Source organism: Diadema setosum, chromosome 12 (assembly GCF_964275005.1).
Source record: "Diadema setosum chromosome 12, eeDiaSeto1, whole genome shotgun sequence".
In the NCBI taxonomy this organism is placed as follows: Eukaryota; Metazoa; Echinodermata; class Echinoidea; order Diadematoida; family Diadematidae; genus Diadema; species Diadema setosum.
Window position 1 is genome coordinate 35,559,966 of NC_092696.1, and position 144,179 is coordinate 35,704,144.

Here is a 144,179-nt window from a genome sequence, read left to right on the forward strand (position 1 = left end):
CGCAATACGTTGCCAATACATTTACAAAAATGGGAAAACTGGAAAAAATTTTGAGAATTTGTTTTGCGTTTATTCAATAGAGTAGGGTCTGCTGCACATCCACCAGGAAATGCCTTTTCCACGCACTCGTATTAAGTGTTATAATGTAAGTCAGGACAAACAGGTTTCAGTTGCCTTTGAGGATTTGTTGTGATGGGGGTTTTGGAAGGGGGAGGGGGATGGGGGTGGGGTAGTAAGAGGGAGAATGGACGGGGGTATAGAGTGGTGGGGGTGGGTTGCGAGGGAGGGGGTTGTTTTGTTTTTTTAACAATAAACTTCAATCAATGGATATTGATATTTTAGGTTGGATTGAACGAAAGCTGAAAAGAAATTATTTTTTGGGTAAGTGATTTAGTAAATAGAATTTATAATGTAATGAAAGAATAAAATTGTTAAGAGAATGAGGGATTAGTAGTGTAAAACTAGAAAAGAAGAGACGTTTATATATGGTTTGTGTATATGGATTGTGAAAACAAAATGTATCAGAGAGTATCAAAACATATTAAACTGATGTAAAGTTTTTGTATAAATTTTGTATTTATTGATGTAAAGGATTATGAAATTGGTCCAGATAATTTTGTATAAATTTGTTTGTATATTATGTTTCCCATTGATGAAGAATAAAATATTCTTTAAAACAAAAAAAAAAAAAAAAAATCGCGCAACCCAGCAGGGCTGAGTATGATAACATTCTTTATATGGTCGCAGTGTGTATCAGGGCCGGCGGAGCGTTATCAGGAGTGTGGGGCCCACTTCCGGATTTCATAAGCTAACAAGCAAAAAAAAAAAAAAAAAAAAAAAGAAGAAGAAGAAGAAGAAAAAAAAAAAAAGGTCCCCAGCCCAGCTCATCTTTCCCCTTCCATTTCCGGGTTTCTTCAGCTGACAAGCAAAATTAAGGTCTTCATTCAAAAACTTAACCTGACCGCGCTCATACTTCAAGATCTCTATCTATTTCTATTAAGTGCCACTTACGTACTTCCGGGTTAAAAAAAAAAAAAAAAAGTGTGTTGATGGGGGCCCAAAGTGACGACACCTTATGTATTCCTTTGTATGGTGCACAAAAAGTGTGGGGGCCCGAGCCCCCACGGCTCCGCCGGCCATGTGTATTATTTGTGTGGAACAGAATAATCACAAACTGACACAATGGTAGTCCTAAGAATCACTTTGTAATATTTTGTACTTTGTTTGAAATGTCACTCAGCTGCTAGCAACTTACATCTGATGAAATATTTGAAGGCTTTCGTGGCGGTATAAACGTCGTGTGCACGTATAATCGGTCAGACCGCAGCCCCCAAGTTAACGAGGCAAACACGCACATTCATTCTACTTACGAGTCTCGTTCAGCCAACGTGGGCTCAGAGTGTGCAATCGCAACACGAGATTTGGCGAGATTTTCTGGAGAATCAACAAAACTTGCAGAACGAGCAGTTGATCAGATGAGAAACTTATTGTCACTTATTTTGTGGATTAATGTAGATTTTCCCGGTCAATTTCATACTTTTGTCATTCAAGTTCATGAATGTGTATTCAAATTCACACAGTGCACCCACGCGGAAATATTCGGGCATTCAAATTCAGAATCCAAGCGATCAATTTCATTCTATTTTTCTCGAGATTACTTGGGAACGCCCACAAAAAAAAAAGAAAATACTTCCAAAAAAAATATTCTTGAGAAGACATCATCTGTCAAGCATTGCTAAAATTACTTACTGAAATGTTTAACAAAAGACATTGGAATGCAGCTTCCCCTCCACTCAGGATGAATTGCATGTTTCTGTGATATTAATGTGACTAGCAAAAGACATGGCGCGGGAACATGTAAGTTATGCTGAGTAGAAGAAAAAATAGTGAAAAAATATATAGAATGTTTCTAGATATTACCGCAAAAGTGATGTTGAGGATATCATAAATCAACATGCATTTGGATTTCAGGGCCCCTTTGAAGTTATTCTGAGTAGCCTTTTGCATGGTCAGGAATGAATATTTCAAACTGTTGGCATATAATTTGATCTTGAGTTCAAACCCTCCCTAATTTTGCAAAACTCCTTCTCATTGTTTGTGTGTGTGTGTGTGTGTGTGTGTGTGTGTGTGTGTGTGTGTGTGTGTGTGTGTGTCTGTGTGCTACATTCGCCTCACAAAACCAAGTCATGGACTGCAATTGTGTCAAATGTTAAATTATCATAATAGGCGCTACATGGGTATTACAACATGATCCATATTAATTGTATTCATATGCCTGTCACGGCAGTAAGTAGAAAATATTTTTTTTTTTTTTTTTTGGTTTTCCTATCGCTTTTATTGGTTATGTATTAAAAACATAAATATGAGAAATCCAAATAGGCCTACAAATTCACTGAAATCCACACAAATCAGCATTATATGATTATGATCGATGAAATTGAAAAAAAAAAATGCCCCTCCATCAAAGAATGCTTTGATGAAGCATGGCATTAAGCAATACTTCAAACAAGTCAACACCACATAACTGTAATATACTCTAAACAAATCAAGCTGTGCTTTCAGGAATCAATATTTCACACAAATCAACATTTTTATTTGTTTTCCAATAAGCTTTTCGGCCTATCGATTCCATATTAAAATAAAATAAATTGATAATTGAATTAAATAGATAATTGTAATCGATGAAGTCACATCCAGCTTTACTTTCAGCAAACAAGGTATTCTTAAAAACATGAAAAAAATACATGTAATTGACACATCTTTGGGTGGAATTTATCCCCATTTTATCTCTCTTACTAGGTGGCTATAAGCCGCCACCATTTTTCACATCGCTCCCCTTCCTTCCCCACTCTTCCCATTATTATCTCCACCTCTCCCTTTCCACCCCACCCCCCCCCCTTACTGTGGACATGTGACTGTGTTACTAAAATGAATATTAAAGAGCTCCTCATCGACGCTAATTTCCTTTTTGTAATCTGTCTCCTAAATGTTTATTTTTTTTTCAATTCCACTTTAGTCTTTCTGCTGTTATCTGCTATAAAAAAGATAATAAATACCAGACGTTATGATCATAATCAATTAGATCGATCGAGCATAATATAATGTTTTCTGCGATATGTGGTTCATTGCTAGGGGAGCTGGAGCAGGTTCCGCGTTGTGTGTGTGTGTGTGTGTGTGTGTTTATGTGAGTGTGACTGTGTGTGTAAACAATCCCACCAACCGAAGAATTTGCTGGTCGATTGATGAAAATGTGGGCAACAATAATACAAAGAAAACACAAAGACGATTCCACAATTCATTTTTCAAGAAAATTACACATTGTATCAACTTGATACTAACTTAATGGATTATGTTAAGAGTAACAATTATTCCCCCTTTTTTCTGAAACCGGTTAGTCAATTGCTCTTTCTTTATGCTAGATAAGAGAATTTTTGTGGAATTTTCTTTATATTTCTGTTAATTACATTTTTTATATGATAAAAACTGTTTATATTAATTTCATCGTACCTCCGTATGACACTAAAAGTTTGTGTACGTGACGTCCTCATACTTACACTTTTTTTTTTCTTTTCAGCATATAATAAATGACTATTTAGAGCTGGGACAAAAAAAGGGGGGGTACAAAAATGTCACGCAGATATATACCCTACTGCCCCATCCAACCCGTCAGAGTTTTTGGATTTTCAAATTGCAATAATGATTTATTCAACAATCTTGGTGCCTGCGCACTTCGGTGGAATGATATTTAGAATATTTTTAATCAAAGATAAAATATACGGGGGGGGGGGGGCAAAGTAATTGACTGTTTAAAGCGTGTTATATAAAAATGCCAACTCTTGATATACGTTGTACGTCTCATGGTGCACTCTGTTTTTTTTTTGGGGGGGGATCAAAGGGGGCTCAGGAGGGTGGGGTGGGACTTGGGAATGTCCCTCTCCCACATGAGGGAGCTTATGTATTCTCAAAATCCAAATTACACGTTTGGTGATGCACCATTTGGTAGAATATTTGCAATTTCAAATGCACAAAAAGAAGTAGTAATTAGTTTTCTATGTTAGAAAATGAATGATGTACATTGTATAAATATTAACAGCCATTTCAACTAATCATGTAATAATTTTTCTTTTGTGTTTAGCTTTTAATATGAAGATCAAGGTGACCAATCTCGACAAGCACTTGTGCTAACTTTTGGTTTCCTTGTTAACAACAACTTTGTAGAATTATGCTACATGTATCATATTTAAATCTCAAATGTCATCATTTAATCATGTTATTGTAAAGGAGTAATAGATAAGTATTTTTTTCATATATGTATGTACTTACAATTGTATTATGATTGAAAATGTTCATGTTCAAATGTTGTTGCTAATAAAAACTTCAAACTTCATAAACTTCAAACTTCAAGAGAGGAATTGTAGGGAAAATGTGAATAGTTAAATCTGTATTCATGACCTGATGTTTTTGATCCACATAATTATTGTGTGTCTGTAATCTGGAAGTTTATGATTCACCGTGTTCACATATTTTTAACATGTTCTTTGACTAGAAAAAGTGTTCACCACGGTGGAAAATTGTTTGCGAATTTGTTTGGGACAATTGAATTCGATTGCACTTGTCAACGAACTCTGAAATTCTCTAGAATTTGCCACACTCGCAAACATTAGCAGCTTCCAACTTCGACCATATTTCGTGTCCTCTGTCTTTACACAATGATAAGAAGTGTTAAATTACATTTCGGTATACCTCTATGCTAACCAGATAGTTTCACCAGCATGACGTGAAATACCTAATGCCTTCCATACCATCTTCTTTCTCTGTACTAATGTAGCTCTCACTACGAGTACGCGCTGTGGAGAGCGGGCAAAAAGTGTGGATTAATACCGTAGAACGTTGGATTTTGCACTGGACGACTCGAAAGTTGAAGAAGTAAGGATATATATCACATACTGTTTTGATATGCATCTGGTTACAAAAAAACACGAGCTACTTCTCTTAACATTTTATGTCTTTTTCTTGCCAATAAACATTGTTTTTAAGAGAGTAATTAATTGCATTTGTTTTTGTGTATAATTATTGTTTGTTATGTTTAGAGTTGAAGCAGCAAACATCAATAAATGATCACTCGAAGTGAAAATTTTAATCGAATCACTCGAAGTGAAAATTTTAATCGATTTATTGATATAGAGGAATCGATTCAATCAGATTAGAATTGTGGTCCACGTCCCCACGGCCACCTGACAAGAGTGCTGCGCGAGAGACCGTATTACAGTATCCCGAACCAACACATTCGCACACACATACACGCCCACACATACACACACACACACACACACACACACACACACACACGCAAAAATCAAGGCAACCATACGTTCCCATTCAAAAAAAAAAAAAAAAAAAAGAATAATAATATAATAAGTGAAATGTCTATGGTGATTTATCTGCAACTTTAGACAGATAATGTGCATTCCCAAGATATTGTAAATGGATATGTCAATACGAAGAGTTTGTTTGCAAAAACCGATAAGTCCATTTTTGAAGATTTTGCAGTACGGTCTCTGTCATAAAGTACAAAATAATACCTTTTAAATGATATATTGGTCACTACATATAAAGGTACATTTTTTAAGTTATGGTCAAAAGAACCATAAAATTTCTCATTATTCTCTGTATTTTTCTTGACCTTAAATGGCAAATATCTCCATTTGACAAATATGGACTTATCGGTTTTTGCAAACAAACTCTTCACGCATAATGGATACATAATAGCTTTTATGGTAAATATGTCGGGGCAACACCCTTTATAGAAAGATGCCGGTGTTGTGTGATTCTTTTTTTATTTTTTTCGATTTTTTTTTGTTTTTTTTTTCATTTTTTAATCTGGCTACAGTTGAGAAAAATGCTCTCCTCCGTCAGAATTGTTGACACTCCATAGAAACCTGACATAGAGCACGTTCATTTTCATCGTTTATTCAGCATATGTTATTCAGATTTGATTACCTATTCAAGTAATTCTCAATAGTGTTTGTATGATCAGGAGTGAATATGAACTGTTGGACAATAATTTGATCTTGAGTACAATCCCTCCCTAATTTTCAGAAATTCCTTCATTTCGTGCTAAATTCATCCTACAAGAATGCTTTTTTTTTACTGTAATTGTGTCAAATATTAAATTATCATAATGAACTCTCCACTTTGTATTAAAATATAATTCCACTTTGATAGTAATTATGCTCGTCAAAGGGGTAATTTAAAAAAAAAAATATTCGTTATGTATTTAAAACAAAAACATGAGAAATCCAAATACATATTGGGCGAAATCCAAACATACAAGCATTACATGATTGTAATCAATGGAATTAAGTTTGAAAAAATACATTCAGCAAGCAGTGCTCCAATGAATTACAAAGATTTCAAATAAGTCAATTTACCGCAGTGTATAATCGATCAAAATCAAGTCAAGATATTTGTTGGTGGTCGATTGCTTGAAGAACCATGATCTAACAGGATGTGTGTGTGTGCGCGCGCTTATGCGCTTGTATCCTATATATACGTGGGGTAGGTTCCTATGCCTTGAAGAAGCCTTTGTAGATCATTTTAAGACCCTGGGTCAAAAATCTCCAGAATTTGAAGGGCACGGCTCAGATACAGGTTGTGCGTGTGATTCATTCGATCCTCGAAGCATTAATAATTCTATAAATGAAGGTATAAACGTTCCATTTACTGAGATTGAAATTGGATCTTTAGTGAGAAAATTGAAAACCAGTAAAGCACATGGTATTGATAATATTTTGAATGAGTTTCTGAAAAATTGTCCTGATATTGTACTAAGTGCTGTAGTCAAATTATTTAATCTGGTCTTAAACACTGGTTTTGTTCCTGCTAACTGGGCTACAGGCATTGTTGTCCCCATTTATAAGAATAAAGGTTCTATAGACGACCCCAACAATTACCGCGGTATAACACTTCTGAGTTGTATTGGTAAGCTATTTACAGCAGCCATCAATGTTCGGCTTACTTGCTACCTTGAAAGCATAGGTATATTGGGAGACGAACAAGCCGGTAATTGATCCGGACATTCGACTATTGTTTTTGTTTTGCACTCCTTAATTGAACTATGTCAAAGAGGAAAAGATTATATTGTGCATTTGCGGACTATCAAAAGGCATTTGACCTGGTTGATAGGTCCTCCTTATGGTCTAAATTAATAGCAAATGGTGTAAATGGCAAGATTATGATAGTGATGTATAATACTGCAAAGTGCTGTGTTAGGGTAAAAAATGTCCTGTCGGTGCTCTTTGACTGTAATATTGGTGTTCGCCAGGGAGATAATTTATCCCCACTTCTTTTATACTTTTTGAGTCGTCGGTATAAGGGTCTGGACTATGTGGCTGAACAAACTTAAGCGATGATGATATTGAGGTTTATTAACGAATGTTCATATTGTTATATGCAGACGACACCGTTGTAATGGCTGAAAATCCAGATGACCTTCAGAATGCTTTGAATGCATTGTATGAATACTGCAATTCATGGCGTCTTACAGTTAACACCACTAAGACTAAGATTATGGTATTCTCTAGAGGGAAAATTAGAAATAAACCTGCTTTTACTTTTGGAAAGAGAGTTCTTGATATTGTTGATGATTTATGTTTACTTAGGGGTGACCATGAATTATAATGGCCGTTTTAGTAAAGCAATTTCTAAACAAGTTTGTAAAGCAAAAAGAGCTATGTTTAGTGTTCTCAGTAAAATAAAGAAATTTAATTTGTCTGTTGACATTGCGTGTGAATTATTTGATAAATTAATTCTCCCGATAGCATTGTATGGCAGTGAAGTGTGGGGGTTTGAGGACATTATTAAGTATTTGGTTGAACCAAGGCCATGTTAATACTGTATAGATTCAGAAAACTTTGGAGTTGCGAATGACGGACATAGATACTCAAAATTGAAACAGTGATGTCAATACAAATGGTCAATGTATAAATTATAGGATATTGATATTTAAGAACCATATGCATTTGGAGCCTTATCTGATTCGACTTGATTATGTAAAATGGAGGAATCTCTGTAAATATCGTTGTGGAAATAGCCGCCTCCCTTGCGTTAAAGGCGGTTACACGGGTATTCCAAGAGCAGATAGGCTGTGCCCTCCTCTGCAACTTGGACCTAGTTGGTGATGAATTTCATTATATGTTTCAATGTACATAATTTTGACTTGGAAAGGGAAGCTTATATTCCCTCTAAGTTTCGAATCCGTCCAAACACTTCAAAAATGTCACTCTTGCTCAATACAAAAAAGGTAAAATTATTGTCCAATCTTGCCAAGTTTGTTAAAATTATCCTACTCAAGTTGGGTAACTAAGTCTAATTGGAATTACATGCTCATTTTTGTACTGAGGTTGTGGTACTTCTCCTATCTCTATGGCACTTCTTTACATTGTAACTATTTTGGAATGGTGCATTAACTATTCAATTCCTCACTTTTGGTATTTATCTAAAAATTCATGATCTCACTTTCCACTTACCATACTATACTGTATATGCCCAGTGTTGTATTTTGAAAATGGAATGATATCTTTGTAGCTTTCAAATGATTAACTGAATTTTGAAAGCTAGTAACAGATCTATAGCCTAATTACTACAACCCTAGAACTCACCACCTTTTCTTTTTACACGACTGTTTAAAAATATGGTACACTACAGAACTACAGTGGTAGCTTGTTACAGCGAGGTCTTCTGGACCTGGAGATTTTATTGTATGTGTGTACATATGCATAATTATATGAATACATGTTTTATGTATGCTAAAGTATATACACACAATGGGTGTACATGACCTTGATGTCCTTTTTGTGTCAGGCATTCCTTTGCATCGTGTTTTCAATGCACTTTATGATTATCATATTTGTTCAGGAATACATGTATGTTAACGTCATAATATGTTGGTTGTATTTTACTGTTACAAAGACATTGTAAATTTCTCATACTCCAAAAGAGGTCGTTAGAAATTGTTCAAATAAACGTCAAACCTCAAACTTCAAGTGGAAAGCGTTGATGAAGTGATTCGCGTAAGCGAGGGAGGCTAAACTGGGGTAACTTAGGTTGAAGTTTATAGTCACCACACCAAGGGCACACCCACTTACACCATTCAACAAAACGCATCTCCTTGAAAAGCCTTCGCATTATTTTATCGTACGCGTATGACATTGACCTCGCGGACATGCATTATTACGTAATAAGCTGGGAGATCACAATTTTAGAGTCCCTATAAATCTAACCGACATTAGCAATCTACATGAATCAAACTTACCCAGCAATCTCACGAAAAGGAACGCTTTGTATAAAAATGTTCTCACACAAATATTACGTTATGAGAAACGGAAATATATAACTTATCAGATAAGTGTGTTTAAACATGGTATTCAAAATAATTGGAAAGTTATCAATATGGCTATCAACAAAAATAAGGACAAACCCGTATTACATCAATCAAATATGGTGGCCGTGACATATTTCTTGATGATGTTTCCTCAACAGTGAATATTTCTAGTCAGTATTTTTCCCAAATAGCAAGAAATTTTGCCCAAAATATTCCACATACTCCTCTGAATTTTCAAGACTCTGTTTTAGAAGTTCTCAATCCTAGCTCATTGTTTTTATGTCTTTGCATAAAAATGAATTATTAGATATAGTTCAGACTTTAAAAAAATTTAAAAAAAAGTTCTGGATATGACGGCATTGATAATGTCCTCTTAAAAATTATTATAAATTATATTGTTGGGTTTTGCAAAAGCATTGCACATCTCATGCAATCCTTTACCTTCGTTGATAAGGTTTCAAAAGCTATTGATGAATTTCATCATACTACTGGAGTCTATACCTGGACCTCTCCAAGGCCTTTGATACCATAGGCCACAACATACTACTTCACAGATCATAACATTACAGTATCAGAGGAAAGGCCTTGGAGTGGTTCAGGAGTTACCTTACTAATCAAAAACAATTTGTATCTATCAACGGTCACACATCGACTATGCAAAATGGTAACTGTGATGTTCCTCAAGGAAGCTTATTAGGTCCCCTTTTATTTATTCATTATGCAAATGATATGTCAAATTCTTCAAGCATCCTCACTTTTTATTTTTTGCGGATTGTGTTATGTTATTATCTGATTCTGATTGATCATTTATTGATAACTTTACAGTGTATTAATGAATTTACTTCAGTGGATAAGAGCGAACAAACTGTCAATCAAATTTGCAGCAAAAAAAAAAAAAAGCTCACCAGGGATTTGCATATTTCTTCTGTATACGTTGTGTTATTTCAAGGAATATAGGTGTTATAAACAAATTTGAATTTATCTTTCAAAAATGTATACTTCTTATGTTATACTCTACCTTGATACTACCTTATTTAAATTATGGGATACTCGCATGGGGAACACTTTTTTTAACTTAATATATAGAAAGAATATCATTATTACAGAAAAAAAGATCTTCGCATCATTTTTTGTCACGAATCATGTAAAAGTCAATTATCATTTCACGAAAATAATATTTTGATAATGAATAATTCATATCGTTGGCAATGAGGATAATTCATGTATAAATTCACCAAACATTCTCTCCCCTTTGTGTTTCTTTCCATGTTTAAAACAAAAAAAAAAATGAAACTCTTCATGCATATTTAACCCGTCAATCCCAGGAATATCATTTGCCTTTGACTAGGACGGTTTTTGCAAAATCTTTGTTCTCCTTTTCTAGACCAGAATTCTGGAATTCTCGTGATAATAATAATAAAAAAGAAGTTTCAAGTTCTAATACTTTTTCCTTAAAGTTAAAGAATTGTTTAAAAACTTCGTATACATGCAACATACAATTGCTCCTTTTTTATGTTTGATTTTCAAAATTTTTGTTGCTGCGGTTAAATTTTACTATACTCTTTGTACCTCAGCGCGCCCGTGCTTCTGTACCTCCAGTGCCCTGGTTATTACCACCATTTACTTCTCCCCTTCCCCCCCCCCCCTTTATTGTCCACCTCGGACTTACTACCTTCCACACATCTTTCTATTCTCTCATAATAATCTTCCTTACAAGAGAGCCGCATTATGTTTGTTAATGTGCTTCCTTGTGTGTGCACGCATATGTGTATTACCTTGTCTTTTTTACATCTCTTTTTAGGGAAATTGTCTCTTTTGTTGTTGTTTTTTCGGCAATTAGATCTTTGTTGTTTTTTGTTGTTGTTGTTTTTTGTCATGAGGAGACTGAAGCTACACGCTCTGCTTTTTAGCAGTCTCCACCATTTCCAACAATTTTGCTTCTGCCTTTGCGATAATGACATAACACATATTTGTGTCTTTGTTGATAATGTGTCTGGTCATCGCATTTTTGTACTGATATCTATATACATTCTATTGTATTCCTGATTATTTGTTTGTTGGAAATGAAAGAAATCAACTTGAACTTGACTTGAATTATGCGTCTTTAATCTGTAAGTATTATGATTCAGAAATTTTGAACATGTTTTGCGACAAGAAAAACTGTTTGCGAATTTGATTGCAATTAATTACGAATTCGATTACAATTGTCAACGAAACCTGAAATTTCCATGAATATGCCACGCTCGAAAACATTCGCAGCTCGGAGAGATACCTAAATATGCGTTTTCACATCAGCCCGATAAAAATCCAAGCTCGAGATATTTTTCGCGATTGCGAATTAGCGCGCTATTTCATTTCTAATTCACATCAGGCCGAAGAGAAATTGTTTTTTCGAGCTAATTTGACAGCTGAGTATGTGCAAACATAATGTGTGTGCCCTCTCAAAAATCCCTCATGATTTGTGTGCTGTTTGCCTCGATCAATCGGGTCACACACGCTAGGCAGGATGGGATGCATCCCGCTAATTTCTCGAGTCGTTTTCACATTATCAAAAAGCGGGCTACTATCCCGCTATTTCAGAAATTTCCCGAGTTGGACTCAAGAAATTTTCTCGATCAGAGCGATACAATCAGAGCGCCAATTTGCGTTCACATTATCAAAAAGCGCGTTATTTCGTGATCGGAAGTCAAATTTCTCAATTTCTCAAGTCAAAAGATATATGAAGCGCTTCCAGTTGGTTGGAAAAGGAATACAGAGAACACAGAGGTAGAGAAGAATACAAATGTAGATGAAATGACTTTTATAAGAAATGGGAAGGAAATTCCTCTGGAAAAGATTACCTCTAAAGACATTTATGTTGAATTAGTGAAGAAAGTAAGTGATGATTCTTCGGTGATAGAAAAAATGAGAAATTTATATTTTTGTGATTTTTCTAATAGAGATATAAAATGTATTCTTAGTAGGATAAGAAGTAGCACTTTGAGTTCTGCTTTGAGGGATTTTCAATATAGATTATTGCATGGAATAGTGTACACAAATCATCAATTATTTCAGTTTAAGTTCGTAAATGATAATTTATGTTCTTTTTGTCATAATGAGGAAGAGACGTATAAACATATATTTTATACATGTGATTTTGCTAGGAAAGTTTGGGGAAAATGTAGTACTTTCTTTGAATATGTTGATTTGCAACAGTTGAGTTGGGAAGAGATCTTTTTTGGTATACTTAGGAGCTACCAGATAAAGGAAAAGCTCATTTAGTTAACCTGTTATAATTTTGGTGAAGAAATTGCTTTTTTTAGGAAGGAAAAATAAGACACCCCCAACGGAATATTTCATTAAAAGGTCTATAGAGCAGAATAGGTTAGAAGAAGAAAAATTAGCAGTTATACGTAATACGTTGCCAATACATTTACAAAAGTGGGAAAACTGGAAAAAGAATTGAGAATTTGTTTTGCGTTTATTTAGCAGAGTATGGTCTGCCGCACATCCACCAGGAAATGCCTTTTCCACGCACTCGTATTAAGTGTTATAATGTAAGTCAGGACACACAGGTTTCAGTTGCTTTTGAGGTTTTGTTGTGATGGGGGTGTTGGAAGGGGGAGGGGGGATGGGGTGGGGTAGTAAGAGGGAGAATGGACGGGGGTATAGAGTAGTGGGGGGGGGGGTGGCGAGGGGGTTTGTTTTGTTTTGTTTTTTAACAAAAAACTTCAATCAATGGATATTGATATTTTAGGTTGGATTGTATGAAAGCTGAAAAGAAATACTTTTGGGGTAAGTGATTCAGTTAATAGAATTTATTATGTAATGAAAGAAAAAATTGTTAAGAGATTGATGAATTAGTAATGTAAAACTAGAAAAGAAGAGATGTTTATATATGGATTGTATGTATTGAATGTGAATAAAAATGTACCAGAGTGTATCAAAACATGTTAAACCGATGTAAAGTTTTGGTATCAGTTTTGCATCCATTGATGAAAAGGACTATAAAATTGGTCCGGAGATTTTTGTATCAATTTATTTGTATATTATGTTTCCATTGATGAAGAATAAAATATTCTTTAAAACAAAAACAAAAAAGTCAGAAAATAGCGCGCTATTTCGAAACATCGGGCCGATGTGAAAACGCCTTGTCGCGCTACTGACTCCTCTGCGCTACCAGCCACTGCGATCTCGACCTATCACAATAGTGTGGAAGAGAGCGGTCTTCCCTATCCATGTTTCCCTGTCCTCTATCTTTTCGTCGACGTACAGCCCCCGTCACGAGTACGCGTGAACGGAAGCGTTTCAAAAAGTGTGATTTAGGATTACTTGTAATACATGTAAGTGATTCCATGGTGTATGGGCATATGTACAATGTTAATATATTTAATTTTTTTTTTATGGCTCTGGTTAAAAAAAGCACGAGCAACTTCTCTTGATATTTCATGTCTTTTTGTGACCAGAAACATTGCTTTTTTTAATGATGCTGTAAATTTTATTTATTTTAACTTGTAATTTTTATCTTGTCATGTTTAGCGTTAAGGCAGAAAACAATGATCATTTATCATGAAAATTTCAATTAGTGAACTATCGATATTGAGGAATCGATTCAATTAATTTTGCCCCACCTAGTACTAACTATTAATGCCATTATCCCAAACCAGCACATTCGCACTCACACACGAGTAACCACACACATACACACATACACGCCACGATACACGCACTTTATTTCCGATACATTGTATTCTTTATTTAAATTTCATTCTATATCACGCTCATTTGCAATATGAACAGAAATAAGTAGCTTCCCGCCAGGGCTGTAGAATCTTTACTATTATTATTCTTTTAAACAGACAGTATTTTTTTTTCCAGATCATCACATGATGTATACTAATTTTATATAAAATTATACTCACACTCACAAACACACATAAATACTTACACACGGAGACACACCCCTGTAAAATATGCACTCTTTAATACATTATTACTGTATATAGAAAGCGAAATATTTACATATACTATCGAGGATAGGGTAATACTCTTCTACACTTATTCCACCCTACCTCGTAGTTCGGCCGGGCAATCATGTTGATTTTTTCTTGTCATTAACTTTATTCATCATAATGTCAATATAATGCATTGTTTGCAATAATTACACTGACATCAAAACATAGCAAAGGTACATACGTGTATATTAATGACTTTAAATTGGGCACACATACATATTGTCCATATAGAATGTTTAAAATTCGATGCTATGTGATTAATTTAGTTAGTGGTTACAAAGTGTAGAAGAGGTTTCTCCTGATAGCATCTTCATGACCATAAACGTTGCAACTCGTAAGTGATCTAGTATTCTTATATAATTTACTATTGTCTAGTCATGTTTAGAAAACATCAGGTAATTATCATCTGTCATAAATATATTAATCAATTTATTGAAATTTAGGAATCCATTCAACAAATATTGCTAGTTGGACTGGGGATAGACGGAGCAGGATACACCGTATTATCCCAAACCAAAACATTCTAGCATACGAACACACAGAGTATGGCCACACACACACACAAACACCTTTATGATATTCTTTGCGGATATAGGATTACGAGCATAATCGGTTAGATTGATCGAGCATAATATAATTGTAATCGATTAGAATCAAGTCAAATGTTTGGTAGCTGTAACAGGTTCCGTGTTTATAAGGGTGTGTGTGTCTGTGTATGTATATGTGTGTGTGTGTATGTGTGTGTGTGTGTGTGTGTGTGTATGCGTGTGTATATGTGTGTGTTGTGTGTGTGTGTGTGTGTGTGTGTGTGTGTGTGTGTGTGTGTGTGTGTGTGTGTGTGTGTGTGTGTGTGTGTGTGTGTATGTGTCGCTGTGGGTGTAATGTGTGTGTGTGTGTGTTCGTTTGTGCTGAGGCGTACGGTACTGAGGACAGTGGCAGGGAAGATGGACTCCGTTCAGAGGGAATTCACATTTTCGTTTAAAACCAAGGAATATCTGACTAAATTGGCTGTGCCTATTTCAATTCCACCGACAATATCTTGCGAAGAATTTGCTGGTCGATTGATGAACGCGCACTCCTTACCTTGCTTTGTGGAAGATGGTAAGTTTCGAAATAAAATGTGGGTGTAAATTTTACAAAAGTAACCATAGTCCGACGGCCTAATTTTTGTGTTGGAAACTATACTGTTAATATACATGTACCATACAGTATACTGTCACTGTCATGTCACTAGCGTCTAGTGTCAGTAGCAGAGACTCCAACCCAAAGCACCTTCTGATCTGGAGATTCTCCCGCCTGAAACCCCTATCAAACGGGAGACTCCAAGTTGATGTGTGCGAAGCGCGAAATTCCTAGGGTTGTAGATGCTCTCTGGTGCTATCTAAGGCTTATTTTTTCAACATACAATAGCAATAAGTAAGAAATCCTTTCCAACGGGAGACACAGAGCCAGGGCGGGAGAAATTAAATCTCAAACGGGAGAACGGGAGATTTTGCAAAAATGGGTTTTCGGCGGGAGATCTCCCGTCGAAAACGGGAGAGTTGGAGTCTCTGCAGTAGGGCCTAGAAGAACTAGGTCTAACGTTAGGTAAGTATGATCCAAATTTACAGACAGTAGAGACAAAATCGCAGGTTCCTGCGTATTCGCAGGTACCGAGGTAGGCCTACCTGCATATATGCAGGCGATTTTAGAAATTTTGTGCTCTACAACTGTAATAGTCTAGCGTTAATTATTGATTAAAATTAGATCTACACTAACTATACACAGCCCAGTCGCCGCTGTACATACGTAGCGTATTAACAGCGTCTGGTCGGGCTAGATCTACACTTGAGTACACTACTACTAGGTCTACTCTAACTAGACAGTCTATAGGCCCTAATAAAGATTAGACTAGATCTATACAGTTGTAGACTAAAATCAACTTAACCTGTTAACGTAGAAAGTATAATCTAGATATTTAGATTTCATTAAAATTTAAAACCTTCGACAAGGTACCGCATCGACGATTGTTAGCAAAAACCGAGTCTTTCGGCATTGCTAATCCTTTGGCTTTGCTTTCATCCCAAAATGGTTTCATCCAAAAAAATTTTGTGTTCTCACGGTTGGCGGCAACCAAGGTAATAATATAATGTATGATTACACTATGAATATTGAAAACACTGTTCATTATCTTTCACACGTGGATGCATGCAAAGACCTAGGAGTCACAGTTGATTCAGAACGTAAGTTTGAACAACATTTTCAGGAACAAATAAACAAAGCTAATAAAATTATGAATCTAATATTAAGACGCACATTGTCATTTGTTCATCTGACACCCTTGTTAAATAAAGATAATTTTTTATTGTTATATAAAGCTTTGGTAAGACCTCATTTAGAATACGCCCATGCGGTATGGAGTCCTTATTTGAAAAAAAAACATATAACGGAGGGCCACAAAATTAGTTTCTGAAATAAGATCTTTATCTTATGAACAAAGATTGAGGCACCTCGGACTTTCAACTTTAGCATACCGCAGGGCGAGAGGTGATATGATTGAAGCCTTTGAATTATTTCATAAATATGATCCGGAAGTAGTGCCTGACTTGGGTTTAATAAAAAAATGCACAAGAGGACATAGTAAAGAATTATATATTTTTCGATCACAAACCACTACAAAAAGAAATTCATTTTACATGCGCATCAGGAAACCATGGAATCTAGTTTACCTAGAAATTTAATAGATGCACCCAGTGTCTTCAGCTTTGAAATTGGTTTGGATAAACTCTGGGAAAATGAACCCATAAAATTTAAGTTTGACGCCACGCCACCTGGTCACTACCCAGCTCATCTGAAGGACTGAACCTGGATCTGAATATAGAGGCTCAGCCTGCGTTCAGAATCTTCCATAGGTATCCATAGGTATGATAAAATCTTCAAAACTTTAAAGGGATCGTACAGTTCTGGTTGAGACCTAATTTCAGGTTTCTAACATTTTTAGGTGAGATAATGAGAAATCTCATATGAAATATGAAAGAGCATGCAATTTTATGAGGAATTCAACGTTTATTTGATAAAAATTGATTTTGAAATGGTTGAAATATCCAAAAAAGAATGATTTGTAACGATTTGGTTTACTTTGTTTTTGGATGTTTCAGTTATTCCAAACCCGATTTTCATCAAATAAGCTTTGAATTCCTCTTAAAATGGTATGCTCTGTGCTCTATCATAAGTGTTTTCTTGGTATCTTGCAAAAATTCGAAAGCCTATTTCTCATCTCAACCAAAACTGTACTATCCCTTTAAGCTGCACTCTAACGTTAGCATGGTTAGGGGCCTACCTGGAAGAAGAAGAAGAAAAACCTGCGAATTCGCAGGTTCGTTCGGCGGGAGGGGGGGGGGGGGCCTCAAGAAGCCCCCTATTCACTTTTATTTAATCTCACATCTGACGTATAAATTGTCGCAACTTTGACGTAGTCTGACAGTGACATATACTAGTATTTAAACGTTGTAAATGACTATCGCTTTTGACGACAAAATCACATAACAAAATGTCTTTTATTTTGTTTGATTTTAACAGTAATTAAGTAAGATGATTTGTACCACTCACCTAGTCCTGACTCCTAGGTAACCTACTTGTATATTGTATTTTGCTGATGGTTGAGTTGAATTTGGTGTTTTGTTGGTATCCAGAAGTATTGTTGAATTTTTCGGAGTAGATTGTGCAATGATTCACAAAATCAACGAACTACCACGAACGCTCAACCGGAAGTACCGTGGTAGCATTTTACGTACGCCCGTGCATTTTGTTTGTTACATTAAGCTTGTCGTCTGCTACATAAAATTTTACACATGTATTTCCATGTATGCTGCTCTCATGATTTGACCTTGCATGGGTCACTTCCGTTCCTTTCAAAAGCGATTATATATGAATGATGTAATAGAATCATTATTTATTGAAATTTCTGTCTGTAAGGGCAAAAACATTCTGCTTGGAGTTATATACAGACCTCCTCAATCTAATTATGATGATTTTATGAATATTATGAACGATATTTGTCGAAACGGTGCATTCCACAACAAGGATTGCATCATCATGTGTGATTTCAATATAAATCTTTTGTCAAGCAGTAATGCTGCCTGTGATAACTTCCTTGATAACATTTTACAAGCCTCATTTCTGCCTCTTATTTCTAAACCAACAAGAATTACTGGTCATTCTGCTACTCTTATTGATAACATTTTTGCAAACCTAAAACCTTTTCCAAAATCTGGCATAGTGGTGAGCGATATATCAGACCATTTTATGATATTTTGTCACCTTGATATTGGACCAAGGAGTCATAGTACAATTCGAAGGCATGTATTTCGTCGGAAATTCACTCCTGAAAATATTGCTCTCGTTCAAGAAAAACTTCAATCTGTGGACTGGTCAATCGTGTATGACGCAAATGAAAATATTGACCTAGCATATGGGCAATTCCATGAGAAATGTTCACTTTAGTGAAAAAATGAAGTTTCGAGTTTCACTTCAGTTCTCAAATATTCTAAAAAAGTAACATGTATATTTTCATTTTCCACTAGTCGCATATTTGTCATGACAAAATTTGGTATTTTTTTCAGTCAATGAAAATAATGTATTTAATGTGTTGCATTGGCACAAAAATTTGGCTCTTTTTTAAGAGTTTAGTGTTTCTGTCTCTAAAGAAGGCCAGATATGTCCTAGAGGCCTTGTTCAGCTTTTGGATTGTAGTCCAGTGTATATCAATGGAAAATCACAACCAACTTCCTTAGCATTCATCATTTTTTGACCCATTGATCCTCAAAGTTGTGTGATTTCTATAACATTAGAAGTGTCATGTCCGTTACGTTTTTTACTATAAGTTTTCATAGCCAAGAGGAAATTAGTGTAAAGTTGCTGCAAATTCATTTTCTATGTTAGAATTGAATCCCCTTGCATGTGTGGAAACCATTTTTCTATACCACTTCTAGTTTTCCTGTAAATGGCGTAACGGACATGACACTTTGCGTAACGGACATGACACCTCATATTAGACAAGTGGCAGAAATAACACTGTGGCCCAGTGAAACAGGGTGGTGATTAGTTTCAATTGCTTGAGGACAGTATAGGACATTTCTATACTTGAGTAAATAAATAAGTCTGCACATTACTCAATAAAACACAAACAAGCAGACTTTGCTTTCTGCTACTGGAAGATTGTTGATTTTAGATGATTTTGCTACCCTGTTACACCAATTTGATCCATTCCCACCTCTTGTAATCCTGACTGATAAACAGCAGCTGTCATTCCAAGGAGTATTTAGACAATGGACTCCTAAAGGCAAGACAATGGAGTTTTCACTGTTGGCCTTCCCTTTAATACGTAAAATAAGCACTTTCTATGATTATAAGTACATCGTAGACCACTAACATGTATCCACCATGGAGTCAACACAACAGCCAGGAACTCCTGCATGAATGGATCCTTGTGCATCTAGTGAGCATGATCACTGCTGATACAGCAACAAAGTATCCAAATGTCACCAGCATCAATGTCTTCAATGATGGTGTTGCCTCACAAAAATAAAAAAAAAAAGTTTGTACTGTATCGATACATGCACCTCTCTTATTCTCTATGACTCTATAAATCCACACCTTAGGTGGCATAGTAATGAGACATCACATGCCAAGAGCGCGGAGGATGGAATTGTTGGCGATATTAAGCATGTTAAAAGTACATGTAGCTCTATGGTCAGGGAAAGTCGGTCTGAATGCTGCCTATCCATTTCATCAATACAACTAAACTAGATGTACCTCTACACCAAAGGATATATGGGTATACATACATGACAGCACACAGCATCGTACAAAAGCACAATTTTGAGATGCTGCGTATGAGAAGATGTTTATCCACTGAAAGGTACATTGTACACTGTATGATCAGTTGCAACCAGTTAGTAGGGAGAGCATCCAGTATTTTAAAAAGTCCTGCTCCCAAGCTGGTTAGAATAGGTAACCAATACACCACTCTGACAAGCCCCAAGAAGTGTCTAAGCAAGCAATAAGTTGATTATACAGTTTGTACAAGTTGAATTTGCCATGAAGAAAACATGAAATACTTTGTTGCCCAGGTGACCACTCTACATTTGTGAAAATTCTCAGAAAACAAGCGGCTTGATCATTCACTTCTAGCCAAGAAAAGAAAGCATTTGTTGAAAATGATAAAGTACCAGTACTAGTAGTGGAAGTTTTTACAATAGTCTATCCAAGATTGGATCACAGAGGATGATTCTACTTCAAGGATGACATTAATGCTAAATGAAAAAACTTTGCAGAAATGAAATACATTGTAAACGTACCATATTTTTTTCGGATGATTACACCAATTTGAAAATGGTACCAGACAGTTTTGTGGTCCTGTTTCATTGCGTACCACAGTTGATGCCATCATGAGTGCATTTTAATGATATTGCATTCAAACTGTTTATTTCATACAGATTTGGTTCGTTCAGTTTTCTTTGCCTATCCGCAGAGATGAAGACATGTTCTATGTAATGCCATTGTGGTACTCTGGGCCTTGTATTCCATGTGCTTTAGAGTAACTGTTAGATCACTGAAACCTGCAAAAGGACTTTTTGATGTTATGTTCATGAACATATAATGTAGTAGCAGTGTGCAGTTATTTCAATCTTTTTATTTTAAAACAACGAAGTGAAAATATGGTTCTTTTTACAAGGGTGTCATGTCCGTTACGCTAGTGTATAATACTACAGTATCAAATATTAGGCCATAAAGAAAAAAATCACCATAGTATAAGATAGTTATTTGTCCTGTTTTGCTATGGTGGGTGGTAGTAACTGGAAATTTCTCACTAACTGTAGCTAGCTGGTGCAGCCGCGAATTTCTTTTATATTTGTTTGTTTTGTAAATATATAAAAAGACCAACCCCCCTGGAAAATGATGAAAATATAAGAAATATTACATGAGTGCAGTTATGATGTCTGTCCCTATATTCTAACCTCACTTTGTCAACAATTAAATGTCTGCTATTCCTTGTAATAAAAAAATTCTGTTAGCTTAAAAAAAGTGGACAAAACTGTCATGTCCGTTACACTCAAAGTGTCATGTCCGTTACGCAATATTTTAAACTATTAAAAAAGAATGAACAGTAAAACTACTATAAAATGGGACTTTATGAGTAAAGCGTGACCTAAAGGTTTAATCAAGACCAAAACCAGCTGCTTCTTATCCAAAAATTCACAGGAATTTTCATAATGGTAAGTAGATCAAAATGCCTTGTCCATTTTCTGTCATGTCCGTTACGCTCGCAAAAAATGCAATTTCTCGAAAACCACTTGATAAATTTCCATGAAATTTTCTGTGTATGTTACAACGTGTACATATACTTAAATGTGTCTGATAAACTCAATTAGAATCTTTTGGAGACTGCCAATTTTACTGTGTGATGGTTTGAATTCCAAAAAAGTTGTCTGAATGCCATGTCCGTTACGCTGGAATTGACCATATGATAACTTTCTTTATCTTTTGAATAATTGCCTAGATGCATGCATTCCCTTAAGGAAATGTCGTACACAGGATTACAAACGAATCCCCAAGCAACCATGGGTTTCCAAAACACTCTTACGCTCTATAAATCGCAAAAGTACTTTATATGTTAATTTTATCAAAAACCGTGACAAAACCTCTCGAATGAAATATATTTCGTACAAAAATATTCTTACCAATACACTCAGATTAGCTAAAAAACAATATTTTGCAGACCAATTGAGTCAATTCAAATGTGATATCAAGCACACTTGGAAAGTAATAAATACAGTTTTGAATAGAGGGAAGGCTGTAAATCCCATTTCTAAAGTTCAAGTTGATAATACTATCATTGAAGACAAGTCTGAAATTGCCGAGATTTTTAACTCATACTTTTTAAACTTAGCACAAACTATTACTCCAAGTGATAAATCATTTTATGAATTTCTTTCCTCACCAAACGACCACTCAATTTTTTTCAAGCCAATTGACAGGCAAGAATTAATCAAAATTGTACTTCAGCTCAAAGCAAACAAAGCCCCTGGCTATGATGACATTGGCAATGTCCTTATCAAAGACATTATGCATTGTATAGCAGATCCTTTATTGTTTTTATATAACCTTTCACTACAATCTGGTCAAGTACCATCTAAAATGAAACTCGCAAAGGTGACTTCAATATTTAAGAAAGGAGACAAATTATGTATCAGCAACTATTGCCCAATATCTTTGTTAACTTCGTTATCAAAAATCTTAGAGAAAATTGTTCATTCAAGGACAACTACCTTCCTTGAATCTCACAACATCATATCTGACTCCCAATTTGGCTTTAGAGAAAAACATAACACAACTCATGCCATTCTAAGTTTAATAAATACCATATCTGCTTCAATCGAAAAATCATGTCATACTATCGGTTTGTTCTTAGATTTTTCGAAAGCATTCGATACTATAAATCACGACATTCTGTTATACAAACTTGCGCACTATGGTATTAGAGGTAAGGCTCTGGAATGGTTCAAAAGTTATCTTTCTGGAAGAAAGCAATTTGTTACACAGTACCATTGATGGATGTAATTCGTCTACGGTACCAATCACGTGTGGAGTTCCCCAAGGAAGCCTTCTTGGTCCACTGCTATTCTCTATTTATGTAAATGACATTCGATGTTCTTCGAGTGTTCTCTCTTTTATCCTTTTTGCTGATGATTCAAACGTATTCTATACTCACAGTGATCCTAATAAGTTAGTGGAAGTTTTTAATGTAGAACTTGCACATGTAACAAATTGGATAAAAGCAAATAAATTATCTTTAAATAAACAAAAGACCAATTACATGTTATTCAGTAACTCTGTTAAACAACTTCCTGACCAAGTGATATTTGATGATTCTGTTATTAAAGAAGTCAAGACTACAAAATTTCTCGGTATTACAATTGACAATAAGCTAACTTGGAATTGCCATATTGATAATATTTGTAAGATAGTTTCAAGAAATATTGGCATCATTAATCACATTTTCAAAACGGATTCTCCCCAAGTCAGTGCTTCTTATGTTATATTCAACTCTTATTCTTCCTTACCTTAATTATGGCGTAATGGCATGGGGAAATGCAATACAAACTAAAATGGACAGGGTGCTCCTCTTGCAGAAAAGAGCGATGCGTTTGATATGCAATACTGCTTATAGATCACACACTGATGTTTTGTTTAAAGAAAACCGTATTCTTATGTAAGATTACTGACTTATATCGTCTTCAGCTGGGTTGTTTTATGTACATGTACAATGTAGAAATTAACGCTACTCCTGCTGTATTTAAGGAAATGTTTCGAAAAAATAATGTTATAAAAATACATAATTTCTCAACAAGGTATGCGAATGATTATCATCTTCCTAAAAATAGAACCAGTTTTGCTAACAGAAATTTTATGTTTACTGGTCCTAAGCTTTGGAATTCCTTTGATCGTTCACTAAAACAAGCTCAGAGCTTGAATAGCTTTAAGTATAAGCTCAAAAATGTGTTTCTTGATAAGTATTAATAGACAGTTTTATGGTAATTAAACGTATATATTTAAATCAATGTTTTCTAGAAGTACGGGTACTTCATTAAGTATACTCGGAAGGTTATCTTCTGTTTCATTCATTATTCTAATGGTACACTGTATTTAATGTACACTGTAAACACTTTATACATAAACTTGTGCTTTGTAACATATACATGACTTGTTTGTATATCCATAGTACGGTTCATGTGCCCTTGTAAATAGTGTATATAATCTTATGGTGTTTTTGTTATATTTCACTCAGCCTTATCTTTGATATCATTTTGTCTATAATCTGTAGGGGGACTACATTTAACAAGCAGTGCTTCTACTGTAGTCCCCTCCACATTTGTATATGGTGTTATTCTATCTCAGAATATCACTATATTTTGTATATACATGTAACATACTCTGTATAGTTTTGATGTAATGTCCACTATGTGTTATACCCTGTATATTCTATCATATAATGTCCACCATGTGGAATATGAATAAATTTCATAAATTTCATAAATTTCATAAATTATCTCAAAATGAACATTGTGTGGGTTAGCTCTATATTGCACCGACCTCTTCAATTGAGACAACTACAGTAGCAACCAAGACTATGCTAGAAATAGAGCTGCCATATTCTATTGTACTTACAGAATACGGTATGTAACATCATATGTGCTTAGTACCGGGTATCTTATCATGCCAGGAATTTAAAGCTGTGACAAGCACTACAGTGTAGCAAAAGATCATTTAGTTAGATTTTTAGTTTAGCAAAGGGAATCATTGAACATTCTGTTGTGCCACAATTCATTCCTTGTCTGTTGGGACTGTACATTTCATCCAATTTCCAGAGCTGACGCGAGAACTAGAAAAGTTTGTCGCCAAGGCGGTGGAAGACTTCCACAATGAGAACGGGGAAACGGCCATCAAGTTGCTGCAATCCAGCGGAGACGAGGAGATTGGCAACATGGCAGACAAGTGGGCGCGGGCTTTCACTCAGGTCAGCCAGACCTTCAAAGAGGGTCATTACCTCCTCCAAGGGAGGAGGTTATGTTTTCGTTACCGTTTGTTTGTTTGTCCACGTGTGCAAAGTAACTCACGATAAAGTAATATCTGGATTTTGATGAAACTTACAGTGTAAAGGTTCAGAATGACACAAGGAACAGTAGATGATTAAATTTTGGTGCTGATCTGGAAACTTTTATGGATTTCATGAATGATTTTCAATATTTTGACAGATACATGTAGGGTCAATGAACCTAGGAGTTCAAACATGCATTTTTGAGGTTTTCATACATAAGTTTATTTACACAAGCATGTGCTCTACTGCAAGTCACACCGCTCAGCTGAGGGTTGTTGATGTAACAAAAGGCTTCTTTATCGGGAATTCAGACGATACTTAGCATCATTCTTGGTGGAAATCACTGATCTGTATCTCCACGGGAGAACGAGATTATTGGTGGAAATTAGCTTCTTTTGCAGAGGTCTGTACTCTCAGAGTGCTTCTCTAGTTTCACAATGTTATTATGATTTTATGTACCCCTCAATACATCTACCACACCATTCTGCACTACCCTGCCCTGCACAGGAGAAAAAGAAAATGATAACTAGAGAAGCACTCTGAGAGCGCAGACCTCCGCCAAGCATGCAAATCATTTTCACCACTGATCTTGTTCTTCCGTAGAGATATCAGTGATTTCCACCCATACGTACTGCATTGTGTGCTGAAAGTTGCCAGATTTCCCAATATAGAAGCCTTTGTTACGTCATAAACCCTCATCTGCACGGCACGCCTCACCCCAGCAGAAACTAGAGCACGCACTTTAGTGCGCGCAGGCAAACCTCAAATACGCGCAGCCTGAACTCCAAGTTCATTGACCCTACCTGCTAAAATATCAAAAATCCTTCATAAATTCCCCAAAAATTCTCGGATCACTGCCAAAAGTTAGTCGTTTAGTACTTGTGTCATTTTCAACCTTTCCTGCAAGTTTCATCCCAATCCGTCAACTACTTTTTGAGTTATTTTGCGCACGGACAAACGAACAAACCAACGGTAACGAAAACATAACCTCCTCCCTTGGCGGAGGTAATAATTCATCAAAATGGCTGATTTTTATTTGGTACCCCAGGGTACTATTCATGTCATTAAAATGTTATGCCATCTTCATAATATTTCTCGCTTACAATGGTCTGAGGGTCTTTGAAACTTGGCCAAGTTTGAGTAATTAATGCAGAGTGCAAGTCTACCAGAAGAAGCAATTGCTTGAATGGAAATCAGCTCCGAAATATACATGTATGGGCATGGAGGAGTCTGTGAACAAATTTTATGATAATGATAATTTTCCTGTGTTTATAATTTCAGAGGAATTTCACAAGTTTTTGATGTGCATGCAATGTGTGGGCCTACAGTACTGGTGCTGTGTGTATTATGTGGAGATTTGTTTTGTGTTTTCTAAATCTTTGACTGCTATTCAGGAGTGTGTGAGCTACGCACCAAACAGCAAGCCCAAGGAGGAGGCGGTGTTTGGTGAGAAGTACCACGGCCTAATCCACTCCCCGGCACTGGAGACTGTCTTCAAACTGGAACACACATACTCCATGGACGTTGAGAATATTGTCAGGCAGAGGGACGCCGCGCTGAGACGGTTACAGAATAAGTGAGCGCTCGCATTGACCAGAAGCATTTTACTAGAGGCGGTCAAAGACCACAAACCCCCCACCAAAACCATAAGGTCACTGAGGTCGCACCACTATGCGCACATCCTGTTAAAGGCACATAGTCCCGGTGGTTTTAAAGATAATATAAAGTTTTGGTACCTCAAAAGTTTCCCTGAGTTTCCTTGTCTTAGTTTGTGTTTCAGGTTAAAGTACCTTTCATATATAAACCAACACTGTGAGACTTACTCGCCCCAAAGTGCTCTCATGTCTTAGTAATCATGTAATAATGGTTTCGTACAATACGTGTATATTGATTGTCTTGGTACCGCGTCGAGTCAAACTAACTGCTCGTTCGAATTTTTCAGAGCCCGCTCTGCTCTGGTATGAAACCATTATTGCATGATTACTAAGACATGAGAGCACTTTGGGGCGAGTAAGTCTCACAGTGTTAGTTATATGAAAGGTACTTTAACCTGAAACACAAACTAAGACAAGGAAACTCAGGGAAACTTTTGAGGTACCAAAACTTTATATCATCTTTAAGTCAAATGTGTACGCAGGCGCACAGCGCAAGTTTCCTATAGACACCTACGCTATCGACTCCTCTTTAGCGCTTACAGTCAGTGGTCTGATCACAGTTTGGCTCATGATTCGGCTGAGGGGGATGACAGCTTTAGCAAACTTCCTTTGTGATATCATTACTACAGACTTTGTGATGCACAGAGAAGACAACGAAGGCAACATTACTTAGCAACACCTACGTGCTGTACTCTAGATGACAGCTCAACTTTGACAATCAATGCTATGACATATCAATGCTAACGGTGATCGGCAGTATCATCACAGTACCCTCTACACTACAGGGACTATGCGCCTTTAACCCATTCCATCATGAACTCTATAATCTCACAAGGTTTTCGTAGGGAGTTGGTTAAGACAGTCCTGAATTCAGGCCACAATCCAGATCAGCAATTTATATCACTGTCGAAATCTAATCATCTCGCTGTTCCTGTGTGTTATTTTCAACTTTTCATGGTATTTTCATGCAAATCCATTCACAACTTCTTAGAGTTATTTGGCTAACAGACCAAGGAAAAACCCTAACAGTTATAAAAGCAAACAGACCAATGCCAGCCAAAACCTAACTTTTTTGGTGTACATGTAGTTGATAAAGATGACTGCGATAATAATTAAGATAATGATAATGATGTTAATAGTAAAGATCGGAGGACTTCCTTATCATAACTCTGGTCTGTTTCCATCTTAAAGGCAAGCTGACGAGATGGAGAGAGCAGTACAGAACCTTGACATCACCCATGACGATCTCCATGTCAACCGGCTAGCTGCCATCCACTTTGATAACACACAGGTAAGCATGCTGGGCGTTAATCATGGTTTGTGGAACACTTAACGGCTATTAAGGTTACCGACGGTGCTAACTAGAGTGCACTCCCTTTATTGCGAACACGGTCATAACAACATTCTTGTTACAACAAAAATCAAAATTCAGGTCCCAGACTTATCTTGTATATATCTTTGCAAACTTAAACTCTTCGCTTATAATAAAATTTTGATACAACAAAAAATGGCAGTCACAAGGAATATGTTATAACAGGAGTACAGTGAATTACTTTTTTGTGTGTGTGTGTGTGTTTTTTTTCCTGGTCTTTGCCAAAAATACTGCAGAATGGACAGGAAATAACTGTTTATCTAAAATGATGTTGCTACACATCTTTCACAGAAAAATTAAAAATACTCTTTTTCTTTAAAATGTGGTCTTTACAGCCATCAGAAAACCACAATGCTGTTCACAAATTAGTCTCCCTGAGTTATTACTTTATACAGTAATTGACTAAGCATAAAAAGATAAAAAGTAGTCAAACATTGATTGCCCATCTCTTGAAGTGGCAACTTCATTGTCATCAAACCTTTTTCACCGCTGTTCTAAATCAATAGGTACAGTATGTACAGAATAGCCATGAAATTTCACGAATATTCATTTACTATCTCTCGTCAATGTAATTTGCTATTATGTGTCAGATGCAGGACATTTTTGGATGTAATTGGTCTTTTTTATTATTTTTCTTGGACAGAGAGAAGAGGCAAAGTGGGACAATGAGCTGCGAAACCTGCAAGATTCCCAGCGGGGGGAGTTCCACCAATGGATCAAGAGTCTCCACGAAGACATGGCCAACGGGATGGAGGGACCTGTCAGGTGCACATCTGTTACCAATAGAAATCTCTCTTAACCCGTTGACGGACTGATTTTGCTACAACAGGCACTTTCCATAAACGCTTGCCCGAGTATACTCGGGACTCATCCTCAAAAGGGATAACCCTAATCCCACCGGGTTTTTTGAGGGAGTCTTTTTGGCCCCCCCCCCCCCTTTCAGATCTCGGTTGTGGATCGCGCGATACTCATGAACCTTTGCACTAAGGTAGAGGCCAATGTAATCTACAAGACTGTATAGTTATATCTTTCAAATTTTAATTCATGTGTTTTATATTGATTAATGTATGCTAATTTATGCAAATATATATATTTTTTTGCCTATAAATAAAAAGATAAAGCTCCAAGACTTCTAATTTTTGGTGAACTTATTCTTTACAATATCCTCAATAATATTGAAGCAAAAATTCGGCTTCATGATTATTTCTTATGTATTTTATTGTTTATTGAATTTCTTATTTATTTTCCTGTTTTTTTACTTTTTGTTTTTGTTGTTTTTTTTCCGTCAAAATTTGTCGCAGAAACTTTTTAAAGCATAATCAGGCTAAAATAAATCATTATCAGCCATTGAAAGTAAAAATATTTATATTAATATGAATTAATTGCAAAAGCACAATTTACATTGGATTTGTACGCAAAATCATGTTTTTGAGCAATTTTTTGGTCGACGAATTGTTTTCAAAGGGGTATGGCTTCAAAACGGTATGCCCGGGAGCGACAAATTTGGTCTCAAAAGTTGCACGATACTTGAAAGAAAAAAAGTCATAAAATATTGCGACGACAGCGTCACGCGTTGCGGAATAATCACGCGAAACGTCAAGGGGGGGGGGGGGGGGGGCCAAAATGCCCCCCCACGTGGGAATAGGGGGAAACCCAAACCCAAAGAGAAATGTGGATTGAGTGAAAGCAGCAACATATTAGTAGGACATATCAGTGAAAGTTTGAGGAAAATCGGCCAATCAATGCAAAAGTTATGAATTTTTAAAGTTTTGCTGTGGAACCGCTTGATGAGAAGACTACTAGAGGTTATGGCATCATGTGTGGACAACAGTATAAAGAAAATATAAAGGGAATGCCACAAAAATCCATTTTTCATGAAAATTACACATTCCATCAACTTGATACTGACATAAGGGTAGCTATTATTCCCCCTGCCTTCTGAAAGCACTTAGTCAAGTACTGTTTCATTATGCTAGAAAAGTTAATTTTTGTGGGATTTTCTTTTTATTTTCTTTATACAATTGTATTATTGTCCACACACACGTCATGACCTCTAGTAGTCTCCTCATCCAGCGGTTCCAACACCAAAACTTTTAAAGATTCAGAACTTTTGCATCGATTGTCCGATTTTCCTCAAACTTTCATTGATGTATTCTACTAATGTTGCTGCTTTCACTCAACCCCCATTGCTCTTTGGGTTTGGGTTCCTGTGAACTCTTCGAGTGCCATGCTATAACCCTTGGTGTACCACATTATTCTGAGACTGCAACACATGTAAACACTTTTGGAAAGCATCCTGTTTTCCGAAGCCACATATAACTTTTTATAGAAGCGTTTGTGCTTGAAGTGCAGTACTTCAAACTTGTAGGAGAAAATTTTAAATATCTCTCTCAAGCCACTCGGGATGAAGTTTCAAGTCTCATGAATCCACTTGATTATTTTCTAAATATCAGTGATTCTTTTGAATTTTTGATGCTGATTTAACTATCAGGAATATTAACCTTCACACAAACTATGGACAAACTAACAGGCAATGAAATACTAAAATATATGGTACCCTTCTAATTTAAAAAAAAAAAAATAACTGTTTGTAACACAAAGGCTTCCAATGTTTTTCCTCCACTGTGTCAAAATCGCTGTGACGATTCCGCCAGTCGGAGGATACGAGCCCTCTCGGACTCAATGCCGGTAGAGCCAGAGGAGGTGATTCCAGAACAGCCTCAGATGGAAGAAAGTTTCACCATCCATCTTGGTTAGTGCTAGTCTTTGTCCAAGACCATCTCACTATAGGAATTACAAAACAAAAGGCCTCCCAACCATTCTGAATTTGGAGGAAAGAATCTGAACTTTGACCATGCCCAGCTCTTCTTTCAATAGGAGTTTCCTGTTTTTCTTGATAATTTTCCTGTGGGAACTGCTCTTTCTTTTCTGTTTTGAGCCAAATCATCCCTATTTTAAGTCAGAAAAATGGAGAGGTCCAACAGAATCTAGAGCAGGGATCATCATGTAAGACAACTGTGTATGTCCTTATTTTTTTTTTTTTTTTGTGCAATGAAATGTTCGGGCTGACCAGGGAAAAAATATTCTTGATGGGATCTTAAATTCATGCTGCCCAATTTTTATGCCTCCGCCACGAAGTGGTGCCGGAGGCATTATGTTTTCGGGTTGTCCGTCCGTCCGTACGTCCATACGTACGTACGTCCGTCCGCTTTCGGTTACGCGATAACTTGAGTAATATTTACTGGAATTTTACCAAACTTGGTCCAAGTATGAAGTATGATGGGGCAATTATTTGATTAGATTTTGGGTGAAATCGGCTGAAGGTCAAAGGTCAAAGGTCAAGGTCAAATCATGAAATTGTATCCGTTTACGCGATAACTCAAGACTGGATGGAGCAAATTTCACCAAACTTTGTTGGAGGATGATGTATGATGGGACAATTACTTGATTAGTTTTTCAGTGAAATGGGACAGAGGTCAAAGGTCAAAGATCAAGGTCAAATCCTAAAATTTATCTGTTTACGTGATAACTCAAAACTGGATGAAGCAGCTTTCACCAAACTTGGTCCAAGGATGATGTATGATAGGACAATTAGTTGAGTAGATTTTAGTGACATTGGCAAGAGGTCAAAAGGTCAAGGTCAAATGCTACAAATGTTGCAATTTCCCCCATATCTATGCAATGCCGAAGGTATTTTCTTGAAACTTGGTGTGGACATGTACTACTGCGTAAACATTCTCCAGAGAGAGTTTCATGTCATAAGGTCAAAGGTCAAAACGTCAAAGGTTAGGTGAAAATGTTGCAATATTACTTTTCTCTCAAATGCTTCAATGTATCTTCGTGGAACTTGGTACATATGCATGTACTGTCTGGCAGGGATTATCTAGGGAATTTAGGGGTCATGGGTCAATAGTCAGGGGTCAAAGGTCAAGGTCAACTCCTCAAAATTTTACTATTTCCCTCATATACTAGTATATGCAATGCTTGCATTATTAGTTTCAAAACTTAATACATGCATTACCTAATGGAGATTCTCCGGGAAATTTCCAGCCAGAAGGTCAAAGGTTAAGGGTCAAAGGCCAGGTTTCAATGCCCCCCCCCCCTCCCCCCCCCCCCCAAGAAAAAAAAAAAAAATCTATTTTGTACCGTCATCACACTCTTTCTTCGTACCTTGGAAATTACTCATTGCATAAACTTTCCCAAAATTCCCCAAATATGTGTACCTGCACTCTTAGAAAATTATAGCCAACCCAGTTCAAGACATTTCTGACAAACCTGTCATTTCAATATTTTGTCAGTTATGTGAAACTGGCATGGATCACACATTGTGAAGACATTGTACTATACGCCTATTGGGAGAATCATGCATTATGGCGGAGGCATCAGTCGCCATAGCGACATTTCTAGTTACTCATGGTTTTTATACTAATTTACACTCACACACAAAAGACACACTCAGCTATTCTTTTTTATTTTCAATCCCATTTTCTTCAAGGATGGTGGCCCCCTTTCACGGTGTGCTGGGGTCTGAGTTATAAGTTGCACACCACTCCCACTTAATTAGATATGATATATGTTGTTCATATGAGCAAAATAAATGTGACTATATTCAATCCTTTCAGTATGAAAGTCAAAGGTTCACAACCAATTATGGTAGCCGTGTATTAGTTCTTCACTTTTTAGTCAGTCGGCCTTTGATGCTTGGAGTAGACTTCAGCATAAATGAATGAGAAAAATATCTGTCACCAATTACTTTTTTTTTGTGGGGGGGGGGGCATTCATTTCTCCCTATTTTTTTTATTTGATATTTATTTTTCATAATTTTTTGTCCTTTCTTGATCTTTGACATGAAAAATGAGTATTAAAAATGTATCATTCTTCTTTCTTTTGTCTATCACTTTCTGTGACCTGTTTCCAAAGATGTTAACAGCTATTGTAGGTTGCAGTGATTGTACTAACAGCAGCAGCAAAAAAAAAAAAAAGATTATTCATGACTGATACTTTCTTGGCGCCAGCGATATAAGAAGTTTCATTCCTGCAATGTCTGACAGGTTTAAACCTCTTTGCAAAGTTAATTCTTCTCAGGGGTGGATCCAGGGTCGCGCATGCACCCCTCCCCAATTTTTTTTTTTTATTTCTTTAGTATTAACAAAAAAATAAAGGGGGCGCGCGCCCAGTGCGCTCCCCCCTGGATCCGCCACTGCTTCTTGTGCCAGGGGCTGTGGACAGTGTGTGCAAGGGTTTTTCTGTGCAAATCTGTACTCTAAGCACACAAAGGGTTAATGTTCCCCCTAATCAATTAATCTGCAGGGGCCCAGATGAAGACGATGCACAACCTGAGGCTGATGAGCGTCGATGTCCTGGACCTCTGCAGACACAAGCCAAACAGAGAAGGGTGAGATATGAATACATACTAAGTAGATAAGGAGTATTTTATACGATGCATTTATGTTGTTTCAGCCTAATTCCAAATGATTATAAATGTTTGCATATATTTACATCATGATATTTGTCTAGATAATGGATTTTTTTTTCTCCAATAAGCCCTCTATTTTGCGCGTCTCATTAAATTCCAATACTATTACAATTGATACCATGTATTTTTGTTTGTTTGTTTTTAATGCAAACCTTTCACTCCCAATGTCATAATGATGGAAATAAATGAACGAATGAGGAAAAAAATATGTATAGATGAATTTACATGGGGATGAATAGTATTCTATTTATGTATTTATGGCTCAGAGTTAAAAGACCAAATTGCTCAAAGAATAACATCATTAAAAATGCAGTATAAATACATAAAAAGATGCTTTGGTGGATGGATAAAGACTAATTAAAGGGAGGGGAGAGTATTGTACACAAATACAGTAAAAAGTTAAATCAAATCACAGTGATTAATGTCATAACAAACTGCTGTTGGTTTCTCAACATATCCTTTAACTCTCACTAGTCATAAAATATGAGATATATGATATGATAGTATTTTGATTGTTTTACCCTCTTTCTTGTTCTCTGTGTATGTTTCATTTGATGTCCATTCTTACTTTTCATCAGAGGTATTTTAAGGCCGCAGCCGCAGCGCCTCCAGACAGCTCTCTCCCTCTACTCCACCAACCTGGCCGGTCTCGTCCTGATGGTGGACGATAGAATCAGCTCCTACACTGGTATCAAGAGAGGTGATGTAGTACCCCTACCAGAGACTTCAACTCTCTCGCTTTGAGACCATTATTTCAAATTCTTACACCCTCCTGCTTGAGTTTGAATTTCTTTCAAGGCGCATAGTCCCGGTGGGTGCGGGGGCGCTGTTGATGATACTGCCGATCACCATTAGCATTGATACGAAGATTGCCGAAGTTGAGCTGTCATCAAGAGTTAAGTGCGTAGGTGTTGCTAGGTAACGTCGCCTTCGTTGTCTTCTCTACGCATCACGCAGTCTGTAGTAGTGCCAGGGTGCGTGCATATGTGCTTCTTTAAATAGTATGACGAAACAAAAGAAGTTTGCTAAAGCTGTCATCCCCCTCAGCCGAATCATGAGCTGAACTGACTACAGTGGATCGGACTTCTGATGACTCCGGGAAATGGGTCAAAGCGTGAGCGCTAAAGAGGAGTTGATAGCGTAGGTCTCTATAGGAAATTTGCGCCGTGCGCCCGAGTATGCATTCGACTAAACCACTGGGACCATGTGCCTTTAATAACTCTGGCTGTGTGTCTTCTTCTTGAGATGTTCTTTTTCTCTAGCATAAAATGTGGCTTTCTTCTGCCCAGTCTTAGTTTTGTCATATATAATGGAAACAAATAAGGCAAAGATGTAGCACCAAGGTGGTTTCATAAGAGGCGCCTCATGATATTCATCTACTGTATGTGTGCATGATATTGTGTGCATGTTCACGCATTCAGAGTCTCCGGTTTTGTAGGGGGTCCAGGAAGAAGAATTTCCAGTTTTAAGTTTAGTTTACTCCAGTTTATTGAATAAAAGTTTAGGTAGTTAATGGTAACATTTGGCAATACTTATGTTCTTCTTTCATCGCGTGGTAAGAACTGTACGATGGCACCATGGTAAATTTATGCTGTTATGGAGTAGATGGCAACCAACTTTGTAGCATTAGGAGTGTGGTAGTATGAATGTGTCTACAGCACAACACACGTGCCATCATTTTTGGGGGTCGTACCTTGGTCTGTCTCTTTGTTTTTTTCTCAATGTACATGAACACTTTGAGATTAGAAATACAGTATGTCCCCCCCCCCCAAAAAAAAAAAAAAAAAAAAAAATACAATTGGATTTTTGCATTGATAACACACAATATGACTATTAACTGTCAAATGCTACTACAGGGTCTTACAATATTACACCTTAGCTCTATTTTGCAGAAAGCCCATTCAATTTGGTTAAGCGGTCACAGAGAAATACGGATTGTTGCAAAACATGTCACGAGTCTGATTCTTCCAGGTTTAGCATTTGGATGCTCCTGGAACTAAACACAATAGACAGAACTTGGAGGGAAAGAGATTCCTGACATGCTCTACCAAATTCCTCATTTCTCTTTGACCACTGAAGCAAATCGAATAGGGTTTTCTGTAAGATGTGGGCAATGAGTTATAGTTTAATAGTCAGTAATACCCTGAAATTGTATTTGGATTGATTCACTATTTCAAAAGTTATTTGCAGAGGGTCCCATCATATTTTTTTTTTTTTTTTTTTTTTTGGGGGGGGGGGACATACAGTACAGCAAGAATCAATATCATGATTACTGTAAAACGAGGAATGTTTGCGTGCATTTTAATTTCGTGAATTTTGCGAGTGCCAAGATTCGCGAAATAAAATGCATGCAAAATTTCTTGTCTACACTACATGCATTGAACGCCAGTGGCAATTCGCAAAACGCCACAAAAAAAGGCCGACGGCTCCAATTCAGGAAGATTTCGTGAGGCGAATATATCATGTTTTACAGTACTGGTATAGCCTTTGACTTCTCAAACTGGACTCTTTCCCCAGACTTTGCCACAGTCTGCCAGCAGTCCACCGACTTCCACTTCCCCGACCTCGAGACGCAGCTCAGGGTCATTCACCAGGGGGCCCTCAAGGTCAACGCCCGTCGCAAGGAGCAGAGGAAACTTGACGGAGGTAAATTCGTGGAGGCCTAGGTGTGAGCTTCTACAAGACGTGATGAAAGAAATACCAAGCAACATATTAAAGGACAAGTCCACCTTCATATACATGTGGATTGAGTGAATGCAACAATGTTAGTAGAACGTATCAGTGAAAGTTTGAGGAAAATCTGACAATCCGTTCAAAAGTTAAGAATTTTTAAAGTATCTGTGCAATCATTGCTGGATGAGGAGACTACTACAGTGTATGATGTCACATGCGTAGAACGATATAAGGAAAACAAAAAGAGAATTTCACAAAACTTTACTTTTTGAATAAGGTGCACATTTCTTCGACTTTTTAGTGACATATGTTAAGAATAGTATTATTCCCCTTGCCTTCTGAAAGAGAGAAGACAAGTGTTCTTTTGTTATGCGAGAAAAGTGAAAATATGTTGAATTGTCTTTTTATTCTCTTTATATAATTGTACACATCTGACATCACAAGCTATAGTAGTCTTCTCATCCAGCCATGACCGAGCAGAAACTTCAAAAATTCACAACTTTTGAATGGATTGTCCGATTTTCCTTAAACTCTCAGTGATGTGTTCTGCGTGCTGCATTCACTCAACTCACATGTCTATGAAGGTGAACTTGTCCTCTAAAATCAGTGGTAGCCTTGTGTACACGTACACAACTTTATTTCCCTTTCATTTTCAACTTCTCCCCTTTGTTGTTGTAGTAAGGGAATTCAAGCAAACCAAACACCTGTAATGAAACTATCACTGTTAAAAACAGTCACTCGTGTGCCGTACCAATATTAATCATTCTTTATTACTGATACAAATCATTCCTTAATCAGGGGCGGATCCAGAAATTCCGTAAAGGGGGGGGGGGGGGGGGAGGGGCGCAAACAATATTTTTGGTGTTACTTCTGGGTTTCACCCCATTCTTTTCTTTTTATTTCTTTTGTTTTAACAACAAATGAAGAGGGGCCCGGTGTGCCCACCTCTGGATCTGCCACTGTTGATAGACCGTTTCTCAATCGTTTGTGGAAATGTGATCCGTCCAACCTGAAGTGCATATTATTGATGAATAGTACCACACTGCAAATCATCACACGCCCTCTATGTTGATGACCTGACATTCTTAAGAGTGGTTCCCGTTCCATATCTCACAGACATGAGCTCCAGCAGTAGTTCAGACGGCAGCAGACCAACCTCCCTCCACGAAGACGGAGAACTGACAACCAATCTCAAGACAGGTATCATGAGAAAAAAAAAGATACTTCTTTAGAGTGGAAAGCTAAATTGTAGACACAGCATTTGTGGAATTACTCGAAGATTGTGATGTTATTGAAGTAATATCAAGATGATGCATTCAGTACTTTGGTGGGTTCTTTGACTCAATACACCACAGCTGTGGTTTATATGTGGCACACCATCAAGTTACCTGTATAAAGTGGAAGATCATAAAAGGAAAAATTTGCATGGAAAGCTGATTTCTTGCATCTTTTACAGTTTTCTGACTTGCAATTATAATTATTGTTCTTTTTTTTGTCATGAAGTAGGGCAGATTATTGATTGATGAAAAAAACATCATCTGAAGAGTTCATATCTGCCCAAAACAAAAAACAAAAATATTATTTTCCTATATTGTATGACTGTTTTTTTTTATGTTGCATCACATGTCATCCTTTCTTACATGTAATAGAAAGAGAGCATATAATATTAAAACACTATAGTAAGAACAACAACTACCAACAACAACTTCACAGGTATCACAGTGTCAATTAAAATTATGGCATTTGATGAGGTATGCATGAAAAAGCTTTGCTTTATATCATCCCAAACCGTGACCTTTCTTTGGCACAATGAGAGTTTGATATCTAAGTGAGAAAAAAAAAATCGGCAGAAACTTCCATATCATGAAATTTTCGCTTGGTGGTCATTATTTTTCTTTACTATTTCGGCAAAATTGCTATGACAAGACACAAATACAGAAAATGTCTTTAACAAAAACCTGTTGATATAGTACTTAATGATGACTAATAGTCTCCATGCCGTAGTCTTCTATGAAGGTTTTGTATTGTGAGTTTCTTTTGCACCGTCCTCCTATCACCCGTGTCCGTTCCTCTGCAGGCGATTTTTATGTGACGCGACACTCTAACCTGGCCCAGTGCCACGTCATCTTCCACCTCGTCTCCGACGACAGCCTGCGCTCCGCCGAAATCAACTCTCGCCACCCCTGCATCCTGGCTCTGCGAAACATCTTGAAGTACGCCGTCCAGTTCGACATCCTCTCCATCACCATGCCCCTCTTTCTCATGTATGAGATGTATGAGGTCAGTTACCACTGCAGAAATGTCTATCTGCTGTTGTTTTTGAGGAACGTTTTTCTGCTTTGTTTTGTTTGTTTTGCTTTGCCTTGTTTTGTGGTGTGGTGTGGGTGTGGTATGGCGTGGGTGTGGTGTGGTGTGATGTTGTGTGATGTGTGGTGTGTGTGGTGTTTTGTGGTGTAGTGTGGTGTGGCATGGTATGGTGTGATGTTGTGTGTGGTGGGATGTGGTGTTGTGTGATATGGTGTGGTGTTGTGTGGTGTGGTGGGGTGTGCTGTCATGTGGTATAGCATGTTGTGGTGTGGTTTAGTGTGGTGTGGTGTGGCGGGTTTCATGGGGAAAATTTTTTTTTTTCAAATCATATTACTACACATCATCAATTGGATGACAAGCTTGTTCTCAAATTTTGATGAGAATCACTTTTTTGAATAAATCATTAGAAAAGAAGTCAAGTGATGTCCTGTCCAAATCCTAGCTGTCTTACCCGGCATATGAAGCTGCCATGGCATGTCAAAGGAAAGGTGATCCCATCTGTTTTAGTGCTTTGGCTGCCATGTTTTTTACGCTCTCCTGAACATTAACTCTATTTGAGATACAAGGTTTTGTCTCCCCAACATTACCATGTCTATTGCAGGAAAGGTAAATTTGTGCTTTTTCCACCCAAAATACACCTTTTCAACCCTCACCATACTGCAGTGTCATTTACAAGGTTATCAATCCATCCTTTGCCATGATATTTTCATCTATCAGCAGCTGTATGTTTTATGATTTATTAGTATATTTTGATTAACTGATTACTACTACACTATTTCATTTTCAATCAATGCCAAACCTCTTTGTTCAATTTTTATAATTAGTTTGAAAAATATTGGCATTACTAGAAAACTGCATTTGAAGGGGTGTCCCACAATTAATCGCAGGCTTTTTATTTCGTCTTTTTCTGTCGCGCTTGTCACCTCTGCCGTCGTCTGTCCATGGTGCAGGAGATGACGATTCCGTGGTGCACCAAGCGAGCCGAGCTCGTCTTCAAGTGCGTGAAAGGATTCATGATGGAGATGGCTACCTGGGGAGGGAATGAGTCAAGGACCGTTCAGTTTGTCGTTCCAAAGGTATGTCTCTTCCTGTCTACATGTTGCTACAGTTATAGCGAAATTCCCATTACAACAAACTAAACATTCAGGCCCCAGCATAATGCTGTTTATATCTTTTTATTGTTTTTTTTGTTTGGTCATAACACAAATTTCGATATTCAACGAAAGAAAATTGCCGGTCCTAAGGACTTCATTATAACAGGAGTCCACTGTAATACAGATAACCCATTATAAAGCAGTCATTTGGACCTGGAGTTTTCTTTCATTATAATGAAATCTCATTGTTACCTGAAACAAAAATTGTGTGGTGCAAATTTGTACTTTTATGGAACAAAAGTTTTGTAATAAACTTGTTTGTTGTAGCAGGAGCACCCTTGTGCATTCCAATGTCTTAAATGGAGACCTGGGGGGTGTTTCATGAAGGAACTTGTCGGATAAAATATCTGACAAGTCAATTATATCCAACAAGTTTTGAGAAATTCTTTAGTCTGATTGGCTGATTTCTCTGAACTTGTCGGATATAATTGACTTGTCGGACATTTTATCCAACAAGTTCCTTCATGAAACGCCCCCCAGATGATGTCATTGACCTTTTTTTTTTAATTGGAAACTGTTTTTTTTTTTTTTTTTTTTTTCAGGCATACCCAGGTAATCTGAAGAAATATAACAGATAAAATTATTATTGAATATGTGGCATCTATTTTGACAGTCATTTGGCCACATGAGTTATTCATTATGTATCCTTTATTTTCCCATTTCTGACAGATAATCCAATTACAGTTAAATATTTAATATTCAGAGTTATGATTAGTGTTTCATGAATCAGCACTAGTCAACATGTATTTGCCATGCGTACCATTGAAAGGTTCTCTTTTTTGTGGTTTTAATAATGTGTGCCAGAGATCCCGCAACTTTAAGGTATGCAGCCAATAGATGTTGAGAATAGACTGCCACTTTCAAGATACCTGAAAGACATATAAAGTTTGTAATTGATTTTTTTTTCCTTTTGATACTGACATTTTCATTGGGAGATGTCCAGTTTTGCCACTTAATACTGGCAGACTCATGGGCCCGAATTCACAAAGATGGTTTAAACTTAATACTGTGGTACAAATTTAGACCATGGTCTAAAATGTATGTGAAATAGGATTACACCTTTGACATGCGCATATCAATGCACGTTTGCTACTGGGCATCTGTTGATGTACGCAATCTGTCAATCATATTTACGCACAAGAAATTTGCATGAACCATGGTTTCAACTGTACCGCCGTTATGAATTCGGACCATGAAGTCAGAAAGTGACTCCAGTGCATAAGAGAACCCTACAGAAGACAATGTAGTACAATGGAGTGTTTTTATTTGACAAAAAAACAAAACAACAACAAATCATAATTCTGCTTCCATCCCCAGGGTATATCCGAAGACCTCTTCTCCCAGCTCAGCTCCATGCTGCCCCAAATCTTCCGGATGTCGCGGACGGTCGACCTCACGCACTCCAAGCAAAAGTAGCTAGCCCTCCTTCACATAACCCCTTTGGCCCGAATTCATGGAGGTGGTACAAGTGAAACCGTGGTTTAAACCATGGACAGAAACCATGGAACGCCAAGTGTTGCATGGAATATTTCGTTACAAAATTGGTCATTTCGTCGACAAAATGACCATTTCGTTAACGAAAATTTCATTTTGTGGACGAAATGTTCATTTAGTTACAAAATGTTGTTATTTCGTTACAAAATAATCATTTCATTGATGAAATGACTGATTTCGTAACGAAACATTTCACGCGACACTTGGCACTCCATGGTTTTTGTCCATGGTTGAAACCATGGTTTCATTTGTACCACCTTCGTGAATTCGGACCATTGTGTGCTGTGAGTGCTGATTGGCTCAGAAAACCCCATAGCATTGTACACACTGTCCAAAGTACCTGACACAGAGAGAGTTATCAAAGTACTACAGACTTATGTCTGGCCTCAACATCCCTGGTGACCTTCACCTTGTGAGAAGGTCATGAGCTGTGACATTGATTTGACCTTGATGATGAAATCGATCGTTGTTGGTTTTAATACACGTGACTATTGAGTTTCCAAAGAGATGATAATCATACCATTGACTCAATGAATAGCTGGTAGATTTAAAGTCCCTCTGGAAATGAGACTAAAGTTAGATATTGCAGTCAGTTTTGCCAAAGGCCTATATTTTCGGAATGAAAAAAGGAAAAAGAAAGAAAGACACTTGATAACCACTGAACTTGCCGCCTTTAGTACAGCGTATTCAGCTGTTTTCTGCACAAAAGGTAAAAATGCTCACCTATAGGATGGCAGATATAAGTTCTATGCAGGGCGCTCCTTTTGTAATACAACGAACACCATTTTAATGAACTTCAGTGACATTGGAGTAAATATTCTGCTCCCAAAATTATTTTCATGGAAATCTATCGTGCAAAATAACCTTCAGTCACAACGAAATTCCTTTACAATGAATGAACAAAAACTGTCACTCTCAAGGACATCAGTTTCACAGGAGGTGCCTGTACTTGCAGAATTCAAGCAATAAATCTACCTCCAGGTTTTGTCATTGTCTTTTTGTCGTGGGGGGGGGGGGGGGGGGGAGGTGGGGTTTAATTTGCTCATTGTCAGATGACCAATTTGATTTGGCGAGATACAGTTGAACCTCTCGTATCCGGACAAGTCGGGACCGGGGCTCGTCCGGATAAGGGATTTGGCCGGATACGGGAGACTCAATGCTTTATACATGTAGAGTCTACATATACATACACATGTACTGATGTAGCCCATTGTAGTACCACATGTAGTAATGTGTATACTGCAACCTTTTCATTGTTACACACAGTAACATACCCCAAAATAGAGGTTCGTGTTTGCAAGAATGAAATCATTTTCTTTTATAAATTCTTGGGATGATTTACCTAAATAATTATTAAGAAATGTATCCGTTGGGAATCCCCCTTTCCTCCCGTAATTATTAAAAAAAGATTAAAAAAATCACGGCGAGATTGCGTCCGGATAATAGAGAGATCCGGATAAAGGGAGGCCGGATAATAGAGGTTCAACTGTAATGAGAAACCTCCTATGAAATATGGAAGAGAATGTAATTCCTAGAGGTATTCAACGTTTATTTGATGAAAATTGGTTATGAAATGGCCGAGCTATCCAAAACAGAGCAATCCTAATAACAGGTGGGACCCACCTTTTATTAGGATCACTTTATTTTACCCTGTTTTCAGATGTCTCAGCCATTCCAATCCTTATTTTCATCTATTAAGCTTTGAATTCCTCTTAGAATGGTATACTCAGTATTATTTCATAGTGGTTGCATGATAATAGTTGAAACCCCAATCCTCATCTCCACCAATACTTGTACTTGGTATTCCATTCCTTTAAAATCAACTACAATCATGAACATGCAAGTTCATGTTTGCCAAGTTTCTGTCACACACTTCCTCACAGTCTGAGAAGCAAAAATGTTGTTGGGTTTTGTTTTCTTTTCTTCTTTTTTTTTCGGGGGGGGGGTACTTGGATTAGTTTGGTCATTTTGTGTTTCTTTAATTGCTCTTGACTAACTTTATCAAGTCAGCTTTTGGCAATATGGAATATAAAATCCCTCTGCTTGTTGTGTAGAAGAGTCATTGTGGCTCTGTGGATAAAACCACGGTGCATGTCTCAATCTTAAGGTCCCTGGTTCAAACTGCTGGGATCAGCTGATGTGCCCCTTTACCCTCATTGCCTCATCCTTCAAACAAAGCCGTCGAGCCCCTGTAGTAGCTGGCTCAGAGGCATTGAAGTATTTCCTAACTTCTCAGTAAAATAATTCCAGTGCCCAAATATTAACCTTACACAACTCATATGCCTCTGCTATATACATTATACCTGTATCTCTTTATTAGTTTCTTTTTTTTCCACAGACCTAACTCCCTTCCCTTTACAGTGCACTCCTGTTACAACGAACACGGTTTTTAACGAAGTTCTGAATACAACGAATTAAGAATTAAGGTTGTAGCAGTAGCAGCTATATTTTTTTATCATTGATTTGTTCAGTTATAACAAAATGTCGATATAACGAAAGAAAACTGCCAGTCCCGAGGTGACGGGAGTCCACTGTATTAAAATAATATAAAATAAATAAAAAGTTGTACAGTGGAGACAGTAAAAAGTGGCAAGATTTCTGTGGTCCAAATGATTTTTAATCACACATATCATCTATTCGTATAAACTCAGATGTTATTTTGTGGAAGTTCAATCTTGCCAATGAATTTATAATATTTATCACTGTTTACTGTGTATACTATGTAAGGCACAGTTTTGTTTTAGATCCTTCAAAACACATGCTGTTATCATGAGCATATTTGTATTACATGTACATTTGTAAAGTAATAAATGAATAAAATATGATCATGGTAATCATCTGTATTTGTAGGATATTTCCTTATTTCACTGTTTCTCTGAACTTGTCATTACCTAGTCTCCTGTTTAGAGTGAATGTAAAAATCTGCATCTTGAATAACAGTTCCAGTAACAGAGATTATTTTTCTCATTGATTATGATTTTTTTTTTCTTTGCATATTTGTTTATTGTTAGCTTTGGTGAACTGTAGTTTCCTCACTAGTATGTACAATAGTTCCGACTCATGCAGAACACATGAATGAAATCAATCAGTTGACATACAGTTGAACCTCTCGTATCCGGACAAGTCGGGACCGGGTCTCATCCGGATAAGGGATTTGACCGGATACGGGAGACTCAATGCTTTATACATGTACATATACATACACATGTACTGATGTAGCCCATTGTAGTACCACATGTAGTAATGTGTATACTGCAACCTTTTCATTGTTACATTTGGGGATGTTTCGGGATGTTGAAATGTCTGGAAGTAAGCAATTTGGAAGGAAATTTGATGTAATGTATGTTAATCATGTTGGAAGTAATATGTAATCCATGTGTGTTTGGGTAGGAGTTGTCAAGGAGTTGGGAATCCCCCTTTCCTCCTGTAATTATTAAAAAAAAATCACGGCGAGATTGCGTCTGTATAATAGAGAGATCCTGATAAAGGGAGGCCGGATAAGAGAGGTTCAACTGTATTGGTATTCCAGGATTTTTAATCACATCAATTAATACATAACAGTAGCTTCAGCAATATAGACAAATTATTTGTGTAACATGCATATTAAACACAAAGCTAGAAGAAGTTATGAATAGGCAAGGAATAGAGGCATACATAACCAAAAAGCATGTACAGTGTACATTTTTTTCATGCTCTGCAAATATTTGGAATATGAAGATAAGAAAAAGACAAAATGAAAGATAAGGCGCGGTCAGACTGGCAAAAGATCGCGAAGTTTAAGATCGCTAAGTTTGGGCCATTGGTACGCGCGCAAGAAAGAGTGCGCCGTCCGATGGCTAGTGATTATGACGTAACAATGCACATCTGTACATGACAATGGCCTTGCGCTTCGGAGACACCCCCCGCAAACGGATCGGGAAGTTTTGCTAGAAGTTTGCGTTCACACTGGCAAAACTTCGAGATCTTCGATATTCTTAAACTTTTCGATCTTTTGCCAGTCTGACCGCACCTAATATCTCCACAGAGTAGAGAACTAGAAATGATGTCCACCTTGACCATGTATTGTAATAGTCCTTACACATATCACAGACGGAGTACTTATGCATGGATCCTAAGAACAGAAGTGAATCCCCCTGTGTGTGACATTTATACCACAGTCTTTTATACACAATATCTTTTCAGCTTGTCCCCTTTGTTCGTATCCTCTCTCAAGAGATATATACATTGTATATTATATATATGAAGGGTTTGTTTGCAAAAACCGATAAGTCCATTTTTAAAGATTTTGAAGTGCGATCTCTGTCCTAAAGTTCAAAATAATACCTTTTAAATGATATATTGGTCACTACATATAATGGTATATTTTTTAAGTTATGGTCAAAAGAAGCAAACATTTTCTTATTGATAGATATGTCCGTAACTATGAATCCCCAAGTTGAACTTCACATTCAAATGAAAATTTGTGATGACTCATTTTTGTTTGTTTTTTCTTAAATTATCGCAAGGTATTTTGTGAGCTGTCAAGGGTCCTGTCGCCAAAAAAAAAAAAAAAAAAAAACCAAACAAACGAACAGCAGAATGCACATGATTTTCCGGTTCCTATTTTGTTTTGCAACGTCGCCACGAATTTGGCAGTAACTGTTAACTTTACGGCAAATGGTATCAAATCTTATTAAAGATTATAAAACCTCAAAAAAAAAAAAACTAACGTAACTATGAATCCCCAAGTTGAACTTCACATTCAAATGAAAATTTGTGATGACTCATTTTTGTTTGTTTTTTTCTTAAATTATCGCAAGGTATTTTGTGAGCTGTCAAGGGTCCTGTCGCAAAAAAAAAAAAAAAAAATACCAAACAAACAAACAACAGGAGAATGCACATGATTTTCCGGTTCCTATTTTGTTTTGCAACGTCGCCACAAATTTGGCAGTAACTGGTAACTTTACGGCAAATGGTATCAAATCTTATTAAAGATTATAAAACCTAAAAAAAAAAAACTAAAGTAACTATGAATCCCCAAGTTGAACTTCACATTCAAATGAAAATTTGTGATGACTCATTTTTGTTTGTTTTTTTTTCTTAAATTATCGCAAGCTATTTTGTGAGCTGTCAAGGGTCCTGTCGCCAAAAAAAAAAAAAAAAAAAAAAAAACCAAACAAACAACAGCAGAATGCACATGATTTTCCGGTTCCTATTTTGTTTTGCAGCGTCGCCACAAATTTGGCAGTAACTGTTAACTTTACGGCAAATGGTATCAAATCTTATTAAAGATTATGAAACCTAAAAAAAAAACTAACGTAACTATGAATCCCAAAGTTGAACTTCACATTCAAATGAAAATTTGTGATGACTCTTTTTGTTTGTTTGTTTTTACTTAAATTATCGCAAGGTATTTTGTGAGCTGTCAAGGGTCCTGTCGCAAAAAAAAAAAAAAAAATACTAAACAAACAAACAACAGCAGAATGCACATGATTTTCTGGTCCCTATTTTGTTTTGCAACGTCGCCACAAATTTGGCAGTAACTGTTAACTTTACGGCAAATGGTATCAAATCTTATTAAAGATTATAAAACCTCCAAAAAAAAAAAAAACTAACGTAACTATGAATCTCCAAGTTGAACTTCACATTCAAATGAAAATTTGTGATGACTCATTTTTGTTTGTTTTTTTTCTTAACCCTATTCTAACTGGGCTATTTGAGACCACGTTTTTACTGAGGGGGGGGGGTCAATTTGACCCCCCCTTCAGATCTCGGCCGCCGATCGCACGATCGCTGCGAAATTTTGCCTGAAGATAGAGCTGAATGTCAACTACAAGATTACATCATCATACAATAGAAAAATATTGCCTTTCTATTTTTAATAAATTAATTATGCAAATTTGTGCATGAAATCATATTTTCACCAATAACTCCATTAAAAAGACTGGAGGATTGCTAAATTTTTGTGTCAAAATTCCTCAAGACACATCAAACAATTTTCGGGTAAAAAATTAGCTCAATTGAAGTTAATTTCTTTTGTTTTTTATTGTTTTGTTAATTTCTTATGTATTTTATTGTTTTTTCAACCTTTTGTTTTCTACTGTTTTTTTGCCAAAACTTGTTGCAGGCCCTTTTTCAAGCTTATCTACACTAGAATTGATTAATTTCAGTGGTTAAAAGTTGAAATAATCTAATTTATATCAATTTAACCAAAAAACACACTTTGCATTGGATTTGCACACGATATCATGAATTTGAGCTGTTTTTTGGTTGACATGCATATGCAAAACATTACGTAACTTCAAAACGGTGTACCCGGACGTCACAAATTTGGTCTCAAAATATGCAGGAGACTTCAATGAAAAAAGTCGTGAAACGACGCGGCAAAAGCTTTGCGCGTTGCGAAATCGTGGCGTGAAACGTCGAGGGGGGGGGGTCAATTTGACCCCCCCTCCCCCAGTTAGAATAGGGTTAAATTATCGCAAGGTATTTTGTGAGCTGTCAAGGGTCCTGTCGCAAAAAAAAATAAATAAATAAATATACCAAACAAACAAACAACAGCAGAATGCACATGATTTTCCGGTTCCTATTTTGTTTTGCAACGTCGCCACAAATTTGGCAGTAACTGTTAACTTTATGGCAAATGGTATCAAATCTTATTAAAGATTATGAAACCTAAAAAAAAAACTAACGTAACTATGAATCCCCAAGTTGAACTTCACATTCAAATGAAAATTTCTGATGACTCATTTTTTTTTTTTTTTTCTTGAATTATCGCACAGGTATTTTGTGAGCTGTCAAGGGTACTGTCACATAAAAAAAAAAAAAAAAAATACCAAACAAACAACAGCAGAATGCACATGATTTTCCGGTTCCTATTTTGTTTTGCAACGTCGCCACAAATTTGGCAGTAACTGTTAACTTTATGGCAAATGGTATCAAATCTTATTAAAGATTATGAAACCTAAAAAAAAAACTAACGTAACTATGAATCCCCAAGTTGAACTTCACATTCAAATGAAAATTTCTGATGACTCATTTTTTTTTTTTTTTCTTGAATTATCGCACAGGTATTTTGTGAGCTGTCAAGGGTCCTGTCGCCAAAAAAAAAAAAATACCAAACAAACAACAGCAGAATGCACATGATTTTCCGGTTCCTATTTTGTTTTGCAACGTCGCCACAAATTTGGCAGTAACTGTTAACTTTATGGCAAAATGGTATCAAATCTTATTAAAGATTATGAAACCTAAAAAAAAAACTAACGTAACTATGAATCCCCAAGTTGAACTTCACATTCAAATGAAAATTTCTGATGACTCATATTTTTTTTTTTTTTTCTTGAATTATCGCACAGGTATTTTGTGAGCTGTCAAGGGTCCTGTCGCCAAAAAAGAAAAAATACCAAACAAACAACAGCAGAATGCACATGATTTTCCGGTTCCTATTTTGTTTTGCAACGTCGCCACAAATTTGGCAGTAACTGTTAACTTTACGGCAAATGGTATCAAATCTTATTAAAGATTATAAAACCTCAAAAAAAAAAAACTAAAGTAACTATGAATCCCCAAGTTGAACTTCATATTCAAATGAAAATTTGTGATGACTCATTTTTGTTTGCTTTTTTTTCTTAAATTATCGCAAGGTATTTTGTGAGCTGTCAAGGGTCCTGTCGCCCCCAAAAAACAAACAAACAAACAAACAACAGCAGAATGCACATGATTTTCCGGTTCCTATTTTGTTTTGCAACGTCGCCACAAATTTGGCAGTAACTGTTAACTTTACGGCAAATGGTATCAAATCTTATTAAAGATTATAAAACCTAAAAAAAAAAAACTAACGTAACTATGAGTCCCCAAGTTGAACTTCACATTCAAATGAAAATTTGTGATGACTCATTTTTGTTTGTTTTTTTTTCCTTAAATTATCGCAAGGTATTTTGTGAGCTGTCAAGGGTCCTGTCGCAAAAAAAAAAAAAAAAAAAATACCAAACAAACAAACAACAGCAGAATGCACATGATTTTCCGGTTCCTATTTTGTTTTGCAACGTCAGCACAAATTTGGCAGTAACTGTTAACTTTACGGCAAATGGTATCAAATCTTATTAAAGATTATAAAACCTCAAAACAAAAAAATTCTTATTATTCTCTCTATTTTTCTTGACCTTTAATCGCAAATATCTCCATTTGACAAATATGGACTTATCGGTTTTTGCAAACAAACTCTTCATATATATATATATATATGAAGAGTTTGTTATTTGCCAAATGGGGATATTTGCGATTAAAGGTCAAGAAAAATAAGGAGAATAATAAGAAATTTTTTGCTTCTTTTGACCATAACTTAAAAAATATACCTTCATATGTAGTGACCAATATATCATTTAAAAGGTATTATTTTGTTCTTTATGACAGAGACTGTACTTCAAAATCTTCAAAAATGGACTTATCGGTTTTTGCAAACAAACCCTTCATATATGTATATATATACTGGTATATATCTTCTTGGTCTTCACAGCGATGGAGTTCTGACTGCCATCCAACAAAAGATGGTATACGTGCTGTGGCTGATGTAAAAATTGTACAGTCTGTACTCATACACCATGTTGCAACATGCACTTCTCTGGTGTGCATGAGATGCAATTGAATTATTCTAGTATAATCATGGCAGCAGTTTGGAACATTTAAAAATAGTGGTTGTTTTGATCATTCCAGTGGTTGGAATACGGCCATTGCAATGATCAACACTGTCCCATTTTAGAGCAGATACACACTATATATGTTGCCGCTCTAAAACATGGCAATATCAACATTTACAGAGACTACAAAAGATCCTCTGTGTATAACAACAGCCTTCATGTGGGACTGTTTCAATGAGTTGGTTTACACTATGCTCAAATTAGGAGGGGTCGGTTATCCAAATGCCAGTGAAACACTTTTGTAGCTTACAAGTTACAAGTATGTGCATGGCACATACAGTGTACATTGGTAAAATATGTTACCTTTTTTTGTGTGTGTGTCCTTCTCTTGGTCCATCCCATTCACCTTCATCAATGTGCTAAAAATGGCCATAATAACTTAATACTCTTATATTACATTATCAAACTAATCATATACATACAATTGCCATAAGATATTTCATGCTATGATACATAATTTATGCAACATGTGCGCTGCATTACAGCAAAAGGTGCAATCACACATCGCCGGTTTAGATGGCGGTTCATGGCGGTTCAGCAAATCGCCGTGCTCCGCCAAAGACCGTGTTTACACCGTACACAAACCGTGGTCATCCGTCACCCATCCGCCATGAACCCCGAGAACCGCCGGGAACCGCGGGGAACCGCCAGAAAAATTAAACATGTTTAATTTTTCGTGGCGGTCTAGGCGGTTTGAAATGGACCGTGTTCACATCGCCGTTCATCGTGTTAAGAACGGCATCCTCCGTCTTTGCACCGCAAGATCCGTGATAATACCGTGTTAACACCGCCATAATTTTCAAGCGAAAAGAAACAATGAACTTAAAAGAGAATAATGGCTCCGGCGACACTTTGTGGCGGAGCAATAAAAAATGGAGATAAACGCAAAGATGAACCCATAATGCAAGATCGGGCAAATATATTGAATGCTACAGTTTCCTTACTTCTTTAACACTTATACAGTAACAAATAAAGTTTAATGTTCAAAAAGTTGTTAGGTATGTTGAATAGTACATCATTTACATTAAAAGGTAAGTTCAGTCAACACTTAACAGCTTTTAAGATGGCCAGCAACGTGTTACACACAGAAGACTTATGTAAATATGTTGGGTTCTGCTTTCGTGATTATGTATGCCATTTTTGTAAGACTGCATGTTGATACAGATACGAAACTTAAGAGAGTAGAGGGAAAAGCAATGTTGAAACTTGAAAAAAAAAACACCATTATTATGTTACATGAACCTGTAAGTAAAGAGGAAACTATACACATAATACTATATATGCTTCTTTGATAATGTATAATGTACATAATATGTCTTTTTATTGACTGTTATTAAAGATATTATTATTATATTATCATCATTACCGTTCTTATATAGCGCATAATACCTTTGGCAAGGTCTCTATGCGCTTTAGAGGGGGAACAAAAAGATAAACGGGAAAAGGTAATTTCAGAAACAGTAACATGCTGCATAAATCATCATCTACAATCACTATGTTACTATTTTAACAGTTAAGTATTTAAAAACATTTTTGACTTATTGATGGAACTTGCATGTTCTATCACTTGGGATGCTGTCCACAGTTCTGGGGCGGCATAAACCACGTTTGCCATATTAGTTTGTCGTAATGGATCGAGGGTATCACATAAAGATTCCCCTTACAATTTAGGAACTCTCCTAGGCTCATATTTCACAAGAAGCTGTGAAAGATAAGAAGGAGCAATTTTGTGAAAACATGGATAAACAAGCAACAAGATCTTAAATTCAACACGCGAAATAATTATGTGAAAACTTGATTAAGAAAGAATTAAAAAAAGAGAGATGTTGAAACAAGCAAGTACTTGTACATCACTTGATAAATAAACCTACAAATGATCAGGAAACTTTGGAAACTATTTTGGATTCTGCTTTGATATGTATGTCTTTTTAATGACAGTTAATACGGATATTTTTAAAATTAAAAGAGAAAGAGAAAAGTCACGTTGAAACTTGAAGATAATTGCTTGTTGCATCACTCAAATTGTGTTTATATACCTAATAAAGCAAAACGCTCCTTGTTGAAACCCATTGAGGACAAGTGAAAGGGCTCTGATTGCATCCAACTACATGGGCTTGGTATGGACTCCTCCACCTTCCGGGACGATACGTGTTACTACCGCGTCAATCCGCGTTTGCTCCGTGTTCAAAACGTGTTGAGAACGTAGTCAAAGTGCTTTCCGCCATCATTGGGACACGGTTCACGGCGGTTTGAGAACCGCCATGAACCGCCATCTAAACCGGCGATGTGTGATCGCACCTTTACATCACTTCACACTTCCAACATTGCACATAACAGCTACAATTGTAATTGAAATGATAGGCTCAAAAGTCAGTACAAGAGGCACCAAACTGAGAATGCAGTGCAACTAAACCAAGGATAAGAAATAAGATTGTAGAACTATCTCACAAATATATCAGAATATTACGACAATCTCAATACGGGGGAACCTTAGTAGTAACAAGGACCTAAAAAACCATGACGATTACCATGTTGTATCAGGTTTATCGGGTATATCAGGTACAAACGATAAAAAAAAAAAAGAGTTGGGACCTGCAAAACTATCTCGTAACAACGTTTTGTTTTATAGGGCTTAACCTCTTTATAACAAGGTTCCACAGTACTAGCAAAGTAATTGCATATATCACATTTCAGATGAGCCAAAAATCAACCATGCACAATCAAAGTGTTTCTCAACACTACAAACACCTAAGCACAGTACCCTAGCTTACTATGTCACAGAGAGAAGCTTTGACACAGGACTGGTATGTACAATGTATATGGCAATGAGAAAGGTCACATGATACATTCAGAAAAAAAAAAAAAAAAACATCAATGACTTACATCTTTGGCTTATATCATCTAGTTTAAAGGGATAGTATACTGTCGTTTTGGTTGAGATGGGGCAGCAAGTTTCCATTTGTGTGTGTGTGTGTGAGAGAGAGATAAAGAGAAATATCTTGTGAAATAAGAAAGGGCATACAATTCTAACAGGAATTCATAAGTTTATTTGATGAAAATTGGTTTTGAAATGGCTGAGATATCCAAAAACAAAGCAAAACAAAGTGATCCTAATGAAAGGTGGGTCTCACCTTTTATTAAGATTGCTTTGTTTTGGATATCTCAGCCATTTCTAAACCAATTTTCATCAAATAAACTCTGACTTCCTCTTAGAATTGTATGTTTTTTCATATTTCATAAGAGGTTTGTCATTATCTCAAAAAGTAATCATCAAAAAATGTTGGAAACCTGAAGAACCACGTCAATCGAAAATGTACCATCCCTTTAAAGGGATCGTATAGTTTTGATTGAGACCTTATTTCAGGTTTCTAACATTTTTTGGTTATATAATGAGAAGCTTCTTATGAAACATGAAAGAGCATGTAATTCTATGAGGAAATCAATGTTTATTTGATGAAAATTGGTTTTGAAATGGCTGAGATATCCAAAAAAGAGCGATTCTAATAAAGTGTGGGACCCACACTTTAGTACGATCGCTTTGTTTTACTTTGTTTTTGGCTGTTTCAGTCATTCCAAACCCGATTTTCATCAATTAAACTTTGAATTCCTCTTAAAATGGTATGCTCTGTACTATATCATAAGTGTTTTCTTGGTATCTCGCAAAAAGTTAAAAGCCCAATTCTCATCTCCACCAATACTGTACCATAATGCAATCAGTGGACCAATCAAATCTTGCTCACTACAACAAAAATCTCCCTAAAACCAAGTATTTGTCTCAAGTTTCTTGTTTGTTGGCCTGCATTGAAGAAACAGACAAAACAGTTCTAGCAGTTTTCACTGTATTATGTTGTACCTCATAAATAAGCACCGAATTAATCAGTGTTTTAGTAGTAGTCATGGTGACAAAATCATGGGCATACATACTCAGGCAGGATTCAGACCTGTGACCCCCTGATCACTGAAAAGGTATTTCATCCACTAGATTACCAAGCTTCTACCCAACAGCCAGCACTGGTTCTAATCCTTATAGCATGCAGTGGGTACTGCATAATTATTCAAATTCATAAATTCTTGCGTCGATACAAGAATTTCATGAAGTTGAATAAGATGTACCTTACTTCACTTCGGGCTCACCAGTTACCTTTGAAAAGGACTGAGCTTCACAATATCCTCTCTTAGCAGTCTACATCACATGAAATACAAAATCAACAATAAAATTGCCATTTTGCAATATCGTCAGACTCTTCCCTAGTGACAATGACCTCACACATGTTCCATTGTTGTTTTTGCTGAAGAAGAACAAGTTCCAAAACTCGCAAGGTTTCCTCCAATCTAGTCAAGAAGAGTCTCAGTTAATTTCCTGGAGCCACAGCTCCAATCCATGCAGTCCAACATCCGGGAATCGGTTAACCCGTTCAGTGCCAGGGACTTTAGACAGTGCGTACAGCGTGATGGGGTTGCCTGTGTCAATCAGCACTTGAAGCATACAAAGAGTCAATCTTCCCTCTCAGTCGCTGCTCTCTTCCACATCTCGCTGCAACCCGGCGACAAACGCGTCAAATTTGAACTCGTTCTCCTTGAACTCGGCCAACCGCTGGGGAAGGTTGATCTACAAACAGTGAGAACAGATGAAGAGTTTGTTTGCAAAAACCGATAAGTCCATTTTTGAAGATTTTGAAGTACGGTCTCTGTCATAAAGTACAAATTAATACCTTTTAAATGATATATTGGTCACTACATATAAAGGTATATTTTTCAAGTTATGGTCAAAAGAAGCAAAGATTTTCTTATTATTCTCTTTATTTTTCTTGACCTTTAATCGCAAATATCTCAATTTGACAAATATGGACTTATCGGTTTTTGCAAACAAACTCTTCAGATATTACACAATTATGCAATTTGAAAAACAGTTATTGGGTAAGTACGGTAAAGGTTTCATTTTCAAATTTAGAACACAGAGCAGAACAACTGTGGGGCACTGTAGCACAGTGCATGCAGCACTTGAATTTAAAGTAGCAGTCCAGAGTTTGAATCTCGTTAAATACTGACCTCCTTGGACAAGACGTTTTCCCCATCAATTCTATGATGTATAAATGGGTATCTGGCAACACTAGGATAAGATAATGGCAGGACCCTCTGGTAAATTATGGGATTTTAATAGCAACAACTAACCATGCTGGTAACAGAAACCAGAACATAATTTTCTCTCAGTTTGGAATGTTTTCACATGAAGATGATTGTATCTAGAACTGTGTAGCATTCCCTGAAAGGCATTGGATACTGTACACACCAAATATTTTGTGAATTTTGCAAGTCAGGTGCTATTCGCTAATTAAAGACACGCAAAAATATTGACTCTGATCCCGATGCGGATGTGATGTACACGTGTACATTTCTCCGTTCAGTACTGGACTCCACGACTGCGGATTTAACCACTCGCAAAATCGTTGGGAATTCCCGATTCGCGAAAATTTAGACTCGCGAAATATGGCGTATACAACAGTACGTTTTGAGAAGACGTCAACAGAAAATATTAATGATTCCTTTTCAGAGGTATTTGGCATGGCAGGGTGGTATTATATTGTAACGTGCAGCCTACCACTGAAAGTTTACCATTTGTAGGAGGGTAATACAATATTACAATTTTGGGGAGAAATTAGAATATTTTGGAGTTCAGAAGAAGGCATTATCATTTCGTGGGGGGGGGGGGGGGTATACCTAGGAATAGAGACTTACCAAAGTTTCCCCCAGGGTGGGCTGGTCATCAAACAGCTCTAGGGGCGGGGCTTGTTGGAACTGGCAGCAGAACGCCACAAGGTCGCTGCTGGAGTCATGTTTGGCAAACGCTGGATTCTGCAAATGATTGGAAAAAAATAGAATATCTTCCAATTAACAATCAAATGACAGAGACATCATAAAAATGACGAAATCTTCTTCAGAATAGATTTATCTACATCTACGCTTGTGGATTCCCAACAAAAGTTTCGACAAGTTTTACAAGTTGCTATAATGAAAGGCTGGTCAGAATCATATTCCTGTCTAATGGTCAACAAGTGAAACTTATACTTCTTTCGCCCCCGAGTCATTGTTGCTAGGTGTATTACAAGACTGAAAATTGAAGGTATAGGATTCAGCTCAATATATCATGTCTAGAAAGGAAATTTAGTCAAGATTTCTGTACAGTTAAATGGGAAACTTGGACGGTAGTGGTGTCATTACCATTTCCGACTCAAAAATTACTAATTCATAAACATATGGAAGCACTAATATTCCATAACTATCTTCTTCTGGGTCTAATTATCAGGAAGTCTTTACCATTTTGTTCATCAGTTCTGCTTACTATTCATTAAAGCCAACTCAAACATTGTGTCAAATTGCATTCAAGTCTTCATCAGGTATCAAAGAGCTTTTGGAAAGTGGTTGATGATTTCAGATCATTCTTTCTACATGTAGGAAGTTGGTGGAGTTGATTTACAACCATCTCCTAATTACCAAGTCCACCATGACAAAGTCATCACTGTCCGATGGCTGACTAGACTTGTTGGACTGCTGCGACGTGTTGAGATTCTGAGAATCGGGCTGGTCGACGTCACTAGGTGTGACCTGCACGCAAGAATGCACATTGAAACACAACGTCTTTTAAAATGGTTTGACAATCCACAGACTACTGCATACCACTGCATATTTCATGGAAAATCATCACCCAAGTATTTAACATAAATGTCTTTGACTTCAGAGAAGCCTCATAGCAGTTGTGAAAAAATGTAAAATAAACAAACAATTAAACAAACAATACTGAAGTTTCCCTTTAATTTAGCAATTGCCTTAACACGAGCAATTCTTATTTCTTGTCATGTAGGAGCTGGACACAACCCAATGATACATCAAAATTAATATCTAGCTTATGACATGCACTCAATTATCATAATACAGTTGTATGTTGTTCCAAGCATGAATACTTTGTGTCAGAACTTTTTAAAGTACATAGCTGTCAGTAGATTGACAGGTTCAAAAGTTTGCGTGTTTGTGCAGTGCGAGACGCGAGGATCAAATACTGTTAAACACAATATTTTAGCGGCATGAAATTTTCGCGAGTTGCCTCTAACATTCAATGCATATAGTGTTGTTAAGAACTTTCGCATGCATTTTATTTCACGAATCGTGGCTCTCACGAAATTCGCAAAATTAAGATGCACGCAAGCATTCCTCATTTTACAGTAGACTATGGATCATTATGGTGTCAGCTTACATCTTCTCCCGAGGCAAGGATAAACTTTTCAGCCGTGCTGCTCCCAACTTCTTGCAACAGAGAGCCAAAGGGGATGTCCTCAGAGATTAGATTCTCCTGCAATGAGAAGGAAGAGAAAATTTCAGGAAACCTCAAGAGAGAAAACATTGGGAGAAAACTCACTTGATTTGATGGTTCTCATTTGTTCTCTACATAGACAAAGGCAGCACTTAACACTTTGAAAATTAAAAATAAAACTTGATGTGGAAAATATCTTCTATTTGTACTGCTTTGGCATATAGTTGTAAAACAACGCATACAATAAAAAAAAAGACATATTCATTATACACTGACCAGCGTACCAAAATCAACACCATCTAATTTCAGAGTACATGCTATCTCTGCAATACAATCAATCTGTGCCAATTTCTGCCCGCAATACATAATGTATAAAACCCAACAACTGTTTCAACACCAGTGATATGAAATAAAATGAAATTTTCCAACATGAGCTTCTCTCTACAGTCTGTTGCATTTGAGATGCCCTGTACTTGGAATAAAAATGCCAACTGATTGAAAAATAGTTTGCTATACATCCAGCCATGGCCTTCAGTCCCTCTGAATGAGATGATGAATTTTATTTTGTTGTACTTGTGGAGTCTGGTGCGAATGGAACTTACAGCTTCAGCGACATTCTTTGGACTGGCAAAAGGTCCAAGTCTGTTGGGTGAGTCGAAGGCTGCCGGAATGGTGGTGCTATACAACAGCAAGAAATACAAGAAGAAAGACATAAAAATGAAGTGCGTTTAAGATATATGCTTTAGGTTAACTCAGAGTAAGAAAAAATAAGTCCAATTCAGTCATCAATGTATTTGTATTAACTTTGTTCTTATTCAATAGGTAAAGCAACGTGGTACGGCAAATACTATATGGCCTATATGGCACCAATGCGGCCACACTATTGTTAGCAGAAATAAACCAGTATATTCTGGGCATGGCCTAAATCAAGGCCTGTCCAACCCAGGCGAATGACCTACTTAAACCAACACACAGAATCCTGTATGGGACTGTGTAATATGCCAATGAGTAACTTTATGACATCCAATGAATTTATCAATCTTATAGTCAGTTTAAAGGACAAGTTCACCTTCATTAACATAAGGATTGAGAGAATGAAGCAATATTAGTAGAACACATTATTAAAGTTTGAGGAAAATCGGACAATCCGTTCAAAAGTTATGAATTTTTGAAGTTTTTGTGCAGTCACCGCTGGATGAGAAGACTACTGCAGTGTATGATGTCACATGCGTACAACAATATAAGGAAAATATAAAGAGAATTTCAGAAAATTTCATCTTTTGAAAAAAAGTGCACATTTCCTTGACTCATTACTGACATATGTTATGGGTAATATTATTCCCATTGCCTTTAGAAAGAGGCAAGTCAAGTGCTCTTTTATTATGCGAAAAAAGTGAAAATATGTTGAATTTTCTTTACATTTTCTTTATACTGTTGTACTCATATGACATCACAAACCTTAGTAGTCTCCTCATCCAGCGGTTCCAACACAAAAATTTTAAAAATTCATAACTTTTGTATCGATTGTCCAATTTTCCTCAAACTTTCACTGATGTGTTCTACTAATATTGCTGCATTCTCTCAATCCCCATGTTTATGAAGGTGAACTTGTCCTTTAAAGTAATCTTATTGTATAGGAAACTATAGTGCATGTTTGAATGAAATTTTGATCAGAATAAAATCCTACAATTTTCTTTTTTTAATCACAGTCGCCAAAATCAGGATGAAGACTACATGGCACTGCAGCCTTATTGTTGGTAAATAAAGAAACCAAAGAGCAAACATCTTTCTGTATTAATGCCAATTACTAACATAAATTCAACTGCTCTCTGCTAAATGAATAGTTGATGATGTGAAACAAGACCATGCACTATTTCTCCTTCTCTTTCCATAGACTCTCATCGAATGATTTCAGTAATTATCCAGACGATTTCTATCACACAAAGAATCCCTTTTCCACACAGCAATATACTTTCTGAACATTTCCAGGCTCTGTAGAGGCCTTGCTTACACTCCTCCATTATTTTTAGCATATGGAATCTAAATGTCACCCTCTCCCACTATTCTTTCACACTCAGAGTCTCCTCATGACTTAGACTATATCTAAAGATACCACATTATGATATAGCTATTAAGAGGGAATTCATTTTTCTGTTCATATAGAGCTAAAATTATGTTTTGTATCCTTTTACAAAACAGAGCAAAGTCACAATGATGATATCTCCAAGTATAAAAGCAATACCATGGAAGTATAGGCCTAGTGCTGATAGCATTTAAAGAAATTTCTAAACTTTAAAATATCACTTTGATGATTGACATCCAACCAATCAGGAAATTACTTCACCTTACCATAACCAAAGAACCCCTCACCTTGGTGTTTTGCCCCTGTCTTCCGACGAGCCTCGCCCTCTCACAGGACTGGGCGTGGCCTGTTCGTTCCTGGCGGGGAAGGCGTAGTTGTCCGGGGGCGTGGTCGAGAAGGAGCTGATCACATAATCCTGGGAGCCTTCCAGAGTGGCGCTGGAATCCTCGATGCTGAAGGATCAGACAAAGTCAGAGGGAGAGAGAGAATCAATAGCTGAAGGTCACTGCCACCTACTATAAAAATGGATATTTTTCGTGCAACTGATTTTTCCCGCTCGGCCGGATATGATGAGTTTTGCATGTTTTTAATGCTGTCGAATCAAAACATCAGCTACTGGAACAAATGGCAAGCAAAAACATTTGAGTGCGTTTATTTTCGAGCTAGCTTCTGGTTGCGCGAAAATTTCATCACCGCAAAAATGTCCACTTTTACAGTAACACAAACCAGCAGTAGTGACCGACCACTACTGATAAATGCCCTACAACTTGCACACTTTTGCACTCAATCACATTCCTGGGTGTGCCTGAAATTCAAAAAGCCCACACTGTTATGAGGGGAACTCTGTTATCATGAAAAGTGAGTAAGTCGGGACTCGCTTCGGGTGGGTGGGCTAAGCCATATTAACGGAAAACAGAAACCGCTTTTTCGAACAGGCTTTCAAATATTATCAAGAAGGCTCCACATTTTGCTTGCCACATAAACAGGGTAAGAAAGAGAGAACTGATGCTATCATCTCACTTGAATTACCTGGAGCAGGGGCAGATCCAGAATTCCATAAAGGGGAGGCGCCTTTGAAAAATTAAAGGGGGGTGCATGCAGCCCCCTCCCCCTTTTTTTTTCTTATATCTGTTGTTTTAATTAAAAAATAAAGAGTTTTGACATGATCATCATCTGACCAACTTGATCACCTGACCATGCCAATAATTGAGTTATGAATGTGTGAATACAAACAGCTTTGAAATTCTGTACCATTCTTTTTTTTTTTGAGGGGGGAGGTGTATTTCATCAATTTTCATTCCATAACATTTGTTATTATCTTCTTTGTGTATCTAATTAAGCTTCATTCTTGTTCTGCTGTTTGATTTTAATACTTTCTCTCTTTTCATTTCAAGTCAAATTAAGCATATGAGACTGGAGATTCCCTCTTTGATATAAAATGAGAGTAGACTTACCCAGTGACCTGTTTGATGGGTGTGGCAGGGGTGATGCCCTTACGGACCGGACTGGAGCTGTAGTGGTCATCTTTGACCTGTACCGGTCCTCCACGACTTCTTGAAATTTGTCTGGGGGAATGACAAACACAAACATATAACATTTGTGACCATGCATGACAAATCCTGCAAAAATTCGCCAGACATGAATTTTTAGTGAAGGGCAGATTCCGAAAGAGCAGACTTTAAGCTTTAATAATGATGTGTAACTCAATTCTAATGGACTCTCCAAACCTATCAAGATATTGGAATGAGCATCACACTCTGGAAAAGTGTGTACTGAGAAAACAGACTTTGAAGTACAGGATCTACAATGTATTCAAGGGCTTGATCTATATCAAACTGTACTGGCCCGGCAATGACTGGGACAAAAGATCCCCCGAATGGGATGCAAAACATCGTAGCAGTGACAATGAAGGGATCATCAGATTAAGCTAAAATTGAGCATGTTTCACTGACCTATTTTGAGTCCTCATGTAAAATCAGGGTGTGCAACTTTTTGTTGGTTTTGTGATGCACACTTACATACAGACATGTATGGAAATATAAACATACGAGGCATTAATTGAGGCCAAGACTAAATATATAATCCTCTGCTTCCATACTGACTGGTCAAATTTGATCAGACATTGCCTGCTTTGGTGTTAAAATTAAGTGTTATGTTTTAACTTCAATAGTTTATTTGGGCCAATGTACAAGTGTCAGCTGCTATTAAAGTAGTCTGAAGAAGTTTACAGAGTGTTTTTGGCTCCCAATTATAGTCCAAACACCCAGGCTGTCTCATGAGTGAGGGAGAGAATAAGAGCAAGGGAGTGAGTAGCCATACCTTCCTGCTGATAGCGTCAGCTTCGTCCTGTAAGCCACATTCATGGAGATTGTGCCCATGGGAGTCGGCACGCTGCCAATTTGGATGGTACTGGAACCTACATAAAATAGAATTGAGTAGACATCAACAGAAAGGTTCAACATTTACAATGTTTGACAACCCTTGGTGTATTATATATATGTATATAAACCCCAACATGTGATGCTGTATCTATTCAATATACTAGTATTTCATCTATACTAGCCTTAGGACATCACTTATCAGATTGCCTTGTTTGTCATCTTTGATTGGTTAAATGATTTGTACTTGCTCATTTTTCAGCCATAACATCCTCAAAATTTAACTGACTGTCTGTTATCATATGAATGAGCAAACCAAATAAAAATGCTCTGTTCTTTCTTTCAGACAATGAGGTGTTTGTCTACACACCTAGCATTACTAAATCATTACCACAGATCGTTGATGACAAATATGCTGGATAAAAAAAAAAAAAAAAATCTGAGGAAAAACTCACTTTCACCAAGATATGACTGCTTGGTCTCGCCGAAGAAGACTCGAGAGAGGACGCGGTAATCGCCCAGAGCCTGCCGGCGCGAGATGCGGTAGGCGGGTGTCACCCTGGCGATACAGATGAGGGATTTAAGGAGGAGACCCATGCGATTGTAGACGGTGTAATGGATCTTGGTGTTAGGGTCGCACGCATCACTAACCATCAAGCTCCACGTCTCAAGGATCATCTTGTCTCCCTGAAGAAATGGGGGGTGGCATACAGGAGAAAAAGCAGACAAAACAAATAAACATGGCTTCTGATCTCCAGACAGGCGTCATTTCTTCGAATCCTGCTCGAGTACGTACGCCACATGATTTCTTTCATCATGGCTACTACTAAAACACTGATCAATTCAGTGCTTATTTACATCAATGTAGGGAAATTTGTCAATCAGTTGCAACAAAAGCATCTTGATGGAAGAATTTCATGAATTTGAATAAACATGGCTTCATTCAATATTTCACAGCAAAATTAATCTCTCTGAACCAACTTGAATCAACTAAATGTTTAAACTCAACATATTTCAACTCACTTCAACTACACTCAACTACACTCAACTCATCTCAACTCATCTCAACTCAGTGCACTTAAACTCAACTCAAGATAAAGGGATGGTACTTTTACAGTTGAGATGGGGCTTCAGGTTTCCAATGTTTTTTGACGATGATTTTTTGAGATCATAAGAAACCTCTTCAAAATATGAAAGAGCATATAATACTAAGAGGAATTCAAAATCTATTTGCTGAAGATTGGTTTTGAAATGGCTGAGATATCCAAAATAAAGCAATCCTAATAAAAGGTGGGACCTACCTTTTATTACGGTCACTTTGTTTTACTTTGTTTTCGGATATCTCAGCCATTTCACAAACAATTTTCATCAAATAAACTTTTAATTCCTCTTAGAATTGTACGCTCTGTAACATTTCATGAAGTGGTTTCAAAGTATCTCGCCAAAAGTTAAAAGCTGAATCCTCACCTCAACCATTACTATACCATCCCTTTACCTCATCTCCACACATTATTTCAACTCAACTTTTCTCCACACAGGTCAATTCAACTTAACTCTTGACTTACCTCAATTCATTCTCAGTCAGTTCAACTCAACTCAACTCATTCTATGTCAGTTCAGCTCAACCCAACAGAATTCATCTCGTAAAAACCTCCAGATAACACTAATTCCTTTATACACCTGTAAAATTCCAGGTGAAAACGCATAGAGCAATGTTGATGAAGAAGATTGACCTAATCACAAGAATCATGCCAAAACACTGTGCAGCAACAAGTACAAAAATAAAGTTCCCAGAGTAGATGTCTGCAAGGAAGAGGTTTCAACCAGTACCAGGGTCCATTGATTGAGATCTTACCTCTGCTGTCTCCAAGGTGATTTCCACATTGAGTGGATGCCCCACCCTGGGGATGTCGGTGGCCAGCAACTTCTTGGCATGCGTCTTGACGGCCGCCTTCTCTGGGATAGCCAGATTGAACTTTAACAAAACACACACAAAAAAAAAAAGGTTATTGACTCACAATTTGAAGCACTATTGTGGAATGGAGGAGAGAGCTAGGTGACTCTAGAAAGTATTGGTTCTTCTCTTGGGTTAATTGCTAATTTCTGACTACAAAAGTCTAACAACCAGGTATCAATGAATACAGATTATGTACATTTTGTAGGCCTAATCATTATACAGTTAAACTCGCCTACAATAAGTCGACGTCGCATATGTCGAATAATCGCGTAAGTCGATGATTTTAAAAAGTCCTGATTTTTCCCCATTGACGTACGTGTATTAATTCACTCACAAGTCGAATTTTGTAAGTCGAATACTCGCCTAAGTCGATGAAATTCCAAGAACACTTTCACGGAAAAACCATTGAATTCACTGTGCCTAAGTCGAATAAGATTTTATTGTGTAATAAATCACTGTCATTTATTATTCATTATTTATTACTCATCATTATTTTGTTTGTCAGATGAGTTTGAGGTGACAAAAAAAAAAATGATCTAAAATAAAAATTCAAAGCGATCACATGGGATCGTTTAACTCTCTTTGTATTTGGAGGTCCGCTGGTACAGCCCTGTCAGCTGTCGCGCTACGTACGTACAGCGTTCGTACAGTACACATGCGTTCATTTACATGTACAGTATTGAGCTTGCAGTGTACATGTAGCTTGGCATTTGCAGCGCTGTGCAGTGGAGTGGTATATAATGGATGAAGATGCTGAGTTTTCAAAGCGGAAAGTAGGGGGAAAGTTACGGACACGGGTAAATCAGAATTGCACCTCTACACGCATTTCAAGCCACGGTATGGTAAACTGGAATCAATCACTGCTCAAATATCGTTCATATTCACTTCCCCAAGGTTTAACAAGGGTGTAAAGTAATCGGACCTGTGCCAATACTAATGCACTGTCCATGCAAAGTTAGCCGCGGCCCTGCTGGGCGACCCGTGCTGCGGCACACCGCTCCAGCTCTTGGCTCCAGAGTAGACAACATACATGTACATTAAACATACATGTATGTACCTGTGGTGAAACTGTAAGTCGATTTTTTTCGACTTACGCACAAGTCGAAAATCGCCTAAGTCGATGTGTTCTGCTCAGTCCCGAGAAGATCGACTTATGCGAGTTTAACTGTATTCTCTACTGCATTATATCTACAATGGCTGGTTGTGCAAATTTATCAATGGCAAGATTGGGAGAATTTATGAATACTATAATAAATGCCAATGAATAAAGCTTGGCACATTACAGCTACAATAAGTACATAATGCATGACAAAAAGTCTAATATCACAAGAATAGTGAAAATAACATTATTCTACAAACTTTATGACAGAATTTACGAATACTATAATAAATGCCAATGAATGCCAATGCCAATGAATACAGCTTGGCACATTACAGCTACAATAAGTACATATCGTCGCTGGGGCGACAAGACCTCGTATCTACAAAATGTCAAATGTTCAGGAGAGCAAAAAACATGGTGGCCAAAGCACAGTGGCGAATGGGATAGCCTTTCCTTTGATATGCCGTGGTGGCTTCATTTTTGGAGTAAGACAGTTGGCATTTGGACAGGACATCACTTAACCCATTATTTGACCATTAATCTAAGAAAGTCATTTTCACCAAAATTGCAGATACAAGGTCTTGTCACCCCAGCGATGATATGCATGAAAAAAGTCTAATATCACAAGACTAGTGAAAATAACATTATTCTACACACTTTGTACAAAAATAATGATTTGCAAAAGCTGTAACTGACGAGTTTTCCATGACACCAAAAAGCTTGCAATAGGCACAAGAAGAGGGTTTGAGATCTTACCTCTACATGTAAATGTACAGAAACTTTGTTGAATTCATATACAAATTTCATTTAAAAATGTTACTAATTGATTCCTTTCAGACAATTATTTCAGTCAGACAAGATTCCAGCTTTCATCAAAACGAGAGACTCAAAACATCAGGAACTGTCTGTTCTGACCCAATACTTGAACATGGAGTTACTTATGGCTCAAAAGGCAGAGCCCTACTAGACACTGCTGTCATGAAGCAATGCCGTGTATAGTTACTTTTGTAACTAAAACACTCCCTCATTTTGCATAGGATGAAGTCAGAAAGATAAAACATTGTCAACTTCCATCAGTACAGGAAGAGAGAAGGAAGAAACATGTGTGGCTACTTATCCAGAACAGGATGAAATCCTCGGGAAGGTTGTAACAGTGTGAACTCACCCAGTCTGTGCCATCTGTGTTGGACTTTGACCTTGTCTCGATCTTTTCGCCTGTCCTTGCCTGCACTATGACTTGTATTGCCTGCCAGAGGGATGGTGCGATACCGGACATGTGTGACAAAAATGGCTGGTCACCTTTGAGTATTCATTCAATCAACACTACAGAAGCTGTACATATTTCGGCAAAGAAGTACTATGTAGTAGCTCCTTGCCACTGAATGCAATGCTTTTTAAAGGTGATAATGAATTTTGCTTCTGCTTGTTCTCATGGAAACATTCACAGGCTTTAACAGAATTTACATCTGAATAATAAATGCTGCACTCTGGAAGTTGTGACACAGCTCTACCTTGAAAAAATGCAATTCTGCCTCTGTTGTAGTCATTTCAAAAACAGTCAAAATTCATGACAAATATGTCTATATCACGTCTCTACAATTGATCACTAATTTCAGTTTTTAAATTACAAATCTTTCTCTCAAAGTCCGCGAAGTACTAACAATGCTTCTGACAGCTAAATTTGATGTAATGCAACCTAACAGTCAGACTGAAACATTTTGTTTCCCACAATATATGACCTGACTTTTCAATACAATTGCTTGAAATCAATTGAATCCAATTAAAAAATTGACATTTGCTGAACACCTCGATAAGTATGTGTGCATGTAATAGCCAAACAGAAAAATTATAAGACATCTGCCTTTCTTTAGGAGAGCTCATCATATGATTTCATTTCTAATTTAGAAATATTGCATGCTCAAAATCCTGATACACTATGTTCATTCAATGATCATGGACATGTTATGCAACATGCTAATCATTGCATGGATCTTATCCACCAAAAATATAGTTCTAGAAGTTCACACTGAAATAGGGAAGTGAGTACGTACCTTCAGGGCAAGAAATTTGGTGAATTTTCGGAGGTCTCTTTCCTCTCTCTCCGTAATACCCTGGGCTGGAGTTGGCTGCTGACTGTCCAACACTCGTCCCATCATGGCGCTGTCACTACCCGAGGCTCACAGGTTGTCAGGTTTCTGCTGTATTTCACCTACACATCATACAGACATGAATCAATTTTACAAATGCCACCTCCCATAAAAAGAATGTGAAGAAAATGTTAAAGGGACTGTACAGTACTGGTTGAGGTGGGGATTCAGGTTTATAACATTTCTCTAAAGTGAGATAATGAGAAACCTCTTATGAAATATGAAAGAGCATGTAATTTTAAAAAGGATTCAACGTTTATTTGATGAAAACTGGCTTTCAAATGGCTGAGATATCCAAAAAAGTGATAATAATAAAAGGCGACAGGCCACGCCTTTTATTAGGATCTCTTTGTTTCACCTTGTTTTTGAATATCTCAGCCATTTCAAAACTGATTTCCATCAAATAAACTTTTGATACCCCTTAGAATTGCATGCTCTTTGACATCTCATAGAGTGGTTTCTGAATATCTCGCAAAACGTTAAAAGCTAAATCCTCACCTCAACCAGAACTGTACACACCCTTTAATGCTATAGTTAGAGAAAATGCTGAACATCAGAATTTTATCACTATCAAGGAATAGAACATTAAAAAAAATAGCGTCTTCTGCTCCTCTGCGTAAATATATTCCATACAGTAGACGAGTACATAGACATGAGAAATACACCTCCATTTACCAAATAAAGGCATGTTCCAAGCACCTCATAAAGAAGCCATTTCACTGGGAAGTGATGTACCGGTTCATGGTTAAATGCAGTATGAGGAACATCATCAACTCAATAGGTATTACTGCCAATGTGAACACTGAGAAATGCAGTGTATTTATGGTACCTTTAGTTGGTATACAAAATGATGACTTGCAACGCACAATGGATTTGGAGTGTTGGTTGTAAGAGAGGACTCTTCAGTATACTGGGTATATTCTCTCCCTTCACAAGAGTTTAATCACTCCAGCTGTGCTTAAAAATACATAATGTACAATCACAAGATTCCCTAGCTGCGCTGTACAGGTCCAACTACATTATACGATAGGTTATGTTTTTTAAAGTCACTGAACATACATGTACACCACAACAGACCTGCCAAATAGAACGACTACTTATGTAAGCATCCAACGGGGGACTGTTCTTTCCTCAAAGAAGAAGAAGACGAAGAAGAAGAAGAAGAAGAAGAAAAAAAAAAAAAAACTCGCCCGGACCGGGGGGGGGGGGGGGGGCAGAAAACCAAATCAAACAAGAAACAGAAAACAAAACATGAATTCCATGTTTTGTATTAGGCCAAACTTAAAAAAAGAAAGTAGTTTCTCGTCCGGGTTTTTTGAGCAAGGCGATGAGGGAGGTCCTTACTATTTGATATCTTACTATTTTTTCGAGGATTGTTAAAATGAAAGTTACGTGTTTCTCGTCCGGTAATTCTGAGAAAGGTAACGAGAGAGGGCTTTACTATTTTCTATATCCAATTTATGAAATGAAATATCACTCTGGTAGCTGTGTTATGAGAGACCAGGTCCCAAGTGTATGTCTTGCCTGCACTCTGTGCATTTTCAAACAAATACCATACTTGAAATGAAACTTCATGCATGCAGAAATACATTTGCTTTTTCTTTCCACTACAGATGTCAAGGGAAAATGACCATCTTAATACTGGTATTCAGTGTTGTAATGGCATTTCTGATACCAGTGTACTTGCAATTTTGATGTGTGCTATTAATTGAAACAGGTATCATTCTATCAACAAATGTACGAGTACGACTGAAATAAATTCCATGATATTCAAAACACTGTTTTATTTATCATTGTGTTTGTGACTTTTTGTGTCCACACAGTTGGTATGTATCTGCATCTCTTCACAGCACAATTGTAGCACATTCAACTGGAAACTGGCTGGTACAATTGCAGATGGATGTCAAAATGATACTGATATGGCATTATAGCATTAAACATTTAAAGATGTTTCTTCATGTTCTAAAAAGACATTTGATAATCACTCATCATTTGGATGATGAATGATTGTATCACACTATACAGGTGATACGACTCACAGCCGTGTCCGTGATGAATTTACATCGTAAAGAAAAATATCCCGCAGAAATACGAGACAAACCAGAATCCATGGAAAAGTTATTTATTTTGTAGATACACCCATTTAATAATTCTACATTTGCTGGAAAAGCGCATTCATTTTCTCTTCAAAATAGAACAATACATCGCCGTCAGATGCAACGTTAGTGCGAGTGTTCGGGCCTCTACACATTCGAATGTGTTCATGCGTGCGTGCAGAAAGCTGACAGAACAGAGGGATGGGGGACCCTGACAGCTTCAGACACACATACGCGGCCGCGCCAGCACGGCCATAGCCTTTAAACAAGGCGACTCGCTCTGCGTGCCCCCGTATAGCGCGTTTACCCCACAAAACTGTTGGCCGGCGAGCGGAGCGAGCCGCCTTTATCCACTCGTTCAGGGATGTGTACGCAGAAAATACACACGGCACCAAGGCAAGCCTCGTTAATATTAAGTAGTGTGCCGTGTGTGCCGTAGTGTGCCGTGTGTATTTTCTGCGTCAAAGTTGTACGCAAATTTGTCAAAGAATATAAAGCAACAACAACGACAAAAGTACACATCCCTGAACGAGTGGATAAAGGCGGCTCGCTCCGCTCGCCGGCCAACAGGTTTGTGGGGTAAACGCGCTATACGGGGGCACGCAGAGCGAGTCGCCTTGTTTAAAGGCTAGCACGGCCACTGCACTGGCACCGTACCTTCCGACACTGCACACAAATGCACATAGTGACAATGACATGAAAATGTATACATACAAACTCGATACAATCCTCACAAGCATTTGTACAGTACAATTCATCCGCTTAAAATATGAGAAACGGGGGAAAATACGAACAATGCGCGAAATATGCGTGGAATATCAGCGACTGTTCGCAAAAAATGTTGCCGCTATCGCGTTCACGACGTACCGAGTGCGCTGTAGATATCAACAGTTAAAGCCCAGGCCGGCGCCCGCACGCCCATCCAACTACTACAGTTCGACTGCTTTGTGGGTCATTCCTTCTTGCCGAGCTCGCAGTGTGAAATGCATGCGTTATTACATGCACTACAGAAGCTACAGCAGTATTCCAGCTAAGTAGAGGACGCAAGGCGTAATTAGAAATGACACATCACGATTGGTAGGTGAATTGTCGATTTTTTTTTTTTTTTTTTTTTTCGGCGGCCGAAAAAATAGTAAATATCAAAAAAGTCGATGCGGCAACTGAAAATCGAAGCGGGTGGGGAGCGGGCTGGGACGAGAATTATGAATTTCTTGGTATTTTCAGCGCCATTTTGAAAATAGTAAATAGTAAAAAAATCGATGCGGCGGCCAAAATCGATGCGCGCGAGGACGAGAAACTGGTTTCTTTTTTACTTGGTCTTACATAAGCTGAAATATAAAAATTTTAGGCTCGCTCGCTATGCTCGCTTGACAAAATTCATCAAAAAAATAAAAAGATAAGAACAAAACGTAATGATGACGCGGAAATATACAAATTTCGGCTCACTCGCTCATACTAATTTACATAGAGTGTTTTTTCAAGTCCTCAGTTTGTTGGTATAAATTGTTATCTATAAGGCCGTCACTATATCTTGATTAGAATTGTAAGATTTAATAACCTAAAAATGACAAGAATTCCACATTTTGTAAGCTGAAATACAAAAATTTTCGGCTCACTCGCTGGCCAAAATTTATCAAAATTTATTACATTTAAATCACCCTGAAAAGACCCCTTTTCAGTGATTGAAAAAGCATATCATGTGGACTTTTTTTTAAGTCCCTACCGGGATGGGATTGGGGTTGAACACTGTTGGTATTATCTATAAGGCCGTTACTATATTATATCTTGATTCGAATTGTAATTCGAAGATTTAATAACCAAAAATGACAAGAATTCCACGTTTTGTAAGCTTAAATACAAAAATTTTCGGCTCGCTTGCTGTGCTCGCTCGCCAACAACTATCAAAATTTATTACATTTAAATCACCCTAAACAGACCCCTTTTCGGTGATTGAAAAAGCATATCATGTGGACTTTTTTTTAAGTCCCTACCGGGTGGGATTGGGGTTGAACACTGTTGGTATAAATCGTTATCTTTAAGGCCGTTACTATATTATATCTTGATTCGAATTGTAATTTGAAGATTTAATAACCTAAAAATGACAAGAATTCCACATTTTGTAAGCTGAAATACAAAAATTTTCGGCTCGCTCGCTGGCCAAAATTTATCAAAATTTATTACATTTAAATCACCCTGAAAAGACCCCTTTTCAGTGATTGAAAAAGCATATCATGTGGACTTTTTTAAGTCCCTACCGGGACGGGATTGGGATTGAACACTGTTGGTATAAATCGTTATCTATAAGGCCATCACTATATCTTGACTAGAACTGTAATTCGAAGATTTAATAACCAAAAATGACAAGAATTCCATGTTTTGTACTGATAAGCTGAAATACAAAAATTTTCGGCTCGCTCGCTGCACTCGCTCGCCAAAATATATCAAAATTTAGGGTTGCCTATTACATTCAAATCACCCTCAAAAGACCTCTTTTAAGTGCTTGAAAAAGCATATCATGTGGACTTTTTTTTAATAAGTCCCTACCGTGATGGGGTTGGGGTTGAACACTTTTTCAGAAATTAGGGGCGCAATTTTCGCGCTCGCCCCGGGCGCCGTTTTCCATAGATACGCCACTGATGGTGGTTGAATTTATGGGCTGCTTGCGTATTCATGAATTCCACATTATTTACATATAATTAGGCTCTACTTATGGGAGCTTGACGAGGCGAGGCTCGAGCAATATAGAGTCTACTACGAAAGTACTACTAGAACTGTCTTGTCGAGTAGCAAAGCCAAACAATTAGGGGCCTAAAGTTTTACTTACATGTACATTAGATGAATAATTGGGGTAGGCCTAGATCTAATCATCTGGCAAACAAGATACCATAGACTAGTCAAAGTCAAAGTTACGCAAGATCAAAAGATACAAGAAAGGAATGAATTCCCAGCCCTCTCCACTCCAGCTCCCAAGACAAACGTCAGCGTCTAGACTTGAGCTCGCAGGTCACCATGTAGGTACCCTAAATAAACTAAAATCAAACGTACACAGATATTTATGAGTGGGACTGACGTATATGATCTGCCTACTGCACAACGCAACGCAACTCTCGCTGCCACCATACTGTGCATTGATCATGCTGATCTGGTGGACACTGGTGGACACTGCTGGTGGACACACCTCACCAACTGCGTTGGCTGTGATGTAGTTTAACTAATATGACGAGCACAATTGGAACAAAACTATAGGTCATATTACATGAAAAAGACACGGAGAATACGTACCTTGCGATAATGTATTCGGATCCATCAATCACAACGACAGACAGAACTACTATTACTAACCATTAGATGTGTGACGCAGCTAGCGCTAGCTAGCTGTGTGGCGCTATATTTGGATGGCATACGTACATAATGTACAGTCGTACTCCGGTCCGTCACCACGACGCGACGGTGGGGCGCCTCCCTCACCTGCTCACTACCACTCACTGGTAAACTACTGAGCCCTGAAGTCTTCAGTAGCACAAGGTGTAAGCATAATTTATACAAGTTTGGTAATTTGATCGCTCACATTTTGTATTCACAGTTCTGGAGAATTATCTCCTTCCTTTCTTCTTCACTCCTGTGGGATTATTTCACACATCAGCATATCTCATCCTCACAGAATCTTTATTCCCGTCCATAGCGCATTCTCACAGGTAACGCATTTGTTATGGAGACGTCACGCGACATAACCATAAAAAATCAAAAAAATCAAAAATCAAACATGCAATTAAGATGTAAGTGTCAGTGAAAAACAAATTGCAATACGTCCTACATGGATTGCTGTAGCCGAAACTTACAAAAAGAGATGAAAATGAATAATATGAATGAATTGATGATTACAATCTAATGAATTACGAACGAATGAATGAATGATGATCATCATCGAATTAATGAATGAATGAATGAATGAATGAATGAATGAATGAATGAATGAATAAAATAAATGAATGAATCAATGAATCAATGAATGAATACTGAATGAATCAATCAATCAATCAATCGAGCAAGCAATGAATGAATTAATTAATGAATGAATTGATAAATGAATGAATCAATGAATCAATCAATGAATGAATAAATGAATGAATGGATGGATGGATGGATGGATGGATGGATGAATGCACGAATGTCCCTCATAATGCCTATGTCACATCGGGCATATAGGCCTACCTTTTCTTTCTTTCTTTCTTTCTTTCTTTGAGTCTTTCTTTCTTTAAAGTCTTGTTGCAATCTCAGGCTTTAGAATTCTTTTTGTGACAGAGGTCTAGAATTTTATTAGTCGCAAGATTAAAGATAAATATCATGGCCGGCGCCACATTTTCAAAAGTGTGTGTGGGGGGGGGGGGAGGGGTGGGGAGTAACGAGCACATCAGACTTTGGGTGTCACTTCCGGATTTCATCAGCTAACAAGCAAAAACAAAACTGTCTTCAGCGCAAAAACAAAGCCTTGACCGCGCTCGTTTCTATCTTTTTCTTTCTATAGTGCCATTTACGCTGCACTTCCGGGGTTAAAAAAGAAAAGAAAAAGTTGAGGCCCACCCCCCCCCCCCCCGTCCCGCCAGCCCTTGATATACGTGACATCTTGCCTTTGCTCAATATCATTCTGACAGACGTTACTTACTATGAACCTATAGAATATATTATATAGCCTGAAAGTCGAATACTTTAGTATTCCTTATTCTACATTATGATGGTGGAAAGGGAACAAAAGTAATGAGCAAGTTATTTTTCTGGATTGTAAAAGTTTCTCTTTGGTTTTTCTTCTTGAAAAAAAAAAAGACCACAGCATCGTAGGCCTATTAAGAGAAGTTTAACAAGACAGTCGTTACATTTTCTAAGAAAAATTACAGTCACTTTTGATATATCATTATTGCACCGAAGTGAAATTTTGCGCCGACATCCTTTAGTATAATCATGCACCTACAAAATTCGTAGGTCCATGGTATAGTAATGGGTCTACAGAGACTCCAACTCTCCCGTTTTCGACGGGAGATCTCCCGCCGAAAGCCCATTTTTGCAAAATCTCCCGTTCTCCCGCTTGAGATTTGATTTCTCCCGCCCTGGCTCTGTGTCTCCCGTTGGAAAGGATTTCTTACTTATTGCTATCGTATGTTGAAAAAATAAGCCTTACATAGCACCAGAGAACATCTAGAACCCTAGGAACTTCGCACTTCGCACACATCAACTTGGCCAGTCTCCCGTTTGCTAGGGGTTTCGGGCGGGAGAATCTCCAGATCAGAAGGTGCTTAGGGTTGGAGTCTCTGGGTCTAAGGTAATTACCCCCTGGGCAAAGTACACCCCGAACCCTCCCCCCGCCCTAATCCTAATCCTAATCCTAATCCTAATCCTAATCCTGAACCTAATCCTAGAACCCTAGCCCAAACTCCTAACCCTAAACCTAACCCTATAACCCTAATCTTTACTCTAACCTTACCACTAACCAGAATTTAGCCGGGGGGGGGGGGGGTAATTGCCCTCGTGAGGGTAATTGCCCTGATACGATAATGAGGACCTACTTTTTGCGGGCACATCAGTCTAACAGTTGGGTTCCAACAACTCGACGTTGACCCCCCCCCCCCCCCCCACACACACACACAACTATTGACAGAGTTTTAAGTTTAATAGCTTAGTTTTAATAAGTAAGTGAACTCTCGAAATTACAATTACTACCATTGGGTGTGTGTACCTCTGAGTATTCGAGATGGAACATGACTATTAGTATACAAAAACAAACAAACAAACAAACGATAACACTTTCGAACACGAACTAAAAGATTCTGCCTAACAAAGTAAGATAGAAGAACAACATAATAAAAAAAGCTATTTACATCTATCTTTTAGTTATGATGAAAAAAAAAATATTGTATTCATCTTTCACCTATATGGCCTTATAATCAAAATTTATTGCTTGGTCATGATTATACAATTTAATTATAACTAAAAAATTAAAATAATTGTTCGCACATACAGTTTAGCTTCACCATAACATTATTCTTTACTCGCACCTGAACATTATTCTTTTGTTGTTATAGTGGCGGACCAAGAGGAGGCCGGAGCACCAAGCGCGCATCCCTTTATTTTTTCTTAAAACAAAAAAAAACATAAAAAGTGAAGAAAATGAAAGGGGCGCTTGCGCCCGCCCTCCCTTTTATTTTCAATCGTAGGGGCTTTTCTTGTTTTTTTTTTATCAATATTTGCTTATAATATTATGCAGCCAATGAAACCCGGAAGTGGCATGAGAAACGGCACGGGAGCCCTTTCAATTTTTGTTTGTCATTAAATCCGGAAGAGGCGCCAGAAATTTTTTTCCGCCCCCCCCCCCCCCCCCCTTACGGAATTCCTTGATCCGCCCCTGATTCTAGCAATAAATGTGCGATTTTATTCACCTGGAAACGGGGGAAAAAGTCCCGAGAGTTGGATACAGGCAAAGAGATTTTCCCCAGTGACTGCAGGAGAAAAAACTCTTTGGATACAGGCTGGGCATTTCAGCAGTTCGCTGCGATTTGGTCGCAGAGGGGGTCCTACATATTCATGCTATAGCTACCCTTGTTCCTCTGTACGTACATTTGGTGGGGAGATATGCGTGTACTTTATACAGAAATGCGCTTCCGTTATGAGTCGCTAAACACATAGCAATGATACGCTGTGACAAATAGACGTACGGGGACGTGTACGTACGTACGTACACAGCCAGCCGGCGCGGCGCGGTGGTGAGATTATTATATTGCACAGATTACTGCGAATTCGTTCACGAATCTGAGACAGCGACGAGTCGTATCTTCCGCTTAGCTACTACGTGAGTTGAGCTTCCTTGAGATTTTTCTGCCGTGAATCCTTATCTAGATTTTGACTCTATATTGACTCTATAATTTGAAATGATTGCTGAAAACCAACCATTTATCAGTGGTCAGTGCGATCGACAGCAGCGCAGCGCCAGCGGTTCGGTTGTCAGACAGAAGTGTTGTTTGTCCGTTTGTAGGCCTACGCTACGCTACGCCGGTAATTTACACGTCGAGAAGGTGGTGGAAGGTTTGATTGTAATTAGGGTAGGGTTCCTAAAGTTAATCAAAGAAGTGTAAATTTACAAATCCACCGGCCGTACTGCTCCGTCTGTAAGAGTAAGTAAATGTGCAGTTATCACAGTTACGTTACTGACAGTTGTGGCTGCTGTTTATTTCAGTACAGTCAGACAGTAGGACGTAGAACCTAGAGATCAGTGACGTGCCTAGTGTACAGTAGTGACAGAGACTCCAACCCAAAGCACCTTCTGATCTGGAGATTTTCCAGCCTGAAACCCCTAGCAAACGGGAGACTCCAAGTTCATGTGTGCGAAACGCGAAGTTCCTAGGGTTCTAGATGCTCTCTGGTGCTATCTAAGGCTTAGTTCATTGTTCAACATACAATAGCAGTAAAATTAAGTAAGAAATCCTTTCCAACGGGAGACACAGAGCCAGGGCGGGAGAAATTAAATCTCAAGCGGGAAGACGGGAGATTTTGCAAAAATCTCTCGGCGGGAGATCTCCCATTGAAAACGGGAGAGTTGGAGTCTCTGTAGTGACTAGTAGTGTACAACTACAATGTCAATGACCGATGACCATGGCGTGACTAGAATCGAAAGGGGTTCTAGAAGAAGACTAAAATTTAACGAGTTACATGTGGCTTCACGGAATCTCCTCCCTAACATTAGGAGAATAGTTATACCAATCAAGGACCAAAGGAGACCCATAATTAAAACTTTAAAAGTAAGCCTAAAACAAAAACACACACACACACAGACCAATAAGAACTTCAAAATTAAATTAAGTCTTTGCTTCAGCATGACAGATGATACAAAGGCAGGCCCTTTGTACATGTAGGCCTATGTTCATCGATGTTGTATGGTAGCTCTACTACCAACTACACATCGACTACCCTTTTTGAAACCTACTGCGTAGTTTTGGCGCACAGCACAGAACGCTTAATAGACACATGTACACACTAACTAGTAGTAGTACCAGAGCACATAAAAATGCATTGGCTTTGACCGTTGATGAGGATGTGTGGGAAAATGCGAAAATTCACTGTTCATTAATGGTTTTAATCAAGGACAAAATTTCGAATGAATATTTTAACTGAATCGTAATGTAATGTCAATGCATTTTCTAAAATGCTTCGTACAACACGGTGTTCAATACAACTCGGTTAGTGTGCATTGTCAATGCAAAAACAGCGGTCGATCTAAAAAAGGAGCGGCACCGCGGGGAGCTGAAAAGAGGCCACGCAAGTTCGATGGCGATCATATTTTTGCGCGGAAACTTCGAATTGAAAAGGGAACAACAGCATTTGATAGTGCTGGATTTTCTCAATCATGTAGGTCATGTTTTTACGTGAATTTCAGTGTTAAATATTAATCTTATCAAGCAAATAAAAATTAGGAGGTCGATAAGTAGTAAGTCCAACCATACCCTATAAAAGGTTCATGGCAATGTGATACCGTACCGGTAGAAATCTACTGTACTGATAGACTCTCTAGTGATAAATTATAATTTGTATGATGAACAGGGTACGTTTGCTAGACTGGTCCAGGGAACATCTGTTGAAGAAACGGGCTGAAGCTTTCAAACTATGTGGAATTATGGATCTACTGTCAATAATGCTTTGAATACGGACAGATGTTACCAGATGGCAGTGTGACACTTGTATGTCAGTTCTTCTTTTTTTCTCTTTTTTTTTTTTTTTTTTGCAGAAATTGGGCCCCGCTCCAAAAGCAAGATGACCCTGTCAATAGATCAAGTCTTGTGCGACGCTAGACGTCTCGTGGACAGACTCAAGGAACACGACAGCGCCGCTGATGTGCTTATTCAGGAGACCACCACACTGAACAAAAAGATTGCTGTTATGAAAGAGGTGAACAGAAAGAAAAAAAAACCAAACAAACAAAGAATTATGGCCAAACTTGGAATCTTGCTAATACAGAGCACTTGATTGTCCTAATCCCATGTATTTTTAATGTGATCAGGAATGTTTTGTTATGTGGTTGCAAACATTTCATCTTCGAGCTGTTGTTGTTGTATAAGACTCACCTCCACATTTGTGCATGAGATATTTCTTTGATGGTGTAGCATGCTAAAATCAAGCAAAGGTTTGCAGTACGGTAATATTATTCTGATAGTTCACGAAGCTTTACTGGAAGAGGAGCTCAGTATAGCATTTCAAAGAAAATTATTTTGTCAGAAAAAAAAGATGCCTCAAGGTTAAAGGACAAGTTCACCTTCAAAGACATGTGGGTAGAGTGAATGCAGCAATATTAACTGTAGAACACATCAGTGAGAGTTTGAGGAAAATCGGACAATGCATTAAAAAGTTATGAATTTTTGAAGTTTCTGCTCAGTCACGACTGGATGAGAGGACTACTATAGCTTGTGATGTCACATGAGTACAACGATATAAAGAAAGTATAAAGAAAATTCAACATATCTTCACTTTTCTCGCATAACAAAAGAACGCTCGACTTCTCTCTTTCAGAAGGCAAGGGGAATGACATCAGTAACGAGTCAAAGAAATGTGCACTTTATCAAAAAAACAAAGTTTTGTGAAATTCTCTTTTTATTTTCCTTATACCGTTGTACGCATGTGACATCATACACTGTAGTAGTCTCCTCATTCAGCAGTGATTGCGCAGATGCTTTAAAAATTCATAACTTCTGAACGGATTGTCGGATTTTCCCCAAACTTTCACTGATATGTTCTACTAATATTGCATTCACTCAATCCATATGTACAGCTGTATATGAAGGTGGACTTGTCCTTTAATGTTGTCGCATGTTTGTATCATGTGTAACTGCAAACTTCGAACTTAACACTTTGATGCACATAATTCACTGATTGATGCCATTCATGGTTTTCAAATGTACCCTTGTGAGCAGCATTTAGATCAAGTAATAATAATGGCAGGTCCCTGTGGCAGACATCAGTCACCTGAGATAGATAAAAACCCTACAATTGTTATTTTTTGTATTGTCATCATTATTATTAATATGGTTAGGCTGTACAATGTGTGGTTGCCCTTCAAGTTAGGTGAGCAAAGGAGGCTAAAGAATGTCCAAAGAAGAGCCACTAAAATGATTCCAGGAATTAGACATTTGTCCTATTCTAGATGTCTACATCACCTATCCTTACCATCTCTCAGTTACAGACAAAAAAGTGGTGGCATGATTGATGTGTACAAATACTTGCACCATCAATATCACACTAAGTGTAAGTTTGACATGTTTAGTTGTAACAGTTGTGAGAGAATTTGCGGTCCAATTCATGAAACTTGGAAAACAGTATGCTGGATTGAATGTGAGGAAGTACTGTTTTTGCCAACAGAGTGTTTGATATGTAGAATTCTCTTTCAGAAGATGTGGTCTCAGCATGTTCTGTGAATGCCTTTTAGAATAAGCTATGTAGATGAACACTGGAAGAATGTTGCATTTGGCTATGAGTAATTACATAAAGGCCTTGGTCTCAAGCAGCTTACACCCTTCCTTGCCAAGTGTATGTTTCGTAATTTTAGGATAATATCACTTTAAGATAGAACTTTATTGAAATGAGAACAGTGCAGGCTATACATACATGTTTATGAGAGGGCAAGCAACAGAAGATAACCCATCCTTGATCGATGAACAGGCTCTGGCCTACACCACTGTTCCAGAAAAGTAAAGTAAAGTATTATTGTTGGTATTGTTTTTCTCCTCACAGTACCAGGAGGAGATTGAGGAGATGAACAACATCGCCCACCACCGTCCCCGCTCCGCACTGATCCTCGGGATCCAACAAGAGAACCGGCAGATCCGGGAACTGCAGCGGGAGAACCAGGAACTGATGGTGGCCCTGAAGGAACACCAGTCGGCGCTGGACCTCATCATGACCAGCTACCGGGACCAGGTCTCACGACTCGTCGTGGCCAACCGGTCCGACCGGGACAACATGGTTTCCAACCACAAGCAGTCGGAGCTAGAACAGGTGAGGATCTGTTACGGAATGCTGCTACTATACCTTATGATAACACTCTCAGACACACCAAGTTATTATACCGTGGATTCCCGTTATAATGAAGTCCTCAAGACCGGCAAATTCTTTCGTCATATCATAATTTCGTTATAACTGAACAAATAAACAATACAAAATCATTGAGCCAATAATTTTGCGACCTGGATTTTTATTTCGTTGGAACCGGAATTTCGTTATAACCGTGTTCGTTGTAACGGGAGTGCACTGTATGATATGTTTGTACAATTGTCCCAATATTTGATAATTGTAAGGCAGCATCAAATCTCGCGCACTGTCATGTTCCATGAGAAGCTCACGAATACCAGTATGTATGAACCTCAACCTTATGCAGTATAGGAGAGGGCTTTGCTCACTGTGTTTTTGACATTGCCTTGGATTCATTCGGTAATTCAAGAAAAAAAAAAAACTCCTACAGTTGGCTGAGTTGGTAGCGCGTCTGCCTCACGATCCTAAGGCCCAGGTTCGGACCCGAGTCTGGACTGAGCATTGTTGTGTATAAGCATACCGTCCCCTCTAGCAAGAGGCGAAACACTCTGTCCCTTTGATAGGACGTAAAATGGAGTTCCCGTGTATGAGAGAGTAACAACTCATGCACGTAAAAAATCCCACTTCATTCATTCATCGCAAAGAGCAGGGTGTTTAACCCAGTGAAGTTGTCCCACCTCACATCCAACTGGACCCCATGGAAGACCAGCTTAACGTAGCTGAATATGGGCTATCCAGCCATCTTCTCAGATGGAAATGAACAAACAAAACTTTTGACGTATAGATGAGAGCTCTGAGACACAAATAGGTGTTTCCACAATTAAAGGGTTAATTTCAGGGATGTCTGGGTATTTTCTATTTGCAATGTACATTACCCCCAATACAATTATGATCTTTTAGTATAAACTGAAATGAGAGATAACTTTGTTCCGAAATTGCTTCAAACAGGCAATCTATAATAATCTATGGTATAAATTTTGGGGGGAATGCACATGATGTAATGCTGGACTGGCATCTATGTATACATGAACATTTATTCTTTGTCAATCATATGTATATGATTGACAAAATAAATGTTCATTGCACATTTAATGTTTCATTCATTCATGTTATTTATTTAATCACGGTACTAACATCAGCCACGGCTGTTTTTCAGTTTGTTCGTTTTTCAATTAAATGTCCTGATATTGATGAGAAAAGATAAAAACAGCCCTAAAATTCTGTTGAACACTGTGTTTCATACCAGTTCTAGACTTGGTGGTGAATCTATGTTACGTGGACTTACCAAAATGCGAGAGTTTGGTCAGTCCAGCTACAAAAATACTCTTGTCTCTTGGACAGGACATAGAATGGAGCTCCCATGTGAGAGGGAGTCATGACTCAGGTAGTGGCGGATCCAGAGGGGGCACACCGGGCACGTGCCCCCTCTTTATTTTTAGTTAAAACAAAAGAAATATTTAAAAAAAAATGGGGGGAGGGGGTGCGTGGGCCCACCTTTAATTTTGCAAAGGCGCCTCCCCTTTAAGGAATTCCTGGATCTGCCCCTGCTCTCTATATGTTCCAGTGTTTCATGTCTTGATTCTGCAGAATTTAAAACCTCCATAACTCATCTTACCCCGCTGAGTACAAAAAATAACTCGCACAAAAATATCCACTCTTACAGTAGACATTATCTCTGTTATCACGCTTACTACAGAGTTAAACCTTATTATAACAATACCAGATATAATGAGATACCTGATATAACAAGGTAATTTTGCAGGTCCTGTTCCTTTCATATTCTTTTGTTTTTATCCCTAATGTAATGAGAAACCCAAAGTAATGAAGAAAGGAGATACCCGATATAATGAGGAAATTTCAGCGGTCCAAGTGGCTCGTTACAGTGAGATATAATTGTATAATCATCCTGACGATAAACATTCTCCTCATCAATTTGAGTTTTATTCTTTTGCAGGAGTCCTCTGTCTCCTCCATCGAGAAGGTGCTGGAGATGGCCGCCGTCATGCAGCGGGCCATCGACATCGACGAGCACTCCAACAATGAGATCGACGAGGCCATCGCCCGGCTGCAGATGGAGAACCGCGGCCTGCGCGAGCTCCTGCAGATCTCGCGCCAGACGCAGGCCCGCCACTTGCCGTGCTACAGCAGCGAGGGCAGTGTTGACGCGGGCGACCGAGAGCGGAGCAGGGACACGGAGAAAGAAACGAGCAGTGAGAGCGAAAGCGAGAGGGACACATCCATCTTGCAAATGGACAAGAACGGCGTTCCCTTAAAATGACGACGGAGCGGTGCCGCTAAGAGACTGAGGCTACAAAGATTCGAGCTGCGTTGAACTCTTTGAGGACCACAGTGCAGATACTCCATGATGTATCAGGTCATCACAAGACTAGCCAAAAGTATCTGAGGAGAACTTCCATGCTGGCGAAGGACCGCTCTTTGGAATCGTTTTTATGGTGTGGCATTATATGTATATCTGTCACAAGTTTCTTTTAGCTGGGACTATCTACAGAGGACAGGAAGAGCACACTCTTATATAAAAAGACAAATTATTCAACAAATTCATGTTTTACCCCTGTGTCCAGTTATTTATATTTGAATCTGCAGCCACACATTAAATATATTTTGTCTTAATGAAGAAATTTGGGCTGGTTCTTGGATGTCTGAGATGGTTTGGGTTGAATATCTTAAAGGACAAGTCCACCTTCATATACATAAGGATTGAGAGAATGCAGCAATATTAGTAGAACACATCAGTGAAAGTTTGAGGAAAATTGGACAATCCGTTCAAAAGTTATGAATATTTTAAGTATCTGCGCAGTCACTGCTGGAAGAGAAGACTACTACAATGTATGATGTCACATGCGTACAACTACCGGTATACAAGGAAAATAAAAAGAGAATTTCACAAAACTTTACTTTTTGAATAAAGTGCACCGTTCTTCGACTTGCTGCTGACGTATGTTAAGGGTAATATTATTCCCCCTGCCTTCTGAAAGAGAGAAGTCGAGTGTTCTTTTGTTATGGGAGAAAAATGGAAATATGTTGAATTTTCTTTATTCTTTCTTTATATCGTTGTACTCATGTGACATCACAAGCTATAGTAGTCTTTTCATCCAGCCGTGACTGAGCAGAAACTTCAAAAATTCATAACTTTTTATCGGATTGTCCGATTTTGCTCAAACTCTCACTGATGTGTTCTACTAATATTGCTGCATTCACTCAACCCACATGTCCATGAAGGTGAACTTGTCCTTTAAACTTTGGAGTCAGTAATATGTGGTTAGTACACAGCAGGTTGTAGCTAAAAAGCATATATATGAATTGCACAAGTGAATGGGCATTGATATATTTGTTTTCATGTTGATTTAGTGGACTAGAAGTAGAGTAGTGAGAGACCTATAGTATTCAAAGTAACATCATGAGATATACTGCATCAGTGATTTATAGTTGGTATCAGAAAGAAAAGAAATATAGTGGAATGGTATGTGTCACATTTTTCTTTCTTATCTTTAAACTGTGAAGCAAGGGATAACGCTGAATTTGTTCCAGGTAAGATACCAGTTCCATGGTAAAATCTAAGAATTGTTATTGTGTGAGAGGCATTTCAGAGAAAGAAGAATTGATTCTGGTAAAAATGGTGGTAGATTACTCAATATAGATGTGCATTTAGGCATTTTAAACTCAGATGTTTAGATATCCATCCAGAAAGCAAAGGAAGTTCACTTCCTTACCTAGACATGATTGCAAATTGCCATTTATCAGTACTTCACAATCAGTGCAGCTCTGTGGTTTGGAGATATGATGTTTTTGTGTGTCAGAAAGAAAACACAGGTGAATGCATAGTAATGGTGAACCTTGTTTGAGCAAATGACAAGATTTTATCATTGTGAGCTTTTGTCCCTCACAGATTTGTGAACGCACATATCTATAGTACCACTCACTGGATATAGTGAGATAAGTTTGGAAACAAATCTCCCAAGGTTCCATAATACGAGGCAATTTTTTTTTTTTTTTTTTTTTAAACAGTTATAGTTTACAGTACCTTACTTTGAAATGTACATAGCGTGTTCCTATGTAGCGACCTCTGAGTGTCTGCTTAAGCAAGATTTATTTTTTTTAAGAAGGAAATTTGCACTTTTGCGAATGACTTATTATAATGGGGTCTGCCTGTGTTGTGCAGGACTGGATGCTGAAAGAAGTGTGGATTAGTGAGTGGCATGTGTGGGGCTTCATAACCACTCTCCCCCCACTGCACAGTTAAATTTGTGTCTGTACCCGACTTGTTCTTTATGTGATGTACATTAGAATACACTAAGCAATAAGCTCAGGAATTATCAGCAGCAAGTTGATGGCCCTCATCTCAGACTCCATATAAACTGAATTACTGTAAAACACGATATTTTCGCTGCACGAAATTTTCGTGAATCGGAGCCAATGGCCTTTTTCGCGGCATGAAATTTTTGTGAGTTGCCTCTAACATTCAATGCATATATAGTGTTGGCAAGAACTTTTGCGTGCATTTTAATCTTGCAAATCTTGGCTCTCAAGAAATTTGCGAAATAAAATGCATGCGAACATTCATTGTTTTACAGTACAGTTGTACTACATTTGGTATAATGACACTGCTACATTGTATGTCTGTCGTAAATATTGTCAGTGAAGATCAGGATTCAAAAAATTGGGAGAGCTACAGATTTTGTCACTTGAAGTGAAAGTCAACCAGTGTATCTACACAGTATCTACACTGTATTTTCAGTAAAAGTAAGTCATAAAGATTTGTAGCAAAGAGAAGTTGAATTCATGCCATCCTTCTTACGCAGACCCACTAAGAGAACGTTTTCGGTGTGTGTATATGTTAAAACGGTACCCCTCGCTCTCTCCTGCGGTTTTATCCCCGAGGCGAGGAATTTTAGTTCTCCTGATGTTGTTGCGATGTCACAGTAAGGTCTGTTAAAATGGGGCTTATGACTGAATGCAACAAAAGAGGATACATGCATTTATCCTGCACATGTGACAGACAAAATTCATCTCTGGTTAAAATGTAACTCTTGGTTTGTGATGAAGCGTCTTTGAGCTCGATTTTCTCATTATGGGGAACCTCCACTCTACTCAAATCCATGTTCGTATAAAAAGAAGAGTCAAGTCATACCAACAGAACAATAAACTTTTCATTACATCAGACAAAATTATGAGATGGAATTCTATGTGCAGCATCTTTTCACAAAATAGTGACATTGGTTCCCATCAAAATTTGCATATTTAATATGCAAATTAGATGGACTGATGTCATTGCCTCACAAACTCGCCCCATTTGTACATACAGTGGAATCTTGATATAAAGAGATCTGATATAACAAACTACATATGTATAAATTTCTCCGGTCCCAATGAATTTATTTCCTTTTGTTTTACATTGTTTACTGATTAACAAAATATCCAAGGGCAGATCCAGGAATTTTGTAAAGAGCGGGCACCTTTACAAACTTAAAGGGGGGGGGGGGGGGGGGAATACATGCACCCCCCATTTTTTTCCCTTTTTATTTCTTTTGTTTAAAAAAAAAAAAAGAATAAGGGGGGGGGGGGGAGCGCGCCCGGTGCGCTCCTCGCTGGATCCGCCACTGATATCTGATATAAAGAACAAATTTTCTACTGTAATTAGAATTTAACAATCCTTTTTGTCACTTCTTTAGCAACCTTGACCTCCTCCAGTATACAAAGTGGCCTTGGCTAGATAATTACAACTCTAGAAACAATTTGATGTGAATGATAAACTTTCGTCTGTTGAATTCATCCTGAAAATGGAAATCAGCACAGATTTTTAAGCAAGATTGAGAATGGGTGGTCAGCACCTCGTTCAATTCGCATTTTTTTTTAGTCTTTACCAGTATCAATGTTTTGAGACTCATTGTTGCATGGGTGACAAGATCTTGTGGCTCAAATTTTGGTGAAAATCACTCTGTTAGAGTAATTATGAGATAATCAGTCAAGTGATGTCTTGTCCAAATTGTAGTGTCTTTCCTCAAAAAACAAAAAACAAAAATAAATCCATCACAGCATGTCAAAGGAAAGGCATTCCTATTTGTTACAGTGCTTTGGCTGCTATGTTTTTTCACTCTCCTGAACAATCAACATTTTTCAGATAGGAGATTTTGCCACTTCAACAGCATTATATCTTATGCTATTCTACTGAAACATCTGCAATTTTCTCTGTTTGAACTGACTGTGTGTTTTAAAACCTGCTTGAACATGCATTGGATATTTTCACTTGGTATTTATTTCTTCTTCCTTTTTTTTTTTTTTTTTTGCCATAATCCATGACTACAATGTATGAAGATCAATAATTTCTAATTTGAAGGAAGAAGGTGTAGTACTTGTGAATGGTTTGTAAAATTGTGTGGTATGAGCCCCAATATGATTATATCTGTATAGGTGTAAATTATATTATATGGTCCTTCAGAGCAATATATCCTGTGTTTTGATTTTTCTTTTGTGTGTCCTTGTTTAGATGTTCCTTTTAAAGCCTAACATACACACACAGACTAGAGCTACAGAGTTTCATTTTTCCAATAGGATTTATTAAATTAAAGTTAGTCTTTTCATCCAGTACAAAATACATTTCACAAAAATAGATCTTTACTACTAGAACGTTAACATGTACCATAAACCATGTTATTTCAGTAAAATCATAAATATTGTTCTGCGGCTCAGTTAATGAAAGTCAAATGAACATTTGTAAGGATAATTTCACATGTAAGTTCACATGTAAGTTCACATGTAAAAAAAGAAATCAAAATAACGTGGCAACAATGGTGTTGTGCTACACATTTGCTCTATCATTCCAAAATTCCAAGAAACGTATACATGTATAATGCTAATGATAAGATACATACCATGTAAAATGAAATTACAAATTTCACGTAAGTGTAGGGTCGACTTAGCATATTAAAGTTGGAAGTTAACTCGTGCCGAGCTATCACCCTAGCAGATATACATTCTCAATCTACAATAAAAGTTCCAATTGCGTACTGTAAGTCAAATGCTACAATCTCAAAGTCTAAGCTTATTCGATAGATTCAAACTATGCATATAGCTGACCATAATATTTATCATTCCTAACATTTCTACCATACTTGCAAGTGAAGGGGAGTTGATGTGGAGTGTGGGAACAAATGGAGAAAATAACTGCTCTTCTTCACATAATTATAAACACGTAAATTCATACAGACATATTACAAGAAGGCCCAGTGTTTTTCTGCTCGAATTATTTTCCTTAATTATATATAATGTGGCACTGATTGATATAACTGAATATGCAAATGTAATACAATTGTACTGTAATTGCATTTTATTGGAAAAGAAATAATGAAATGAACCAAAATAAGGCTTGGACAAGGAAATGGCTTTACCATCAGATTTTGATACAGGTGATCCCCACTATAGCGGGATAGTTGGTACTGCATGACTTTTCTTGAAATCTTATTGACACTGAGAAAATAAGTAACAGAAAAATCAACATTTTACTAGACTACTCTACCAAGTTCAAACAAAATCTTCTTTCTGTGTTCATTAAATGGGATTTGCCTGCATATCAAATCTGTATGTATTGGGGGGGGGGGGGGGGAATTATACTTAACCCTACATAATATAATCAATGTTGGCTCTTCTGTTTGAAATTTTACTACATGTACTGGAAACAATTTTTTTTTTTTTTATTGCAATGTAGAATAAATGATGAGTCGCATAATACTTTCATTAAAAAAGTGAGTTTCTCAAAAAATTGATAATTGTTGGCAGATCTGTACATTTTAGTGGATCTTATAGGACCAAGCTTTTAGGCTTGCACAGTAAAATCTTGGCAGCTTGCCTTTTCAAAATCTGGAAACAGCTTGATAAAAGATGTCTTCTCCAATAGTGTGTTGGCATTGGAAAAACATTTGATACGTTGGTAAGCCTATACTGTACAAGTGGACATTTTTCGGTGTTCAAATTTTTGCTTATCGCGCAACCAGAAACGAACGCGAAAATAAAAGCACCCAAAAATGTTTGCTTGCGATATGTTTCCGTAGTTGATGTCTTGATTCCATGGAATTAAAAACAAGTGAAACTAATCTCACCTGGCCAAGGGCAAAAAACTACTCGCGTGAAAATATCCACTTTTACAATAGTTGCTACCAGTTTCTTGTGAGAGCAAAACGGCTTCTCTGCATTTGACTTTAACAACTGTAAAACTTGATTTACAATTGACATTTTATACCAAACACATTCATAGATATATATATATATATATATATATGCATAATGTTTCACTGGAAATATAACATGTTTCACTCAGAAGTATAAAGAACATAACAATTAAGGAGTACAGTACCTTCACTGTCATACCAACTTGTGAGAGAGAAAGCATGAGTTGTCTCTGGCATTTGTCTCACTCCTGTTTTTCAGATTAACTTTTCTTTTCCTTTGTCCTTGAGTTCACCTCTCATTGAAGTCACTTCTCATTAATTTATTGACATGCCTTATCAACTTGAATTAAACACAAGCCATCTTACACACACACTGTTCCTCCATTACTAAACTGCTGTTTGATTTCCGTGTAGTGACACTCTGTAATAACCAATTCTCCGGACTCCTGCAGGGGGGTGTTTCATAGAGCTACTTGTAAAGCTACGAACGACTTGCGAGTGACTGGTGATCAGTTCTTGTGCTGAATTACGGAAATTCTGATAAGTATAGCACATCAGAACTGATCACCAGTCGCTCGTAAAGTTGCTTGTAACTTTACGAACAGCTTTATGAAACACCCCCTGGACCACCATTTTTACCATAAATTGTTATAACCAGTACTTTATTGTAAATCTACTAACACAAGAGACAAACTAAAACAGTAATGGAAAAACAGGACCATCAAATTCACCCCATTGAAAGCAGTATCTTGTTTTAAACAGCGATCTTGTTGTACTGGGGATTCTGTGCACATGAAAATAAATTATTGGTCAAATTCAGTCACCAACTGTAGCATAATATGTGAAGTCATTATCTGCATGCTATATTTTTTACAATAGATTTTTTTCCCTTTCATTTCTGTAGTCAATTTTCATAAAATTCTTTAAAGGTACTAGCCCACATTTGCAAACCCACGAAAATCAAAACTGCATAAAACAGGTCCAATATGACTTCAAGTACAAGTTATAACAGTAACATACCTCACCTGTTGCTCTTTGTCTATACCATTCGATAAAAGAGAGAAAAATCATCGTTTTAAAATCAATTTTCAAACCGGGTCAACCCGACCCAAAATCGAATTACGAACGCGGGCTATAGCTACGTACATTGTACATGTAACATATACGTGGACCGGAGCTAGCGAGCGTTTACGCATGCATACGGATTACGGTGCATTTTCATTTATTTTTATGAAAGTAATGGACTAATTGGAACGAAATTTTGCACAGGTGTTACTGCAATCATACCCAAACTCCATGCTAACTATGAGATCAATTGCTGCAGGTTTACAAATGTGGGCTAATACCTTTAAGACATGTCCAAAACATCAAAGGAAAATGACTGCTCAACATAATATATACACACACACATCGTACATAATATTTACATTCTAATGCAGCAACACAAATTAAAACTGTTTAAGTTATAAATTCAAATGTGTCATATGATTGTGAGTTTCTACTTCACTTGCTGCCACCAAAATGCTGAACATCTTCAAGGCAAAACATTCTCTTGAACCCAATGCAATTTATCTTGCAGTCATATGTAAATATTTAAGTTGGTGAGAAAGAACCTATTAGAAAAAAAATGAACAATTTCACATTTTTCTGTACAAATAATAATTTAGCATTTCAAACCCATTTTTATCATAAAATGGATAATCAAAACTGCGGCAAACACAAGTGTCAAAACTACAAAGTGTCAAAAACAAAAGCCACCATGCAACATTCAACAAAGTAGAACAGCTGGTCATGATAGAATTTTAGTTCTGTGAATCAGGAAGTCAAAGATATGCATGCAGCAAACTGAAAAAGGCAAAAATCATGTGATGTCACGTAGGATTAATAAATCCCGATTATTGTGCATCTTACATAGTTTCAAGTCACAATGAACAGATAACCATATATCTTGACAACTCTGAGGAAGTCAAAAACTATAAGTAATCTGTCCAATAACATAATAAGTCATAGTTTATCAAAACACACCACTGAAAAGTGGAAGATATAAATCCACAAATCTGCATAAGTAGGACAACAAACGGAATGATTAGCTGACATCATTCACAAGAGATGCACAAGAATGACATTTAATAGGTAAGTACACACACACACATTTAATTTGCAACACACTTCATGTCGCTTCCAAGATACTGCATTGTATAAGATTATCTCAAAAGAAATTGATTTACTCAAAAATTGTCATACAACAAACCTCCACACTGCTGTATGAAGCTGGCTACGAGATATTCTTTGCACGGGGTCTGTGAAAGATCCACAAACGTCATCTCTCCCAGATTGCTACCATCGAGTCTTGCATCCATCAACCACGCCATTCGTCATCCAAGTTAGGCACTTACTTCACAATATACACACAGATGTCTCTGCACATCAGAGACAAAATCTGGTGCAGAATAACTAAAAGGAGCCTTTGGTGGCAAGCTCGATGTTAGAACAAAGCAGTCACATAATTATAATGTACTAAACTTATTCCTTTGTGCAACTAACATCATCACAACTGGTGTAATTTTCTTCTTTTTTCTTTTCTTTTTACTGTACAGCATAATCAATGTAAACAATTGTGAGAGCAAATATTATGATGGAAGACATGTATCAGAAAGGTATGTAAGCCTGCCTGACTGCATTTTGGTGGAATATCTCTAGATTGAGATTATAATTACATTTTATGTATTACAATAATCATAATGATGATGACGATAATAATAATAATAATAATAATAATAACAATAATGATAATTAAAATAATAATGATGATGATGATAACAACAATAATAATAATGATAATAATAATGATGATGACGATGATGATAATGGTAATAACAATAATAATAATGAAAATAATAATGATGATGATGACGATGATGACGATGATGATCATGAAGATCATGATGGGGGTAATTTCGAGAACACCAGTCAACTTCAAAAATTTGTGTAAATCAAATTACAGGAAAATACATGTACATGGTTGTGTATAATGTCATATACAGTACTGCACACTTCGTGTATGATTCAAGACATACATGTATGAGTGTGTGCATTGTTAGCGTTGATACTTGTGCACAGTATAATATGTTGAATGTTGCAGTATATACATGTACCAGTAATCTTCTTTTAATTGCACAGCATTAGTAAGAGCATATCATACCCAATTAACGAGAGTATACCCACTCAAGATTTGACAAATCCCACTACATGTATTGTACAATAATTGTACATTTTATTTTTCACTGGTAACTGATTGTGCGAAGACTGCATGTATATGTGGGGGGTTTTTTATCAGTCAGTATACATACAACTGTAGTGCTTGCATACTACCACAAGGACACAGTCTATTATAATTTTGCCCATTAAATACGGCTGTCCTTGGTCATGTCTCCCTTTAGAGTTTCCCTAAACTGGAGTCTGTGATGTCTACGACTAGGCAAAATGTCATAAGTGCTACCATTCGTACCCGACACAATAGAAGGATCTAAAAGTCGCTGATGGCTGAGCCGAGAAAATGACGTTGGAAGTCAAATCATCACAATCGGTCAAAACCATTGAATTTTTGTTGTTGGCATAATGTCATAGTCTAATGTTTTGTCTACTATCTGCCGAAATTTCGAAGCTAAATGATCAAAGGAAAGGCAAAAATTGTGTTTTTTGGGGCCATGATTTTCTGACTTTCAACAGAACAGTAATGTGTACAGAGATTTGGATTTAGTGCCGCAGATAGACTCCGCCCCTAGCAACGAGGGAGTGATCTTATTGGTCAGTGCATGGTATCCTGGTTACAGATTGGTCATGCGCAGACCGCTGGCGCTAAGCTTGAATGAACATCATGGAGGTTGCTATCAGCAGACCTTCTATTGTCAAGAGGTGAAAACTGGAATACCTCAACTTGATCACGATTGCGTCAGAAAGAAAACTTTGAAGGCGGTTTTCTTAAAACGCTGATTTCCTAGACCATTCAACATAGTCTCATGAAATCATCAATACCTCTGCAACCAAGTACTTTTATGAGTCGTGTTATATATGAAATTTAAGTGGAAGAGTAAGGGAATAATGTCATGTCATTTATTAGAAAATCAACCTCCCTCGACTTTTGGATCCTTTTGTTGTAGCAGGTCACATTTGGTGCTCTTTATCATACCTACAGTTGTATAAGCCCCAGTCAGTCAACACTAAACTACGAGTAGTTAACTTTCCAATGTCATAGAGTTTGAGCAAACAATCATACTACTGACAAATCTATAAATAATTTGAGCCATGCATAAATGTACTGTACAAAGGAAAGAGTAACAATGCTGGAATACTACAAAAACTGCCACATACAGTATCCTTTACAAGAATGGCCTGGGCTGGACTGCTTGGTGAGGGAAACTAAATTTCACTTGCAACTGATTGACAAATTGCCCTACATCGACATAAATAAGCACTGAACTGATCAGTGCTTTAGTAGTAGCCATGATAAAAAAATCATGGGCGTACGTACTCGAGCAGGATTTGAACCTACGACCTCCTGATCTCCGGACGGGCGTCATCTCCACTACACCACAGAGCTTCCGCCCGACAACAAGTGTTGGTTCTAATCCTTATAGCATGCAGCAGGTACTGCTTTATTATTAAAATTCATGAAATGAATTGGGCAATTTGTCAATCACTTGCGAGGAAAACATCTCAATGGAAGAATTTCATGAATTTGAATAAATTTCACTTGTTTCCACTTATTCTACTTCCACAAATGGAATTCTATCTTTGTTGCTATGCTATCTGAATCACAGGATTAAGGGGCAAATTTGGCAAGGCCTGGGGTTGCTGTTGCATGAATTTACAGGAATGTATTTGGAAATTTACAGTCAACCTATGGCAAGATGTGTACAGTGGTCTATGGTGTCTAGATTTAAATGCCTTACTGACTTAAAGAATCCAAGCAGTTGCTTTTTTTTTTTTTTTAAGCGATTACACATCTGCATGACAAACTTGACTCTTTAGGTACCCTGTCGGCAATATGATTTCATACAAAGCTCACAGGATTTTAACCCACTGAGGACGGACTGATTTTGCTACAACACATATTTCCCATAGACACCTGCCCGAGTATACTCGGGACTCGTCCTCAACGGGTTAACCTTGTGTTCCTGAAATGATTTATACATAACAGATAGCACCAAATAATCTAAGAAAAGCATTACTATTTTCTTCAAACTCAGTTTGTATGGATTTTTTTTTTCTATGCTAAAGCTGCAATTTATCTAAAGCAATGACATAGATGTGAAACAGAGCAATTCAGCTAAATACTTCGACACTTTACAGCAGTATGGGTCACAACCCATGGAAAGGTAAATCATACTGTATAAGCTGCATGTATTTATTAATCACAGGACTTTTATTTTTGTGAATTTCATGAGTCGTATGCTATTTTGTGAATTGAACATTGAGTTTGAGAATTGTCAGGTACCTCTCCTATAGGACATTTCGTGAAGCATTTTGTCATAATTTTTTTTTTTCTTTGACAAATTTGCTCTACGCCAATCAGATGCAAGGATTCCGGTAGCATATAACAGTTTGTCAGAAAAAAATATCTGACAAAATGCTTTATAAAATGCCCCCAGAACTCAACTCGATATAAAAAACAAGGGCCCATAGAAGTCAAGTTCCATAAGCAATACAGGGATCAAAGAACCCAAACGACTGCAACAATAGACCAATTTATTATCAAACAAAGTCAAATTTTACATATATCTTTAAAATGATTAGTCCTGACAACCCAGGAACTTGCGCGAGGTATGCCCGACTATAGCAACAACTAATGTAAGCAGGAAGAATTCCATGCATTGAAATGTATTGATTTGAAACAGGTTAATGTAAATTGGTTGTTAATACCCTAGAACAAGGACCAGGGAACAAAAACACTCATAAACTTGGCAACATTAGTTAATCAGTCTTTTAAAATCATACTTTACTCATTCTAGTGTACATAACATAGCACAGTTATAGACTGGAGATGATTCAAAATTTATGCCGGCAGGCAATATAAAATCTAAAAGTATTAAAGATCAAGGTGGGGTGGTAAACAGGTTCTGACTGGTCATGTTTTGTAGCGGACACGTTAGTCTCAGCAAAACACGGTTAACACGGGTAGATCCTGTTTGGGCCTGATGTTTGACCAAAGATCCTACACTCCATAAGATGATCAACTCTCCCGATTTCTGCCGATGGTGAAACGGAAGTGGCTGCCGCCCGCTAGCGTTGTGCATGTATAGATCGAACAAGCGTTAGCCTTTTACAAAGGCAGCTCGCAAATAATTTGTGGACGTGCACAGTCACTGCGAGTGTAGCGACCTGCGAGCGGAGCTGAGCGAGCTGTGTGCGAGTTGACCTCACGCTGTGACCAGGGAGGCGAGACAAAAACTCACTGTGCACAGTCTTTTAGAAATTGAAATAATCTAAACCTGCGATGGTTTGGTGTAGCTATTGATGCGGATCAATGCACTGCACCAATTCTTAGCTTTACTCATGATTCTTTACAGAAAATTCCTTCTTTCTTGTCTTAGCCTCTCTTGGTCCTACACAAACATATTGGGAAAGTACAGCGCTCTCCCCACTCAACGCTAGTGGCACACTCCGTAAAAATCCCACAATTCCAAGCGGCAGCGTTTCACTTTTTGACAGAGAGTTGACCATCTTATGGAGTGTGTAGGATCTTTGGTTTGACAAACACAACAGACCACTCATTTTACCGATGCATGGCAAATTGGACTGATGTCTCAGTCTTTCACGACCAGTGGACTCGTGTCGTCTCCGTCTGCGCTCGTGCCTGCGTGTGACATGGTGGTCTCCGTGGGGTCGGCCATCTGGTGGCGCGAGGGCTGTGGCGTGCTGCTCTCGTAGCGAATCTGGTCCCTGAGCGTGTGCCGATGGTTGCGGAGATACTTGCGCTCCTTGTAGGGGCAGATGGGGAAGTTACGGCGCCCTCTGGTGATGCGGTGCTGGACAGCGACCCCCGCCACAATCAGGATAAACCACACAACAATGAGGGCAATGTCTACAATAAGGAGGGTAAAAGAAAAGAAATCAGAGTTTGCCTTACACCTTTCTGGCCTTGATGTCAAAAAGTGCATACATTTGACATCAGCATCCCCTTCACCTTATGAAAAGAATGTTATCAAGAAAATGATAATAATAGCTAGTTTGTATAGAGTGCATTGCAGACTTATTAAGAATTTCAATGTGCTTTGCAGACTATCATTACCCCGGTCACAGGATACAACGTGAAATAAAATTTCGTAAATCTTAAGTTTTCATGGAAAAGTACACTTCATTTGATCTGTTGCGGAGAACAAAAAAATTTACAGCTGCACAGAGTTTTGGGTCTTTAGCACTAAATGCCACTAAATTTGTCTTGCCAAAGATGGAGGCTCTGGGCGTAAAAGCGTGGAAGGTATCATTCAGTTTATGACTTGCGATTCTTCAGGGTGTGAATAGTATACAAATAATACATGTCTATGAGTGCAATGGGCAGAATATCTCATGAGGTGAAAGATGAAATGTTCCATTCAACGAGGCGCAGCTGAGTTGAATGGATCAATAATTTCATCTTTCACCGAATGAAATATTCTGTCCATTGCACGAATGAAAAACATTTATTATTTGTGTAATATAACACCTAAAATAGATCCTTGTCATTTGATGTTTAACGAATTTAGAAACAAAAGAGAATGTGCTACATCTGGGATCGAGAGAGTATACTCACTGAGCACTATATATTTCCTACGCTAGCACGCTATGCTTGATCGCATGCACACTGCAAATGCAAGTGTTTTATGTATGTAGTGTACCCGGGCTCTGCAATGGAGCAAATCACATGGATCCAAGATTGCACGGAAAATGGAGCCCTAAATGCATGAATAATGATGCCATTGTAAAATGGTACAGGTGATCAATATCAAACAACCAATCAAATGACAAGGATCTACCTACACTGTAGGTGTAATTACAAAGAGATGATATTGATAACCCGAGTGTCTTAACCCGTTAAAGACGGACTTATTTTGCTACAACACGCATTTTCCATAGACCGCTGCCCGATTATACTCGGCACTCATCCTCTACGGGTACCTCATCATTTTCTGTGACATCAGTTCTCAAATGATCTTTATTAGTTTCAATGTTACTTGTTACTATAACTCTAAAGACACAATGACTTTAAAGATATCACTAACCAAATGGGTTGACAGGAACCACGATGTAGGCTTCACTGTAGTGCGGAATGAATGATCTGTGGATGATGTTAAGAATAATGTAGTGGAGCACTCCGCCAGAGTAGTAGCTCAGCGCCGCTACTATGAGGTACCCGCCCCACACGGCACAAGCCAGCATGCTTAGCTGCAATCAGAAAAAAAAAAAAGATACAAAAAAAGACAATAAATAAGACTTTCTTTGCACTCATGCTCAAAAAGATGTGCTAATGGAATGACAGGGATGTAGAACTTGAGGGTGAAGACAGAACTATCAGCAGCAAAAACCCACTTCACAACAGTGATCTCCCAAGTGAAGGTCAATTATTTATTCTGATTAGCCCGACCAGACGCCGTGCGTTAGGACGGCGTCTGACGGTGTGTGATACACACATCTACTAAACCCCTCAAACACGGCCACACAACAACAAAACTGTTGAAAATTTCTACATTCTTATCACAAATTTTACGAAACACTCAAATGAATTGAGATGCTTGGGACAATGAGCATGGTATATCAGTCCATAGTGACCCCCTCACGCAACATACACTGAGCAAAAAGTCCAATCTTAACCCGGAATGCTGTGATCATCGCTGGGCGATTCAAAATAAATCTTTCCCAGCTTTGAACGATGCAAACTGCGGTGCTAGAGTTTGTACGCCCGCACGGTCGACAGCGCCCCCTTTGCCCATCATTTTGCAGTGCTGCGCCGACATTTTGAATCATTTCTGCGATTTCTACGATTTCTGCGGCGTACAGGATTAAAACAGGTGTCATTTTTGGTAAGTTGTGAAATATGTACTGTATGTCAATATCGATAGCTGAAGACAGTAGCTAAATAGATAAAGTTTTCATCTCATGTAGTCTGAGTAACAAATATGGTGCAGTAAATTCAAAATAGAATCGGCGCCCCAGAATTATAAGATTACGTAGTGTCCAGCGGTACAGCCCTGTCGCGACTTACACTTGTGTACAGTGGCAGGGCTGTGTATAGTTAATTCTGATATATTACATGAAAGAGGAGCACAACTTTAATAGTCAATCTCCACCTACAAACATTCACTAAACATTGACAGCTAGACATATGTGTGGACAACAATATGGAGAAAATATAAAGAAAATTCCACAAAATTCACTTTTCTGGCATTATGAAAGAGCACTTGGCTAACCGCTTCAAAAAGCAGGGGGAATAATTTCTACCCTTAACATATGTCAGTATCAACTTGATGGAATGTGTAATTTTAATGAAAAATGAATTTTTGTGGAGTTCCTTTTATATTTTCTCTGTACCGTTGTCCATGCATTACACCACAAATTGTTGGAGTCGTATCATCCATCACTGGCAGCACCGAAACCTTAAAAAGTCAACTTTGGAAAATACTGTCCCATAGTCAAACTTTTACTAAAATGTCTTTTACATTACTAATATTGCTGCAATCACTCAATCCACATGTTCATTTGGGTTTCATTCTCCTTTTAATTTTTTTCAAAGGCATTAGGTGTTGATTTTATATTCATTTTGGTTTTCATCGCTTCATATTTACACAATATCAGAGACTCTGACAGGAAGGAGTATCACACAGTTAAGATATTTCAACCAAACGCATTGCTGAAGAGCACCTTCCAGGCAAAGGTCTAAATACTGTACTGCCCTACTTTGGCAAAAGGAAGCAAGTGACATCGAGTACAAATGCTACAAATGAAGAAAATATGTTTTTGGGTAGGCCCTTCAACATGGAAATTTAAGATGAGAAATAATGTCGGTATTTGTGCAAGTCATATGGTGATGCATTTATGACAATTCGAAGAATGTTGATATTCTCACAGAAACTCATTATGATGTAACTTGCTTCCTTTTGCCAAAGTATCATAGATTTGTAGCAAACAAAAAATTGGCAAAAGGAATCAAGTGACAATCATATAATAGAGATGTCACTTGCTCCCTTTTGCCAAAGTATTTTAGACTGTGTGTAAATATCAATGACTTGGCAAAGGGAAGCAAGTGACAATCATATCATGAGGTTGTAACTTGCTTCCTTTTGCCAATATTTTTTCATAATGCAATTTTATGCACTTGCTCCCTTTTGCCACCCAAATATCTCAGAAATGGGCCAAAACTGTAACTTACTGGATTTTTCAGTTAAATTGAGCATGTCTCAAATATGCCAAATCAATCAATATGTCACTTGCTTCCTTTTGCCAAAGTAGGGCAGTGTAGTTCGATTTAATATATAAACTACACTGCATCATCTTCAGAAGTGATGACTCTTGTATAACAAGAGGGAGCAGTTTGACAGAGATAAGTTATTTCCAAAGTGGGTGGATAGATTTTCCTTCTGAGTTTCGGTATGTTTAAAGAGATAGTATAGTTTCGGTTGAGATAGGGGGTTGAGTATTTAAAGGTGCATCATAGTCCCGGTAGTGTAGAGGGCGCTGTTGATGATACTGCCGATCACCGTTAGCGTTAATACGAAGATTGCCGAAGTTGAGCTGTCATCAAGAGTAAAGCGTGTATGTGTTGCTAAGCAACGTTGCCTTTGTTGTCTTCTCTGCGCATCACGCAGTCTGTAGTAATGCCAGGGTGCATGCATATGTGTTTCTTATTATGACATCACAAAAGAAGTTTGCTAAAGATATCATCCCCTCAGCCGAATCATGAGCTGAACTGTGATCAGACCACTGACTACAGTGGATCGGACTTCTTCGGACTCGGGGAAGTGGGCCACAGCGTAAGCGCTAAAGAGGAGTCGATAGCGTAGGTCTCTTAGGAAACTTGCACCGTGCGCCCGCGTGCGCATTTGACTAAACCACCGGGACCACGTACCTTTAAGTTTTTGTGATAATCAAACACCCCTTATGAAATATGAAAGAGTATACAATTCTAAGAGGAATTCAAAGTTTACTTTATTAAAATTGGTTTTGAAAATGCAAAAACATAATCAAACAAAGTGGTCCTGATAAAAGGTGGGTCCCACTTCCTTTTAGGACCTCCTATGTTTTTGGATATATCTCAGCCATTTCAGAACCAAGTTTAATCAAATAAACTTTTAATTCCTCTGAGCGTTGTATGCCCTTTAATATTTCATATGAGGTTTCTCTTAATCTCACTAAAAAAGCTAGAAACCTGAATCCCCATCTGAACAAAAACTATACTATCCCTTTAAGGGCATTTCAAAAAAATAAACAAATAAATAAAAAAATTCATACAACAGCCATAAATTACACATTAAATAGGCAAGAATCAATTTGTTCTCTCTGCCCAACAGTAAATCATATTTGCCCCATAGCAAGTTTTAGTTGCCCTGGACAGTAGGTTTTGAAGCACTTTGAAAGGAGAGAACATTTCTCTCCTTTTACCCTTGTCATCGTTTCTACTTTACCCCCATCATCGCTGCCCCCCCCCCAACATTCTTTCGAACACAATCCCATTAAAGTCTGTTCTCAAAGACATGAAACCCATTATAGGGAACTGATCAGTTGATATAGATTTTCAATTATTAAAATCACTTTTCATTCGTTCGCCTAACCTGTGGTACATTAAAAAACACAGGACTATTTGAATAGAAAGAATAGAATTGTCCGTCGGCGGACTTTGCACTGAAAAGAATTATGGAATGGATCCTACACGCAGAATCTAGGAGGTTGGCTGAAAGAGGTTTAAAGACATAATTTACCATTAGCAGGTGAAACAAAAACCCAGCATTAGTGCTTTCAAATAATTCTAAAATGTGAGTTAGGGATGTAAAAACAACCACTGTAAAAAGTTGAATTTGTATAGTCGATGTTAAGTACATGTATTGTTAAATACACAAAATGTAAATAATAGTTATAATAAAAATGTTTCCAGACTAAACCGTCTACAGTTACGGTTTATTGAGAAAAAATATCTCCTTACATTTTAGGCTTTATTGCAAATATTCTATATGGTAGGATGTTTTGTGATACAACAGACCTACACATATGCATCTAATGTAATATCTTGAAAATCTTTTAAATCACTGCTCTCAAAGGTACACAGGACCGTTCACTGCTCGGTATTCTTCTTTGAACTGGGCTGCTCACAAGATTATGATGTGCATGCTTTTTCTGGAGTGCTACGTGGCTTACGAAATATTTTACGAGTTAGGCCAACCTTTGCTCGCACATACTCGTATATGAATAGTCTCCCATGGATACCGTCCCTTTAATGCAGCAAATGGCGAGAGTCACACGTTGAGAGGATTACTCAGAGTGCTACTTTCCCTGTTGGGATCTCCCCCTTCTTTGCATTTGAGCATCTGTGTCGGAGCCGTCTATGAATATCGCCTATCACATGATGTGATAGGCGATATTCATAGACGGCTAACGTTAATGGGCAATTACGCCCATACGCCTGCCTTAACAGGGAGTCTAGTTTCCAATCTAAAAAGGTTCGCCTAATTTCGCTTTCACCAGGAAATGGAAGCAGCCGACTGTCTATCTATAAATCTCATGCATGCATGGTATAGCACATCATCTCCTTTGTAATGTAAGGATAGTCACACTATGTATATTGTACAGTGCAGGCAAACTGAAAGCAGAACACTCACAAATGCCAAAAATATAAGGCAAAAAGAACAAAATCGCACACGCTTCCTGTATTTTTTGGATGTACTTCCTTCAACTTCAAAAATATCTGGCAGACGAGCCAGCATTCTTCCTTTTCAAAGTGAGAAGACAATCTCTATATTCAAACATGACCCATCACCACACTGCCCTGATCAAGCCAAAGAATAAAATCTTAACCTGTTGAGGACGGACTAATTTTGCTACAACACACATTTCCCACAGACATCTGTCCGAGTTTACTCGGGACTTGTCCTCAACGGGTTAAAGAAAAAGGAGGTGGGAATACTGTGAAAGATGCCTTCCCATGACAGAAGTGCGATTGGGATTGCAAAATAAATCTCACTCCCACACTGGCATGTGAATACCCAAAGTATAAGTGATCGGCTTGAAGAAAAAAAAAATAGCTTGGCATCTTCACTACCTCTTATCAGAATTTTGAAAGTCTACTAAAATACACTGGTAGTATACCAATGAAACAAATTCAGTATTTTCCTTTCATATTTCAGATTGTCTTATTGTGAATGAAGTATTTTCTCTACAAACTTTTATCTCACTTTAGTCACATTTTTTTTTTTTTATTGTGTGAATATTCAAAGGTGGGACAATTTTAGATTACTGAGTGTTTCACTGGATTCCAGAGAATCTGTCAACTATAAAATATATATATATTTTTAAATCAATTTTGTTTTTCAACTTTACCAGGTGTCCATGAAATGGCTCTGGGCAAAGCCATCAAAGCAGTGAAATAACCATGCCAGCCTATTCATACAACCATTAAATGAGTCTAAGAGAGTACAGATTCATATTTCCAAAATTTGCATCCATGAAAAGAGAGAAATTATGTATACATTTTTGACACAATTGTTAACTACTGTCTATGCAGGGGAAAAAAACAACAACAATTTTCCTTGACTTGTGAGTGTATTTTTAGCAAGCAGGGCGATAAAAATGTAAAGCAGGAAGAAAGTGAAAACAAAATGCTAAGTAACAAGGAAATACGCTGCAAACTGATCCATATAGAATGATTATGATAACGCATAAAGAAAAAAATAATGCCATGTGAGAGGTATCCTTCTAAATATGATAATCTGAACATTTACATTGTCTCTTTCATGTTCTTGTCAGCAAAAAAAAAAAAAATTCCTTGCTCACTAAATGTGTTCTTGTCAGCAGCCAACATTCACTATACAAATGTACATGTATCCTTTTCAATAGTGTACATTCCCTACAAACTATGTCCTTGTAAATAGCATACATTCCCTATACACTACAAATATATGTCCTTGTCAATGGCGTACATTCAATACACACTACAATGTCCTTGTACTATTGTAAATAGCATACATTCCCTATACACTACAAATATATGTCCTTGTCAATGGCGTACATTCAATATACACTACAATGTCCTTGTACTATTGTAGATAGCATACATTCCCTACACACTACAACTTGTCCTTGTCAATTATTATAGCATACATTCCATATACACTATGTCCTTGTCAATGGCGAATATTCCCCACCAATTCCAAATGATGTGAGTGACGTTATGTGGTGGTGAGCGGATGTAGCGCTATATTAAGACTGGTGGGACGGGAAACGTTCACGAGCTGCATCGCAGCGACGAGGGTCAAAGTCTATCTCAAAGTCATTCTATTCAGAGTCACAACAGAACAATGTAAGACAAGGAAATTGAACTGTAGCCAAATCCTCACAAAATATATTCCTCACAGTCACAATGTTAACTACTAATGTCAGCTATTAATATGAGCTATTGATGTGAATACTGGTAGGCCCTATTGCAAAAGTGGACATTTTTGCGGTGTATAATTTTTTTTCCGCATTTAAAGGATGCAAATATTTTTTTTTGTAATATGTAACACTTTACCTCTTTGAAGTTGCATGCTACATTCATTTTACCCACCTTTTTAGCACATAATATTACCCATAAAAACTGTCGACTTTTCAAGTATTTTATCTACAATCAGCTACTTTTACACATCAACTGTGACTGATCATGCATTCTTCTTCTTAGACAAGCAACAGACATTTTGTCAAAACCATTGAGAGCATTAGGGTGTGTATAGTTCTGGTTGAGGTGAGGATTTAGCTTTTAACGTTTTGCGAGATATTCAGAAACCACTTTATGAGATGTCAAAGAGCATGCAATTCAAAGGTGTATCAAAAGTTTATTTGATGAAAGTCGGTTTTGAAATGGCTGAGATATCCAAAAATAAGGTGAAACAAAGAGATCCTAATAAAAGGCGTGGCTTGTTGCCTTTCATTATTATCACTTTTTTGGATATATCAGTCATTTGAAAACCAATTTTCATCAAATAAATGTTGAATCCTTCTTAAAATTACATGCTCTTTCATATTTCAAAAGAGGTTTCTCATTATCTTACTTAGGAATGTTCAAAACATGAATCCCCACCTCAACCAGTACTGTACAGTCTCTTTAAAACACACTTTGCAATCAAGAAAAAAAAATCTTTAAAGAGCATTTGGCACACTCACATAAACTCACAAATTTCTAATCCCTTGACAAGCAATATAAAAATTTTGTCACCAAAAAAAAAAAAAAAAAATCAAATCAGAATATCTAGCACGCTCACATAAACTTAGAAATTTTCAGTTCCTGGACAAACAATATAAAAATTTTGCCAAAAAACATTAGTAGTGGAATGCATTGCACCTGAAAACCTTAAAGCAGCATTTTGCACTCTGGCATAAACTCACAAATTTGGTGAAGACGATGAATATGACTGGAATGATCATCACTCCACACATGTATGCCATACCGTAGGCCAGCGAGTTGTACCACACAGAGAGGTTTCCTGTCATGAAATAAAGAAGAAACAACAAAACAATAAGGAACTAGAAAAGCACTGTGAGAGCGCAGACCTCCGCCAAGCATGCAGCTCATTTCCACCACTGATCTTGTTCTTCCATAGGAATATCAGTGATTTCCACCCATACATACTTATAGCATTGTGTGCTGAAAGTCGCCCGATTTCCCAATATAGAAGCCTTTGTTACGTCATAAACCCTCCGCTGCACGGCGCGCCTCGCCCTAGCAGAAACTGGAGCACGCACTTTAGTGCGCACAAGCAAATCTCAAATATGCGCAGCCTGAACTCCGAAGTTCATTGACCCTACCTGCCAAAATATAAAAAATCCCTCATAAATTCCCTCAAAATTCTCGGATCACTACCAAAAGTTAATCGTTTGTTACTCGTGTCATTCTCAACCTTTCCTGCAAGTTTCACCCCAATCCGTTAACTACTTTTTGAGTTATTTTGCACACGGACAAACAAACGAACACACAAACCAACGGTAACGAAAACATAACCTCCTCTCTTGGCGGAGGTAACAATTCAGGTCACGTGAAATGATTAGGGGCTATGTCTTAAATGAGGATTGTAATGTGGTATGTGAAAAAAACAAAATAGATTTTCAAACAGATTAGAAGATAGATAAATCAATAAAGGAGACAGATAGATGCATGTATGTAGATCATCAAAAGATAAATTGATAGATAAATAAATAGACAGATAGATAGATAAAACTAGAAATGTCGCTATGGCGACTGATGCCTCTGCCATAATGCATGATTCTCCAAATAGGTGTATAGTACAATGTCTTCACAATGTGTGATGACAGTTTCACATAACTGGCAAAATATTGAAATGACAGGTTTGTCAGAAATATCTTGAATGTTCACTTTCCTTGAACTGGGTTTGCTATGATTGTCTAAGAGTGCAGGTACACATATTTAGGGAATTGAGAATTTTTACTTGACTTCTGACGGACCCTTAAAGTTTATGCATTGAGTAATTTCCAAGGTATGAAGAAAGAGTGTAATTACAGTACAAAATAGATTACTTGGGGGGCATTGAAACCTGGCCTTTGACCCTTAACCTTTGACCTTCTGGCTGGAAATTTCCCGGAGAATCTCCATTAGGTAATGCATAATATTAAGTTTTTAAACTAATAATGCAAGCATTGCATATACTAGCATGAGGGAAATAGTAAAATTTTGAGGAGTTGACCTTGACCTTTGACCCCCTGACTATTGACCCATGACCCCTAAATTCCCTAGATAATCCCTGCCAGTCAGTACATGCGTATGTACCAAGTTCCATGAAGATACATTGAACCATTTGCGAGAAAAGTGATATTGCAACACAGGTATATAGAGAAACATATGGATGGATGAATAGATAAAAAAGAAAGATATATTTTTAGAGTAAATCTTTATCATCAAATGATAGATTGGTACTTGATAGACAGGTAGATAGATAGACAGGTAGATAGATAGATAGATAGATAGATAGATAGATAGATAGATAGACAGACGGATAGATTGACAGGTTTGAAAGTAGTGACTGTACATGGTACACAAGGATAATATAAAATGTATATATATATAAATAACACTTCAGAAATTTTCCTGCACTGGTTTGAAAGTGAAACAATCTTTAACTGGGCTACCAACTGCATACTGGTACTACAGATTTGTATGTCTGCACAATAGCAATGCATCATAAACACACAATTTATCTTCAGTACTGATAGTCTTTGTAAAAGGCTGTATGAAACGTTGCAAAATTCAAAGGAACTGGGAATAGCAGAGGTGGGGTCAATATTAAAAAGATGGTATATACTATTTGTGGAGATGAGGATTGGGCTTTTAGCTTTTTGCAAGATACCAAGAAACCACTTGTGAAATAACACAGAGCATATCATTCTAAGAGCAATTCAAGGTCTATTAGATGAAAATCGGGTTTGGAATGGCGGAGACATAAAAACATAATGCCTCCGGCACCCTTCAGGCGGAGGCATAAAAAAGTAACACAAAGCGATCCTAATAATAGGCAGGTCCCACCTGTTATTGGGGTTGCTCTGTTTTGGATATATGTCAGCCATTTTCGAAACCAATTTTCATCAATTAAACGTTGAATCCCTCCTGGAATTACACGCTCTTTCATATTGCAAATGAGGTTTCTCACTATCTCACCTAGAAATGTGAAGGCCCGGTCCCACTGCACTTACGGATGCAAAGAGGATGTTAAGCGTACAAAAAATCTTGTCATCCGTTGGAAAACGCTACGAATCCGCTGTGTACCCATCGCATACGTGTTTCGTCCGCTCTATCCATCGAGCATCCGTCCACTGTGAATTCATCCGCGCAAAAAGTTTTAAGCTGCTTAAAACTTTTAGAACGGATGAACTTTCTGCTGTGTACGATGTAAATCCGCGACATACGAGCAACAAACGTTGTATGTCCGTGCGGCATCCCTTAAACATCCGCTGCATCCTCTCTGCATCCTCTGGGCATCCTCGCAACTCACATCCGCTGCAGCTAAAAACGGAAAGAGGGAGGAAAGATATGGTACATGGAACGGCTTTACATCGTTAATAGCACGGAAATAGAAAGGATGTAAGCGTATGCATCTCGTATATAAAGCATTTCGAAAGCATCCGCTCTGCATCCGCTCTGCATTCGCTCTGCATCCACTCTGCATCCGCTTTTTCCACTATGCGTCCGTTTCGCAATTATCTCCGGTAACCCCTTCGGAGCTGTCATCCCCTTCCATCCGCTTTCATCCGCTAGGCTTCCGATGAACATCCGTTTAACATCCCCGCTACATACTACCCACGTCCGTTCTATTTCCGTTCTGTTACCGCCAATTTTCGCCAATTTTGTCAATTTCTGGAGCGGATGAAAGCGGATGAAGCCATCCCCGAAATTTTGCTCGTCCGCTGTGTCCTTCCTGCATACGCTTTGTGTCCGTCGGCCAGTGGGACCGGGCCTTTAGAAACCTGATGTTAGGTCTCAACCAAAACTGTACGATCCCTTTAAGTTGATATGTCAAACTACGAAAAAGATGATCCCTTCATAGCATGGCACTATAACCATCATATCAACAGCTTGCAGGAATGAATGAAGGAAGAAAAGATGAAAGAGAAGAAGAAAAAAAAACAGACAAATGAAGCAAAAGAAGAGGAGAGGAAGAAGAAGAAAAAGAAAAAGAAAACAAGTAGAAGAAAAAGCAGAGGAAGAAAAGCAACAGACAAAATACATCAAAAATTTAAACAGAGTTAATATACAGAAAAAGCCAGGCAAGGTTGTTTTCACTGTCACTGCTTACAGATGCACATGATTAGTAGTAAGCTGTAAGTACAAGTGACAATTATTTTCTTACAGATGATGGAGACATATCAAAGGGGAAGAAAAAAGAGAATACATACAACAGGGCTCGACACTAACGGTGGCCCGGTGGCCCAGGGCCACCAAAAACGCACGTCGGGCCACCAACATTTCAGAAATGAAGAATTCGTTAGCCTGATCGGGCCACCAAAAGAGGTCGGATGTTTGCCTTTGGGCCACCAAAAATAAAAAATAGTGTGGAGCCCTGCATACAAGAATAATGCCTCCGGCACCACTTCGTGGCGGAGGCATAAAAAGAAGAGGAAGTAAAGAAAAAAGCAGAAGAAGAAGAAGAAGAAGAAATATTTTAAAGAAAAAGAAGAAGAAGAAGAAGAAAGAAAAAGGCATTGATAATCACAATGATAGAGGATGCTGAGAAGGAAGATGAGAAGAAAAATGGGGAAGAAGACGTTCCAAAAAAACTGAAGATGCAAGATCTGCAAAGAACTTTCTCTTTATCACACAATTCTACAGTGAAATGAAGCTGAAGAGAGAGAAAAGAAATGATGTCAGCGCAGCGACGAAAAGTGGCGGCGAGGAAAAGCGGAGAAACTCACCGAAAGGGGTGAAGAAGACGATGGCGGAGAAGAGGAACCCCAACGTGAAGGAAATCCACATCATGACGGGGAGCACGTAGCCGAAGCGCCACCAGATCGCCATCCAGATACATCCTCCGGGCACACCGAAGACCAGGGCTAGGGCTAGCATCACTGCAATGAGAGCAAGGATCACAGCTGTTTGCAAAATGGGTCTTGTCAAAGGTTTTAGAACAATTACCCCCTGGACAATTACCCTAAACCCTTCCCTGACCCTAACCCAAATCCTAAACCTTGTCGTAACCCTGACCCAAATTCTAACCCTAGACCAAACCCTAAAGGGGGGGGGGGGGGGGTAAATTTTTCTTGGGGGAGTGGGGTACACAGGGTAATACTCCTGATACGCATGCAAACTACAACCTAGTTACTACATTATGCATTGGAATATTGACTCCTTATAGTGTAGATGAAGGTTTAACCCTTACCCGTTTTGTGCAAATGAGTTGAATGTGCACAATTTAAACACTTCAGGCTATCAATGTCGCACGCAGAGGGTGAGCACTTCATTCATTGATTGGCTCGCACACCAGAGGGCTTTCTTTGACGACTTGCACAGATGTCTAAAAACTGATCGCCAATTAATAGAGATTACCTACCCCCTAACCCCATCCTCACTCATCCCCCCCCCCCCCCCCACCCCGACAATCCCATTGTGTTCAATACTATGGTCTTTCTGTAGGACTAAGGCAATAAACACCTGCCCAAGTACACATGGGACTATTCCTCACAGGGTAAAGATAATCTCCAATCTAAAAGATATGTAGGGAGCAAATTTTTTTACCAGCACCGTTTGTTCCTGGTAGCAACACAGAACTATAAACCTGGTTGTGACAGCAAGACAGAACTAACCCGGTTGTGACAGCAACACAGAACTTACCTGGTTGTGACAGCGAAGTGTTTGCCGCAAGAATCATGAACGAAAACAGAGTGAACGGCAGAAAACCAAAGAAGAACACCTCTGTGAACAGACAGAAATGACATTTCACAGAATTTGAACTCAGAGGGCTGCAAAACACAGCAATGATTTTTAGAACACATGATTAAAATGAGCTGCAGTGCTGCTAAAACTTTTTTAATACATGTGTTTCTAGCAGATCCTGTTGATTATGAATGAGAATTTTAATTCATGAACCTCAATTTTTTTTTCTACATTAAGTAATGATTATACAATACTGATACATGTGATCATTCAGTGCTATACATGCACCAACAAATGAGAGATTTTCAGATTTGACATTGTGTAAATTGTGATTCATATTAAACATTCACAGCAAACAGACTCTGAAGATGACTTCAAGTTGCAATCATTGCTGATCAAAGATGTAAATTTCATAAATTCTATATTAAACATGTCATTCACTATTCCTTACATGTAATTAAGCTAATTTTCCAAGGTGACTGTGACTGTACAAGGTGCCGAGAGCATTATAGGAAGGGCCAGAAGAAAAGACATTGGAATGTCCAGAGGTCATTCATGTGGACAAGTGACCAAACAATTTCTTTCTTTTCTTTTTTTTTTTTTTTTTTTTTTTTGGGGGGGGGGGGGGCGACAGTACCTGCTAAGAAGTAACGATGGCCAACAAAGCAAACAGCAGCACCAGCGATCATTCCAAGTGCAAACAACACCGCCTGAAAAGGATCGACTGTAAAGGTCAAAGGTGACAAAATTGACATGAAAGTGAACAGACAATGAACTAACAAGGAATTAAGAGCTATTGCATAATATTTTTATATTGACTTCCATGTTACTATTTCAGTATCAAAGTATATTTTTAATTTTCTAACGAACATATGGTGGTGTTGTGGTCTAGTGGACGCTCAAGTAAGTCAACGGTCCAAACCCTACCATGGCACTTGTGCCAATGTGAGGGTGGCAAATCAAATTAACCAAAACTTTGAAACTTTGCAACTTTTGAACAGAGAGCTTTGATATGCCTCAAACGTGTAGACTACTTCCCTTTACCTTTCAGCATTCACCACATCAATTTATATCTATGGCAAAACTTTCCCTCTACCGAAGATAATGAAACCAAGCCTGTACATCTAATGTTTATTGCCATCTCAGATTTCACTAGTAATGGCAGCAGTGTCGTAAATGATAATGTGATGATTACGATGGACTTAATGAAAGCAATTACAAAGACGACAGAGCTGATGAGATCTCTGATCAAAAGGATGACAATGACACCACCCAAGGAGTCTGTCCTAGAGACGGTGCTAATGATAATACATAGGACACAGGAAAGATAATAATAAAATCATGGCAAAATCATACATTGGTGGTGAAATAATGATGAAAATTGTGATATGAATTCATGATCAAATAATGATAAAACTATGATAAAAGTGATGATGAAATGATTATGTTAGAGAACTATTAGAACTTCAACCCCTGACGGTTTTGACAGTGAGTAGAGTTGAGAATTTTTGCTTACTTCTCCCTTCGCACAAGCTGCCCATCTTGTCCCTGCAAGCGTAGGTCACGGTCGGTACGTACGCAGACTCCGCCATGCTAATCGAGTCCCAGACAACGATGTTGAGGATCACGCCGCGGCCGTTAAACGTGGACAGCCACAGTTCAGGCTTGTCGTGCTTGCCAAACATGTGAATCTGCAGGGGGACGGAGAGAGGAAACCTTAACTTTGTTGCCTGTTGGCAGGGCTCCATGTTGGCGGTTACTCAGGGCCCCCGTTCTATCATAAGATAAAATTGATTTTAAATTTCCTTACCACACAGGCTGCCATAGACTTACAGTTGAATTCAACAGTCAATCTTAACTCTTCATAAAACAGGGCCCAGGACTACTAAACAATTATGTCAGGCAACCAAACTTCCACATTTCAAACCCTTCGGGTGGAACATTCGGTATGTTCCCTTCCCCACCAGTCATCATCTATATAATGCTGCCCTCACCAAATCTAAATTAATTAGCAGATGACCTGGCTGTGAGATTCCTGTACGTGGCAGATTTTGCTCTCTTCTGCAGTGTTTGGGAGGGTTTCCATTCGTACCATTCACTCTTGCAGAACGTGAGCTAACAAAACATTACTATTACGCATGGTTCTAGCTACACGTACACGTGTACAGTAAGTCTTGCACGCACTTAGATATGATAGAGTCTATAGTGCACCGCTGCAGTGTGCATACATGTGTGCATATTAGAAGGCTGAATACAGCGTTTTTGAGGAACGATTTCCTTGAAATTATTATTAGTATTCTAATTACTAGCTTATTTTAGGGAATCAACGCACAACGAAGGGAAAATATGACTTCCATTTCATTTTATGGCAGGTTTGCTACAAAATCGGTAGATCAGAAGAGAAAATCGGTAGCCGGTCAAAACCTCTAAAAAGCGGTGGAGTTGGCAAGTATGTCATGCAAGATAGGGTGTAGTCTGATGTGAGGAATAGGATTAGGATAAGGGTTAGGGTTATGTTTGTGGGTAGAATTCATGTTTGGCTTTACATGCAGATATCTCATGGGAGCAACTATCACAGGAGAAAAGGTCATGGCATTGTTGTGAGACAACTATATCACATTCTAATGAATGCAAGCTTATTGATATCTGCCCAGCATAGGCCTACCTACTATTTTTTGTTGACCTGTAAACCATAATTCAATGACCTCAGCTCAATACGTTTTTCACTCCAGCCAATTTCAGTCAAAAGTAGGGCCGGATATGGAATCAATCAAGGTCAACTTACTTTCCTGCCATGCTCTCTGATACTCCGAGGGGTCATCATTTTCTGCAGTTCGCTGAAGAGGGAATCCCGCGAATATCTGCCCCACGGTAGGTAGCGGATGTAGAAGTCGTACCGCAGCTGGTCGTGCTTTGGGGCGTTTCCCTCGCACGCAGGCTGTTCGCCCGGCCTGAATCCGACATTGGCCTCGGAGAAGGTGACGTTGAACAGCACAGAGTCTGGCTGGTACACCACATGGAGGTTGGGATCGGTTTCTGGCTGGAACTCTTGGTTGCAAGCCCCTGGAACAGGCACTGCAGGCAAAGGAAAGATACAACAGGCACGGTCAGACTGGCAAAAGATTGAGAAGTTTAACATCGCGAAGTCTTTGCAATCTTTCGTCGTGCAGTCACACTGGCAGCCAAACTTGGATCAAGAAGTTTGGGTCATTGGTATGTGCGAGCAAGAAAGAAGAAAGAGCGCTCGTCCGATGGCTAGTGATTGTGACCTCTGTACATGACAATGGCCTCGCGCTTCAGAGACAACGCCCGCAAGCAGTCCAAGAAGTTTGTTGGGGGTGAGGGAAATGTACCCAGTTGGAGTGGAAAGTTTTGCGAGAAGTTTCCGGTCACACTGGCAAAACTTCAAGATCTTACAGATCGCTAACTCAATCTTCTCGATCTTTTGCCAGTCTGACCGCGCCTATTGAGTACAGTCAAGTTTCAACTGGATTGAACTATAGGGGACATGATTTCTCCACCCAATGGATCTATAATTTAAAGGCATTATTTATCATTTGCAGATGAAACAAAAACCCAGCTTTAGTGCTTCAAAATACTGTAAAACGAGGAATGTTTGAGTGCATTTTAATTGTGCGAATTTTGCAAGAGCCGAGATTCGCAAAATTAAAATGCACACGAAAGTTCTTGGCGACACTATATGCATTGAATGTTACAGGCAACTCACAAAAATTTCATCATGCGAAAAAGGCCACTGGTTCCAATCGGGAAAATTTGATGCCGCAAAAATATTGTGTTTTACAGTAGTTAGAGTCCCCTACAAAATTTATGTCAGGGATAGAAACAACAAAATTAATATAAAACTATTATCAGCATAATCAATGATCTATAAGTAAAATTGTCAAATTTACAAAGTATGTGAATAACGACAAAAAATAAAAATGTTTCTATCAAACTGTCTACAGTTAAATGGTCTATTGAGAAAAATAGTGACATCTCCTTATATCTTAGGCTTTATTGTGAAATTTTTAAATGGTAGGACGTTTTGTTATACAACTTACCTACACATATGCTCAAACTGTGATAACTCTAACACCTTAAGTATTAAAAAAAAAAAAAAAAAGGCAAACAATACCTTAAAGAAATTTCAACTTTTTCGGTTAATTTAATGCAATGCTTTGCCAGATTGGTACTCTATAATTTTTTTTTTTTTTTTTTACGGTATGTCACAACATATCAATTATCATGTCACTATTAGTATAATGAATATATGAATATATAGAAAGAATTTTAAACACACACAGTATCTTCATGTTCTAATATAATACAATTAAAATACTGAAAACTACACTTTCCCTGATCTGTTTGACTGAGATACATGTGTACAATGTTATTACTATTTGAAAGCAATATACTTTGATAATTACTACTATTCTCCTAGTATTATGCAGGAGATACATGTATTAAACAAGTTCCCTTTAAATGTATCAAAGAGATTAGAATGAGGATATATGGAATCAAACAAACCTGTGTAATTCAGAGGTGTGTACAGTATCAAGGCATCTGTCGCGGCCTCCGTCTTGTTCTCCAAGGGTGTTAATCCCACATACCCTATGAAGCTCTTCTCCTGACCCAGTAGCCGCACGACACCCACGTGGTCGCCTTCTGCCATCCAACTTTTCTGCATGAACTTCTCCAGGGATGCGGTGACATTGGAGTCCCACACATGGTACTGCATCAGCACGGACGAGTAGTTCGACTTGCTCTTGCGAATCCCCGCTCCTCCGGGCAGCGTGAAGTTTATGCAGGTGAAGTTCGGAGCAACCGTCGACACATTGTGCTCCATCGATACATTGGGCATGACCACAATGATGTCTGGGTGGACAACGAAGGACACAACAAATTTTGGTAAATATTCACAAAAACTGGGCAAGCTGGTAAAAGGACAAGTTCACCTTTTATAACAAACATTTCAATCGGGTGAATGCAGAAAATTACATGATGTCAGTGAAATTTTGAGGGAAATTGGACAATCCATTCAAATGTTATGAATTTTTAACCCGTTGAAGACGAGTCCCGGGTATATGTGTGTCTGGGCAGGTGTCTATGGGAAACATGTGTTGTTGTATAGCAAAATCAGTCCATCCCCAACGGGTTAATGTTTTTGCACAGTCACTGCTGGATGAGCTGAGGACTACATGTTATGATGTCACATGCTTAAAATGATGTATCCAAAGATATCCATAAAATTTCATGTTTTGAAAAAAAAAGTACTGATTTTATGTAAATTCCATCAACTTGTTACTATCATATAAGTGTGAGGTGTAACATTTATCCCCACATGCCTTCCAAAAGAGGCAAGTGAAGTGACTTTCAATATATATGTGAGAAAAATGGAAACAGACACTAATTGAGAAATGTAAACCAACCAGTCCTAACTTTATCCCTAGTTATCATTCACTAGGACTAGAGACACGGTGGCAGGGGGTACATTCACGACACTATGGAACTACATACTGTTGATCTATTGTTTGGGGGCCCCAAATTGTCTGTTCAACAGTTGAGATACAAAATTCCTACACTGTACACAGTTCAGTTTGGAGTTGTCTGCATGTTCAGCAGTTGAGTTTGGGACCCAAACACTTAGATCTTGATAATGATACACAGACTGGAAGCTGTACAAAACAGAGCGGAATGATTTGTCATCCACAGGCAACTTTTATCAGTTTACAAAAAGAATCATGGCTATGAAGAGAGAGCTGGGCTGGAATGCACTCTTTGTGAATTGCAACGCAGCAGCGTCAATCACATCTCAGCATTTCACCAGGCACTTGCAGGTCACCTACACACCTCTAGTAGTATCCATCGATATCCCAGTGCAAAAACCTCTACACTGCATCCGGTCCAAACGGTTCAACTGGTGGTATCGAGTGCATCTTCTTCATGCTAAATTTACATCCCAATCACTGCAAATAAGGACTGTTCCTTTTGTACCAAGGACCATAGGCATCACAATCACATAGCAAGAAGTACTGAGAGTGGAGTGCATAAAATGCAATCCAGCGGTCACAGAATAAATGTATTATTAAACAAAGATACTTTTCAACAAACAGTTCTCCACGCAGCATTCTAAGATGCTTCAATTTTAAGAGTAAAGCAATTAACTTCTTTGACCAAAAGATCAGTCTGTATCAGCGGTATACCACAAGGCACTGTGCTCGGCCCCAACTTGTTCATCTTATACATCAACGACCTCCCAGAAGCAGCCAACAGCACAGTGAGGTTGTTTGCAGATGACTGCATAGTCTACCATACAATATCTAATCCCTCAGACGAAAAATTTCTGCAAGAAGATCTTGACAACTTAGTCACATGGGCAAACACATGGGGAATGAAATTCAATGCAACGAAGTGCTCCGTTATGAGAATCTCTATAAAACGCAACCCAGGGCATACCAAGTACACTCTCCTTGGCGAACACCTCCAAGAAGTCGACAGTCACCAGTACCTAGGGATCTACATAGAAAACAACCTGAAATGGGATAAACAGACCCAACACTCCATCAATAAGGGTACAAGGGCCTTAAACTTCATAAGAAGGAACTTTCACCACTGCTCCAAAACAGCTAAAGAACGACTCCATCACACTTAAGTAAGACCCCATCTTGAGGACGCATCCATAGCATGGCACACCGGCACCGCCAGGAACACCAAATCACTTGAAATGGTACAGAGGCGTGCAGCCCGTTTCATAACAGGAAACTACTCCAGAGAGTCTAGTGTCACCAATATGATGACCACACTCAACTGGATCCCCCCGGAGGACAGAAGACAACATCTACGCCTCATCAGCTTTTACAAGCTCATCCATGGTGAACTTGACCTAGATCTCCACAAATACGCCTCAAAGAAAGTAACCAGGCTACGGCGGACACACGACAAGCAGTACGACGCCGTATCGACCTTCATCTCCACAAAGCCAGCTAGCACACTCATTCTTCCCAGATGTAATTTCCCTCTGGATCGAACGACCTCCCAAAAGAAACAATATCATCCAAGAGTACAGAAATCTTCAAAGCCAAACTAAAAAACCAAAGCTCTCATAAAGCAAAATAAACTTGTGCTACCACTCTCGTCAGCCCCAAGTTACCCTTCCTAGCGGAGGTCTTCGGGGATAACTACTACAAGGTTCAAGGTATCTGGTCATCGGGGATATGTTCCACAGAGACTGCGTATGGCTTCACCGAATCCCCCTATGGGAGAGCGATAACGTCAAAAAAATGAAAGATTCCTTCGGACAGATGGATCTGTCTGTCTATTAACTTCTAACTTCTCTCTCTCTCTACCTCCCTCTCTCTGACTAGTCTGATCTGGCTAAATCGTGATATCAGTCCCCTCTTTGGCTTGTTCTGCGTGTGCATCTTCAGTATGTGCAAAGTCTATGGAGATTGAAAGCAGTCACCGGCTATGATGAACGACAGTGAATGGAGTGGTGGTGTGGACTATTTCACGATAATGCCGACTGATCTATCTGTGTCATCAATATCCCCCTGTCTGGTTGTCCCCTAGCTGCTGGAGAGTAGACCAAGGAGAAGATGCATGACCAAAAGTGGGATCGATCCTCATCACCATAGTCCACACTTTTATCACCATCCACCGAGTTTCATTTTGACACTTCTCTAACGAAAAATCTAACTGTTAATTAGGCCTAAATTGAATTACCCTGGTATGATGGATACCCCTGGGCCCTGCCCTGGCCTAAACCAGTCTCCGCTGTCACTATCTATGTACAGTACTACTGTAGGCCCTATCAGTATATCACTCATTAAAGACAGCTGACTTGTTTGTTGCACGACTTAGATTTGGGTTTTGAGTCACATTTATAATTTAAACATGTAAAATTTTCTTACCTCCGCTCGGGCATTCAGCAGAACTCGGATACGGATATGCTCCCACCAGAATCGTTATGACGAACAGTGCGACCAGACATGTTGTTGTCATCCTGCTGGATCTTGACATCAAATTATAGGTCTAGCTAACATTAGATTAGATGCTCAGGATCAAGCTCAGATTTTCACAATGGATTAAAAACGTGTCCGACCGGGTAAGAATTTACCGATGTCAAGTCCTTGTTTGGAGAAGTTGAAAAGCCTGTCGTCAGTGTCACACGTTGACAGAGCTCAGACGTTAGAGAGAGAGAAAAAGCGGAACTCGAGAAAAAAGTTATAAAATCATGTGACCGGGTCGTACTCGAGTCAAGACTCCAAGAGCAGTGCAGATGAGACGGATCCTGGTAATGACATGTGATTGATAATGGTATCTAGAATCTACACTGTACAACTACAAAAGGGTGCAGGCTTATCATGTTCTTGCCCTGAGTGACTACTATACACATTCAAGGTTTTGGTTTCGTTCGGGTTTATACCAGCGCCGCGCGCGGCTGTTTGCATGATCTATGCGTAGCGAGCTCAATCGATCCGGTGCTGGTGTCGGCGCGGTATTCATGAATAATGTCGGCGCAAGGCCTGTGTGTTTTCCTTCCCTGCCTGGTTGGCGTTTGAATGTAGCTAGCCAGGCATACGCCCGGCCGCGGCCCGGGTGCGTGCCAAGGTCAAAGAGGTTCCATATAGAACCTCTTTGGCCAAGAAGGTGCATGTGCGTGCACTCCATGGTCGTATCGTGTGCGTCGTCGTGTGTGTGTGTCAAAGAGGTTATTGTAATAGAGTACACTAGTAAGCGCTCACCACCATTCAGTGCGTACAAGGCGCGCGCGCACGAAAGAGGTCGACCACCAGAAGCCTGAACCCGGAAGAGCCTATAGTAATACACGTAAAGTACAGCTTCGAAGATGGGGTTGGGTTGGAAAAATCATTCTAATTTTAAGTAAAATCAATATTTGCCCATATACCTCCGGCTTTTATAAGAGAGATATATTCTCAACACGGTATACGTGTTTTGATGAAAAAGGACTGCTCTAATGTGTCAAATATGTGCCTTAACATGAAGCCAAAATTGCCAAGTAGGTGTATATTCATGCATTCATACTACATAAATATAAAGATTGCAGAAATGTACAGTGTATACTCTTTGGTATGGGAATACTGATTTCACATAATATATGTCACTTAGAAACATCAGACACACATACAACACACACTCCCACACACATCCACACACCCACAACAAACACACACTCACAACAAACACATTACACATACGCTAATAACGCACACGAATGTACACACCAAACCACATTTTGTTCAAATTCCAACACACACACACACACACACACACACCACATACACGTACAGTGTGTTGTGTGTGTGTGTGTGTGTGTGTGTGTGTGTGTTGTATGTGTGTGCGAGTGTGTGTTGTGTGTGTGTCTGATGTTTCTAAGTGACATATATAGGCCTATTATGTGAAATCAGTACTCCCATACCAAAGAGTGTACACCACACCTTTTTTGCAATCTTTACACATGTAGTATTCAATGCACGAATGCCTGTTTGGCAATTGTGGCTTCATGTTTTTATCACACAATGTACAAATGTGGAGGGGACTACTTAGAAGCACTGCTTGTTAAATGTAGTCCCCCTACAGATTATAGACAAAATAATATCAAAGATAAGGCTGAGTGGAATAACAAAAACACCATATACACTATTTACAAGGGCACAATTATGAACCGTACTATGGATATACAACAAGTCATGTATATGTTACAAAGCACAGGTTTATGTATAAAGTGTTTACAGTGTACATTATATACCATTAGAATAATGAATGAAACAGAAGAGTATACTTAATGAAAGTACTTCTAGAAAACATTGATTGAAATCAATGAAGGCACATTACACATTAGAGCAAGTCCTTTTTTCATCAAAACACGTATACTGTGTTGAGAATATATCTCTCTTATAAAATCCGGAGGCATATGGACAAATACTGATTTTCCTTGAAATTAGAATGATTTTTTCAACCCAACCCCACCTTCGAAGCTGTACTTTACGTGTATTACTATAGGCACTTCCGGGTTCAGGCTTCTTGTAGTCGACCTCTTTGAAAATGGCGGCGGGTCGTTCAAGTGGCCCCGCTTCTACATGCGAGCGCGCGCTCTATTACATATAGAACCTCTTTGGTGTGTGTGTGTGTGTGTGTGTGTAGCATTGTGTGCACGCACACAAAGCACCTCGAAAGTGTTTTGGGGGATTCCCCTACTTCTGGAATTCGACGTTGTAAGAGCACATCACATATCACAGCACCGTGATGTTTGCCAGGAGCGAAAGTCTTGCCACTTTTCACAAACACAGTTCAAACGGCGGTCATAGTAATCGACACCAGATTGTATCTTCTCGGGACTCGGATAAAAAAAACAAACAACACCACTTTCATACGGAAAATCGCATCAGAAATGGGCATTACTCAACGACATGCTCTTTTGTTTCGTAGCACTACCGCTAAAACGAGACACTCGTTACAGGATACGCTTTATTCATATCGAACAAAACCAAAATTTATCCTCCAGGAAGAAGAAGATTCACTAAATGTAGGGGTACATAATTGTATCTGCGGCTGAGTATCGTATCAAGAAAATAACTTTCCTCTATCAATACAGTCGTGGAAAGTCACATGAAGGAACAATTAATTAACTTGACAGCTAGTTTAGGATTAATTGTCAGACGGTAGCTCGTGGCCTATGGCTATGCCTTGCTCTCCAAAGCTAGCCGTAGGCCTATGATTTGCAAGAAATGGCGAAATGATGTACCTTTACCTAAGCGTGTTGAATACATTTGATAGGCCTACTTGTGACTGTTACAGTGAATAACTCAAGAAAGACGTTTCTTGCCGTAGGCCTACTGTGGTTCAAGTCGTGACCGATTAAAGTAGTAAGGGTTTTTGTTGTTGTTGTTGTTGTTGTTGTTGCTGTTGTGTGTGTGTGTGTGTGTGTGTTCATTTGTGCATACCAATCCTTCTTATTAGTTTATCAGACAAACTTGATTGCTCTCAAAACTTATAAAAAATAAAACGCTTTTGATATGTTTGTCAATTTAAGTACATAATCTGAAGTCTGAGCTCATATAAAATGATAATAAGGTCTTATTTATCCAGGGTAGCCTCTTCAGTGTTGTCACTGCTCTACCAGAGGGCCCTGCTATTATTATTACCCTAGCGTTGCCAGGTACCCATTTATACACCCGGTCGAGAGGGACAATGTGGGTAAAAACATCTTGTCCAAGGACGTAAGCGCTGAGCGGGACTCGAACTCGGGTCCTCCCGATCGGGAGAATTATCCACTATGCCACATCTTGTTGGTGATACACTGTATCAAGAAAGATGCGTTGAAGTAACGATATCACGTTTATACAACTCTTTGGGATTCCCTACCTTTAACCCTTTCTATGCCGATGAGTCCAATGTGCACAAATTTCACCCACAAACTATGGACAGGAAATAAACGTGACACACAAAGGGTTAATCAAAACAGCTCCTAGCTTGATGGAGGCGAAGATACAGTATTATTCCCAAGGAGTTGCACCGACTGTGTTCATTTTTTGCGTGAAGAACTTGTAAGCTCACACCCTTCCTCCCCCCCCCCCCCCCGCAATAAAAATGACTTTCGTTTTTACTCTCTCGTTATAAATATGACATCAGCTGTGCCGATGACCGCCATTAATTATCGATTACCATATCATCTGCCTTTAAGGGGGGGGGGGGATATCCTATATAGGCCTATATTATATGTAAATGAAGTCATGTAAGTGAACGCAGAAATATCATTAGCAGAACACAATACATTTACCGAGGATATTTGGAGACGCCATTCCAAAGTTACGAATTGTGTGTTACAAAAATTTATCAATATAGAGACAATGTTTAGCAATGTTTAGGGTAATATCATATCCCCCGTCACCTTCTGAAAAAAAGGTAAGTCAAATGCTCTTTTATGATGTCATGATAATATATCTCTTTATATCTCTTTATTCTATTTATGCCTTTTTCGTCCTACTGATGTGGTAGCCTTCTTATCCAACGATGCCTGCAAATGGACAGCACCTACAGTGGCACTAAAATAGAAATAGATAGAGATCTTGAAGTATGGCGGCGGTAAGGTTATGTGTTTTCTCTGAAGACCTTTTTTTTTTATAACACCCGGAAATGAAATGGGAGGGGAGAGAATGAGCTGAGGACTTTTTTTTTGCTTGTCAGGTGAAGAAACCCTGAAGTGGACGGGGAGAGATGAGCTGAGGACTTTTTTTTTTTTTTTTTTTTTTTTTTTTTGCTTGTTAGCTCATGAAACCCGGAAGTGGGCCCCCACACTTTTGAAAACACTGCGCCGGCCCTGACACATGATCTATTTCGACGCCTCGGCGTCTCATCTCTGTCTGATTTGGTTTTGTACAAGACTGGAATTTTTATGTATAAGTTTATTCACAATACACTTCCACCTGTTTTTATGGATTATTTCAAACGTTGTAATGAAATTCACTCAAAAAACACACGGCATCAATCTAATCTTTATCCATTTTGTTTCCGAACAACTCGTGCCCAAAAAAAAGTCGATAAGGTTTCATGGATCTAATATTTGGAACTCCGGAATTCCGGAAAATCTTAAAAAGCTGCCTCTGCACAATTTCAAGAAAAAATTTCGATTTGCTCTTGCCTTCTCCTCATTCTAGTTAAAATAGGAAATTTGAATTACATTTTTTTTATTATGTAATTTACATGTGCTAAAATCGGTAATGCTTTTTCGTACCATTAACATGTATATTTGTAGTCTCGTTCTATACCTCGTTTTGTTTTGTTTGCTTTGCTTCATGTGTTGTTATTTGTTTTCTCCTCTGACTTAGTATGTTTTATTCTCTCACTGTTTCCTTGATGTTATCGGTAATTTTTGTAAATTTTAATTTTGTGCTTGTTTTAATATGTTTTATTCTCTCTGTGCTCCTTTTATCATTTGGTATTTCAATGTTTAAATTGCAATATGATGATTGTGTATGATTTGTTTTCAGGGGTACATTTTTTTTTTTTTTTCAACAAGCCTCTGGCTTTCTCAGAACTGTACCTGCTACATTTTGTAAACATTTTATATCCAAACGATTTTTATTACTGAATAAATGTATGAATTGAATTGAATATAATTATGACATATAGGCCTATATATATATATATATATATATATATATAATATTAACAGTGCATGCACTCAGAAATGTATATTCTGTACACTGCAAGATAGGGCCTCGCATGATGATGTTCCGGGTGATTTTCGTTTGACCGAAATTTCGTTAATCTGAAAATGAAAAAGAAGGTCCGCCCTATATCAACGAACCTTCGGAATTACGAACCTTATTTTGTTTTCAAATTAAAGAACCTTCGGAATAACAAAACTTTTTGGGGGCTCATTTTCAAAATAACGAACCTTCCGAAAAACGAATCTTAAGTCATTTTGGATTAACGAACCTTCGGAATAACAAACCATCGGCATAACGAATTGTAATCGATGTCCCGATATCACTGAATGGACTGAATGAATTTTATCTCAAAGCAATGAAGGGGTTACCAGTGACATGGCTGCATGAACTTTTTTTTTCCCATTCCTTTTCTCCAAACGATTCAAAAGTGCACCAGTCACGCGACTAAAAACAATTCACAAACGAACCAGCAAACAACAAAGAAAGAAACAAACAAAGTGCTCATTTCCGAACATGTGATAATAAAAGAATTCTGTCATCAGATTACCCCCCCCCCCCCCGAAAAAAAAAAAGGAAAGTATATGTTTAGCTTATCGGGCACCGACTGTCAAACCGGGGATCTGGGCGAAGGTGGCAATTTCAGAGCAATTCTCGCGATGAGAAAAGTACAATATATTTGTTGTTGTTTTTTTTTTAAATGAGGCCGTATTAGAATTATTGGATTCTTGTTACGAATTATATCTCTATAAAACAAATCCTCGTTATATAACTGTGTGATTACAGTGATCCTTACGAGTGTGCTAGTTTGAATCAAAGAGCTGTAACATTGAAAAAAGGGCCATGGGGACAACTTATCTCCCTCTTCCCCCCCCCCCCCCATTCTTTTTTTTTGGGGGGGGGGGGGGGTGGGTGCCTATGACCACATCTCTTATCAGTCTATTTTTATTTTGCTATATTTTGTTTCTTCTTGCCAAAGAATACAGATCCCCTGGATATCTTAACAAATCAATTAAGGCATCCAGATTTCAGCGGATAATAAATACAGGAGAGTAAAACTCATTGTCAGTCTTAAAAATCTTAAAACTAGAGGAACACTCTAAGAAAAGCAGGGGGTGCAAAAAACAATACATATTTTTGGTTCCAATTTTATTCAGCTGACAAGCAAAAAAAAAAAAAATAAAATGCTTCTGCGCAATTTTCTGGTGCCACTATAAAAACTCAAAGGGGAGTCCCATGGCCCCCTATCATTTTTTCCCTATTTATTTCTCTTATTTTCAGAATAATCAAGGCGGGGATGGGGACACCCAGTGTGCCCCCTGGATCCGCCACAGAATAATCCATCATTACGTTATTCATGTTGTTATTAGTAGAAAATTGTTTTTACCATATCCATTACGATCTGCCCCTATGGCAATTGACCTTCGACCTCATGACCCTGAATTCAATCATTTCTTTTTCACTTCATTACGAACAAACCATGCAAGTTTGGTAACAGTCCAATCATCCTCTGTTGGGTTATTGGGAGATTAAGCTTATTTTTACAAATGTCCTTCATGACCCTTATGACCTTTGACCTCATTTTTGATGACATTATTCTTTGTAGCATTCCTAACAGTGTACTCGAAAAAAAAAAAATCTGGTATCAAAGTTAATTTCTTATGTATTCCATTGTTTTATGAATTCCTTATGTATTTCTTTGTCTTCCGACTTTTTTTTCCTCAAAATTTATTACAGAACCTATTTTAAGCATAATTATGCTAAAATGAATTGATTTCAGCCATTTAAAGAGAAAATAATCATATCTTTTTGAATAAGGCGAGAAAACTATTTGCATAGACTTTGTACACAAAATCACGATTTTCAGCTATTTTCGGTCTGACAAGCATGTATAAAAGGTCACGCAGCATCGTAACGGTATGTCTGATTTTTACGAAAATGGTGAAAAATGGACGAAAAATAAGATGTGCGAGACTTGGAAGTAAAAAGTCAGCAAGTGGCGCAGTCAAAACAATTCGCACGCCAGATGTCGGGGGACAACCCCCCACCCCCAGCCCTTTCAGGGTTAAGTTATCTTGCACACAAACAGAAAACAGACAGACAAACATACAGACATAAAGGAACCGAAAACAACTGCAGCCGGCATAAGTTTCACCTGCTTGGGGGAGGTAATTAACCTTATTAATGCAGATATCTGGCATAGACATACTTAAAGTCATGTGACCTGGAAAAGCATGTACAGCTGTATGTGTGTGTGTGTGCGTGTGTGTGTGTGTATGTGTGTGTGTGTGCAGGTGGTTAAAGTGCACGGGAGGGTGAGCTGTGAAACAGGATATGACATTATAGAAGGCGGCAAATAAGTGAAACAGATTGAAAAGGAATCCACAGATTTGAGGATTTTTCACTATACATTGATATATGCAGTTATAGTTTTTATTTTTCGTAATTTTTAGTCGTCAATCGGCAACATGTGTATTTCACAATAAATACATCTGACATACATCCCTGTAAGAGTATGATGCATGTACTACAATTTTTTTTTTCAACTTAGTGAAGCAGAACATAACAGAATTATGTAACTGTGATGGACATTAAAGTAACTGTGAGTTACAATCCTCACACAACTGAAGCTTAATTTTGATGGCCTGCTGAACTGACACACATTATTTTATAGCACAATTTTGGACATCGTAGAAAGTCCATTGTCTGTGCGTGCATTGAAGCAGATTCTTGTGAAGGGAAGACTTTCATGGGTGGAAAAGGAATGCCATTATCAGAATGTATTACATGTTTTATTGCTCTCTCCTTTAAAGGGACTGTACAGTACTGGTTGAGGTGAGGATTCAGGTTTATAACATTCGATCCTAAGTGAGATAGTGAAAAACCTCTTATGAAATACGAAAGAGCATGTAATTTTAAGAAGGATTCAACATTCATTTGATGAAAATTGGTTTTTCAAATGATTGAGACATCCAAAAAAGTGGTAATTTTAAATGAAAGGCAACAAGCCACGCCTTTTATCAGGATCTCTTTGATTTAAATTGTTTTTGGATATCTCAGCCATTTCAAAACAGATTTTCATCAAATAAACTTTTGATACCCCTTAGAATTGCATGCTCTTTGACATCTCATAGAGTGGTTTCTGAATATCTTGCAAAATATTAAAAGCTAAATCCTCACCTCAACCAGAACTGTACAGTCCCTTTAATTTCCTAATTTTGTCAGTTTTAGCAGCATGTCAGTTTGGTTGTTTGTTTGTACAGTAACTGCACGTACAGATTTATATGCAGTTTTGAGCAGGCTACAATTGAGTCACAAATCCAAAATCATACAGACTGCTCACTCATAACTGTCATACTTCTAACACTGTTAGAGACAATTAAGCTGCTGGCATTACGTGGTAGTACAGATTATGTCCAGAACTTTCTTTGCAACCTTCAGAAAATTTCACTGATCAGTCTTCTTGGCATCTTCACTCTATCTTGAGAGAAATTTCCCAACAGCAATTCTTCATCCATGATACATGTCTTGGTAGATCAAATTGCAAAACAGGGAACCCTGTTACAGTGCTCACCTGTTAATTGGGAACCGCTTAAGCTTGAACCCCGCTTAAATGCAACAAAACTTGAGATAACAAATTTTTTGCATGCTATATCTACCACTTAAGCGAGGGCACTGCTTAAACAGGAGAAAATCTTGTCTCCCGACCCCTCCAGATTAAGTGGTGAGCACTGTATTATGATGGTACGAAGACGCTCAATTTTACCTCATTGTAAACATATCAAAAGTGGCCAGCTAATACCTGAAAGGTAAATTGGGTTGGCCAAAGTCACCTCATCACAAGAAGTACCTTGTTGTAAAGCAAGTTTGTTATAACAGGGCACTCCTGTTCTGTCGTCTATGGTATATACATTATATTTTGAATGTACAGTCAACATTCACATACAGCAATATCTCTACATGTTATGGTGATAATTTATCATACAGAATACATGTTCCGGTTTCAGTGGGAGTTAAAAAACTGTCGAGAAATGCGAGCTAGTCCTCAATCTGCCACTTGCCACTGGCATGCCATGGGGACACTATGCAACCTTGTGATATTCTGGAATATCTCCTCTCCAATACAGCCAACCTCGCTTAAGTTGACCTCGCACAAGCCGAAAAATTTTACCCCAGGATGAATATAAAGATGTGTTGATTCTATTGTGTGAGTAAATAATTGTTGTATGTGAATGATTTCCTACAATTCCTTTGGATTCGACCGAAGCTAGGTTGCTGTATCATGTATTGCATAAATACATTGTATCAGGATTACCCATTCTAGAATACAAATGACCGAAAACTAGTCAATCCCTAGACACAAAGACTGTTCGCATCTTTTAACTTCAGGTTTCCTTTTTGCTTCCATTCTACGAGAGATACAAAAGGATGACTCGCACTATTACATTGTCACCACAGCACATCCCAAATGTACATTGTATGCAATATTTACAATGTAAAAAAGAAAGGGGAAAAAACCCTTGGTGATAGTTCTCTATTATACATCTATGTACAAGATTGGAAGACCACTATAGATACAATCAATAACACTTCCCTCAGTACATATGTGACTTCCTTCTGTGATTTTTTAAGACTTAACATGCATTTTCCCCAAACAATATTAAGGTGCCTTTAATATCTGGTGTACAGCTAAATGTACAGAATGGTGTACTTTCAACACAAAACAAGACAGTTGTGAAATTTGAACATGTTATGTATCTTCAGAGAAGCAACACTGGTTGCAACAGCATTATATACAAATAAGGTCATGTAGTAATGCCATGAACGGACACCTCTCCCACTGGTTCATGCACACAGACATCTTAAAAATCAAGTTTGTGGTAGATGATTTAAAAGCCACAATTTCATTTCACTGCTTCTGTTGAGATATGCGTAACTTTCCCTACAGAAAACAATTGAGAGTAAACCAATAACAAGAGTCCTGGGATAAACATGTGCGCACCAAAATACAGCTGAACTCTCTTTATAGGGTAATCAGATGGGCTTTGAATTGTCTGCATGAAAGGTATTTCTTCTCTTTCCAACAAAAACATTAATATGAATCAACTCCACTGTTTTCATTGTTTTGCAACTACTGTTTTCTGCTAACCTGGGGGGTGTTTCATAAAGCTGTGCGTAAAGTTACGAATGACTTGAGAAAGACTGGTGATCAGTTCTCGTGCTGAATGATGGAAATTCTGATAAGTATAGCACATCAGAACTGATCACCAGTCGTTCTTTGTAAGTCGTACGTAACTTTACGAACAGCTTTATGAAACAGGGCCCAGGTTGAATATTACTTTGAAGTAAATGGAGCATCACAGGAAACGTTAACAGTGGAACTGCAAAAGACTGCAACACATGTCACAGTGAACTACATTAGAAACTAATAATATCATGAGCTGGCACCAGTGTATAGCTTTCCTAACTTAGAAAGGGGCATTTCAGTGGATTTTGCTTTCCACTGAGGGTTCTGTACACCTTGCTTCTTTCTCTTGATGCTGCATAACCCTGAGCAAATTTGATGTAAAACCGGTCGTAAGAACATGCAGGGAGCCAGATCAACAAAGTCACCTTTTTAAATTAACGACGAGACTTTCAATTGAATGGCTGTCGAAGGTTAGTTTAAAAGTTAGATGGCAATACATTTTGTCCATCACAAGAGGGCGCCGTGGCCTTTGAGTTTCTCTATTTTATCACGACGACACGTAGGAGGCTAGAGTAAACCAGAACGTCATTTCCGAAGCATGCAAGGAGAGTTTCAATGAGCCTTGTTCTCCACAGAGGGCGCTCTATACTCGGCCATGTTTTCGTGGTGCTGTTTCATGCTGAGAAGTTTGAGGGACATGGTGTCCATTCCGACGTCCCCTGTTCCTTTGCTTGTCACCTCCACGTTGTAATTGTTGGCCTGTAGAGGGCGACAAAAAAAAGCAGTGTAAATATACTACAGGTTTTATGCCAGGTAATAAATTCAGCTACAGAAATATGCTAATTGCGTACTGTGTACGCCATATATCTCGTAGGGGATTCATTTTTGCACGTTTCACAAGTTGGGTGTTGCTTGTGAATTTAACAACATACAAAAATATTAACACTGACCCAAACATAAATGTGACATGTACGCATACATGTAATGCTATGCAGTACACAGTGCATGAAACAGGGAGATGTGTGATAGAAGTAGGACATATTTTAGAAATTGTTGGGAAACCTGAATTGTAAAAAATAAAAAAATAAAAAAAAAACTAGAAATGTCGCTAGGGCGACTGGTATGCCTCCGCCATAATGCACGGTTCTCCTAATAGGTCTATAGTACAATGTCTTGACAATGTGTGATGACAGTTTCACACAATTGGCAAAATATTAAAATGACAGGTTTGCCACAAATGTGCTGAATGTTCTCTTTCCTAGAACTAGGTTCAATTGGATGAATGATTAAAACGTCAGAGTGCAGGTATTTGGGGAACTGATGATTTTTACTTGACTTTTGACCCTGTTATAAGTTTATGCATTGAGTAATTTTCAAGGTATTGAGAAAAAGTATAATTTCAGTATCAAATGGTAAAATAGTATCATCTAAACCTGGCCTTTGACCTTTGACCTCACAGTTCCAAAGAGAATCACTGTTAGGTAGAACATGCATAAATATGTAAGTTTCATGATGATACCTTGAGTTACTTTCGAGATATGGAGGAAAAAGTGCAATTTCACTTGACCTTTGACCTTTTGGCAAGAAACTTCCCACAGAATATATATTGGGTAATACATGCATACATCAAGTTAAAAAAAAATCCTTCAGGCATTGCATAAATATAAGGAAAGTAGTGATATTTTGAGGAGTTGACCTTGACCTTTGACCCCTGACCTTTGACCCATGACCCCCAACTTCCCTAGATAATCACTGCCCATCGGTACATGCATATATACTAAGTTCCATGAAGATACCTTGAACCATTTGCGAGATATGGAGAAAAACATGAAATTTCAACCTTTTTTTCACAAAATAACCTGTGACCTTTGACCTTTGACCTTTGACCCTGTGACCCTAAAATCCAAACAAAGTATCATCCCCCCAGGATATACCCTCATACCAAGTTTGATGTAAAACCACCACACGGTTCTTGAGATATCGACAAAAACAAAACGGGACGGACGGACGGACGACCCGAAAACATAATGCCTCCGGCCACTTCGTTGGCGGAGGCATAAAAATGACTCGCTAAAATCTATGGTGTGAAGAGTAAACTGGCTATTGGGACATTGGGACTCCCCTGTATTTGGAAGCTTAATTTGGTTTCACATACCAAACTCTCTCACAGAAGTTGGACCCGGATATGACAAGGTAAATTAGACAGACCATATGACCTTGTGATTATGGGATTCCCTGTATATGGATGAGGTAACAGCCTATTCCTTACGACAGCACGATGATAGGAAAGGTAAAGTTCCTTGCTGAACAAAAACACACATTGTTGAACGTTGTGACTTCACAGCTACCATACTCACCAGTTGCAGGGTCGCCAGGAAGTACCGGCTGACTTCATGGATCTGTTTGTCTTCCACCACGCGAGCAAAGGGCGTCGGCTGCTCCTTGGGTTTCTTCTTTCCCTGCTTCTTCTCCAGCTGACTCAGCTTGTCAAGCACAAAGCCACCATACTCATTGATGTCGAAGAAGGCAAACTTTTCCTACAAAGTCCGGAGACACAGTTTAGGAGAGTAAAAAACCTCTATGTCTTCCTTGCAAAATGTTGATTTCTTAAATTTCTTACTGCACACCCATGACTGTTCATCATTACTAGGTGGCTGCAATCTCAAAACATTTTTTTTTTTAACCAGCATACTTTGCAATATGAACATTAAAAACAATGTGCAAAGGATGCCAAGGGGAGAGCAGCGGTCAGCTGAGTCAAAGAGATCATAGAAGGGTCAAGAGGTGAGTGTAGGTTCAGAGGGGTCAATGGGTCAAAGGATTAGAACTAGAGGGAGAGATGGACAAAGAAAATCAGAAGTCTGATCCACTGTAGTCAGTGGTCCGATCACAGTTCGGCTCATGATTCGGCTGAGGGGGATGACAGCTTTAGCAAACTTCTTTTGTGATGTCATAATAACAAGCACATATGCACGCACCCTGGCAGTACTACAGACTGCGCGATGCGCAGAGAAGACAACGAAGGCAACGTTACTTAGCAACACTTACGCACTTTACTCTTGATGACAGCTCAACTTCGGTAATCTTCGTATCAATGCTAACGGTGATCGGCAGTATCATCAACAGCACCCTCTACACTACCAGGACTATGCCCCTTTAAAGAACACAAGTTAACCCTTTTCTTTGTGAATGTCACAGACAAAGCATTATTATCGACAAAACAAAAAAGGTATGAAAATTTATGTAAGAAATTTGCGAGACGTTTCTGATACCTCTCTGGCAAGTATGGGAGCTATCCTGTCCTCCCATTGCTGGACACGCTTGGACAATTCGGTCATCTGGGCGTACTCTGCTGCACTGGCTAGGTACGCTTCCTGTGATGTGAGGAATGATTAGTCAAAAAAAGTGGAAATTTTTGCATACTTTGCATGATATAAAACTAGCAGAAAAATATCAGCATGCAAACTGTTTTGCCTACAGCATGTACTATATCACATATTTTTACTCCATGGAATTAAAAACGTGAAATTCATCTTACCCAGCCGAGCACGAGATATTCCGTATGCGCAAATTTCCACTTTTAGAGTAGCTTGCACTCCACTTTAAGATTGTCAAAGTGCCACACTGATCTTTTCTATAACAAAGTAAGTTTTTTTTACAGATGCCAAAAAAAAAAGATAAAATGTAGGATCTTGGTTGCTCTGATCTAATGCTGTTACAAAGTCTAATGTGGAGGGGAAACAGTTTGTAATTTAATCTTAAAGGGATGTACAGTTTCAGTTGAGATGGGACTTCAAGTTTCCAACTTTTGTGATGATGATTTATTTGAGATAATGAAAAACATGTTATGAAATATGAAAGAGCACATAATTCTTAGAGGAATTAAAAGTTTATTTGATAAAAGATTGGTTTTTAAATAGCTGAGATATCCAAGACAAAGCAATCCTAATAAAAGATGGGACCTACATTTTATTAAGATTAATTGTTTTACTTTCCTTTTGGATATCTCAGCCATTTCAAAACTGATTTTCATCAAATAAGCTTTGAACTCCTCTTAGAATCGTTTGCTCTCTTAACATTTCATAAAGTGGTTTCTAATAAAAAGTTAAAGGCTGAATCCTCACCTCAACCAATACTATACCATCCCTTTAACTGAATAATGTTTTGTGATTGGAACATAAATACTGCTGGCTTGATATGTTTCGATTACTTTCGTTTTGTTGCCTCCTCCTGGTACACTTTTTCAGGGCTCACTGTTTGCTCCCCCCCCCCCCTTACTGTTGCTGTTTCACTCTTTTCCTTTCTTTATCCCTCTGTTGTTCCGTATCTTGTTTGATGTTGCCTCCCTATTCATCCTTTTCCTTCACAGGTTGCCCCCATGGTCCTCAGGATCATCACTGACCCTCCTCTGCCTTTTGTCTGTCCACCCTCCTGCTCTAATCCCCCTCCCTTCACCTGTTGGGCTCCTTGTCCATGACATCCCACCCTCTCCTTTGTTTTCTTTGTTTTGTGTACCCAGCCTGTCCCTTTTCTGTTCTTGTTGTGTGAAGTCCTTATATGTGATTGCTTTCCCTGCTTGTTTGCCATTTTGCCTCTGACGAAGATTCTGCCAGGATCGAAAGCTCAGGCCCCTAGTTTTGACTCCATTTTACTCCATTGGCTCGTGGACGCCACTATTGCATAGGCAATTTTCAGCAGCTTTTTTTGCTAAACTTTTCAATACATACATTGTACATCAAACATACCTCCTTGTCCCTAAGCTAAGGTATACAATTGACCCTTGTCTGAGACTGCAGTCTTGTGTCCAAGTGGCTGGTCAAACTTACCTTACAATAATTTCTTTTGTTTATTGGAAGGGGTGGCAGAGGAATCACTTAATGCCAACAAAATTAAACAACTTGGGAAGAGTACAGTCCTAAGCATGGACACATAATAGAATTAATGAGATCTACTCGAGTAGAATATGATATTCCAGAACTAAATGCAAACAAGGACCGATGATTTCATTTCCATTGTCTCATGGAGATTTATCAGTTTCACAACCAGCTAGCAATTATTTGATCCTGCCCTCTACATGATATCTACACCACAGATACCACTGACATGGTCAGACATCTGCTTTGTTACCACAGAAAGCAACAGATAAAAGGTACAAGATATATTTCCCCTTATAGAGAAATATAAGTCAGGTAACATAATACCTTCATATGTATGTCTCAAAACTAGACAAGACAATCATATTTGATCTTGCGAGAATCTTCAATCTATTAAAGGGAACTTCAGTCCAGTTATAAGTCAGTCTAATAGGAAAGGTTAAAATCATAAAGAGTACAACAGTGAACATCTGATGAAATTTGGATAAAAATTAGGGAGTTCAAAAATGATGAAGTTTCCCTAATTTCTGTAGAACAGTTCTTGTACAGTTGACATGAATATGCAAATGAGTGAGCTGATGATGTCATCACCTCAAAATTTTCCATTGATCACGTACAGAAAAATGATGAAAATTCAATGTTTGTGTTATTAAAGTGTAAAACATGATGATGTTCCTAGCTGAATAACATCAGACTACTGATTGGTAAGATATATCAGAATTTGAGACTTGGGCAAAATTGCATTATGAAAAACTGGAAATTTCAAAATCTATGTACATACCACATTGCATATGGCAAGTTGTGAGGGGATGACATCATTACTTCACTATTTGCATATATTTGCATAACTTCCTTATTTTCCATCCGATTTTGATCAAATTTTCATTGCTGTGCTACGAATGTGTTGTTCCTTCTTTTCACACTAATCTCCAAGTACTGGAATTCCTCTTTAGTATTTGGTGTACACATCAAAGGACATTTCCCGTAGAAGTGCATTACACTGACAATGTGATACAAGGTGACACTTACCACATGCTTCCTGACCAACTCCTCATAACTGGTTATAACTTCGTCTTGACTGCCACCGAGAAATCGGTCTGAAAAGATCACAAGTTTTCGTCACTCGAAAATATGAAGGCAAAACACAGTTCTGGGAATAGGTCAAAACTCACCTTTTACCATTCTGAATTTGCTTGCAATATAGTGAAACTTAGAGTCTACCAAGAAACATGTCTGGCTGATGTAATTCGCCAGGATATTTTGAAGTATTATGAAATGACAGGTGAATAATAGTTTAGATTGTAGGACACGACTGATATCTTTAAACGAATGATCTGCCCTCCCTGTCCAGAAGTATTAATGTATTCAAACGTTAACTTAAGGAGAATCTCATACAGAATTATCATTCCTAACTTCTTGACATGCTTGGCTGGCATTATATGTATTTTATCTAATGATTATAACTCACCTTGTGTTTGTACTGTCTTCGTAATGTAAATGTAGTGTTTTGTGTATCATTGCTGTATTTCTTTTTATTTTATTCTTATATCTGTATATTTGTTCATCTCGTTGTTTTTGAATATGATAATGATTACCAGCAATGCATCTTTTTAATATTATTATTATTATCTGGGTCAGCCAGACTTTAAAGGAGACCTCCGGATGATTTTCAAATTTTTACATTTGAACATATATAAATTAGTTATACTGGGTACAGAGTTTCAGGATTTATAATGATTGGGATGAAAAATAAGAATGTTTTCGAAGTTTATAACAAATTGCAATGAACAAGGATGATGACATGGCAGCCTCACCAAAAGAATGCATGAGATGTGGCTCAAGGAAGCAGCACAAAAGAAGAAGGCATGCATAGATTACACACAGGTGAGTTTGCAAGCATGCGGTATTGTAATGGAACAACACTGCTACATTTCTGAGATATGTGAGGCTCCTATGTCATCATCTTTGTTCAGTGTAATTTGTTTAAGGTTTTTGAAAGTGCTGTTTCTCTGCTCAAGAACCACAATAAATTCTACAAATCTATACATCGAAGCTGTTGATTTATGTACTACATGATGTGAAATTATGAAAATCGTCCGGAATGCCCCTTTAAGGAAACTTTTAATTCCTCGTTGGGTGCTTCCTTTCAGCTTTATGTACTCCATAGATCCGTCTTTACTCTGTGCTTGTAACGATTATCAATCAATGTCATTCTCTGTTGTTGTTTTTTATGCTGAACAAATAAATTCAAGTTGGTAGGTGGAATACTATGTGATGAACGACCATGCTCTCTTGTTGCATGTCAATCACTGCATAATATTCAGCTGGTAGTTGTGAGTGTAGGGGGACTACACTCTGCGGTGGTTGTGAGTCTTGTAGTTGTCTTATACGCTATGCCACACCATGTTCTCAGTTTCCCTTCTGTAAGGGCATGTTTGCCACAATTTACTGGTTGTACGACCTTAAAACCGGAAGTGTGACATCACCAACCTTGTCAGTTTCCAGTCATGTGTCTGGATCTTCATACCAGTCATACAGAATTGACATGTCAAATTTTTGTGAGCAGATGTGGGCTTGCAGCCAATCACACTAGAGCATAATGTGCTGAAGCCAGAATGGTTGTAAGCCTATCTGTGTAGTGTGATCATATTGTGTGCAATGTTGGGTCATGCGACTGGTCATATGACCCAGCTCGTCTCTCCAGTTATGCGACCATTCTCATCATGTAGTGTGTGGTGGGCTGTGAGTAGCACCTCACAGCATATATCTCCTTTCTAATTTCATTTACATTAAAACATTTTTCATAGCTCTTGTCTTCTCTTTTTTCTTTAAAATCAATTACTCTGTTGCTGTCGTTGTTACAAACTGTTTTTAGGATTATCACATACTTGTGAACTCTTTTTGGTATACATCAACTCCTCACCTAACTATCATACTCACAAACTCTTTATGGCATATAGGACCTATCCAAAACTTCACTAAACTCACATACCTTCAGCCATGGGCCCTCCATCCATGGGATCGTCCCCTACATCGTCGTCGAAGTCGCCCCCGATTCCGTCCCCGAGGCCGAAGTCGTCTGCAACGCCTTCTGCGTCCTCCAGCGCGGCAGCCTCCTCCTCCTCCTTCTCTTTCTGGGCGAGCTCCTCAAACCTGCCCTGCTGCGCCTGGAGAGAAGAAAGCAACAACAGCATCACATCGTCGATGAAGAGTTATTATTTCATTTCATTCTTCTTTACAGGACGGTTCAAGAAAACTCTGTAATCTCCTTGGACGAGAGATATGTGTTGTGTTTTACTGGTCGCAATCACTAATGATAGCCATCTCGTGCCATTGTAAGCATGTTATCATACACTTGTTACTCAGATCCTGTTCAGAGTTGGAAGAGTGACTTGTACAAACTGTGAAGCAAGTCTCTCTTCACATTTTGCATTAAGTGTGGTTGACCACACTGGACAAGCTAATTACCAGTGAAATCTTGTCTGAAGTCATACCTGGCACCAGTTGCACAAATGGGTGTGTATACGAAAGAAAGATATTATTCAGAGAGGTGAAGGTTCAGGTGCGATTTTCTTCACTTTGTCTCCCTCTACAAATCAAATTTGTTAAGATCGCAACTGCTGATCTGTAAATTAACAAACATGTCGGAAAAAAAGAACCAGTGGGATTCGAACCTGTCATCTACTGCTGGGTGGTGTGCAATACAATTGTAATTAATTAGGTAATTACCAAGCCAAGTGCTCAAATGCCCTGTTTCTTTTTCTTCTTCTTCTTCTTTTGTGTGTGAAGTGTGTGTGTGTGTATTTTGCCATGACATGGAATTGTTGTAAAAACAAGAGAGGGCGCCAGATCACATTCTGTTATATCAATAGCTGAGCCAGAGGAATAAAAGAGATAGACTGCATCTTTGCTCTTCACAATTATTCTTTACTGCCAAATTTTCTCCCAAGGATATGTTTCAGGCACAATTAATTTAAACTGAGAATCAACAAAGAAAAGTAGAAATTACGCTGTGCGTAATATATGTCCCCGCCGGAAGTAGCATTTTGTAGCCAATGTACAATACAGGTCAAAAAATCAAGATCAAAGGTCAAAGATGTCAAAGGTCAAAATTCTGTGTAGAAGTTTTGAAGCCCTCACCTAGTGCCATCACATAAAGCAAACGGAATTGAAATCGGGTTAGAAATGGCGAAGGAGTAGCATTTTGTAGCAAAATGTACAATACAGGTCAAAAATCAAGGTCAAAGGTCAAAATTCTGTGTAGAAGTTTTGAAGCCCTCACCTAGTGCCATCACATAAAGCAAACAGAATCAAAATCGGGTTAGAAATGGCGAAGGAGTAGCATTTTGTAGCAAAATGTACAATACAGGTCAAAAATCAAGGTCAAAGGTCAAAGAAGTCAAAGGTCAAAATTCTGTGTAGAAGTTTTGAAGTCCTCACCTAGTGCCATCACATAAAGCAAACGGAATCGAAATCGGGTAAGAAATGGCGAAGGAGTAGCATTTTGTAGCAAAATGTACAATATAGGTCAAAAATCAAGGTCAAAGGTCAAAATTCTGTGTAGAAGTTTTGAAGCCCTCACCTAGTGCCATCACATAAAGCAAACGGAATCGAAATCGGGTTAGAAATGGCGAAGGAGTAGCATTTTGAAGCAAAATGTACAATATAGGTCAAAGGTCACAACTGAAATTCTGTGTAGAACTTTCAAAGCTCCCATGTAGTGCTATCATATAAAGCAAACAGAATCAAAATTGGCTCATAAATGACAGAGAAGTAGCAAATTGAACATTTTGATCACACAAGGACGCACACACAGACGGACGGACGGACACACGGACACACACACGTACGGAGCCTATTTCATAGTCCCCTGCTCGAACTCGTTCGGCGGGGACAATTAAGTTTTAGGAGAAGCTCCTTATCACAAATACCGACATCAAACAGCTAAACTTTTTCTTGTATTGCTCTGGTGAATAAACTTTAAGGAAAGGCTGGATTAGGGTGAAAACATTGACCATGTAGTGCTGCAAACTAAGAGTTCCTAGATCATCCTAAAAGTTCATCAAAGTAGGTTTGATGTAATTGTTCTGCACAAAAAAAGTTGTTTGTTTTTTTTTAGTAAGGAAGAGTCATAATCAGGGCTGCACACTGGCGCCGGTCCGACGGTCAAAGACCGGTAAAAGTCACTGTCGGACCGGTAACTTTTCAGGAAATCCACAAGTTACCGGTCCGACATGACCAGTAAAAAAAAAAAAAAAAAAAAAAAAAAAAAAAAAAAAAACATTGGTGGGGTCAGTAGAAAGAAAAAGAGCAGCCCCGATCAGGGAGAAACAGAATGCAAGATTTACGCAAGTTTTCGTCTATGTCTACCGGTGCAATTTGTACAGTAAACGGGATTAGTTTTGAGCACTAGCAGTCGACCAGTTATCGGAGTCGCACTAGCTTGCGCATTTGGCGCTGCTCACGCACTGCATGCAATGCAATACATGCAAAGCATGTATACAGCGTAACTGCTTTTCGATTGCTTGCGATCGGCGGTCATGCCAGACAAGAAGCATTGATAGAAGCGCACGCATTTCTGGGTCATTTTACTCATGATTTCAACGCAAGATCGATCCGATCCCGGCTTCGCTGCAGCGTGGCAGTTATGTTAGAACTAATATACTAGTGTCGATTTTTAGGAAAAGTAAAAACACATTCGATATTCAGCGATACAGCAAATGGATCTGATTGCGTTTATTTTCATTTTACACAGTCATTTCATAAATGAATATTTTCATTCGCTCAGAATGGTCTCATACTGAAGATAGGCGCAAAAAAGGATCACGAAATCGGCCCTTCCGTGAACTTTTTAAGAACGCACGCACAAAATGTGAAGAGATAATACTAGGGAGAGAAAAAAAAATCATGAAATCATGGCAGTCCCGCTTACATATTTGAGGTAGAAATCGTCCCAAAAAGGATCATGAATTCGACCGGCCGCGTCGTATCTTTCAAAAGCTTATGATGTACGAAATGCGAAGAGATTATAGAGGAGAAAAAAAAATAAAGGAAACAGTTTGGTGAGTGCATCATAAAAGATTACAGCCGAATAACAATTCATGAAATCAACGCAATCCCGTTGAAATTTGAGGAAATAATAGGCGCAAAAAGGATCTTGAATTCAGTCCTGCATGCCGTGTTGTTCATCAAAAACGCATGCACAAATGCGACGAGATTGTCGGGAGAAAAATAAAAAACTCATTTTTACCCTTCTGGTGCCTGCATTACAAAAGATTACATCCGAAGTAATTCATGAAATCGCCACAATCCCGCTGATATTTGCAGGTAGAAATAGGCGCAAAAAGGATCGTGAATGTGAACGCATGTACGATATGGGAAAAGATTAGCGGGAGAAAAATAAAGGACACATTTTCACCCCTTTTGGCGATTGCATCATATAGATTACAGCCGAATAGTAATTCATGAAAATTTGGCAATCCCGTTGGAATTTGAGTAAACAATAATAGGCGCAAAAAGAATATCGAATTCGGCCCTGCATGCAATGTATAATTTTGAAAACGCATGCACAAATGCGAAGAAATTATCGGGAGAAAAATAAAGAACGTATTTTCAACCCTTCAGGTGATTGTATCACAAAAGATAACAGCCGAAATAATTAATGACATATCGCAATCCCGCTGATATTTGATGTACCAATAGGCGCTAAAAGGATCGTGAATTCGGCCGTGACGTATAGGCATGTACGCAATGCGAAGTGATTATTGGGTGAAAAATACAGGACACATTTTCAACCCCTTTGGGCCCGTGCATCATAAAGATTAGAGCCGAATAATAATTCATAAAATCATCGCGATCCCGTTGAAGTTTGAAGAAACGATAGGCGCAAAAGAATCATGATTTTCGGCCGTGTCGTGTATCTTTTAAGAACGCATTTACGAAATGCGAAGAGTTTATCGGGGAAAAATAAAGGACACATTTTCAACCCATTTTGGCGCGTGTATCATAAAAGATTGCATCCGAAGTTATACATGTAATCATCGCAATCCCGCTGATATTTGAGGTAGAAATAGGCGCAAAAAGGATCGTGAATTCGGCCATGTCGTATAACTTTCAAGAACGTATGTACGGAATGCGAAGAGATTATGGGGAGAAAAATAAAGAACGCATTTTCAACCATTCTATTAGTTGGTGCGCGCATCACGAAAGATTACATCTAAAGTAATTCATGAAATTGCCACAATTCGGTTGATATTCAATGTAGAAATAGGTGATAAAAGGATCGTGAATTCGGCCGTGTCGTATACACAAGTACGAAATGCGAAGAGATTATTGGGAGAAAAAAAAAGGACACATTTTCAACCCCTTTTGGCCCGTGTATCATAAAGATTACAGCCGAATAATAATTCATGAAATCATCGCAATCCCGTTGAAGTTTGAGGAAACAATAGGCGCAAAAAGAATCATGATTTTTGGCCGTGTCGTATATCTTTTAAGAACGCATTTACGAAATGCGAAGAGTTTATCCGGGAAAAATAAAGGACACATTTTCAACCCATTTTGGCGCGTTATCATAAAAGATTACAGCCGAAGTTATTCATAAAATCATCGCAATCCCGCTGATATTTGAGGTAGAAATAGGCACAAAAAGGATCGAGAATTCCGCCGTGTCGTATACCTTTCAAGAACGCATGTACGGAATGCGAAGAGATTATGGGGAGAAAAATAAAGATCGCATTTTCAACCATTCTAGCCGGTGCGTGCATCACAAAAAGTTACATCCGAAGTAATTCATCAAATCGCCACAATTCCGCTGATATTTGAGGTAGAAATAGGCGCAAAAAGTATCATGAATTCGGCTGTGTGGAACATCTTTAAGAACGCACTTACGAAATTCGAAGAGTTTATCGGGAAAAAGTAAAGGACACACTTTCAACCCATTTTGGCGCGTGCATCATAAAAGATTACAGCTGAAGTAATTTATGAAATCGTCACAATCCCGCTGATTATTTGAGGTAGAAATAGGCGCAAAAAGTATCATGAATTCGGCCATGTGGTGCATCAAAGAACGCACTTACGAAATTCGAAGAGTTTATCGGGAAAAAATAAAGGACACATTTTCAACCTCTTTTAGCGCTTGCATCAGAAAATATTACAGCCGAAGTAATTTATGAAATCGTCACAATCCCGCTAATATTTGAGGTGGAAATAGGCGCAAAAAGTATCATGAATTCGGCCATGTGGTGCATCTTTTTAAGAACGCACTTACGAAATTCGAAGAGTTTATCGGGAAAAAATAAAGGACACATTTTCAACCTCTTTTGGCGCTTGCATCAGAAAATATTACAGCCGAAGTAATTTATGAAATCGTCACAATCCCGCTAATATTTGAGGTGGAAATAGGCGCAAAAAGTATCATGAATTCGGCCATGTGGTGCATCTTTTTAAGAACGCACTTACGAAATTCGAAGAGTTTATCGGGAAAAAATGAAGGACACATTTTCAAACCATTTTGGCGCGTTATCATAACAGATTACAGCCGAAATAATTTATGAAATCGTCACAATCCCGCTAATATTTGAGGTGGAAATGGGCGCAAAAAGGATTGCAAATTCGGCCCTGCATGTCGTGTGCCTTTCAAGAACGCATGCACAAATGCGAATAGATTATCGGGCGAAAAATAAAGAACTCCTTGGAGCGCGTACATCAGAAAATTTCACAGCTGAAATAATTCATTAAATCGTCGCAATCCAACTGACCACCAAGAGCAGGTTACGCAGCAAGTTCGTGCGCCGATGTTTCGAAAAAGTCACAAACGCATTTGATACAATCTAATTTTGCTCATTATCATTTTACACTGTAATTTACAAACATTCTAGTTTTTCCTATCTTTTTTTTATTTCTTGTGCAATAGATAATGCAAGTTAAAAAAAATATATTAATCTGTAAAATGTACATGGGTGGGGGGGGGGGGGGTACGTCCATAAAAAACAAGAAAATAAGTTTATTTTTTAGGTTGTCGTTGTTGACCGGTAAATTTTCTGTTCAGACCGGTAAAAAATGTTAAAACGGGGCATTTACCGGTCCGACAGAGACAGGTTGGACCGGCAGAAAAAATGGGTTAGTGTGCAGCCCTGTCATAATTTTAAAACAAGAAAAGGCTTGGTCCGTAATGCGTCTGCCTGCAGATTCAAAGGATCCGTGCTGGATTCCCAAGTCTGAGTAATGTAGTGTGTAATCATACCGTCCCCTCTTACAAGAGTCAAAACACTCTGTCCCTTGAATAGGACATAGAATGGAGGTCCTGTGGGTGAGAGTCACAAAGCCAACGTTCATAAAAGATCCCTTTTCATTCATTCAAAGTACAAAGCATGGTGCATAAACTGGTGAAGTGGATCGCCCTAGGTACATCCAACCGGACCCCATGGAAGACCAGCTAGTGCAGCTGAATATGGGCTATCAAGCCATCTTCTCAGATGGAAGAATAAATCAAATAAAAAGTAGCAAACTTACCAATTGTTTCTTTTCTCGTCTGCTTACATCAAGCTGTCTCTTGTACTCATTGTAGTACATGTGCTCGAACTCTGGCTGGTAGGGAAGCTTCAGCGGGTTGCTAGGCAACTTGGAGGTATGAGAGAAGTCTGTTGAAGCAAAGAAACACACTCTACGCTTGATACATTGACAGTGTGAAAGGTCACGAGTATTTTTCAAGGGGATTACTTTCTTTGCACAATAAATTTTCCTTCCATTACAGGAAGTCTCATTCAATAATATTCCAATTACATCACAGAGGGTTAAAGGGATGGCTTAGATTTGGTTGAGATGGAGATGCAGATTTCACGTTTTGCTAGATCATGAGAAACCTCTTATAAAATATGAAAGAGCATACAACTCTATGAGGTATTAAAAGTTTATTTGATGAAAATTGGTTTTAAAATAGCTGAGATATCCAAAATACAAAGGAAAACAAAGTGGTCCTAGAAAAAATGAGTCAACACTTTTATTAGGATCACTTTGTTTTTGGATATTTCAGACATTTCAAAACCAATTTTCGTCAAATAAACTTTGAATTCCTCTTAGTCCTCTTAGAATTGTATGCTCTTTCATATTGCATAAGAGGTTTTCAAAATCTTGCTTTAAAAATAGTTGAACTATTGCAAGTTCAGAAAAGAGTTGCCGATGACGATTTTATTTGAATGGCATTCAGAAAAATGGAACTCACATGCTTTGTTGATAAACTGAATGAGAGGCGTCAGGTCGGCTTTCTGAGGGACGGGCTGCTTCTTCCTCTTGCGACCCTTCCCAGCATTCCTCTCCATTGATGGTGGCAGCTTGAAGCACTTGCCTGTCAGAGATATGCATTCAACGTCACATCAGGGGCATTTTCTTCACCATTATATTAACCCATAATAATCCATGAAGGAATTGCTTGTTTCCATTTAATAATTTATAGACATTCAACTTTATCTTCTAGACTGCACATTCATTAACATAATTTTCTTTTTTTCCTCAGAGTCTGCTCCAATAATATTCACAATCGGTCGCACTTTCCTTTAGGGTGTGTGTTAGGCAGAAACAATTCCTTGCTTCATATCGATGTACGACGATGCTAAAATGTTGCGTCTTCGTACATCAACATGAAGTGAGGAATAAATTGCTGTCAACACTGTCTCCTTTTCTTTTACTGTAAAAGTGGATATTTTCGCGCAAGTAATTTTTCACACTTGGTGGAGAAAGATTAGACTCGCATGTTTTTTATTCTGCAGAATCAAGGCATTATAACTACTGGAACATGTAGCACGTAAAAGTATTTGTGTGCTTTCATTCTCATGATAGTTTCTTGTTGCGCAAAATGTGTAAAAATTTCAACACTGCGAAAATTTCCACTTTTACAGTATTCTGAAAACCAAGATGGCAGGTTAGAAATTTGGTCTGCTCAGCATCTTGCTGTATCACCAGAGAAATCTCAGAGTGATCCAAGACTTGGAAATGATACATTTAACTAATTTGTTATCTCTTGAAACAACAAAACGGTAACCATACACAAAACAGCAAAATACCAGCTCTCTCATCTAGAATATTGAGATGAAATTGCTGATTGTCCAACTTTAAGAATGGCTTGCCCTGATGGGGTAAGCAGTGACTTGTGGAGGAATGTCCCTCATCTCACCTTTCTTGTACGGCTTGGGAGCAGGCCCCTTGGCGTCATGTGGGTCCAGGGGCTCCCAGGGGTCAACAAACTTCTTTGGCGGCTTGGCGGGAGCGCCCAGTCGCGGTCGCAGCTCCCGACGTTCTTCAACCTGAAAATTTGTGGAGTGAAAAGATTTGTGAGAAGAGTTTGTGCATAGAAAGATGTGATTAATACAGCACTGACCAGATACAACACTGTTTATATGAGAAAACAAGGCCAACTTGGTCACATGTTATCTTCCCATGATAATGTGTTAATATAAAAAGTTGGGAAAATGAAAACACAGAGCAGTTTGAATTTCAAATGCCATGATAGCCAACTTTCTTCTACCAAACAACATACAAAATAATCTGTGGCTAGAACCTGGGTGGTGAATGTGTATTACGTGTGAAAATCATGTTTTGATTCTTCTAATAAGTTTTTGTTTTCGTTTGTTTGTTCATTTGTTTGTCTGTTTGCTGGCTTGCTTGTTTTTGCATGATAGCAAGGAAGGGGTACTTGTGCTTGAACTGTCAAGATCACACGATTAAGATGGCAAGTTTGGGGGCACTCACCTTTTCTGGCCCTACAGGGTTATTCGATAATCTAACCGATTATCTAACCGATTCTTCATCTATCTTCCAAAAAAGTGCTCCCGTCTTTACAAGGTTAAAAAAAAAGGTAATCCTTGGGATGCTTGCCAACCTCATTAACAGCATAGCACTATTTAGAGGACTTAAAAAGGCATACTCTTGGCGAGAAACAGTATTTTCATCTTTTTTGCAATAGACAGGTGTAATAATATAATTTTGGAAAAACAGCATTTTCCATGAGACTTGCAGTATTTTGGACAAACTATGGGACAAAATCTTGAAAAAAAATTCACAGTTGACATCTCTGTAATCCTCAAGAGTTCTGTAGCACACGGCCAGCTTGATCTTCAACCCTGTCAACAGGGCTCCCAGGATTTCAAGAAAACAAAATTCCCTGAGTTTTCCCTGATGAAGTCTCAAAATCGCATGATAATCAT

General features: G+C 38.1%; 5 protein-coding genes across 5 annotated transcripts in view; 2 read left to right on the forward strand and 3 right to left on the reverse strand.

Moving 5' to 3' along the window:
* The first annotated feature begins 15,320 nt into the window (after positions 1-15,320).
* Positions 15,321-41,099, forward strand: LOC140236068 (FERRY endosomal RAB5 effector complex subunit 3-like). Its single transcript, XM_072316038.1, has 13 exons — positions 15,321-15,477; positions 24,786-24,934; positions 26,410-26,591; positions 27,862-27,961; positions 28,686-28,807; positions 30,697-30,794; positions 33,353-33,437; positions 34,097-34,218; positions 36,036-36,164; positions 37,308-37,391; positions 38,269-38,471; positions 39,449-39,574; positions 40,970-41,099. Exons 1-13 carry the CDS (start codon positions 15,321-15,323, stop codon positions 41,066-41,068), a joined length of 1,656 nt encoding a protein of 551 aa, XP_072172139.1. The 3' UTR covers positions 41,069-41,099.
* A 13,229-nt stretch (positions 41,100-54,328) lies between these two features.
* On the reverse strand, positions 54,329-66,803 carry LOC140236200 (autophagy-related protein 13-like). The gene is made up of 12 exons (XM_072316167.1): positions 66,699-66,803; positions 65,813-65,893; positions 63,444-63,563; positions 62,044-62,275; positions 61,530-61,626; positions 60,665-60,775; positions 59,498-59,662; positions 57,730-57,805; positions 57,071-57,166; positions 56,314-56,424; positions 55,558-55,674; positions 54,329-54,430 (listed from the first exon to the last, which is right to left on the reverse strand). Exons 1-12 carry the CDS (start codon positions 66,801-66,803, stop codon positions 54,329-54,331), a joined length of 1,413 nt encoding a protein of 470 aa, XP_072172268.1.
* An 8,906-nt stretch (positions 66,804-75,709) lies between these two features.
* Positions 75,710-82,330, forward strand: LOC140236099 (FGFR1 oncogene partner 2 homolog). The gene is made up of 4 exons (XM_072316070.1): positions 75,710-75,728; positions 77,658-77,818; positions 79,655-79,918; positions 81,906-82,330. Exons 2-4 carry the CDS (start codon positions 77,684-77,686, stop codon positions 82,227-82,229), a joined length of 723 nt encoding a protein of 240 aa, XP_072172171.1. The 5' UTR covers positions 75,710-75,728; positions 77,658-77,683; the 3' UTR covers positions 82,230-82,330.
* A 12,303-nt stretch (positions 82,331-94,633) lies between these two features.
* Positions 94,634-116,838, reverse strand: LOC140235967 (transmembrane 7 superfamily member 3-like). Its single transcript, XM_072315961.1, has 10 exons — positions 116,638-116,838; positions 113,255-113,602; positions 111,513-111,802; positions 110,244-110,418; positions 109,365-109,451; positions 108,686-108,766; positions 107,770-107,922; positions 103,738-103,835; positions 96,396-96,558; positions 94,634-95,218 (listed from the first exon to the last, which is right to left on the reverse strand). The coding sequence occupies exons 1-10, from the start codon at positions 116,744-116,746 to the stop codon at positions 94,941-94,943; spliced, it is 1,782 nt and encodes a 593-aa protein (XP_072172062.1). The 5' UTR covers positions 116,747-116,838; the 3' UTR covers positions 94,634-94,940.
* Positions 116,839-127,717: 10,879 nt separating this feature from the next.
* The window catches only part of LOC140235919 (condensin-2 complex subunit H2-like), a 22,064-nt gene continuing 5,602 nt past the window's right edge, over positions 127,718-144,179 (reverse strand). Inside the window, exons 8-15 of the mRNA XM_072315912.1 lie at positions 143,150-143,279; positions 142,202-142,324; positions 141,493-141,620; positions 134,972-135,146; positions 133,009-133,076; positions 130,378-130,479; positions 129,463-129,642; positions 127,718-127,864 (exon numbers count right to left, since the gene is read on the reverse strand). Of these exons, the coding sequence (XP_072172013.1) occupies positions 127,718-127,864; positions 129,463-129,642; positions 130,378-130,479; positions 133,009-133,076; positions 134,972-135,146; positions 141,493-141,620; positions 142,202-142,324; positions 143,150-143,279 (1,053 nt within the window). The remainder of the gene's footprint in view (positions 127,865-129,462; positions 129,643-130,377; positions 130,480-133,008; positions 133,077-134,971; positions 135,147-141,492; positions 141,621-142,201; positions 142,325-143,149; positions 143,280-144,179) is intronic.

Coding starts and splice junctions, on each gene's coding strand:
- LOC140236068 (XM_072316038.1), top strand. CDS start 15,321: ATGGACTCCGTTCAGAGGGAATTCACATTTTCGTTTAAAACCAAGGAA. Junction 15,478..24,785: donor ACCTTGCTTTGTGGAAGATG/GTAAGTTTCGAA, acceptor TCCAATTTCCAG/AGCTGACGCGAGAACTAGAA. Junction 28,808..30,696: donor GGGATGGAGGGACCTGTCAG/GTGCACATCTGT, acceptor CGATTCCGCCAG/TCGGAGGATACGAGCCCTCT.
- LOC140235967 (XM_072315961.1), bottom strand. CDS start 116,746: ATGTCAAGATCCAGCAGGATGACAACAACATGTCTGGTCGCACTGTTC. Junction 110,419..111,512: donor TCAGAGAGCATGGCAGGAAA/GTAAGTTGACCT, acceptor GTCCCCCTGCAG/ATTCACATGTTTGGCAAGCA. Junction 107,923..108,685: donor CACTTCGCTGTCACAACCAG/GTAAGTTCTGTG, acceptor CTCTCATTGCAG/TGATGCTAGCCCTAGCCCTG.
- LOC140236200 (XM_072316167.1), bottom strand. CDS start 66,803: ATGATGGGACGAGTGTTGGACAGTCAGCAGCCAACTCCAGCCCAGGGT. Junction 62,276..63,443: donor TCACCTTGGAGACAGCAGAG/GTAAGATCTCAA, acceptor CCATTTCTTCAG/GGAGACAAGATGATCCTTGA. Junction 56,425..57,070: donor TCCTTGCCTCGGGAGAAGAT/GTAAGCTGACAC, acceptor TCTTGCGTGCAG/GTCACACCTAGTGACGTCGA.
- LOC140236099 (XM_072316070.1), top strand. CDS start 77,684: ATGACCCTGTCAATAGATCAAGTCTTGTGCGACGCTAGACGTCTCGTG. Junction 77,819..79,654: donor AGATTGCTGTTATGAAAGAG/GTGAACAGAAAG, acceptor TTCTCCTCACAG/TACCAGGAGGAGATTGAGGA. Junction 79,919..81,905: donor AGCAGTCGGAGCTAGAACAG/GTGAGGATCTGT, acceptor ATTCTTTTGCAG/GAGTCCTCTGTCTCCTCCAT.